Here is a 144,179-nt window from a genome sequence, read left to right on the forward strand (position 1 = left end):
TTATATCAACACTAATGTTGGCAGTTGAACATTGACTGCTATTTTGCAAAATAACAACATAGGTAATCATAATATACATCCTTTTCTATTGTTTACTAAATGGTAGTGGTATGCAAAGTGCTCAATATAAAAATCATTCTACAAATATTTTTAAACTTTTTTTGTTTAATAATAAAGTGAGGCAGGTACATTCAACAAACACTTATTAAAATTCAGCTGTGCACTCCCATACACATGGGACACATCAATAAAAAAAAGACATAAATCTCTGCTCTTTTAATCTGACATTCTATCAAGGTCACAATCAATAGCTAATGAAAATAACAGGTAAATACGTATTATGCTATATTGAGTTCAATGATATGGAAAAAAAGCATAGAGAAGAGTGTCAGGAGTATATATATATATATATATATATATATATATATATGTCTGTGGGAATGGGTGGATGCAATTTTAAATAGGGTAGTTTAAAATTTTAAATAAGCTTCATGGGAAAGACCACATTTGAACATTGACTTGAAGAAAAGGGGTTAGTCTTGCAGATATCTCAGGGCGGTATTGCTTCTAGGGGAGGGAGCAGCTTGTGTGAGCATCCTAAGGCAAAAGTAGGCCTGGAATCCCAGGCCTAATGAGAATAGATCAGAATGAGTGAGGAGAAAAGCAGGAGGAGATAATAGAGGAGAATACATGCTCTGAAGTGAGGGTGGGGCGGGTAGTGCAGGCAGAATGTACAGGGCCTTGGGGAGAGATGTAAAGACTTGCCTTTAACCTTATAAAGCCCTTATAAAGAAGGTATTCTAGCGGCCATTGTTATACAAATCAGGATTTCTCAACATTGGTCCTGTTGACATTGCGGGCTGCATAATTCTGTTTTGCAGGACCATCCTTTTCATTGTATGATCTTCAAAAAGCAGAGTTGACCTGTCCCTATTAAGATACCAGTAGTCATAAATAAAAATGACTCCAGACATGACTAAATGTACCCTGGATGGCAAAATTACCCCTGGCTGAGAACCACTGATATAAATAAAGCTACTCAGTCACAAACATTTTAACTAATCCAGGACCACACAGCTAGTACATAAACCTAAGTCGTGATGCCAGATGTTTAATGATAAAATACATTTTCTCCATTGCTTGCTTGTACCATTTATTTGTTTTTCTAGCTCATTTGAATCAAAGACAGTTTGACTAGAGTTATAATGTTGTAAACTCTTGGAGCAGTTTTTAACAGCATCAAATAAAGTAAAAATTAGTTTTAAGTGGCAAGGCAGGTTTACTTTTAATGAAGGTCTGGAATTTAGCCAGAATATCAACTGTAAGGCAGTGTTCACAGCTCTGAGAGAAGCATAGATCACAATGGGATATGCTGACAGCTGTTACATGGTAAACTGGAATGGAGTATGAATGATAGAGAAGTAGAACGATTAATTTTCCTTTGGGTATATACCCAGTAATGGGATTGCTGGGTCCATTGGTAGTTCTGAGTTTTTTGAGAAATCTCCAAACTGCCTTTCACAGTGGTTGAATTAATTTACATTCCCACCAACAGTGTATAATAAGCACTCCCTTTTCTCTGCAGCCTCACCAGAATCTGTTATGTTTTGACTTTTTAATATTAGCCATTCTGACTGGTGTTAAGATGGTATCTCACTGTCGTTTTGATTTGCATTTCACTGATGACTAGTGATGATGACCAGTTTTTCATACATTTGTTGGCTGCAATTCATCAATGGTGAATTGGATAAAGAAAATGTGGTACACATACACCATGGAATACTATGCATCTGTAAAAAAGAATGAAATCATATACTGTGGAGCAACATGAATGCAGCTGAAGGCCATTATCATATGTGAATTAACTTGAGAACAGAAAAGTAAATGCCACATGTTCTCACTTAAAATTGGAGCTAAATATCGAGTACATATGGAAATACCGAGTACACATAGACATAAAGAAGGAAACAATAGACACTGCGGGTACTAGAGGCAGAGTACTGAAAAACTACCTGTGAGGTACTATGCTCACTACTAGGTGACTGAATCATCCATATCCCAAGCCCCAGCATCACGCAATATACCCATGTGACACACTTGCACGTGTACACTCTGAATCTAAAATGAAAGTTGAAATTACTTAAAAAATTAGGATCTATAAAAAAAAAGAGAGGAAAGTACGGTTAGATATTTGAAAGCACAATTTCCAGTGAAGCAGCCGAGTTGTGACTAGCTGGGAATCCATAATATATGACGAACTAAGCTGGCATCCTGCAATAGTAAAGGTATTTGTCCTTGGCTTGAGAAAAAATATAAGAAAAAAATGTTATAAGATGCTTCAAAATAGCAGAATAGGAATGGTCATAAGGAGAACAAAATAATTTTGTTCATATACTATGGAAATTGTGGCAGTAAGCAGATATCTCTAAGAAAAAAGTGTACATGTAATAAATATACTATATGCTAATACCTAAAATGCTTTTATGTATATTAGGGATACGTGGGTAGGGAGAGATTATTTGACTAACATGTGCCTATTTTTCCCATTCAGCACATTGACTAATGCTCATTGTCTAAGCATGTTTATGCCTTCTTGTCCTCACATACAGTTTGTACCACATACAATCATAATTTAGAAGTATCTTAGTTTCATATTTCTTCTATTAATTTACCTACTTGAGGAGAGGGGCAACAGAGGGCCTAGTGTACACAACACTGCAGTTTCTACAAGAGCAACTTATGTATTAAATTACTTAAGTAAACACTGGTTTTGAACACATAAATTATTACCAAATATGTATTTTATTAGTTTAGATAACAGATGAGATCCTTTCAAAACAATAGATATGTTGATTACCTCTCAATGACTATTAAGAGTCTAGCGAATTTAAGTTTGATTACTTAGTAAGTTTATGTTAAAAAAATGTAAATCATTAAATCACTCACAAACACACACATAGCTTTGAGAAACTTGTGTCTTGACAAAAGAACAAAAGAAAGGATTCAGTCTAGTTTTCTCTGGAAAGCTTATTTATTATAATTCAACTTATAAAAGCAATGGACTCTTTTGAGTGGTTCCAAGTGATTTTCTCTTTTTCCCCAAAGTCTGTCTTCATCATTGAAGATGGAATGAGTTGTCCATAAGTGGAACTTTTTTCCCTGTAGGATTGTAATATATGAAATAATGTATTTTATTGTTAGTAATAGATATGTAACTCAAGAGAACATCTTAAAGTTTCATCATTCTCATTTACAACCCAAAAATTTACAAATTATCTACTAGATACAATATTAATTTGACAAAAAAGAATGTGTCCTTTGTCTATTCTCCATCACCTCATATTCCAAAAGAGTACTGCAATTAATTTGATGTTTTTTAAATTTCAAATCTAACCAATTATTATTATTATTATTATTTGAGATGGAGTTTCACTCTTGTCACCCAGGCTGTAGTGCAATGGCATGATCTCAGCTTGCTGCAAGTTCCACCTTCCAGGTTCAAGTGATTCTCCTGCCTCAGCCTCCAGAGTAGCTGGGATTAAGGCACCCACCACTATGCCTGACTAATTTTTTACATTTTTAGCAGAGATGGGTTTTTTCCGTGTTGACCAGGCTGGTCTCAAACTTCTGACCTCAGGTGATCCACCTGCCTCAGCCTCTCAAAGTGCTGGGATTACAGGTGTGAGCCACTGTGCCTGGCCCTAACCAATTATTTTTAAAGATCTGTGAGAGATTTCATAGTATGAATGCACCATAAATCAATTACTTCCATAGATTAACTTTAGGGTTGTATCCTTGTGTATATGTTTGAGGTGACTTCATTGGGTGTGGCTTTAGAAGATAAGACTTCTTTTTTCCTACATATGTGTAATTTTGATTTTTGGAATGAATATCTTGTGTTAGAAAAAAACCCAATAACCTTTTTAAAGCTCTCATTAATTGTTTAAGCTGTATTATCAGTGTGAATACAAATGTCTCTTAATTTGCCTTCATTTAAAAAATTATAACTCCTATACTTTAGGCTAAATACCTCATTTGAGACAGGCATGTTTAAGATACTAGTGTATCATATTAGAGTTCTCATAAACACAATAATAGCACATTTATAAGTTAGGCTTACATATTTAAGTAAGGTGAAGACTCAAATCAGATCTAGATTGTCAAACTTTAGTTAAGTATTTATTGCCTCCAAATGAAATTGAAAGTGCCGTGTCTAAATTCCAGAGAGTAATGTGATTAAATAACTAATTTCAATTAATGAGTTCAGAAGAGGTATAATTCCTCTTGCTTCCATCCTTTTTAAGGTGGCCTGATCATTTTCTACTTTACATTACAATAAGTTGAAGCAGCTCATCTTATGGATTGCCATTTGTCTGCATTTCTTGTGAAAGGAAGAAGGACACTATCCTATGGTCATTATCAATGCCTCCTGGTCTTTTGAAATATCAAAGGTGTTGATCTGGGATGCTTCAATTCTGATTCTGGTACGCCTACCCGAGTGACAAGAAAGGACAAGAGGTCAGAGAAAATATATTGAGGGAGAAAAGGGAATATAAGGTATTCAGACAGGAAAATAGAAAAAGGAATTAAGAGAGGCAAAAAAAAGTAACTGAATACCTTGTGGACACTATATATCACCCTCATTTTCATTTTGTGAAATTGGCAGGTACAATATATGCCTGCAGCAGCTGTATCTTTTCTTTTTTTTTTTTTTCCCAGACTCTTTCTGACAGCAGGATCAGCTCGACTCCCTGCTCAGAGTAAGTAGCTGATAGGGCTGGGAAGTTGTGAAGCTAAGATTGGGAAAGACACCTAACATTGAATCTAAGGGACTGTTTCGATCCCCAAAGATTGCTCTGTTTATCACGAACTTTGAAGATTCTTTTCTGTTGTTTTTGGCTAAAGTGTGAAAATATCCATTACTGACCTTCCTTACTTATATAGAAATCCTCAATCAGGCAGAGTTTTCAGAAGACTGAACATGATTCACGGTCACAAAACAAAGAATTAGGGTGAGAACAGCAGGAAAAACATCAAGAGGAGCTAGCTTTTAAATGAGCAAAAAATGTTTATCAGATTATTTTCTCAGTCTCTGCTATAGACTTAATGTTCATGTCTCCCCTCCCCACAAATTCATGTGTTGAAATCTAATCCCCAGCATGAAAGTTTTGGGAAATGGGGCCTTTGAGATGTGATTAGATGATGAAAGTGAAGCTTTTCTGAATGAAATTAGTGCCCTTATGAAAGAGGCCCCAGAGGGACTCCCTGCCCCTTACTTCATGTGAGGTTGTAGGGAGAAGACAACTGTCTATGAACCAGGAAGGGGGACTTCACAGACACCAGTTCTGCCAGAGCTTTGATTTAGGACTTTCCAGCTTCCAGAAATGTGAGAAATAAATTACTAATTTTTATACACCACCCATTCTATGGTAGTTTGTCATAGCAGCCCAAACAGTCTGAGACAGTCCCCTTTAGTTTATCATTTTCTTGTCACATCTACCATGGAATTACTATACACAGGTCTAGAAATGCATTTATATACAACACAATATATTATTTTGACTGAAAATTATAGTCACAACCAGAAATTATATGACTTTACTTTTGATAGCTACCACAAATGTGATTTCTATTAAAAGAAAAAAAATAGAGAATTGAAGTCTCTTTGGGGATGACTTGAATTTCAAATCAGGTCTAGGTTGTGATAAAGGAGACAAAATTAATATCCAATTAGTTGCTTCAGTTATCTCATTTTTATACTTAAAGATGTACTAATAACTAGCTCTTCTTTAAGAGTTGTCATAGATGAAATGCTGTCACCCCCACATGTATATGTTAAAGCCCTAACCCTCAATGTGATAACCTTCCGAGACACGACCTATAAGGGGTAACTTCATTTGAAATGAGGTCATAAAGTTGGAGCCCTCATCCAACCCAACTTGTATTCTTACAAAAGAATAGAGACTAGAGCTCTGTCTCTTTCTGCCCAAGCAAAGAGAAAGGTATGTAAGAGCACTGTGAGAAGGTGGCTTTTACAAGCCAGGAAGAAAGCCCTCAGCAGAAATCAAATTTGCTGACACCTCAATCTTGCACCTTCAGCCTCCAAAACTGTGAGAAAACGTCTATTGTTTAAGTCATCTAGTCTGTGCTATTTTTAACGGCATCCCTAGCAGATTAATACTGAGGGAAAAACAGTAACCTGGAGCATAAGCTGTGATTAACATGGACATCTGCTTACATTTCAAATGGTTGTATAAAGGAAGGCTGGTGTTTAGTGCAGGTTTTGTGAGCTACAGTAAGACCTTGTGTTTCTCTCAACTTGATTTCCTCTGCAATATAAAGAGTTTGAGTTCTATAATTTTTAAGTTCTTTTTACATGTAAAAGCTTATGAATTGATCACTTAGTTTAACTTTTTTCCTGTCTTTTGAACACGATTTTGCACAAAACAATAAACTTGAATTATAGAGTCAGTGGGATTTGCAATGTATAGAACAAACTATTAAATTTGGTAACTTACCAAGTATATTCATTTCCTAGGGCAGCTGTAACAAATTACTGCGAACTTGATGTCTTAAAACCACAACAATATATTCTCTCATAGACCTGGAAACCAGAAGTCCACAATCCAAATTTAGGCACGATGGTCTAAAGGATCTAAAAGTATCTAAGGGAGAACCTTTTGCCTCTTCCAGCTTCTGGTGGCTCTTGGCTTTCCTTGGTTGTGCCTGCGTCATTCTAATCTCTGCTTTCATTTTTAAATGGCCTTCTCTTGTGTATACGTCTCTATCGTGTGCATCCCATAAAAATATTTATCATTAGATTTAGCACATACCTGTATAATCCATATTGATATTATTTTAAGATTCTTAATGACATCTGCAAAGAACTCTTCCAATTAAGGTCATATTTGCAAGTTATGGGATATGGACATATATTTTGGGGGACTGCCATTCAATCTACTACACCAAGGGAAAAAATTGTTAGAAAAAACTTCCTTATGTAAAAAGTTAGGTTAAAAAAACATTTATTTTCAATTCTCTAAGCCAACATTTTAAGTTACATTTCATTTTATTTAAACTTTTTTATTACTAGCTGGTAAACTGTTAAAGATTTTCCAAAAACATAACAACAAATTTAAAAAAATAAAATTTTAGGTAAATGAATTTCCAGTAGGATGGGTTTCCTAAAAGTATTGAAGGATGTATATGACATTAAAGGCAATTGAGATTTCTAAAAGTCAACATAGAAATTTTTGATATGGTATTTTTGTTCTAGTCTTACAGTTTGTCTATTTTCTAATTTGCATATAAAATGTTTGAAGCTACAAATGTACATCATCTTGCGATGGTAGTTTTCAGATTCAATTTTTCCCTTAATTCCTAGATAGCGAAAGACTGAGAGTTTGAAAAATTTCTCAAATAAGACCAGAGGGGCTCATTAGCTAGCTAGATTGAGCTGTTCTTTGTGCAACATTTGTTTGGGGAAAGATTGCTATATGCAAAAACAAACAAACTGAGGGCTCAGGAAAATGTTATCAAAACACTAAATATTATGTTATCAAAACTCAGTTCCCTTTGTGTATATACAAATATTCATTTTATTCTTAAATTCACATTAGTTGGAAAATAAAATATAGTCATGAACCATATAATGATGTTTTGGTCAATGATGAACCACATATACTCTGATAGTCCTATAAGATTATAATGGAGACGAAAAATTCCTATCATCTTGTGATGTCATAACCATTGTAACATCATAATGCAATGCATTATTCACGTTTGTGGCTATTTTGATGTAAACAAACTTACTTTATTGCCAGTCTTATAAAAGTATAGCACATATAATTATGTACAGTGCATAATACTTGATAATTATAATAAGCAAATATGTTACTGTTTTATATAATAACTATACTATGTTTTATATAATAACTATACTATGCCCTTTTTTCATTATTTTAGAGTGTTTTCTCTTCACTTACAAAAAAAAATATATTAACCACAGAACAGCCTCAAGTAGGTCCTCCAGGAAATATTCCAGAATAAGGCATTGTTATCACAGGAGATGATAATTCCTTGTGTGTTACTGCCCTGAAGACCTCCCAGTGGGACAAGATGTGGAGGTATATATCACTGTCTTCTTGACATTTTATATATATATATATAATACACAGATATATATAATATATAACATTTGATAACATTTTATATATAATATATAAATATTATATAAATATTATATATTACTTATATATAATATATAATATACAATTATATATTACTTATATATAATATATAATATACAAATATTATATATATTACTTATATATAATATATAATATACAAATATTATATATATTACTTATATATAATATATAATATACAAATATTATATATATTACTTATATATAATATATAATATACAAATATTATATATATTACTTATATATAATATATAATATACAAATATTATATATATTACTTATATATAATATATAATATACAAATATTATATATATTACTTATATATAATATATAATATACAAATATTATATATATTACTTATATATAATATATAATATACAAATATTATATATTCCTTATATATAATATATAATATATAAATATTATATATATTCCTTATATATAATATATAATATATAAATATTATATATATTCCTTATATATAATATATAATATATAAATATTATATATATTCCTTATATATAATATATAATATATAAATATTATATATATTCCTTATATATAATATATAATATATAAATATTATATATTCCTTATATATAATATATAATATATAAATATTATATATATTACTTATATATAATATATAATATATAAATATTATATATATTACTTATATATATATAATATATAAATATTATATATTACTTATATATAGTATATAATATATAAATATTATATATATTACTTATATATAGTATATAATATATAAATATTATATATATTACTTATATATAGTATATAATATATAAATATTATATATATTACTTATATATAGTATATAATATATAAATATTATATATATTACTTATATATAGTATATAATATATAAATATTATATATATTACTTATATATAGTATATAATATATAAATATTATATATATTACTTATATATAGTATATAATATATAAATATTATATATATTACTTATATATAGTATATAATATATAAATATTATATATATTACTTATATATAATATATAATATATAAATATTATATATATTACTTATATATTATATATATAATATATAATATATAAATATTATATATATTACTTATATATAATATATATATAATATATATATATAATCCTGACCCTGTGTAGGCCTAGGCTAATGTATGTGTTTGCGTATTACTTTTTTAAAAAAGTAAAAAAGGAAAAAAAAAATAATTACAGAGTAATTTATAGAATAAGGCTGTAAAGAGAGAAAATATTTTTCTACTGCTGTTAATGTGTTTATGCTTTAAGCTAAGTAAATTATTACATGACAGCAAAAAAGTTTAAAAAATTAGAAAGCATATAAAGGAAGTTACAATAAGCTAATTTATTATTGAAGAATATATTTGTTTTATACATTTGGTAGCCTAAGTGTACAATATTTATAAAGTCTATTGTAGTGTACAGTAATATCCTTTACATTCACTCACTATGCACTCACTGACTCACCCAGAGCAACTTCCAGTCCTGCAAGATCCATTCGTGGTAATCATTTTTAAATCAACAATATCATATTATTAATGTAGCTTTTCTATAATTAGACATGGCTAGATACACAAATACCATTGTGTTTCAATTGCCTCAAGTCCTCAGTACAGTAACATGCTGTATAGGTCTCTATACTGGAAGGACTAGGCTATATAAGATAGCCTAGGTATGTAGTAAGCTATTCCACACAGTTTGTGTGAGTACACTCCATGGTGTTCACACTATGACAAAATTGCCTAATGAGACATTTCTGGTAACTTTTCCCTATTGTTAAGCAGCACATGACTATATTAATCCTCTTAAATACATAATTAATCATAATAAACATATTTTTATAGATCATTTAGGAAAGTTGATGTGAGGATGAATATACTAAAGGTTTAGAGGAGAGATACAGTAGATTCTGTAATTTACCTAATGATTAAGGTAATAATGTTACACTCTGTTCTAACAAGGATTAGATTGAAGAAAAAAAGACATTTTCTCTATGTTCCTTCCACTTCACTCTTTTTGCTATGTTTTTTGTTATCTGTTATCCATCTTGGAACCCTACCACATACAAATTAATTATTTATGATTCTTTTTTTATTAATTTTACTTTTTCAGTATATATGGCTAATGATGTGTTACCTGCAGTTTTATTCTTAGAATCCTTATTAGAACTTAATATGTTACAAATAAATACTATAAAAATAAAAAACTATTTTCTTTCTTACCAATTTTATAAGTGCAAACTATATATGATGCATTTTTAATTAAAATTTCCCAATATGCTCTACTTAAAATTTATGCTTGTCTAAATAATCTTCATATTTATGATAAATTCCATTGATCCAAAGGGCAAAGTAAATCTTTTTTGAAAATATTACTTCAAAATGGCTGAAATCAAACTGATAACTTTAATTTATTAGGGTAAAATTAAGTTGTCAAATTTAACTTTGGAATACACTTTATAAACATACTACAGAATCCTTTGTTGACTTTATAATGTTTCCCTTCTGTCTCCCATATTGACAACATGAATTCCCTAAATTAGAACAGGAGACATTTTATTGAGCATCTCAGTCAGCTCAAGCTGCCATAACAAAGTATCTAGAGTCAGGGACTAAAACAACAGAAATTAATTTTCTCAAAGTTCTGGAGGCTGAAAGTCCAAAATAAAATCTGGTAAATTTGGTTCCTCATGGGGGCTCCCTTCCTGGATTGCAAACAGCCACCTTCTTGTTGTGTCCTCAAAGGGCAGACAGAGTTCTGGTGTCTCATCTTCTTGAAACGGCACCAGACTATCAGATTAGGGCCCCACCCTATAACCTCATTTAACCTTTAGCCCCTCCTCCCGGGCCCTATCATCAAATATAGTCTTTTTGAGGAGTAGGTTTCAATACAGGAATTTGGGCGTGGTGGAGGGGGTAGCAGGACAGAAACATTTGCTCCATAACATTGAGTTAAGTAAAAAGTAGTTTAGACTGAATCAGAATAATATTTTCAAAAAATGAGTCCCTGCCTTTAAGAAATATATAAATTTATGGCAAAGAGGTGAAGGAAACAAAAATGATTATAGCTATTAAACTTATGTATTGTTATAAGGAATCAAACATTAAAGAGAAAATCAATTGTTAAAAGCAAAATATGACCAGGTGCTGTGGCTCACGCCTTAATCCTAACACTTTTGGAGGCTGAGGTGGATGGATCACTTGAGGTTCAGGAGTTCAAGACCAGCCTGGTCAACAGAGTAAAACCCGTATCTACTAAAAATACAAAAATTACCTAGGAGTGGTGGCCGGACCTGTAATCCCAGCTATTCAGGAGGCTGAGATAGGAGAATTGCTTGAACCTGGGAGGCAGAGGTTGCAGTGAGCAGAGATCCTGCCATTGCACTCTAGCCTGGAGGGCAGAGCGAGACTCCATCTCAAAAAAAAAACAAACAAAAAAACCAAAATATGATCCTTATACCAGTCATGATCATAAAACGACTCAGCATTTTTAACTTGGTAACTCGAAAATACAGCAGTGTTAACATGATTAAAAAAACAAAAACAATACAATGGTTATTGGTTAATTTAAAGAGTCTATTTCAGGATAAGAAAGGCAAGATGAAATAGAGGAAAACTATCATTCAATTCAAAACACTGGGCAAGTTTCCTAAATATTTTAATAGCCTCTTCATTTATAAAACGGAAATCAAAATATTTTCTCTACCCGCTGAGTGTTGTGACAATAAGCAAAAATGCAGCACGTAGAAATTATTTTTTAAAAAGTCTGTCTGTCTGTATAAATGCGAAGTACTGTATTAAAGTGACTGTTGAGCCTGTGCGCTATTAATTCTTATGGAAACCATTGTAAAGCACCTTTAAATTTTACTTCTGCGTGTAGAATTTCTGAATATTTGTTGAAAGAAAAAACTGAAGGTAAATTCTGTGAGTACTCAATATTACTGTCCAGCAGAGAAACTGGAGTAGAACTGATGATACAGGCTTGCCACACCTGAGGACTGAGGATTCATATACTTGGAAGCAGTAGCTGAAATAAGGAGGCAGTAGAGATTTCTTAGAAGATAGTCTGGAGAAACAGAGAGAGGTATCCAGATTAGAAAGCCCATGACGGGGCCGGGGGTGGTGGCTCACGCCTATAATCCCAGCACTTTGGAAGGCCGAGGCGGGTGGATCACGAGGTGAGGAGATCGAGACCATCTTGGCCAACATGGTGAAACCCCGTCTCTACTAAAAATACAAAAATTAGCCAGGAGTGGTGGCGAGCGCCTGTAGTCCCAGCTACTCGGGAGGCCGAGGTCACAGAATCTCTTGAACCTGGAAGGCGGAGGTTGCAGTGAGCCGAGATCGCACCACTGCACTCCAGCCTGGAGACAGAGCAAGACCTTGTCTCAAAATAATAATAATAATAAAAAGCCCAGGATGGAAACTTGGTATATGTCCACATTTGAGGATCATAGAGAAGACAGAGTAAGTTGATGAAAATCACTGTTCTAGAACAAAGGAAGAGTGTGCCATGAGGCAATGCAGACAAAACCTTTAGGAAGGATGGGTAACTAGTATTGAGTGCATAGACTGCTAAAAGAAAATAAGTTAATAAAGAACTGAGTAAAGGGTAAAAAGTAGATTATTCCTTCCTTCATCTGATGAGGCCAAATCAGTTTAATATGATTTGAATTAATATAACAGGCAACTAATCAGATTCTAAACTCTTTTGCTATTTTAAACTATTACTTCTAATTAGATGTTCAACTTTTAAAACGTGTTACATATACATATATATATATTCTCCATTTAAAAAATGTTATGTATAGTTGTTTTATTAATTGAGGCTTATCATAGATATGAAGAGACCGGGTGAGGGTGTGGACTGAAATGGCAGTGGAAATGACATGCAGGAAAATTTTTAAAGAAAAAGAAATGTGACAACACTGGGGATAACATACAAAGAAGGAAAAATGAAAATGTCTTGTGATTTTTTTACCTGAGAAAGTAAAAGAAGAAGAAAGGCATTGACACACAGGGAAGATTTGGAAGGAGGGAAAAATGTACAGGTCATTTGATATGCCAATTTCAGACATGTAACATTTGAAAATAAGAAACGGATGATGATCTGCACGTGACTTCTCTGCAAGTGGAAATTGGAGGCTGACCAGAAGGAAAACGGTACAGAATGTGGATAGGCTTACTGGTTACAGTAAAAAAAGTTACATATAAATATGTTATAATATTAGGTTGGTGCAAAAGTAATTGTGGTTTCACTGTCACTTTTAATGACAAAACCACAGTTACTTTTGGATCAACCTAATAGAATGACAATTTAAAGTATATGAGAGCCTAGAGACTTTTCAGTGGCTAATTTATTCTGAGACAATTTGCTTAACATAAGTTTCAATCTAGGCAAATAAAAATAGTTGTTTTTTATTGAGAACCTATTGTTATTATTACTATTTTATGAATTAAGAAATTAAGGCTCTAGCTGTTTATGTGACTCTCCCTAGGTAGAAAGGTCTGTCATTGGCAAAGGTAAAACTGAAGCTTAGATTAGCTTGAGACTAAAGCCTGTGGTCTTTCCACTGGCTGAACAAGAAAAAGTCAAACAGCAACTTAGCATGAAGATTAAGTTGAAATTCTGAGATTCTGATTCATGGTGGAAGGGGGACAAAATCAGAAATAAAGAATTGATACATATAAATAAAGGAAACCATATTTCTTTTTAAAAAAAATATAGCTATTTATTCAACTAAATTGATCTTGTTGAGATCAATTCTTTGAGTAATATATCATAATAGATAACTTGCTGATACTATGAAAGGTGTATTATATTTTGGTCCAAAACCAATAAACCTAGGAATATATTTAAGCTAATCCTTTTGTTCAAGGATTTGAGATCACATCATAAAGATTGAGTGTACTATTATGAGTCATTTGGTTTATAACAGAAATTCTCAATTTATTCTAAATTTTCAGATCTCTCCAAGTTACATTGATTTAATAAGGTCCAATGCCATGTGTAATTGCAGTTTGGCAGTAAAATGGGAAAAATATTAAAAACCACTGAGCCACTTTTATTTAGAAATATAGATTGTCATACCTCTACCTATGCAATTGTAGAGAAGATCTTATTCTTCATGTGAGACATTCTTGACAACTATGTGCATTAAGCCTTACGCTATTTTTGGTATGTATAAAATGCCCCTTGAGATAGATAAAAGCACTCTGTGAAAGCATTTTGTTATTGGCTTAAAAAAGATAAAACTAACAGCCTAGAGTTGCACAATCTCTCTTTTCCTTAGATATTAATTATATAACATAGTATTTTTGCTCTTCTACCAGAAGTGTTTTTGGTTATCTTATTTGCCATATCTAAGTATCCTGTATGGAACACTAAATTGTTAGTAATTACCACTGTTTTCATCCTCATTTCCCTCTAAAAGCAGAAAAAAAAAGACCAATACAATAACTAGTATTTCCCATCTTCTATTTATTCATTTCCTGTGGGATAAGATAGTGGCATAGAAAAGCAAATTGGATCATAATTACCTCAGGTTCTTCCCTCATTCCACTATGCCCTCACTCAAGTTATCTTCACTGAATTTGTTTTAACTTTGTAACCTAATCAATTACAGAGAGAAACAATGCAAGTATCATGCTTTTAAACATTTTAAATAAGATATCTCATGTCTGTATTATTTGGAGCTCTTAACTTTAAAAGTCCAAAATTCATCTCAACTAAGCATTAGGCAAAGAAAACGGGACTCTCTTTTTAGATATTACTGATAAGTTCTTTAGGAAAGAACTTTTACAGCTGGATCCAGGTTCTCAATGAAAGCGAGAATCTCTCTCCTCCAGTTCTCTACTTCTGCTTTCCTTACTTTCATACAGGCTTTTCTTGTAAGAAAGTAGAGATAGTTACCCAAACCTACTACATAGCAACTGGTCAAGACCATTGAAACCCTTTTATAGAAAAATGCCCCTTTTCCAATTAGCTGAGGCCGTAAGCAGGGTTCTCCTTGACCAGGATTGGATGAAAGATCTACTATCAAACCATTACTATGGTCTTCTGACAGAACAACAGGGGTAACAGTCAATTTTACTTAATCAGAAATTGGAAGTAAAATATTGTACTATTTGATTTAGTGTAAAGAAAAAAAAACTTCATCTTTTTCTGGCAAATACATATGCTTGTTCCTGTAAAACAGCAACAAAAATTTGCATTTCACGTCAGTTTTGTCTCAGCCGCAAAGTGAATAGCCATATTCTGTGGCCAGTTATACTATTGAGTTTATTTCAGACACTAGGTACCATGGAGCTCCTTTGTTCTCTCTAGACCAGTGGCTCTCAAGGTTGGCTGTCCATGAAAATCATCTGAGGAGCTTTAAATTTTGTCCTTCCTAGACATCGGTCTCAGATATTCTAATTTTATGGGTTGGGAGCTGTGGCCAGAATAACAGGAGTTTGGAAGCTCCTCCAGCTATTCTAAAGTACAAACAAATTTGAGAACTTCTGTTAATGTTCTGTATTGTTTTCATGCTAAATCAAATTTCAAATTTCAAATTTCAAATGTATTATGAATTGGTGAACATTGATATATTTCATGCCTGAGAAGAAATTGTTTTTCTTAGTTGATTAAGATAGCATATTTGAAGATGATATAGTTTTTCTATTTTTTCATAGATTCTTTTGCTTACCTAGGTTGTAGTCTTTATCATACTATATCATACTTCAATTAGCTGTTTGATTCTTTCTCCTTTACATTAAACTGATAACGCCTGAAGGTATTTCCTATTATTTTTATGTCTCCGACTCTTGTATCTTCCACAGTGTTTGTTATTTAGAAGGTACTTAACAAATGTTTTATCCAGTGTTAAGAGCAGCTGAATTTTGTATTCTTGTAGTTGAGTGTACAACAAAAAATAAATGGTTATCTCTGCAGGATTATGGGAAAGGAAGCAAAACTCATTCTTTTTTTCCCTCTAACTAGAAAACTAGTCAAGGTAATTTAAATTGCTCCCAATCAAATGTCAAAGATGTAAGCCACGTTAAAATGCATCCTGCAATGTAAAATAATAAGTGGGAAAATTAAAGTTCTTCTACATGAACACTATTGATAGTTAGAGGGTATTATATTCATATAATTCAAGACATCCTGTGAAGTGTCTAGAGGCAATTGACTAAAACAAACTGAATGTTATATTTTTATCCTTGCTAACTTGGAATTGGTTTAATATTTAGGTAGGTGGTTTTCTCCTGAATGATGTTTGAAGCACCGTAGTACACAAAATAAAACACTGGCTGCACTGCGATGCTGTTCTTACCACCTTAAAACCCAAGAAATGAACACTTTTTTAACCTATTTTTGTCTTTGTGCTTTTCTTTCTGAGTCAAATTTTATAATTTTATAAAATAGAAGATGAGGAAAGAACTAATATACATTGATTGTTTACAAATTTCTATGTAGAAGGTCACTTTCATTTTGTGTTTACTCAATTACTGACAAATATTTATTGGACATATCTATTTTGTTGAAGGGATTGTGCTAGATCATTTGACATTTTAAACTTAGTCATCATAATCATCCTATAAAGTATTCTTATGCTTACTGATAAAAATAAAAATTGGAAGCATAAAACTAAACAGATGAATAAGAAAAAACTTTCCTGATATTACACAGCTACAAATTGTATAAAAATTAGGATTTAACTCACATATATTTGACTCTAAAATCCATATATTTTTCCATTTCGCCACAAATGTAATTCGTAGCATCCCTCCAATTGTTGTAAATGTTGTATTTTCCCATCTCTGTTAGTCTGTTTGGCATTGCTATAAAGGAGTAACTGTGGCTTGGTAGTTTATAAAGAAAAGAGGTTAATTTGGCTCATGGTTCTGGAGGCTGTATAAGCATGGCACCCGCATCTGGTTGGCATCTGGCAAGGGCCTCAGGAAGCTTTTAGTCACAGCAGAAGGGAAGAGGAGCAGAGCATCACATGGCAAAAGGGGGAACAAGAGAGAGAGGGGTAGGTCTCAGACATTTTTGAACAGCCAGCTCTCCTGCGAAGAGAGCAAGAACCCACTCATTACCATGGGGAAGGCACCAAGCCTTTCATTAGGAATCTGCCCCCATGATCCAAACTCCTCCCACTATGTCCCACCTTCAACATTGGGGATCACATTTCAACATGAGATTTGGAGAGGAGAAACATTCTCATTCTATTACTTCTCCTTAATTCCCCATTCTTAATTTTGCAAGATTTCATTCTTATGTGAAATTTGACATTTTCACTGAATTAAGGGCAAGTTAAAATACACTTTGGAGGACACTGCACATAAGAGGCCTCTGACTTGGCTCAATCCCATTTCTTGGGCAGCATTAGTCCTGGCACATGTGCCTGTGATTGATTTTCTACCTCAGCACTATATGACATGTCAGGACAAACAATGAGATTGTGATGAAGTCACTTGCTTAAAACTGACAACTACAATATTTGTTTCTGTCTTTCTTTACATGTATTTAGGATAAATATAAAACAACCTTTTACAACTGATACTTACATGAAGGTTTAAGAGGTCAATTTCTGACTATGATTGGATATCTTAAAACAAAACACAATTTGTATTTAATTAGGACGCAATCAAACTTACTTGTGTGACTTTTGATAAAACATTTTTAAAAATAAATACACAGTATACCCAATATTGTGGATAAAATTCTCTTTGTTTGACTTTACTAAATCAATAGTTTAGAACCAGGGTCTCCTTTGCCCCTTGGGAGATATTGGGCAATGTTTAGAATTTTTTTTAGTTGTCACAACTGGAAAGGAGGTGTGTACAACATTCTACAATATGCAAGACTACCTTCCACCACAAAAAAATTCGACAATCCAAAATGTCAATGGTGCCAAGATTGAGCAACCGTGCTTTTGATGGATCATCAAAACCAATGCTATATCGCTATATCTCAAATTGATTGCTAACTTGTGTAAGCTACCGTACATGGTGAGTTAAAGAGAAGAAGAATAAACTTTTTGAAGTTTACAAGCCTTGACAGACAACCATGACTAAAATACTGAAGAGAAACGGAACCTGAATAAGCATTTCTTAAATATTGAAAGCAGAGCATGGTACATTTAAAAAAGTAATCAAATTCTATCTGGAGTGGCTAATGGGGAGCCATAGAAGTTTGCTATTAAGCAAAGGAAGGGTCAAGGCTGGCCTTTATTATTCCTCCATGAAAGCTTCCTGGAAGCTGACTTAACAAAGGAAGAATTTTGATGTACAAATTTATTTGATGATGAGTCAGGAGAAGTGATAGCCCAGGAACTGACTTTACCTTGACAAGAACAAAGATGACTGATAAAGACACAAATCACCACTGCCTCACAAAAAACAACAGCAAAACTTAAAATTTTTGAACTTGTCACTTTTGTAACCTGGATATTTAAGTACTTCACGTTTGCTCTTTTAATTGTCACGTCACTGTGAAGTTACAGAGGCTTTAATGCTCCTTTTTAAGTCCAAAGGGATGTTTTCCACAGCAGGCGCTTTCCATTTATGAGAACTTAACATGTTTCCTGCCCTAACAGTTTTTAAAAAAGGAAAAAGAGTGACCTGTAGAAAGCAAAATCATCTGCTGCCACTTACCCACCAGGGGAAAAAAAAATTCGTTCTTTATATTATCTAACTCTAAATAATTTAAGTAATTTACTTTAACTTAGGCCATGAAATCGACTATTAACTATGTCACTTTCTTAAGAATACACAGATAATATTTCTGATATGTAAGAAGGTTACGGTGGAAAATAACAATTTCAATACAGAAGCAGGTATTAAGGACCTATTCATAAAATTCTCACTCTCAAATCGTTGTTTCTATATTCAACCCTAAATCTCTTTTGAAACATTTATCTGTAAGCCAACTTCAGTAGGCTAGAGAAACTACTTCATACTTTACCATTCTTTTAATCTTCTTTCTTTTCTCCTTCCTTCCTTCCTCTTTCTTTTCTCTTTCTTTCTTTTTCTTTCTTTCCTCTGTCTTTCTCTCTTTCTTTCCTTTCCTTCTTTTCTTTCTTTCTTTCTCTTTCTTTCTTTCTTTCTTTCTTTTTCTCTTTCTTTCTTTCTTTCTTTTTCTTTCTCTCTTTCTTTCTTTCTCTCTTTCTTTCTTCTGAAAAATTCTCACTCTGTCACCTAGGCTGGAGTGCAGTGGTGCGATCTTGGCTCACTGCAACCTCCGCCTCCTGGGTTCAAGCGATTCTTGTGCCTCAGCCTCCTGAGTAGCTAGGATTACAGGCACCTGCCACCACATTTTAAACTTAGTTAGTCATCATAATAATGCTATAAAGTGATACTATGCCTACTAATTTTTGTAATTTTAATGGACACAGGGTTCCACCATGTTGGCCAGGCTGGTCTCAAACTCCTGACCTCAGGTGATCCACCAATGGCCTCCCAAAGTGCTGGGGTTACAGACGTGAGTCACCATGCCTGCCCTAATCTTCTCTTTCTAATTTATTCAAGTAAGACATTATCAAGATAGAAAATAATCTAAAATGACGAAACACAAAAAGAGAAAAACAAAAGAAATTACCTAAAGACTCAAAAGCTCAGATAAGAACTGTAAATACTTTTCTGTATGGTCTTCTGCAATACGACATATAAAACATTTAAGGTTCTACATCACCCAATTTCATTTAAATAGATTGTAAATGAATAGCTAAGTCAATCTATTAATAGGTGCTACATCATTTTTAATGGTACCTAGTTTTCTTTTGTAACCATGAATCATTATACTAATTCTGTATTTTTGAATGTTTAAATTATTTCCAGTATTATGAATGTCTTAGTGAACAACACCCTGTTATATACATCTTTGCAAATATTTAGGGAAGACATTCCCCCAAAATGGAGATATTGGGTAAAACTATGAATTTTTATTGATATTGAGCAATTATGGAGCAAAAAGTTTACACAGATTTTTTTCTTTCTTTTAGGAATTGAGTAGCTGCTTATCAAAACCTCATTACCATTTGATATTATTATCTACATTTTTTTAATTATTATCTACATTTACTGAATTTCATGTTTTGAGTAATAGTGATATTAAACTTTTTTGTACATATTTCTTTTTTGTATTTATGTCTTTGTTGATTAATAGTTTATTAAATTATATTTTCTTATTTTTTTAATCTTATTCATAATATTACTTTGGAAATATATGTAGATATCAACTTTTGTTGCAACGTTTTCCAGTCACCATTCATTTATTTATTCCACAAATATGTATTAGCATAAACAATAAGCTACACAGTGTCCTACTCCTAATGACAAAAAACAATCGGTAGTAAAAAGCTAACAAGCTCCCACTTTCATTGAGCCTACAGTCTGGGAGGTGGCTATAAATTAAATAATTATAGAGTATGTATGCAAAATTATGAATATAAGTGTTTGATGGTATTTCTGTCCTTTGAAAATATAATTTAAAGCATGACTTAGGCTGAATAAACAAAAAAGGCCTTTTAGAGAAAATGATGCTTAGAATGAGCTCTGACAGATGAATTGGTAAGCAGAAAACAATGCCCAGCAAAGGGACTGGCAAATGCAAAGCTAAGGCAGCCACTTTTCCTATACGTTTCTAAGACTAACTCAAGTTGTTCTCTGACAGTCTAATGAAAACAGATTAACACGGCAGATAACAGGACAAAATTACCATGTAGTAAACTCCAGGCTAGCAAAGGTTTTGGTGTTTCTTTCGTCTATAAGCCACTACGACAATCTAGTAATTGATACCAATATGTAAGCCACTTTGGCACCAATCTATAAATTGGATTTTTAAAAAATCCTGCTAATGGCATTGACAGCATTAATATCTTTGGAAGCACAGTACTTCAGTACAATGGGCAACAAGCCATGCATTAACCATAGGGAAAGCTGCATTTTTCCATCTTGATGGCTAACTCAACATGTTTAAAACAAAAGTATCTCTGTTGCAGAAAGCTTTCCCAGCAGGAAAAATGGAGACAAAAATAACTCAGGATGAGCTGAATAGCAATAAAGTCTCATCTTTGCTTGGAATTCTGATAAGTGGATATTTGGAACACTTTCATGTTATTTATTCACTCAAATAGCAGATATATTGTTTTCACAATTTTATGATCAAAATTAATTGTCAAAAATGAAAGCAAAGTTCTTATTTATTTGTTTATAATTAAAGTTTACCTCTTAGGAATTATTTCTGCAGAGCTGTCAACCCATTCTCAATTAATGGTAAAATCTGATTATTTCTACTCCCTCTTTTTCCTTCTTCTCAGGGTGACCTAAGTAGTTAGCAGGCTTATATATCATGGATAGTGTACTGGTAAATGTTTAACAACAACAAGCACTTTGGAGGGAAAAAACAAAAAAGGCCCTGATTTGTAGGGTTTCCAAGTTTCTGGTATGAATGTTCACATGGTGGCCAATTTTGAGCTTCCAACTTGACATCACTGAATGCGGTGTTGGATAGAGATGCTCAGACTTGGCTCTAATGAGATGGTGGGAAGCTACTGCAGTGTACTATTCTTTATAGCCCTGGAGTTGGGAAATGTTTGTGGCTTGAGCATGTTCTGCTGTTCTCACTGGCCTCTGCTAAGTTCTTTTTCTCCCTGATAATGAGAATTGGCTTCTGTCTTCATCATCAGCATCTTAGGTTGGTGTATTTTCTCTGATCCTATGGAACAGGCAGAGGTTCTGACTGTTCTGGAGATAGCATGACTGACTCTCTGGATGACTTTGCACCAACCCTAGCTCAGCTCCTGATGGCTCTGCAATTCCTGCCATGGAATCCATAATTCCCATAATAATTTCTGGGCAGCTGAGTTAGTATTTATTTCTCTTCGGCACTCTGATTCTGGAAAGATATGGATATTATCTATGTCTTATGCATTGTGAGGGAGATTTGAGATGCAGGATGTCTATCTCAGACTTCCATTGTTTCACACTGGCATTTTTACTCTTCCGCAGCTATGTAGGTCTAGGAGCATTCTGTACCCATTTAGAGAGTTCCTGATAGTCAGTAGCTCAAAATTTCCGTCTTTTTCAGATCACACATATAAGAGTTGACTTCAACAGATGCCATCCCTCCTCTCTACTCCCTCCACCACAACCCAGATTTTGGCCACAATCATGGTTGGGCATCTGAACTCTATGCTCTCTCTTACTCATCTTGTCTAAGCTTCCAATCCCAACAGTTTTATCTCTTCTCTGCTTTTGGAAAAACAGCTCTAGTTTAATTATTGCATTATTCGTGATCCAGCAGTTCATGGATGTAACCTAGCTCTTGGGTTTTCTAGGTTTAGCTCATGGTAAGGAAATCCTGATATTTAGAATTCTATTAAAAACAAACAAAGTATTTTTCTCTCTTAATTGCCTGCTTCATGAGAATTCAAAGCACATTGGGCTTTACATTACTATTTGACAATAATTTAAATATATATATATTTGTAAATTAGAGCTGAGTGATGCTTATTTTCATCTTTGAGATATGAGGCTTTCAGAAAGAAAAAAAAAGGCTAGAATTCCCTATACCACTCTAAAATGCATGTTCCTGATGTAATGGTAAGTAATGAGGATACAAGGATGAAAAAGTCAGACATGCCCCCTTCCTTTATAAAAGTTAGTCAAATTGGGATGCGGACCAATTTTTTAAAATAAAATTAATGCTATGATAATTGCCAAGATGAAAATAGTACTGGGTGCCATGTGAACTCATAAGAAGCATTGCTAACCTAGGCTGGTATAGACAGGAACAAAGTCTATTGAAAATTGTGATTGAGGGCTTTGTGATTAATAAACTGGCTCCAGTTAGTGTATCTTTAGTACATGTTGTCGAAATTTATGAAAGATGTATCATGGCCAAAATGGTTATATGGCCAAAAGGGAAGGACAACTGACCTCTTCACGGTAAGGATGTGTCTTGACTAATGTAGAACAATGGAAGATAAATAAATGGAAGAAAAAAAAACCCGGAAACTCTAATTATCTGAAATAAAGTAAGAGCTATAACTACTGGCAAGCATTTTGTAAGATGAAGGCTAGAATATTGTTCACTTCTTATTATCTCCTAAATCCTGTCCAAACCTATATTAAGGATTTCCTTGGCAAGATAAAAGACTCATATGTTTCTTGCTAGTGATGAGATTGCCAATGTCAAGATGCTTGCAGTAGATACAAGTTTCAATTTTATTAATAATTAGCTTCAGTATTTCAAATATATTTCTCAAGATAGTTTTGAAGATAATTTATCCATATGTGTTGTTTTTTTTATCTTTTGACATCTGGCCAAAAAGTTACATTAACCATTAAACAGTCTATTATCAATTCCTAAACTAGCCAATAGGAAAGCATTTTCTTTATATGAAGTGATTACTAATCAGCACTGAGTGAGCAGCACTTGCAATTGACTCTTATTCAGTGGAGGAATAAACAAAGAATGGGCAAGAGTAAAAAAGATTTCAGAGGCCACACAATGATAGAGTAAAACATTTAGTCTCAGGACTCCTTTATTAATAACTCTTGAGGACTCCAAAGAGCTTTTGTGTGTTTGGGATATCTCTCAGTTTCACTATCTTATATAAAAACTGATAGAGCTTAAAAATAGTTATATATGTATGTATTTAAAATAGCAATAATAAATATTTAGTAGCATTAATAACATATTATGATAAACAACTATTTACCCCCAAAATATTGAGAAGAGTGGCAATGTTTTATATTTTTGCAAATCTTTTAAATGTCTGGATTAATAAATGACAGCAACATTTTTATATCTGCTTTTGTATTTACTCTGTTGCACCATTTTGTTTGGCTGGAATATATGAAGAAAATATGATCTCACACAAGTATTACCCCATGGAAAGGGGAGACAGATTTTAATATTTCTTTTGAGAACTCCTTTTGAGTTCTTCTTTGATACTACAACAAAACTTGTCAAGTGGTAATTATTTAAAGGTGAGTTACCATGTGAGTTCTAACACTATGTTAATTAACATTTGTGTTATATGACATTGAAATTAATTGATCTTTTCTTTCATTTTGAATGCAAGTTTTTGTAACATCATACTATGTCCAATATTGGTTCAGTTATACATTTGTTTTAGAATTTTGACACATTACCTTATACATGACCAAATGATCACATTCATTAATATCACCATTAATGTCATCAGAAATGTATTTAATTACTGCAATGTGCTTCATAAAGATATTTTGGTCGATGACAGACTGCATATACAACAGTGGTCCAATAAAATTATATTGCCATATTTTTACTGTACCTTTTCTTTGTTTAGGTACACAAATATTCTCTATTGTTACAGTTGCCTACCATATTCAGTATAGTAACGTGTTGTACAGGTTTGTCGCTTAGGAGCAATAGGCTACACTGTGCGGTCTAGGTGTCTAGAAAGCTATATCACCCAGGTTTGTGTAAATATACCCTGTGAAGTTGGTACAGAGATAAAACTGCCTAACAAGGCACTTTTCAAAGCATATGCCTATCATCAAGTGACACATAGCTGTATTAGAAAGCAAACATGGTGGCTGGCCTGTTTTTCAAAATTCAGTTTTTTCATGGAAAACACAAATTTTTATATTTAATAATGAAAACTGTTAGTTTCTTTTATTAAAGCTATAGGCTCATTTTTGAAAATTTATCTTCCCCGAAGAATATATATATATATTTATATATTTATAAATAAATAAAATATTTATTGATATAAAACTGTGAATATAGTTTGTTCATTAGTTACTTTTTCACATAAAATGTTATTTCATGATTAAAAACAGCACTTTCATAACTCAAAAACTCTTGCAAGTGCTTTCTCTCTTGTACTTCCATATATGGCAGAATTGTTTTATGCATATTTTCTATTTTGTCACGTAATATGAAAAAGACTTCTGAAAAAGTTTAAATAAAAAATTGAGAGTTAATCAATTAATACTTGTTACTACTTTATAAAGGACAGTGTTAAAATTGTCTGGCATTTTTTTTTTCCTAATATGGTTGTATGGTTGAAAAGATATATAGTAACCACTAATCGAGTTTGGTGCACTGCCTTAGTTTGTGCTAAGCCACCAGCAGTGGTACCCATCATTACTTTGCACCTTGAGTGTAAATGTCAAAAGCATAGTTTAGGAGTTTATTTTTGACTGTACAGACTCCCAGAAAGGGACTCAGAAACTTCCAAGTGTCTGCTGGTCACACCATGAGAATCACCTGTCTATAAAAGCCTATCCCACTTTTCCTTCTGTTTCCTTGCTGACCTCACCCTCTTTTGCGCTCCTCTTCTTCACTCCATTTCAGCCACATTGACCTGATTGCTATTTTACAAATACTGCTGACATACACTAGTTTTTAGAAGTTGGACTGGCTGTTCTCTCTGCTTTGGATGTGATCTTCCATCACATTCAAATGGCTATCTCCCCAAAGGCTAACAGCTAATTAAGCCATTGCTCAAACATTACCTTATAAATAAGACCTACCCCGTCCACACTATTGAGGATCGCAACTCAGAACCTTTAATTTTACCTACCTTGTTTTATATTTTTTATAGCATTTAGTACATTCCCTTTTTATGTTTGTTATGCTTATTTTTTTTCCTCTCATCTCCCACTAAAACAGAAGTTTTATGCAGGCAGGGATTTTTTTATATTTTGTTTATTGCTGTATCTCAAATGTTTATATTGAGTCATGTACGGTAGGTATCAATAAATATTTTTGAAGTAAAAGGTGAATGACTCTAATTGCATATCATTTTATGAATCAACTGCTCTTTTTCATTTCAGAGGGTATTAATAATATATAATAATAATATATTTTAAAATTTCTGCTCACTTTATTGTTATTATTACTATTATTATTATTTTTGAGACTGAGTCTGCTCTGTTGCCTAGGCTATAGGGCAGTGGCACAATCTCGGCTCACTGCAACCTCCGCCCCTGGGGTTCAAGCGATTCTTCTGCCTCAGCCTCCCTAGTAGCTGGGATTACAGGTGCCTGCCACCACACCTGGCTAATTTTTGTATTTTTAGTAGAGACAGGGTTTCGCCATGTTGGCCAGGCTAGTCTCAAAGTCCTGACCTGAAGTGATCCACCCACCTGGGCCTCTCAAAGTGCTGGGATTACAAGGGTGAGCCACCACACCCGGCCTATCTTTTCCCAAGTATTTCTTATTCTTATTGTTTTCTTTTGACTTGTCTTTTGTGCTGGATATTTCCTCAAATACCTGATGAGCTTTTCTCTCCATTCATACTTAATAGTGAGGTTCTTAAAGGCTTCCTAGATGCTCTAATTGCATGTTTTCATGGGAGGGCTTTTCTTTAGACTGAAGAAGAATGGTTTGCCTGGAGTCTGTAAGTAGGACTTCTTCCTTGGGTAGTCAGTATCTCCAGAGAGGAATTTTCTAATGCTACCCTGTATGATGGTTAACATTGACTGCTAACTTGATTAGATTGAAGGATGCAAAGTATTGTTCCTGGATATGTCTATGAGAGCGTTGCCAAGGAGATTAACATTTGAGTCAGTGAACTGGGAGAGGCAGAAGCCACTCTTAATTGGGATGGGCACCATCTAATCATCTGTCAGCATAGCTAGAATAAAGCAGTCAGAAGAAGGTGGGAGAGGCTGACTTGCTGAGTCATCTGGCCCTCATCGTTCTCCCATGATGGATGCTTCCTGCCCTCAAACATCAGACTCCAAATTCCTCAGCTTTTGGACTCTTGGACTTACACCAGTGATTTTCCAGGGGATGTCAGGCCTTCGGCCACAGGCTGAAGGCCACACTGTAGGCTTCCCTACTTTTGAGGATTTAGGACTTGGACTGGCTTCCTGGCTCCTCAGCTTGCAAACAGCCTACTGTGGGACTTCACCTTGTGACTGTGTGAGACAATTCTCCTCAAAATTCCCCTTCATATATTCATCTACCCAATTTGTTCTGTCTTTCGTTGCTGTTGTTTTTTTGTTTTGAGACTGAGTCTCGCTCTGTCGCCCAGGCTGGAGTGCAGTGGTGCAATCTCTGCTCACTGCAACCTCCGCCTCCCAGTTTCAAGTGATTCTCCTGCCTCAGTCTCCCAAGTAGCTGGGACTACAGGTGTGCACCACCATGCCTGCTATTTTTTTGTATTTTTAGTACAGATGGGGTTTCACCGTGTTAGCCAGGATGGTGTCGATCTCCTGACCTCATGATCAGCCCACCTCGACCTCCCAAAGTGCTGGGATTACAGGTGTGAACCTGTGCTTGGCCCAGTTCTGTCTCTTTAGAGAACCGTGACTAATACACCCTGACAGTATACATTTATGTAAGACTGGTTTGTATACATTGAATACCAAGTTGAGAAAGATTATTAGTGGTCTTACTCTTAAATGTATAGACTTATTTAATCCAGATGTCAGCAAACTATTGCCTACAGTCCAAAATCTAGGCTATTTTTGCAAATGAAAGTTTTATTAAAACACAGCAACACCCATTCATTTGCATATTAACTAAGACTACTTCCGTGCTACAATACCAGGGTTAAGTAGCTGCAACATAAAGGCTATGAAATGGAAAGCCGAAAATGTTAACTAACTGGCCACTTACAGAAAATGTTTGCTGAACCTTAATTCCTGTTTTTAATATGGTTCTTCTCCACTGTTATCGTTGCTGCCCTGTGCCTTGGTGCACAGTAAATTTTGGTTTACTTCATAGAGGTAACATGTATTCCCCTGCTGGTAGTGTAGGAGGTAGATCTTGTCTTTATTGGAAGGACTTGGGAATTTACCTGCTCATCAAATAATCCTCTTTTTCAGCCTTGCCTCTCACCTTTTTCTTGTTAGGCACATGATTCATCTATTCCTATTTTTTTCTAGAATAAAGTAACATAATCACTCTTACTTTTGTATGCCATTGGTCTTATAAGGCACTGTGGTATAATCTTTGTTTTTCTAATAAGACAACTTTTTATTTCAGTTTTTCTGAGAATGTGCTAACCTTTCTCACTGCTTGATTGATCTTTTCAATGTTTTGCTGTCCTTATAAATTTAAAATTTTATAAAATTTCAACACTCTTTTTTTCTGAGAAGAATATAGATAAAAATTATATTAATTCCATTGTGCTGAATTTAAACTCATCAGTACTATTTTTAATTTTCTACATTTTAAATATTATTTTTTATTTGTAGTTTAATTAATGTTTAAGCAATTTTCTATGAGCTTTTTAAATTCACTTAAAAATATATATATTCAATACCTGCAAGTATGGTGTGTGTGTGTGTGTGATTAATTTGTTAAAGACTAAGAAGCATATGTGTTTGCCTTACATTTTTATGAGGTTTTATTTTATAAGTCTCAATGGTATGCAATTTGGTGAATAAAAATTCATGACATTTTAAACTGGACTACTCACTTCAACAATAAAAACTGGTTCCTGGGACTCATTTAATGCTTAAAATTTTTATTGTGCATAAAAGGAAAATAGTTCCACAGGGCTTTTAATATAATAAGCTCAGGATCATAGTTGTCTCTCCCATCCTGTTCTGCAGGAGAATGTCTTCTAACTTAGTAATTTTTTAATAATTTGATAATTATATTATTACATATTAGTATATCTTATATATATTATTTGTTTGGAGATTCATAATTTATACTTACGTATATTTATCCATTTTGGTAGTCTTAATAATCACCATTCAAATAGGTCTCTGCCTAAATCCCCTGAATCTGTTATGTTTACATACATGTCAAAGGGGACACTGCAAATGTGATTAAGGGTAAGGAGCTTGATATAGGGTGATTATCCTGAGACCTTAAAACAATAAAATGTTGAGAAGAAAGAAGAATAATATAGTGAGACCTTTTATGTAGGAAAACATTGCTTAACCTGAATATATTTTAAAGATCACTAAATAGAAATTTGCATTTCTCAAAAACTTAATAGAGTGAAGAGTAAAGTCAGTGCATGAAAGAAGATATTTACAATACATATAATCAGTAAAGGGCCCAAAGTTGGAGTATATAAAGTAGTCTTACAAATCAATGAGAAAAAGGAAGAAAATATAAAAATGGAAAAACTTGTTCAACACTATATACACTTAAATATAAAAATATCAATGTGCTTTATTATTCAAAGTAATAAATGCTACAATGTAATACTGCTGTACACCTGCCAGACTGGCTAAAAAGAGAAAAATAGACACTAAAAGGCAGGAGCCTGCATGGGGAGCTGAAACTCTGATCTCCCCTGGAGATTGTGAAAATTTGTAACATCAGTTTAGAAAACTATGTAGAGGTACCAAAGCTAAATAAATGCTTTTTCTGAGTTAGCAATTTCAATAGGAGAAATGTACTTAAAAATAAGTACAGATATCCAGTAAAAAATTCTGCTTTAGAATATTCATAACAACACAATTTATAATGGCTGAAATCTGAAGCCTACCTGATAAATAAATAAATAAAGCCTACCTAAATAAATAAATAAACAAATAAATAAATAAATAAATTTTAGATACAATCAGGCAGCGGGAAGGCTATAGAGCAACACAGATGAGTGGATTACAACTACTAGCACCGACTTAGATTGATCTCACAAAATGATATTAAGGAAAAGAAGCCAGACAAAAATAGTTTTTTGTATGTTTTCATTGCTGTATGTTTATAAACATGCATCAGCAGTCAAAATTTGATTTCAGAAGCCAGCAAATCAATTACATTTGATTGGAGTAATGAACAGAAAGAAAAAGCTTAGGGCTCCTGGACTGCTAGTAAGTGAGGTTCTGTATCTAGATCTATGCATTGGTTATGTAGGTGTTTTCAGTTTCTGACAATTTACCAAACTGTGTAAGAGCTGTGCACTTAGCTATTTGCATAGTATACTTCCATAAGAAGCTTGCTAAAAGAAAAAATTTTAAAAAAGCTTCCTTTTTCCCCCTAAAAAATTTACTGGCCCAGGAGTTTCAGTAGTGAGTTGTACCTAGCATTTAATGATTTAAAAAAATAAATGAATGAAGAAATTCCACCATATTTATTCCCCCCAAAATTAAATCTCAATCCTACAATCACGTGTTTATTAAGCCCTTAATTTGTGATTTGCACGATTATGTACTGTGAAGGTGAATGCAAAATAGAACTTAAGTATTAATATATCTCACCCCTTCTCTAATGTCATCTTTCCTACCCTTAGAAGATAGGCAGGAAACCACACCTGGAAACCAAAAAGAGAAATCCATAAAAATACTTCCTACAACTTCAGAGCAAAAATCCCCAAATATAGAAATAGAAATTTGTAAATATGTTTATTGTTAACCAAAAAGATCAAGAAATAAAAAGCTTGGGCATGAAACGCGGTTCCACTTGTGATACATACCAAACAAAAAAAATTTGTCATTTACTTTGTTAAATAATTATGTATTGTATAAAACTTACTGATAAGCCATTTTCTTTCCAATAGAGCTCTAGGGCATAAAACTTCTGATTGGGTAAAATTTTAGTAGTGTTGCCATTTGTCATCATTTAAGGTCTTGCTAGACATTCTTCATATAAATATAAATGATGAAAACTCCCACTCTTCCATGAAGCTTATGATTTTCCAGTTCAATTTCTCTCAAGTTGTAGAAAATTTTGTGATCATATCACAGAATAATGTCTGTGTTAGTTTTCTATTGTTGGTGTAGCAAATTGCCATCTATTTAGTGAAGTAAAATGACACAAATTTATTATTTTACATTTCTGGAGGTCAGATGTCTGAAATGAGTATCACTGAGCTAAAATCAAGGTGTGGGCAGGGCTGTGTTCCTTTCTGGAGGATATAGTGGAAAATCAGGTTTATTGCCTTTTTAGGCTTCTACAGGCTGCTCTATTGGCCTTCTGTCTCAATCTTTTACTTATAAGGACCCTTGTAATTACATTGGGCCAACGTGAGTAATCCAGGTTAATTTCCCCATCTCAAAATTATCTTATTAGACACCTTACTTTCCTCTACAACCTTAATTCCTCCTTGCCATGTATTAATAACAGAATGCATTCACAGGTTTCTGGGATTAAGATTTAGACATTTTAGAGAAGCCATTATTCTGCTTACCATAACTTCCAATAAAATTTACTTTATGATAACATAGCAATTGTTATGTGTACTTTTTAGTACTGAAAAATACACAGAATAACCTATGTCAATGCTGTCTAAATTCAGGCATAATCATGGCAATAATTATGCTCCTTTGCAAAACAAAGTTGATGTTCTATTTCTGATATAGACATTGAATAATTTATATTTTTTATTGGAAGAAGGATTTAAAGAAAGTTAGCCCATCTTAAATAAATGAGGACAAATTCAAATATTAATGGAAATAAAAACATACAGTTCGTATACTTATATTCTAATGGTTTATGAAAGAAATTGGATAGTCTGGATATGTAGGGGCTTTTAAAAGTTGTTAGGCTCTGAGGAAGGTTCACTTTGGAGACTAAATCACAGAGCACAACCTCTAAATTACTGACCTTTTGTTATAAATTCACTTCCTTCTTTATTTTCTTGTACCAGAGTCAGATCAGATGACACTGTATTAGGACTCTTGAGAAGGACAGAACTAAGAGGATATATGTGTATATGAAAGGGAGTTTATTAAGGAGAATTGACTCACATGATCACGAGGTAAAGTCCCATGATAGACCATCTGCACGTTGAGAAGCAAGGAAGCCGGTAGTGGATCAGTCTGAGTCCATACCTCAAAAGTAGGGAAGCTGACAGTGCAGGCTTCAGCCGTGGCTGAAGGCTCGAGAGCCCCTGGCAAACCAGTGGTGTTAGTCCAAGAGTCCAAAAGCTGAAGAACTTGCAGTCTGATATTCGAGGGCAGGAAGCACCCAGCATGGGAGAAAGGTGAGGGCTGGAAGACTCAGCAAGTCAGCCTCTCCCACTTTCTTCTGCCTGTTTTGTTCTAGCCATGCTGGCAAATGATTGGATGGCGCCTACCCAGATAGAGGGTGGGTCTGTCTCTCCCAGTCTACTCACTCAAATATTAATCTCCTTTGGCAATGCCCTCGCAGACTTACCCAGGAACAATACTTTGCATCCTTCAATCCAATGAAGGTGACACTCAATATTAAGCATCATTGGACCTAAGATAAAAGATCTCTTGACTGAGATTAAAAAAAAAGAAAAAAGCCTTGATTATTATATCTTTAATGTGAAATGTTAAATGTGCCCTTCCCAAGAGAGACATCTATAACAAATCAAAATGCTGTAACTATGCACTAATCTTCTTTGGAAAATGTTGAAATCCTGTTAAGCTTTCCCAGACCTTGCCAAAATAAATGACCCTGAAACCATTACGAAGCACTGGGCCCATGTTTTTGGAGTCTGTGTCCTTCCAGGTGGCCATTCTCAAACTTTGCACTTGAATCAACATAATATTTAATCATATTGCCTGAATCTCATTATTAAGGTTAACATTTTGGTGACCCAGATAAGACCTCAAGTAAACCTCCAGTGATCCTTGTCACTGACAAGAGATAGTGCCTTGCTATCAGTAATAACAACTTTTGTTCTTCCACCCCCAGCATAGTTAGCAGGGATCCCTGGTGAGGCCTCTCTTGGGTTTGAATCCTCCCAGCTTGCTTAAGGATTCAGACTTTATTCAAGCTATACATTCCTAACTTAACAGGACTGAAATTAAAGCTCTGATGCAAGGTAGGAGTTTCATTTGTTATTCTTTAGATTTAGAATATTCTCTAAGTTCTTCTAGTGGGAGTGTTGAAGTTAATTGCTCATGACAAGTAATGGTCTCACTGGGGATCCCATAAGAAGAACATAAAGGGAATTTCACTTAATCTAGTAGGCACTCATAAATGATTGATCACCTAGAACCTTAAGCACCCAAGTTTCTTGGAGTCACTGAGAATGTAAAAGGGAAGAAGTAACTCAAGGGTAACACCTGGATAAATCATTCCCACAAGAAGCACACTTGATTCAAAAGACTCTCCCTACGTCTTTTGGTCCTTCAGGAAGGGAAGCTCTAAGTTATGGGCAACTGTGCATGTAAAACCACACCTTCCACCTTAAAGACAGACCCACTTTAGGAACCCCAACTGGGTTTCTGTTTAACACCTATGGTGCCTTTTCATGAAAATATTTTAAAAATTGGTCATATGTAACTTGTGAGGACCCCAGATTACAGTGGCCAAAATGAGTTTCATTTGAAATGGCTAGTTTAGGCATGCTCAATTAGAAAAAAAAAAAAATGGCTCTAAAATAAAATAGAGCAATTGGGAAAGTTATCTTCAACGGCATTTGAAAGCTTCCAAAAGAGGTTCTGTTAAAGCTTTTTCTTCACAGGAAGAAAACAAAAAAAAATTGTCTTGAACAATTTCTGATTTGAAAAAGACTGCTGAATTCCTCCTCCACCATTCTTAGCTCCTTCTTTATCCCTTATTATCTGAACTACCTTGTGCAGATCTACCTTCTCCTCATCCTACTCCTGCTGCTCTGGCTCCATTTCACAAACATCTGGTGCCCAGTAGAGGAGGACTTGCCTTGCTTTCTCAATGATGGTCAAAGATAGAGCTTAAAAGGTACAATTAAGACTTCCCTGACCCTCATCAGGACAGTACTCATTATTGCACAAAATATGAACTGAATATTTGAGTTTGTGATACTGTTTATTTCTGATTTATATCAACTAGTTCACATGTTAGTTTCAGAAAGTAAAGCTACAGATTGACTAGCTATGGTGGATTGGACCAACCTCTTGGAAAACTTTCAGATACTGATGACAGACATGCCTATGATGTTACTAAAGCTTTACTTGATACCACCGTTTTAGTCTTTCAAAAAATAGTTGATGAAATAAAATAAAATAATGTTGACGAAATACAGGGGAGTCAGTGATTCCATATTTTGAGATTTGAAGAAAATCTTTAAACAGCAGTCAGGTAAGAGAGTTATACTAATCATCAAAATGATACTCTCCCCAATTCCAATTTCATAAATGGTTAGATGAAGAATTAACATTAGGAATAAAAAGACAAAACACTGTAGTTGGAATGTGTCTCAAACTCATGATTTGGTGAATTTTGCCCATCCATTGTCTCATACCTTAACTAAAGAAGAAAGAAAGGAGAAGTGAAACAAAGAATAGGGCTAACAAAGTTATAAGTTAACAGTTAAAACAACTATATACCCAATCCAGGCTTCCAAAATGCACCTACAAACCTCACAATGGACCTATCCCTTTGCTTTGCAGTTATTGCAGGAAACCTGATCACTTTAAAAAGGATTGCAGAAAACTAAAGTGTGAGGAATAGCACCAGATGAAGAAAAAAATAAAAGGAAGAATAGGGATGCTCCAAGGAACTTGAAGTGATCTTTTCTTTGCCTCCTACTGACACTCTGGGAAAATAGAAATTATTTTAAATGAAGAACTCATACAAACACTTGTTCATATTGGAGCTACATTACCTGTAATAAATCTCACCTTATTACAGGGCCCTATTTCTTGGTGTAAACAAACAGTTCAAGTGGCGAGTGTCACTAATACTCCTGTACTGGTGCATAAATAGCCTGTGGCTTTTCAAATAGGTAACTTACAAGAGACTCATGTTTTCCTCTTGGTTCCAACAGTCCCCATTCATGTGATAGGGACTTTTAGAATTATCCGATACCCACATTTTCTTTTCCCAAAAGGGGAAATGTATTTAGAATTAGAACACAGAAAAAAATTAAAAATATTAGACACCGAACATTTAAAACTGGACCTTTCTAATTTACAAATTGCCCTTCATGTTTCCAAAAAGGTTGCTGAATTATTAAGTAATGAAGAATTACAGAAGCTGCTAAAAGCAGTACTTAATCAATTATGGTCAAAGTCCTCCACTTACATTGAAAAAATTATCTTGGCTGCTCCAATTAAAATCCAAATACACTGAGCAAAGCTTCTTCTGAACCTTAAGCAATACCACCTAAGATCTAAGGCCTTGGAATAAATAACACATATCATTTTAGATTATATAAAGAGAGACTGACTTATTCCCTGCACAAGTCCTTGTAACACTCCAATTCTACCCGTGAGAAAGCAAAACAATAGAGGGTAGAGGTTTGTACAGGATCTAAGAACAATTAACAATATAGTCATTCCTTGCAATTCAGTAGTGCCAAACCCCCACACATTGTTGGCTGCCATCCCAACTGAAGGTGAATTCTTTACTATTACAGATTTATATGATGTGTTCTTTAGCATTTCTGTTGATAAAAACAGTCAGTTCCTCTTTTCCTTCACTTGGAAAGACAGACAATAAATACGAATGGTCATGCCTCGGGGATACACAAAGAGCCCAACTTACTTTTTACAAGTATTGAAAAAAGACTTCTTGAATGTTGACTTCTAAAAAAATCCACTTTAATACAATATATGGATGATTTACTTCTCTGTTCAGAAGATAAGCAAGCCTCTATAAGAGATGGGATTCACTTGTTACAACAATTGACTTTAAAGGGATACAAGGTCTCAAAGGAAAAACTTTAGTTTTAAATTTAGGTCACCCAATATCAAATAAAGACCTTTTCATTAATGTAGATAGAAGAAAATGGGATATTGGCCTTTCCTGCTCCAAAACTAAGAAACAACTAAGAGGACTTCTGGGGCTGGCAAAATAATAAAGAAATTGGATTCCATTAAAAAAAACTCAGACTATATATATTCTTTTAAAATAAGACAAGCCAGGGCCTCTGGAATGGACAGAGGAAAATCAGTTAACATTAGAAGCAATTAAAAAGGATTTTATAGATACCCTGGCCTTAGGACATTCAAATTATAATATTGTTTACATGTTTTTAATACCCGAGGTATTCTGATTCTAAAACTTGGGGATCATAATAGATCTACAGGATACTATAGTCTGCAGTTGGATCCAGTGGCTGGAGGACTACCATCTTTCATGAGAGTGATAAAAGCAACTGCCCTGCTAGTAAAGCAACCAAATAAATAGTGATGGAAACTGCCCTCACTGTCTTTGTTCCACATTCTATAGAAGTACTTCTAAGTTCATACCACACTCAGCATTATTCAGTTAGCAGGCTGCCCTCTTATGAAGTCTGACTGCTTTCTGCACCTCATATTATAAACTCTGAGTGTGATCATCTAAATCATGCTACTATTCTGCCCCTACCTTAAGATGAAAAACCACATGATTGTGTAACCTAAGCTTATCAATTCCTGTGTCTTAAGATAGACCTGAGCAAAACTCCCCTTACTAGAACTAATGTTTGATTTACAGATGGATTGTCCTTAAAAGATGAATTTGGAATCTGTCATGTAGTTTATGCTATAGTGTTCTTAGCTGAAGAAATAGAAAGTGCTTATCTTCCAGAAGCAACATTGGCTCAACAAGCAAAATTGACAGTATTAATTAGAGCTTGTCAGCTGGAAAAAGGAATAACTGCTAATATTCATACAGACAACAGATATGCCTTTGGAGTCTTGTGACTTTGGAATGCTATGGAAACAAATAGGGTTCTTAACCTCTTCCTGTCAGTTCATAAAAAATAGACACCTTATTTCACAATTATTAGAAGCCATATTATAACCAAAATCCCAGATCATTACAAATCAGATACTCCGGAAAGAAAAGAAAACAAAAAACAGAACAACCAGCTGATAAGGTAGCAAAGAAGTTTGCTCTAAATATATATAGGCAAGAAAAACAATCTATATTAACTTTTAAAGAAACTCCTAACTTGACATAAAATTAGCTGAGTTTGGAGCTCTAAAAGCAGAACAAGAAAATTAGAAAACAAAAGGTGGAACATATTCCCTTAAGGATAACATAAGGAATGGGCTATGTGACTTGCCTATACTTTGTACTGAATTACAGTCATTATTTTTTACTTATGTATACGATTTAACTCATGAGAGTCCTGATAAAACGGTTGCTTGTGGAAATCAGTATCATTGGAAACTTTCTCTTAATACCACCATAAGATACACAGTCACTGCCATATCTTCTCAAAATATCATCAAGGGAGAACTTTACATAGTTCTCAAGAACACTTTCCTTCACCTGAAGCCCCCTCAAGGTATGGCAATTAGATTTTATCAAGGTACCCCCATCATGAGGATTCGGGTATGTTCTAGTGATGATTTGTATGTTTCCTCATTGGGTAGAAACATTTTTTATACAGAATATTATATAGCCTTAGTGGTAAGTGAAATTCTCCTGGAAAAAAATTATTCTGACTTAGGGAGTCCCTCTAGAACTTCCTAGTGACAGAGATATTTACTTCACCAGATATGTTATCCAGTCAATATGTAAGATGTGGCCAATTCTTCAACATTTTCATTGTTCATATCACCCTCAGTCATCTGGGTTAGTAGAATGCACAAATGAAATAACTAAAACTGAATTCACAAAATAAACTAAGGCTTTTAAAATTTTGTGGTCAAAAGCTCTTTCGTCGGTTTTGCTGAACCTCAGAAATGAGATATCTCCAACTGAGGTAATAACAGGTAGACATTTGAAACTATCACCAGGAAACTATGAATCCATAATGCAAAAAAGACATATATTACATTACTGTAATGGATTTATAAAACAACTAACTAAAAATTGCAATTTGGTTGAAAAATATATATTTCATGGTGAATCCTGGGAACCAAAAAAAGGTAAAACCCACGGACTTCAGCCAGAAGATTTTGCCTCCTGGAAAGGATATCTTCTAAAGGAGTCTCCTCAACCAAAATAGAAAGGTCCCTAAGAGGTACTTTAAGAATAATTGTGCTGCAAGGCTAGAAGGCATAAACTCATGGATTCACACTTCTCATCTAAAGAAGGCTGAGCCTCCTGAATGAACTGACTTACTGGAAGATGATCTTTGACTTAAGTCAACACAAGGCCAAGAAAAAGACAACTAAGGTAGATAGTTCTTCCATGATACCAGTCCAGGCCTGTGTCTGGTAAATAATGCTTATACTTATCTACTAGTGACTATTATAATCATTGTTTTAGAAATCTTGTTAATTGTTATTATTTTGTATGATATAGAAAATTTCTTCCCCAGCTCTTTGGGAGGCTGAGGCAGGTGGATCACTTGAGCTCAAGAGTTGGAGACCAGCCTGGGCAACATGGCAAAACCCCATCTCTATAAGAATACAAAAATTAGCCGGGCATGGTGGCACATGCCTGTAGTCCCAGCTACTCCAGAGGCTGAAGTGGAATGGTTATTTGACCCCAGGAGACAGAGGTTGCAGTGAGCCAAGATGGTGCCACTTTACTCCAACCTGGGCAATAGAAAAGGACTCTGTCTCAAAAAAAAAAAAGAAAAAAAAATTATTCCCTTGCCCATTCTAGTCTGTTGATAAAATTTTTGTTTTACAACTTTAGTAGGCAGTTCTTATGGTTGTTCCTTTGTCTCAATGTGTAGAATGATATGATGACACTTTGATTAAACTATTCCAAAGGATTGCTACTGCAGGAAACTTATCTGATGGTTGGATCTGTCACTTGATTCCTAGATTTGTTCATGACCAATATATGTCATTTGTAATACCTGTCACTAATTTTTCAGATGTTCCTAATGTCATTACATATTCAGACTAATCTCCCTTCAAGCTGACTTTTCAAGTCCAAATTATTCATGAAACTAAGGAATGCTTCTTATATGTTGACTAAAATTATCTGCTATCAAATCTACTCAGAAGGAATTTGGCCCTGGCCTTCTTCATTCTATTCCTTATTGAATTAAGAAATGGATTGCTGAAAACAATGAATCTATGCTTTGTCAACTTATTCCTCTCATTTCATGTAATGTGAGCAGCTTCTTGCAAATATGCAAAAAAGGAAATCTCTGGATGGACATAATGCTCTCTAGCCATCTTGTTAGTGAGGCCATTAATGAACATACCCTCAGAGGAATTGTTTGTGCTCTCCCAAGTTATGTATTTGCATGTGATATCAAGATTGATTGGCTACTCAAGGTTGGGCAGGCAACGTTGCTGCCTCTATAGCTGGTAAATAGAGAGCTTATGCTTTTTAGGGCATTTTGTAACTCCCTCATACTTACATAAAAATATAAAATAACTGCTTTTCTCTCTCCATTACAGAGCTAAATAAAAGGACTATGTTAGAAGGATATGATGATAACTTAGGTAAAAATATTTTTGAAATACTGATCCTAAGTGCTGGAATTTATATCACTAGAGATATGATTCAAAACCTATCAGGCACTATTGGTCGGACGGTTGAAGACACTGCAAAAGGCATTGAAGCTCAACAAAAATCTTTGAACTCCTTAGCTTAGGTGTTACTAGATAACAGATTTGCCTTAGACTATTGGCAGAAAAGGAAGAGTCTGTGTAATAGCACACACCACTTGTTGTGCCTATACTAACACCTCTGGAGAAGTAGAGACTTGATTAGAAAGAATAACCCAAAAGGCTAAACTGTTACAAGACATAAGAGAAACTGATCCTTTGAATGATTTGCCTAGTTGGCTACCCTTGGGGATGCTTTCTTAATTTTGTTCTTCTCCTCAAGTAGTTATTATCATAATCATAAACATAGTTGTCATTTTTACAGTTATCAAATTACTTACGATTTGTGTTTCACCTTGCCTACAATTAGCAACTAAAATTGGGATAATGATTGATTAGAAAGTTGCCTTAATTGAAAATATGGTCATGTGACCTGAACTGCACCCCATAAGTTACTTTGCTCCTGATGCCTTATAATCCAGCCTTACCCCTTTTCCATTTTATAAATTAAACAATTCCTCCCTCCCTAGGACATGACTCTAAGAATAAGTCTTCTTAGCAATGTGAGATTTAATTACTCTCTAATAAAATATTGCTTCTGTGATGCTCTATTCAAAAGATCTTGAAGAAAAGGGGAAATTGTGAAAAATAAAAAAGGATAGTCTGTTTACTCTGGTTGACTTTGAGACCAAGTCATGGAGCATTGCTTCTTAATTACTGACCTAACGGTATACATTCATTTGCTTCTTTATTTTCTTGTACCTGGATCACAGATGATAACCTTGACTAACATAAAATACCCTTTTTACTATTATATTCTTATTAGGGAATGTTAAATGCACTTCTCAAAAGAAACATTACGAATAACCAATCAAAATGCTGTACCAATGCATGGATCATCTTTGAAATATGTTGAAATCCTGTTAAGCTTCCCCAAACCTTACTTATATAAATGACCCTCAAATTTCACTATGGAGCATTGAGCCCATGTTTTAGAGTCTGTGTCTTTCCAGGTGGCCATTCACAAATTTTGCACTTGAATAAACACAATGTTTAATCGCATTGTCTGAAACTCGTTAGTGAGGTTGACAGGTTCAGCAATTAATTATTTTATTATATCTGTTTCTATTGTAGATAAGTACCATGTACATAATCTTCTTTCAGAATGAAATATTTAACACTCAGCTTGAGTAGATCTGTACATATGATACTTTTAATATGAAAATATAAAGGTTATTTCCAATTTGATACAAAATTAGCAAAAAAAGATGGTTGAAAAAACTAAACATTTAATATGTAATTATAATATGATACATATAATTATATACTTGTCAATCTAAGAAAAGACACTGGTGAAAAGTATCTACTAATATAATGAGTTTATTCAGGAGTAGGAAAAAAATGATTATAATGAAGTACAGCTTTGGCAATACATAGATATACATGAAGAGGCTATGTAGCCAAACCAAAGCAGATTTTAGCCTTTTTCTGCAGTACCTGTAAACAATTTAAATATGTCATTCCAAAGCCTTGGTAATATAACCAAAATTTCCAATTTTATCTTGTTATAAAGAATGTACATTCTTACTGCTATAAAAATAAGAATGCTCAAAATAGTTTTTAAATTTTGGAGAGATCAAGTAGGGAGAAAAAGTAAATGTTTTCACATTTGTTCACAAAAGTATAATTTACCTAATTGTTGTCAATTATAGATAGCCCAAGAGAGAAATTTTTCTTAAACCTGGAAAATAAAACATTTAATTACAGAACCAACAATGTTTTAAATTAAACTCATAAAAACATTACCTTAATCAGTTACTTAATTTCATGTAATTAATTTTTGTTCTTCTTCGTCTTGATTAACAATTTTATGAATTAATCAATTTCTTCATTAGAGTTTTGGAAAATCTTTATTTAGTTCATTAATCTTAAATTTATCAGAATCCCGTATTCAGGAGTACTTGTTAGAGTCTTCCAAGAATCAGATTACACATGCCTTTAAGAAATATTGAAACAATGACTGCGAGTGATGAAACTTAGACTAGCTGTGGTTAAAAATCGAAGGAGAATTCATCGTAACTAACAAGTACAAAGAAATTTAGTTATTTTTGTGGTAAACAACATAAAAACTAAAATTATTATTGATGACATAGATTTTAAAGAACTTTATATAATTTTGGAAACTTCATATGAATAATATACCCATACATTAACTGAAAGAAGATCTAGCGTCACTTCTCACTTGACAAAGTTTTCTGTATCTACCCAACATCTCAAAAAGCCTGATTTAGTTCAATATCTCTCTTTTATAAACCTTTGAGACTTTCCAGGACTCTCTGAAACATCCCAACATTGGTTTGAGGTAAAAAAATATATATATACATAATTTAATCACAGGAAAGCCTGACAAAGATGTCAAAAGGTCTAAAACACTTGATCAAAGTGGGATCTTAACGGGATTCTTTAAGTGCTCCTTGACACCTGGAAATCGTGGCCATTGGTGCCTCTGCACAGCCTTCACTCGGCTCTAGGCTCGCCACTGGGCTTGCTCCACCCACTCTGCCCAGCAGGCTGTGGTTTCTGCAAGATCCACACTCAGCCTGCAGCTGGGCTGGGCATGCTGTGATCTGCTTCCACCTCGGGTGCCAGAGTCTGGATGAGGTGGATGCAGCGTCACTCAAAAACTCAGAGATGCCAGCAACCACAGAGTCCCAAGGGGTGTTATGGCTCTCTCCCAGGAGTCCCGAGGTCTAAGTCCCCAGAAATTGTTACAGCTCTCTCGTCTTCCTGCCACCCACAGTGCAGGAAACAGGTGAAAGAGGGGTCATGTTACAGCTCATTTCTGTTACAGCTCATTTGTTTCTGCCACCCACAGTGCAGTAAACAGGGGTATGTGGTGCCTAGCAGCTTTCCCCCCGCTTGCTCAGTGAGCTGGAGGGAGGGTTACCATATTACAGCTCTTTTCACCCCTGCCATTGGGAGGGTTCCGGGTTCTTGACCTGCAACCACGAAGAATGACGTTATGCTGACACCAGAGAGTGAACAAGGCAGGGAAGAATTTTATTGAGTAACAGAAAAGCTCTTGAAAACAAGAGCAGACCTGAAGCGTGTAGCCCTCCATGTGAGAGGGGCTGAAAGCATATAGCCCAATGTGTGGCTGAGTCCAGGGTTTTTATGGGCTCAGAATGGGGGATTGCATGCTGATTGGTCCATGGGCAGGCCTGGAAAAATCACCATTTGATTGGCTAAAAGGCATTGAGGAAGTTCTCACTCCAGTCAAAAACTGAGCTGGCAGCTCAGTTTTCAGGCTTTAAATTGTCTTTGGTTTGAAGGTCAGGTTTTACCAGGGACCCATCCCTGTCTGCCTAGGAATTTGTCTGCCTCCTGCTGCTATCAATCACATGACACTGTGAAATAACAGTAATTCACTTAACCAGAGTGACAATCAAAAGACTTCAAAAACAATTTAAAAAGTTACACGGATGGTAAAACAACAACAACAACAACAACACTCTTTCAAAGCTCAGTTTTCTTAAGTTAAAAAAAAACTAACAAATACAACATTAAATACAGTAAATAATCTTATTAAAGTGTAAAATCTTTGTTTCTTAGGCTAGTTACCAATGAGGTAAAGAAAAAACTCCTGTAGCATGGTTGTTTCTACTTATGAAAAGCCCATTTAGATAACCTGAAAGTCGGACCTAATGAAAAGGTACTTGAATTCAGTTCGATACAGGAAGAATGTTTGTTCAAGGTTATGAGTATACATCACATTATAGAAGAATAATGTAAACACCTTGAGCGGGGAAATACATGGACCTTAGTAAAAGCATGGGAAACTTCCTATTTACATGAACAAATTCAGACATATCCCAGAAAGCCAAGAGTATATAATTAAGCGATACTGGAGGAAAACATTGCTCTAAACTGTAGGGCTGCAGTTCAGAAGATTGAAAATTTAGAGGAACAGATTTCAGAATTAAACTAAACCTCTTGCAGTTTTCTTTGTTTTTTTTTCCCCCCAAGGATAGACCAACATTCTCAAAAAATCTTATTGCTCCAAACATAAATAAACAGACTCTAGTCCTGCACCAGTTCATCCCTGACACCAATGCTCAATTATTAGAAAAACACATAAACAATTCCCTACATCCAGCAGCCAAACCACAAATAAGACTCAACTTTCATAAACTCTCCACAACTGGCTTAGATCTATCATTTTCTTAAACCCCTAGTCTTTGTCCTATATTTCCCCCTTTTTTAAATACTGGAAAAATCAATCATTTTACCTTAGGACAAAAATTCACTTTTTAATTATTTTCTCTTATCATTGAGACAATAGAAAATTCTTTCTCATATAAAATTACTATTTTTGTACATTTTACATACAAAATTACATATGTTAATCAGAAAATTTAGCAACTGTAATTTTTAGTGAAAACCTAGGAAGTAAGTAATTTTGAACTGTTATCTCACATCTCATAAATATATCATTTATAGCCTCTAAAAAGCATATTTTATAGAATATTTTAATGTAGAATAAGACATATTTACTAATATTAATATATTCAAATTTATAACAAACTTATGTTCGCCAATTTTTTTTGTATTTTATTTTACTTAGAAATGATTATTTGACATTGCATGACTGTATCACTATTTCATGTACCCCATAAATATGTACACCTACTATGTACCCACAAAAAAAATTTAAAAACCCAAAAGATTCAGACATTAAATATCTATTACATAATTTAAATATTTTATATTTCATAAAATGTTAATTTATAAATGAATACCTTATTTAAGTTAACCTAATTTATTTATTTTTAACAATTATACCTAGATTAGTTATGAAAACTCAGATATTAAACTGAGTTTGTCATAATTTCAATTTTTTTGTCAAAGAAAAACTCTAAAAGTTAAATAATTTTGCTTTATATGCATTGTACTCTCATCTATACATTTGCTTTTAGGTCAAACTCATACTTTTAAGATGCTAAAATATTTATCAAAGACAAAAATAAACAGTCTAGCCAGCAAATCTAGGCAAAAAAAAAGTACTCTAACAATTCTGATAACATCTTAATTTTTATCTTGTCAACAAATTTAAAACCAGCTTATTCATCAAGGATTTACATAAGTCATTATGAACAAAAAGGCATTTGTGTTAATCACTCAGTATATTTTTTTATAAATATATTTTTATTTTTTTTATAAATAGCTTAATTCAGGTGCATTTTTCCTTTCAGTCAGTGGAGCTCTTTTATATATTTGGGTAGAAAAATATCACATACCTATAAGCATATAGTTTAAAAATACAGATGAACAAAAACAAACACTTTACAGAAAGGCCTTACAATTTTTATTTTAAAAGATTAGTTGTGAATAAAACATAGTATTAATAATATAACTTCATCAGGTTATATGAAGACAGTTGGATCCAAATTATATTTTTAACAAAACAGTCAAGGCTAAACTTTAATATTTTTAAGTTATCCCAGTACTTAATCTTATAAGACTTATATCTTATAAGACTGTGCACCAAATTTTGGGTAAAGTAGTAAGAGTTAGTTACCAAAATAATGGACAAAGAATAGTTAACTGTGAAAATATGACAAAATAATGTAAGGAAGCTTAAAAGATAACAATTATGCTAACCAGGTCCATACAGTATTATCTTTATCTTAATTTTTTTATCCTTGAAGATTAATTGTGTTACCTTTTTTTCAAGCATAAGGAGACAGGGTGCCTATTACATGACAATTTCATCTTCTGCTTTTAAGAAACAGTGCAAACATCAGAATGAATATTTTTGTACCTGCTGTTTTTCAAGTATCTTTACTTAAATAGTCAATATGCCAGAATAGCTGAGGAATTTTGGACAAGGAGAGTTTAGCTCACAAAAGAATAAAGAGAAAGAGGCATAGGAAAGGGAAGCAAGACTGTGAAAAAGAGAGTCTCAGCCAGCTTTGAGACAATATCTTTCATGGAGGCAATTTTTGAATCTTGAATGCATTTAGAAGTTCCAAAGTTCCAATTGAAGTATGCCTTTCACTCTGATTTGTTAATTTTAGAACCATGATATTTTAATTCAGCCCTAAGAGAGACACGTTTGGGAAACTAACAGACTGTCAAGAGGACCCATTGAATATCTAAACTAGTTCAGGTGTACTTTGCCCATTGATTTAAAAATGTGCACAGGAAAGGACCATAATTTTTACATGTATAGCTGACCGAGGTCTCAGAAGGGGAACTTTTGTTGCATGCATTGAAATTTGGGGATTCCATTCTTATTGATAAATGTTAAAACACAGAGAAGAAAAGCCTACCAACAATCAAAAGTATAAACATGAACAAACAACTCAGAATAAAACTGAAACCAGAAGAGAATTCACCAAGTCCAGAAAGAGAAACTGTCTTAGTACCAGAAAGCGCTTGCCAGAAAAGACAAAAAGTGTAAAAATCTTTATTGTCCCAGAAAGAATGCAAGGTTTTTTATTAAGTTAGTGTTAATCAAACTAGATCCAAAATGAAGTCCTCAGGGAGCTGCTATCAAACGGAGTCCACTGGACCTGAGAGAAGGCTTACCTGGAGAGAAAAAGGTGACCTAAGGAAGTGAAAAGTACAAAGTACTCAGTTGTGGGTACTTCAGTCGATTCCAAAAGTCACTGATTCCCTCAAAATTTCATCTTGCTTCAGGGCCACTTCTGACACCAGATTATATCAACCTAAAAAAAACAAAAAATGAGAAACAAAAAAAAAGTACATCAGAGAAAAATATGTCAGAATATGATGAGTTTATTTGGGAGTGTACAAAAAAGATTTTAATCTGGAAGCATGGCCATCACAAGCCATCGGTGCATTCAAATAAGGGAGGATAAAGGGCAGCTTTTAGTGGCAAAAAAATTAGTACCTCTAAGCTGCTTGGAATAGAGCTCTTTGGTTCTGGAGGCTCAAAGATAAAATTGGCATCAGTCCATTGGTGGAGATGCCTTTACTGGGCAAGTGTTCTTTCCAGAGCATCTTACTTGAATTGCTGCAGTCCTGAAGAAGAAACTCCTTCTAGGGTCATTTTAGAGAGTCCTTGAGACAATCCTTATCTTACACATGCAAGCATGAGCTGCCCTCCTCCGTGCTTTCCTGGTTCTAATTTGATTAGGGCCAATAAGAATGACTTTATCGTGGTATCTACAACTTTCACATACTATGTGTATTGTATGTATTAAATATGTGGTATTATATATCTTGATATATTCCCTATATACATATATGCACACATACGCTATATATAATATACTGTATATTATATATTTAACTGTTTCTAATGCATATTTCTCTGCTTACATATGTGCATATGTGTTCAATTATGTACTCTACATATTAATATAACTGTAATATTCCATATAGTCCATTTAATACATTTTCTAATACATTTGTCTGCTTGTATGTTTGCATGATTAATAATATTGGCAAATATTCCAAATACATAACCTGAAATTGAAAATAAATGATTTGTTTCAAATTATTAAAACCCTTGAACAAAAATGCAAAATCTACCCAGGCATTCATGGAATGCTTTAAAATCCAGAGAAAATGAAATAAGGATTAAACTTGAACTATTCTGCAGAGGATATGGATTTACTATGTGAATAGTTAGGAGTGTTTCAATTCAAGCAAAACATTAAATGATAGTGTCAAACTCTTAGCCTGGAGCGTATTTATCATCAATTTCTTTTCTTGGTAGTAGCATTAAGGAAGCATTAAGAAAAGGATAAAGTACATTTAATGCTGTAGGAAGAAAAAGTTAATGATCCTAAAAGATGATCATGGCTGCTTGTCCTTGAATATTTAAAATAATTTTTCTTACCTGGAAATTTACAAAAATGCTTTTAAAATGTTATTGGATTTCATATGAGATGTAAATCCTTTAACTTCCCAAGAGCATTAAGTGGGCAAACTCACAAACCAGATTTGACTTTCATTGTCCTGTCTGCTTTTATGACAGACATCTATTACTTGTTTTTAGAGTTTATAAGATCAGTGCTGCAGGAGGCATTTATTTCTTCTGAAGACTACTGCCTGCATTGGTAATAACAAGTATCAGAGCCCTGCTTATGACCTCAAGATCCAAACCACTTTCTTTTCCCTTTGAACCAATTTAGACTGAGAAGCAGAATTTTCATGCTTTCCCACTCAATGATTTTTTTTCAGAACATAAGTTGCTTTATTAAAAGTAATAAGCATAATTTGAAAAAATATCTATTATTTTATGCTTAATAACATTTACTACTTATTAATGATATATGATTGAGGACAAAATTTAATTAATATAAACACAAAGATATCTTTTTTATTATATACTCTTTTCCAAATACTATTAATATTATTTCCAACACTACCTTCCCAATTTTAAGAAAGAAGCAACTAGTCTTGACTGCTTAGCCTGGCCTTTCATGTCTCTCTTTTGATAGGAAAACTAATCCTCAAGTTAAAACTGAAAAGGGGGAAACTGGTGTTTTATTATACCTTGAATTAATCCTAGTCCTATTGCACACAGGACATGTCAAGTTCTATGGATTCCCAACAATCTGCATTTCTAAATCCTACATTTCATAGGATAAAAGAGATGGTATTTCTAAAAGCTTTAAATGCTGAAATAAACTACGTTCTTGTTTATTTTTTTATTTGCCTTTCTTTTCCATTTGGTTATTTTTTTACATTTTTCCCTCCCTTCCTCCTCTCTTTCTCTTTTCCTTCCCTTCCTTCTTTCCTTTTTTCCTTCTGTATCAAAGCCAATTAATCCTTTGTTTGTTTTTTATAAAACTGGCCCCAAGGTTATCTAATCAGAATTTTGACCGTTACATAAAATTTCATTTTATTATACATACACATATTATCTCTTTATTTGGGGAGTTCAGTCTTACTTTAAGCAGAATTTCTTTGCACACTGCTTTATTTTATTTAATTTTACCTTATTTTAAGACATGGTCTCACTTTGTTATCCCGGCTGGAATGTGGTGGTATGATCATGGCTCACTGCAGCCTCGACCTCCTTGGCTGAAACAATTCTCCTACCTCAGCCTCCCAAGTAGCTGGGACTATAGGTGTGTGCTACCACACCTGGCTAATTTTTGTATTTTTTGTAGAGATGAGGGTTTTGCCATTTTGCCCAGGCTGGTCTCAACTCCTGAGCTCAAGCAATCCGTCTGGCTCGACCTCCCAAAGTACTGAGATTACAGGCATGAGTCACTGTGCCAGGCCTTGCACAATGTTTTATTATTGTAAGAAAACCATCCTTTAGCCATTAAAAATTATCTGTGAGTTTTTCTTTAACAGTTTGCTGAATATCCCATCAAAACTCTAACTGGAGGGATCTCAACTTTATTACCACAGAAGTATACTTCATGAGTATCTAATTATCATGTAGACCTTACATTGTACTTAAAACTTACTTATTGAGAAACTTTATTATGGTATCTTTTTATCTACTAAATTTCCTACCTTATTTTTGGGTAAAATAGGCCATTATTATTTCCAGAAACTAAAGCTAATTAGAATGTAAATATGTGTTCATTTAAACTGAATTAATATAGCATATATATTTTTAAATGATTGATTCTTCTTAAATGAATAAAATCATCGTTAAATTATTTCTAAATTATTGATTCTGACATCAGAGAATTCTGCTAGTCATTTGGACATAATTACAAAGCTAAAAATTATCTTTCTTTCTCTCTCCCTCCCTCTTTCTCTCTCGCTGTCTCTCTCTCTCTCTCTCTCACACACACACACACACACACACACACACTCTTGCCTCCCTCTCTCCAAGGGGTTTAAATGTCTGAAAGTTGCACTCTCTTGAAAAAATTTTATAATTACAAATAAAACTCTAGCCAGTAATTATGGCTTTTTCTTTCACAAAACTCTCTCCTCTTTTAAAAATACTATTTTTTAGTATTATGTCTGGTAGGAGGAAATACGTATTTAATTTATTCTTCTGATCCAGAGAACCTCAACAGATGAACAGTGTAAAGAACCATAGTTTGTTAATGCCTTTCTAAAATATTTTGTCTGCTGTTAATAGTGCCATTTTTCTGAGATCTGCTCTTAACTTTTCTGCTCCACAGAATTTTGGCTTCAGTGTCTATGTTCTTCTGCGAGCTATGCTCCCTGCCACTGTTGATAGGGGTCAGGTCTCAGAGAACTTGCTTTCCCAGGAACTGCTCTGTCTAAAACACAGTAAGTCATCAAAAACATTTTCTGAACAAATACATTAGTGGACAATATGGGCTGGTTCATTTTAAGATTCAAATAACACCTCTTCCACATTAAGGAGATGTTCCCCTTAAGGGAACTAGAGGGGGTTGGGTGAGATGAACAGGATTTTGCACAATGGAACAGGATTTTTTAATTTGTGTAATGTGATGATCCTATTTACCTTATTGGTCCTTCAAGGTTCCACCATTTGGAATCAGCTGTTCTTTGGAATTTTCCTTCCTGACATAATTGGAGTCATTCCTGTATTAAAACACTCATAGACACAATAAATTGCGTACCTAGCACACCTTGTGGAAAGTTGCCCACCAGCATTCTGCTCCCCCATGCTTCATGAGAAAGTAACCATCACTACCCCAGCTGACCCCCTTTGTGGAACTTGGCCTTCAACTAATATTTCTGCATTCTGATGGATAGGACTAACCATCCTTCTTTTTACTATTTATAAGAAATTTGAATGAGAGGGGAAAAACTGTTGGGACATAGTAATTATGTTGAATTACATAGTTGTACTCAACAGAACTAATTATAGTTCAATTAAATATAATGTTCAAATAGAATTATCATTTTATTATTTCAATAATAACAAATATTAGTTGAAATGTAAATGAGGTTATTTTAGATTAAAAATAGATTAGTTGTTACTTTTCAGAAATCAAATGTGACTAAAAGTCATGTAGATTCCAGTATAATTCTGCCTTCTGAGAGTTAGTAATTGCTATATTTGGATTTCAAAAAAATTGATAAAAAGTTACTATGGGGAAAGGGACTGACTTGAATTGTGAGCTACACAATGGATATGTATGGATAAATCTGTGTTACACACACTTGAGATTTCCAAGTTCACACAGCCTGAAATAAAAAGTGGTACCAAAATAATAGTATTAAAAAGCTGCGGCTGGGCGCAGTGGTTCACGCCTGTAGTCCCAGCTACTCGGGAGGCTGAGGCAGGAGAATGGCGTGAACCCGGGAGGCGGAGCTTGCAGTGAGCCAAGATCGCGCCACTGCACTCCAGCCTGGGCAACACAGTGAGACTCCTTCAAAAATAAATAAATAAATAAAAATTTAAAAAAAATAAAATAAAAAGCTGCCTGCAGTAAAATGTGGTCTGGTTCTCGACTAGTCCCCCCCAAATTTAAAGCTGTTCAACTGAACAAACTATATGAGGCAAAAGTTTTCAGGCACATGAGAAGGGGAACTTTCACACCGTGAGCCCTAAATTTGCCTCTGATTTCTACCCATGAATAATTTCCTGGCTGTGGCACAGAGAGGTATCCCATGGAAGTTTTGCTAAGCAAACGGGGCAGAGCGCAGACTGGGGCTGTTGATGCAATCTCCAGAACATGACACTGAAGAGTTCTTGTCAAACATATGCCTAACTTATGTGAACATCTTCAGTCATAGAAAGCTCATATCATCTTTGGACAACTCTGATTATTACTAGGGAACTGAAATCTATATCTTTATTATGATAGTTGCTCTTCATCATCTTAACTCCTGCCAGTTGTCTAAACATCATGGTGGCTGGTGCAGATATCCCTTAGACATTGACACTTCTAATTAGCTCATCATCCATCTGCTTTTGTCATCTCTAATGCTATTTCCTCACTATGTGAAAATATTTTGGCAGAGCGCCGTGGCTCACGCCTGTAATCCCAGCACTTTGGGAGGCCGAGGAGGGCGGATAACGAGGTCAGGAGATCGCGACCATCCTGGCTAACACCGTGAAACCCCGTCTCTACTAAAAATATACAAAAAAATTAGCTGGGCGTGGTGGCGGGCGCCTGTAGTCCCAGCTACTCGGGAGGCTGAGGCAGGAGAATGGCGTGAACCCAGGAGGCGGAGCTTGCAGTGAGCGCAGATGAAGCCACTGCACTCCAGCCTGGGTGACAGAGCGAGACTCCGTCTCAAAAAAAAAAAAAAAAAATTTTTGGCTGACCAGTTGGTTATTTTTTCTTTTCTTCACCCAATCCTCTATCAAAATTTAAACGTCATTCCTTTCTATTATTCTTACCACAATATTTTAATTTTTTTCCTTCCTAATTATAAATCCTTCTGTCTTGAATGTAAGATTAAGCATAATTTTCTGTTTCATAGTGAAAAGTGTTATAACAAATGAAATGAAACAATGTTTCTGAAAGTCTTTTTTGATACGCTAGATGTTATTCGTAAGTATTTAAAATTTTATTTTCCCTTTTTTCCTCATCCTCAAAATGTTTTTTAATAACTATGTCACTAGAACTCTGAGGGATACCAAGGGAACACTAATGAACAATAATAAGGTCTTTGACATTATAAATCTTACAGTTTTGTGGTAACAGTAGACATTAAACAGATTAATTACAATTGTGATAACTAATGAGATGGGCACAATATAGAGAGACAGTCTATTCTGAAGGGTCACAGTGGACATTATATCACATATATATTTACAAAATACTTGAAAGGCTTCACAACTTATATAAATTATTGCAAAAGTTATCATAGAAAGAAATTTTGGTATCCAGTTGCATTAAATGAAGTTAATGACAAGTGTAGTTTTATTTTATTTTTACCTTTTGCTTTTTTTCTAACTGATAGACTTAACCAAGTAATCATAATTAATATATCCATTAAAGTTTCTGTTTTTTATTGAAGTAATAGTGAGTAGTAAACAGCTAGTAAGTCATGAAACATTGTCTTTTTAGATAGATAATAACAGTAATAGAAAGAAATAAGATTAATGTATGTGCTGGTATTATGCCAAGCTTTCTCTTGCTCTTATTGTTTCTCTCTTTGCTTTCCACCCTCCCTCTCTCTCTCTCCCTTTTTCTCCTTATATCTTTGTAATTTTATTTAATTCATATGATGACATAATATGTAAGTAGCATAATTTTCCCCATTCTTCAAACAGGCAAACTTAGACTTTTGAGACTTTAAGAACTTTGCTCAGGACAACCAAATCCTAAGTGGCTTAGGACAAAATTCAAATGCAATTATCTCTGTTCAAAGATATATACACTTACCTGGTGAGTCGTGGTTTCATAGACCTTTATTAAATGCTTACCTTGAACTAGGGACTACTTTAAGCAAGAGGGAAATAAAGATGAATTTGATATGAGCCTTGATGGCAATGTAATGTCGTAGAAGTAAAGGAGTGTAACCACTTCCTAAAAGAGAAGAGTAGCATTGCCTAATTACCTGGAGTTAGAAGGTTCAAAAGACTTCACAGAAGAGACACTCTTAAGCTCAGTCATGAAGAAAAGTCAGAGTTTGTCCTCTAGAAAATAGCTGCATGTGCAAGATACTGTACAAAGGAGGAGTAACGAATATTATACAGTATAATTGAGGAATCATAAGATGCCATATATAACTCAATTATAGAATACATTATTAGAACATTTTCTGGAAAAAATAATACAGGAAGCCAGAGAGCAGTGCTTGCAAGTAATGATGGAGTTGTAAGTAATTCAATTTAATTTAATTACTTGTTGATTTTCAATATGGGGATTAATTGTATATAGTCTTAATTTTGTTTTAAATATTAAAGAAGTCTGCAGCTTTAATTTCTTTCTTAATATGCAATTTATCTAAACCTCAATTTGGAAAATTTCCTCAGTTAAGTAGAAATGTACATCTGTCTTGAGGAAAGAGAAATAGATGGCACAAAGTAATCGATTACACAAATTGAGGTTTCAGGTTTGCTTTTTCTGTCTATTTGTTTATTAAATGGCTTTGAAAGAATTTGTTTGACACGAAATCAAAAGAGGTTTGTAGGAATTGTATTATCTCTTTTCATGACAATGCATAATGAGCTACTGAATGAAGGATTAGCTACCTCTGCCATTTGAATAGTCAAAGGGAATTTGTGTTTATTTCACTGTCAGCAGAACACAGCAACTTAGATATTCTCTGCATATTTTGACATTCCAAAATTTTTTTTCTGTATATAACCTCTAAAAGTTAAATCACAAACCAATATTACTTGTTCTTCTAGTTTAGAACTACTAGATTCTATTAAAGAACATTTGTATGTATACCAAAAACCTGTTTGAGCAACTGCAATCATTATTTGCTTTTACCTGTGCCCACATCCATACTGACCTAAACCATCAACCTTTGTTAATGAGCCAATTATTTCCAATGGGGACATTATTTCCCTGTTTATAAAGACTGAAACAACAGGAATGAATAAATGCTACATGGTAAAGGGGAGATTAAAACTACATGTTATTATGGACTGAATTGTGTATCTTCCAGAAATTCCTATGTTGAAACCCTAACTCCAAATATGACTGCATATTGGATGTGGGGCCCTTAAGTAGGTAACTGAGGTTTAATGGGGTGGTAGGAGTGGAGCCCTAATTCGATAGGACTAGAGTCCAGTGTTTACATAAGAAGAAGCGATGCCAGGGATCTCTGTTTCTCTCCCTGTGCTCACAGAGGAAAGGCTATGTGAGCACAAAGTGAGAAAATTCTATGCAAACTAGAAAAAGAGAACTCACCAGAAACCAAACCTATTGGCACCTCTTGGACTTCCAGCCTCCACAACTGCAAGAAAATAAATTTCTAATGTTTAAGCCACAGTGGCATTCTTGTGGTAGCCCTAGAAGAAAATACGAATTGTAATTAGCCATTTTTGAAGATACAGGAATGAGTAAAACAGCCCCATACATTCGAAGGTCTTCAATGAAGTGGACTTCCAGGTTGGCAGCCCTGTGTGGATGGGCTATACCATACACAGAATCTGTAAAGTGGGTTTAACTCTATGGAACTAGCCGTTGTGTAGCTAGGATAAAACTTAGTGTTGTTCTACTCCAGACTGAGCATCAGTGCTTACTCTCTAAATCCACCTCACTACTAACCTCTTGCCAATGAATCACCAGAAAACAAGTCCTAGGTGCAACTTATACAATTATTTCCCTATTCAAGTTGCCAAGAATTTGGAATAATGAAGTGATTTACTTTTATAACATTAAAACAAAATTACACATAAGTCATCAACGTCTATACTTATCAGCTAGCAGATTATTTAGAGTAAATGATTTGGAAAAAGTCAAGTCCTTGTATTGCTCTTTTTAGCATTTTGTCTTTGAAAAAGTGACTTTCTAATGGCCAATTTATTTATCAATATGTTCAGAAATAATAACAATTACTGCCTGGATTTTGTGGTGATTAAATGAGAAAATTGCATAAAGCAACTAGAATAGTGTCTGATACATAAAGAAAGCTTCATCTATGCTTGATACAAATCATTATAGGATATAAATTTACAGCAATATACATCTTGGTGTATGTAGAGACATATTACATTTTCTTCCATTATGGTGATACTTCCTGTAGTTTTATGTCTGTGTTATTTTCGTAAGAAGAATTTAAGTCAAATATTTGAATGTGGCATTGAGTAAAGCATTACTCTGAAGAATAAATAACAGGGATATTTTAAAAAAAGAAAAACGCTGAAATCCTAAGGAGTATTTACATGTTTTAAATGTGCTATTCAAGAAAATCATAGCATCAAATCTTATCTTGCCAAATCCCATAAATAATAAGAGCCAGTTCATGGCTTAATAGTATTCAATATAATTATTTTCATATTACATTAAAATCTACACTCAATTGAATATTGTGGCAAATTAAAATTATAAACAAATAATTCTATCAATGTGACATTGATGAATTTCCCCCCTGCAGCTATTAATAATTACAGCCATAAGAAACTTAAAATATTAAATATTTTATCTCATTTTGCTCTTAGATTAAATTTGTGAAGGGAGCTAATATTTCCATTTTAAAAAGGAGAGATTTACATCTAAGAAAATTCAAGTCTTTTGCCCAAGTTTGCTATTCAGTGGCAAGGTTGTAAGGAAAATCAAGGACTATCTAAATTTCAAAGTATGTATTCTCTTTATTGCTGCTATAAATTGATATTTGACAAAGTGCATATCATACATAATTCTTTTTTAAACATGTGTTTGAAAAATTGTTTTAATTCCATTGACATTGATTATCTGTAAATAGTTTTAGTTGATAACATGTCTGGTAAGCAGGCCAAGTATTGTGACATTAGCTTTTTAGGATAGTGAGTAAAAAATTCTAGTATATAAAATATAACATTATTTGTAATACATGTGTATTTCAAAATATAAAATAAATTATAACTGATAAATCTTATTTTTTTAAAACAATAGGATTAAACAGTAGGATTCGTTTCTGAAGCTCAGACAAAGTTAATTTTTCTAACTTGTGGAATTACATGTTACACCCAAGTATAATATAAGTGAACTTTAGAACACCATAATTACAAAGAAAACTGAGTCATTAAATTGCCAAAAATAGAAAAAGCATTTTATAGCAGAAATTGTCTTCTGTTCAGATAATTATTTAAATATAAGGTCAAATATTCCAGGTTTTTTAGAAACGCAGATAATTAAGGTAGGTGATGCTAACACCATTAGACTTGGTTCTTTGGTGATTAGAAATTAAAAGTATTCCAAGAGACTCTCTTGTTGCAGTTGATGGAAGAACATGCAAAAGGTGAATAAAATGTATTATTTTACCTAGTTTACATATGATTAACCTTTAATGGAGAAGACACTGGCTCAAATATTGCTTTCAAATTAATAGGCATTCGCTTTTAAATCAAAGGAATTTCTTTGCTAGCAATATGAATGGAATATACATTTCAAATAAAATAATTTCCTTGGTGGCATTTAAACCACAGACTTTAACAAAGATAGATCCTAAAAGTGTATAAAAATGAATGAAAACATATGAAACCATAAATTAGATGAACAATTTCAGGATTTGAACAGGGTTGCTAGATAAATACAGGACACTCAGTTAAATTTGAAGAATTTTTTAGTAAAATTATGGGCTGAATTGTGCTCCCTCCTCCACCCTTCACCACCATCACACATTGATGTCCTAAGCCCTAGGACCTCAAAGAATGGGATTGTATTTGGAGACAGGGCCCTTCAAGTGGTAATTACATTGAAATGAGATCACTGGAGTAAGCCTTTATCCAGTATGACTGGTGTTCTTATAAAAGAGGACAATTGAACAGAGGCATGTACAAAGGAGAAGACTAGGTAAAAACACGAGAAGACAGCTGTCTCCAAGCCAAGAAGAAAAGCTGTCCAAAGGAACCAACCCGGCTGTCACTTTTACTTTGAACATCTAGCCTCCAGACTGTGAGTAAGGTTTTGATTGTTTAAGTCACCCGGTCTGTGGTACTTTTTGTCTGGCAGCTCCAACAAACAAAAACAGTATCTTTTATTTGCTAAATTTGGCAATCCTAATGATAAAAAGTTGTCATCAATTATAGTGAAGACCATATGTAATTGCAAAGGACTAGGTAAGCACATTAGTTTTTAATTTATTATCACTAACATTAACATTAGTCCTTTTAGTCCTTTCTCTAGATCCTAATCATCCTTTCATGAAAAGGATAAATTAGTGTATTATATTTAGTTATCTTTTGTACTTAAAATTACTTTAAAAATTTCTGGCCGGGTGTGGTGGCTCATACCTGCAATCCCAGCACTTTGGGAGGCCAAGGCAGAAGGATCATGAGGTCAGGAGTTCGAGAGGAGTCTGGCCAACATGGTGAAACCAGGTTTCTACAAAAAATACAAAAATTAGCCAGGTGTGGTAGCACATGCTTGTAATCCCAGCTACTTGGGAGGCTGAGGCAGGAGAATTGCTTGAACCTAGGAGGTGGAGGTTGCAGTGAGCTGAGATTGCACCACTGCACTCCAGCCTGGGCAACAGAGCGAGACTCAGTCTCAGAAAAAAAAAAAAAAAGAAGAATTCCATGGAAAAAAACTCAACGGACCTTTCTGTGTTCAATATTTAAATAAATATAGCCCATATGCTCTGGATATAAAATACAATCTTTTAGAACATTTTCACCCTCAGAGTTCTATGATTTTATGACACTGACATGAAGAAGGAAAAAAATTAACACTCAATTTATTCATTTATTTATCACATTGTTTCTTATTGCTTTTTAAATCATTTTTTGATGCTTATAATAGTAGACCATATTTGTTGAAGAAAACTTGAAAGTAGAGGATAGAAGACAATAGAATATAAAAATTATTTTTAATTTCACTACCCCAAGATAACCATTTTTCTTTTTCTGTTATTTACTTATTCTTAGAAAAAAAAGGTGGGGGAATACATGTGCAGAACATGCAGGTTTGTTACATAGGTATACGTGTGCCATGGTGGTTTGCTGCACCTATTGATCCATCCTCTAAGTGCCCTTTTCTCACCCTCCAACCCTCAAGAGGCCCTGGTGTGTTTTGTTCTCCTCTCTGTGTACATGTGTTCTCGTTGTTCAACTCCCACTTATGAGGGAGAACATGCAGTGTTTGGTCTTCTGTTCCTGTGTTAGTTTGCTGAGAATTATGGCTTCCAGCTTTTTCCATGTCCCTGCAAAGGACATAATCTCATTCCTTTTTATGGCTGCATAGTGTTCCATGGTGTATATGTACCACATTTTCCTTATCTAGTCTGTCACTGATGGGTTTTTGAATTGGTTCTATGTTTTTGATGTTGTAAATAGTGCTGCAATAAACATATGTGTGCATGTGTCTTTAGAGTAGAATGATTTATATTCCTTTTGGTATATACCCAGTAATGGGATTGCTGGGTCAAATGGTATTTCCAGTTCTAGATCCTTGAGGGATCACCATACTGTCTTCCACAGTGGCTTAACTAATTTACATTTCCACCAATGTTGCAAAAGCATTCCTATTTCTCCACAGCCCTGCCAGCATCTATTATTTCCTGATTTTTTAATAATCCTCATTCTGACTGGTGTGAGATGGTATCTCATTGGGGTTTTGATTTGCATTTCTCTGATGATCAGTGATGTCGAACTTTTTTTCCTATGCTTCTTGGCCACGTAAATGTCTTATTTTGAGAAAGGTCTGTTCATACCCTTTCCTCACCTTTCAATGGGATTATCTGATTTTTTTCTTGAGAATTTAAGTTCCTGTAAATTCTGGATTTTAGACCTTTGTCAGATGACGTGAAAGGTGGGGAAAGGATGCATCAAGGAGATACTTGTGCCCAGGCCATGTTTTGTGGCAGGGCTGAACTGTTGCCCAGGAAGAAGGTAGACATCAATGAAAGGGCCCATGACAGCAGAGGTGATGCTTGTTTGTGCCATGGCTGTGGTCTGGTGTCCTCTGGCACTAGGAACAGCCTCAGAGCTCAAAAGTACACAACTAAATTGGAAGAAAGGCCTGGCACTGAATCATATTTTGAAATGGGGATTACTGGAGACCTTCCTGTTTGTACAGCTTGCCTCATTCCACAACTATAAGCGAAGAATAAATGTTTCAACCACTGGAAAGTCAGGCTCCACATGGAGTAACAGCTGAGTGGTGGGAAGGAAGGAGACCCCTTTATTCATTGCAGCATCTCCAGACATAACATAATGCATGTAGCCAATGGTACTCAATAAATGTAGCATTAAATGGACTACTATATACACCTGACCCCAGAGCACCTTCTCTCCCTAGTAAATTGTGTTTCTAAAGTCAGAATTTGTATTATGCCCAAGTTAAAATAAATATTTCAGTTGTCACCCAGAAGTAACTTATGGTATATTTTTAGCAGTTATTACCTAGGCATGGGCAAATTTAACCATATGAAGTTAATGTCAACCTACACAGCCATCAACTGCATTGAATTTTTTGCATCGACATCACCACATATGCATTTCCACTTAAATTAACATAACCCAAAATTGCTTTAAGTGTTTTAAAAGATAGCACCCCATGGTGCAGTATTGAAAGAATTATAGGCCTGAAGAAGGTTGCCATCAACCAGGCAAAGCAACTAAAGGCAGCAGACATTTCAAAATCGTTCAAAATAGAGCGCAGAAATGTCATGGCTAGAAGCCCACGTTAGTATGTCTGGCAGGAGCATAATTCAAATACTGAATATTTGTCAAAAGCTTCTGGGTGACTCTTATGCAGCTGCTTAACTTTTAACAATGTATAGTTCAATTAATGGAATAAAAAGAGAAAATGTAGACAAACCCTAGAATTACTCATGTTATTTTAAAATATGCTGGAAGTTTTAAAGAAACCAAAGAATTCAAGGTCCTCAGGATGGTATAGGAAAAAAAACTGGTCACTCTGAAGCCTAAAGTAATTTAGAAGACTCTTCAAACTTGAGAGTTTGAATACAGCATAGATTTGGTTTTATTGCGATAGTAAAGAAAGAAGTTTTATGTAATAGTGGGAAAAGATATTGTTATCTGGGAAATTTTAGATTATGTTAGGTATGTTAAGTATAATGTTGCCATTGTTATTAACAATTATTTGCACAAAATAAAAATATAATTAAAAAATACTGTGTTCTGGCCAGCAGATTGTTCACACCTATAATCCCAGCACCTTGGGATGCCAAGGTGGGAGGACTGCTTGAGCTCAGGAGTTCAAGACCAGCCTGGGCAACATAGCAGGACCTTGTCTCAACCAAAAATACAAAAATTAGCCAGGCATGGTGGATTGCGCCTGTAGTCCCAACTACTAGGTAGGCTGAGGTGGGGAGATGGCTTGAGTCTCAGAGGTGGAGGTTGCAGTAAGCCGCGATAACACTACTGCACTCCAGCCTGGGGACAGAGCAAATCTCTGTCTCAAAAAAAGGAAAAAAAGAAAGAAAGAAAGAGAGAAAGAGAGAAAGAGAGGAAGGAAGGAAGGAAGGAAGGAAGGAAGGAAGGAAGGAAGGAAAGAAGGAAAGAAAGGTGTTTCTAGAAAACCTAGGATTCAAAGAATAGTAATTCTGCAGTTCTCTAATGCTAAATACCTGTGTGATTTGGGGCAAGAGATTTTGTTTCTCTGACTCTGTTTCTTTCTAGATGGCTTACTTCACAGATATATGTGGAGCAAATGAATGAAATTAGTGAACTCTAAAGTATTGAACATAGAACACAATTAGAAAAGAGCCTGAGTATGTACTTAATAAATGTTTCCAGTTACTAACATTATGATAGTAGCTAGAAAGCAGTGTCATATACTTATGGATACTTACCTATTAAAGTAATCTAAACTCTATTAATAAAAATATTTTCTATGGGACTTAAAGTGATTTTCTTTTCATATTAAAAAATGTAGTTTGTAAACCTTTCTTTACTTTTCCTTAAATGACACTTTGGCTAGATGGCTTATTTTCTATTTTATACTGCTTTTCTCGTTTTATATATTTCAGATATTTCCATATTCTCATATTCATTAAAAACCTGATTATAAAGGCTGTTTAGTACTAAAGTGCATGGATGTCCTATAACATGAATAAGTATAGTCTTATCATTGGACATTTATACCACTTTTAATTTTAGCTCTTGTTTATAGAGCTACAATGAATATGGGTACACATGAATTTGTGTGTGTCTGTTACTTATTTATTTATTTATTTTTTTGAGACAGAATTTTGCTCTTGTTGCTCAGGCTGGAGTGCAATGGTGTGATCTCGGCTCACTGTCACCTCCACCTCCCAAGTTCAAGCAATTCTCTGGCCTCAGCCTCCCGTATAGCTGGGATTACAGGCATGTGCCACCATGCCGGGCTAATTTTATATTTTTACTAGAGACGGTGTTTCTCCATGTTGGTCAAGCTGGTCTCGAACTCCCGACCTCAGATAATCTGCCCGCCTCGGCCTCCCAACCTGCTGGGATTACAGGTGTGAGCCACCGCTCCCTGCCATGTGTGTCTGTTTTATTCCTCAAGAAAATTAACAGGCATATTATTAGTGTATTAAAAATATGAACCTTTATAATACTGTACGTATTACCAATTTTCAACTGAAACTTGATTGGAGTTTCAAATTCTACCAGTAGTATATGAAGAGACTCTTTCAATGCACCTTCACTGTCCCCCCATATATTAACTGTGCTACCTTCCCTTAGACATAATATTGACATTCTCTGAAATTTTTCTTGTCTGTAAAATGCAGTATGTTCTATTTCCCCTACACAGTTATGAGTATTATATTAAGTAATATAGTATCAATCAGAATAATCTGTCCTTTCTGATATATGCCCCTTCTTTTGCGGAGATCTGAACTATTTTAACAGTTTTACACATTATTTTTCTCACTCTGCTGATGATTGCTAAGTTTCTCATTGGAATTCTCTGATATCTTGAAATTGCCACTTGGATATGTCCTCTTGTATGTTTCACAGTCACGTGAAGCCATAAAGTCCAACCACCTCATTAGTTTTCTTTCTCCTCTTTGTTTTCTATTTTCAAAAAAACCAGTTAAATTCTTAGTATGTTATGCAAACCATAAAGCCCTCTTTAACTACATCCTCTGATTACACCTGATGCATATTCTTCTACTTACTAAATATTTCTGAATTATCTTTTGAAATGTCTCTCACATGTGCAGCTTCTTATAGGGTGTCTCTTTGACTAGGGTTGTCCAGGGTTTCATGGACTCATGTGCAGGTGTAATAGTACCTTCCCAGCTAGCCACCATAACTCAATTCATTTCCATTTATTTATAGCTTGCATTTAGATATACCTTGTCCATTCTGAAAAATGATGCGTATTTATATATTCCACAGATAAAATTAAAAACTACAATATAAAAGTAAAAACAAATATAGAATCATAAACAATTTGGGGTATTTTATATATATTTATATATATGTATTTTATTTCCAGAAAATCTAGGATAAGAAAAACTTTCAAATTTGAGAATAACAATTAGCTTTGAGTCATCTTCTAGACTCAAAATTCTTCCAGTTCATTTTTCACATAGCTTCAGGACAGAAAACTACCAAAAATATTATAAGAAATATTTCTTCAAACTACTGCTTTCATTGTGCTGCTCCCCAGGGTGGAGAAAAATAAAAAACATTGAAAACAACTTAAATGGCTTTTCTTTATTCTATTACAGAAGTCCAAATTACTTTACCTGATTTTAGGTCCCTTCATAATTTAAACTCATACAATATATCTAATTTAACTTCCAACACACATGCATTACCCTACTCTTGCCAATTCTCCCATTACCTCATGAGATTTCCATAGAATTTCATGGTTTTTTTTGTGTGTGTGGTGGGGTTATTTTTGTCATTTACTCTGGAATTCCTTTCACTCCACTTTCTTTTCCAACTCTGTAAATTTCAACATCTTCCTAGGTTACTTCTAAGCCTCACCAGAGTTCTGATTATTTAAGCCTCCATTGATTTCTTTCTTCCATTTATTGACATATACATTATACATTTTCGAGAATCTATGATCTTAGCCTTGGGCATGTAATATTAACAAGACAACCATGGCCTCTGCTGTCTTAGATAACATATTCTATTGAATATATAAATCATATATATAATATATTAAGTTGGTGCAAAAGGGATTGTGGGTTTTGCCATTAAAAGTAATGGCAGTTACTTTTTGCCATTACGTAATGGCAAAAATTGCAATTCCTTTTGTACCAACCTAATATTAATTAAAAATAGAAAAACATTAAATGCCATATTTAGAAATACAAATTAAAAGGACAGAGGAGTGTGATGCCTTACAACATGAACACCTAAACTAGTTTTAGATATCAGATAAATCTTTTTTAAGGTTCTGACCTTATTCTTTTAATATCCATGGCTTTAAGCTGAGGTCTATTAAAACTTTTGTGTGTCTTACGGCATTCGGATCCAGTCATCACAAATGACAAATTATTAATATTCATGTATAGATTTTTAGATTATAGAAATAAAAAAACATTTATTTCTATTTTCATTTACTTGAAAACTAAAAGTACTCGTAGAACTACATTTTATGTAATAATGCTATTGGCACTTCGAAAATGGTTAGCTTCTGTGGAGCTAAATTTGTGAAACCTACATGCTTAAAATGATAGTTCCCAGAAAAGTCTATTGTGAAGAGGAAGAATTACACGTTAAAAGGGGAAGGACAGCCTGATTCTTTGGAAGGATTTGGGTTCTGTCATGGGAAATGCCCAGCACACATCTCAGTTTAATTTGGATCAATTAAGATACTGGGAGAATAATAAAAGTGATATTTGTGAAGCCAGAGGCCTGAGCTGGTTAATGGGTGACCAGAATGCTTAATAAGTTAGAAAAATAATATCTCTCTTAGTTGAAAACAACCAAGTTTGAAAGGACAAAAGTAACAGAAAGATGAGAGACAGGCAAATTGACAGAATTGGGCAAGTGGGCAAGGAGTGTAGAGAGTTTCAGGGGTGACATCACCAATAAACTGAAGAGGTAACTAAAATGGTTAAAGACTGCTACTGTAAAATAAAACAAGATAGACTTGTTTCTAAATGTATAATATAACATAATACAGTGCACTCATAATTTAAGAGATGTAGAACTATAATTAAAATATATTAAAAATATTCATCTGCAGCTTTCAAAGAGGTAACCACATTTTGTGAATTCATCTTAAAATATTGACACAATTGGAAACTCTTACTAAAAAGCATTCATGATTAACATTAAGACAGCCAGTTATGGGTAATGGAAAGAAAACCCTTTGTTAATAATAAAACAAATAATGAAGGTAACTGAAACAATTACACTATATATTATTGGAAAGATGAATCAACCCACATGTACTGGTTGAACAGTGTGTGTGTCATTATGTGGATTATAGAAGTCTGTGCCATGTTGACAAGAAAGTAAAGTTCTTACCTACATAAGATTCAATTGTAAGTGAATTCTTATGATTTGGGAATGGGGATTAGCATTAAACTCTGTATGTCTATATCTAGAATATGTAAAGACATATTAAAACTTAATAATTAAAACATAAATAACTCTATAAAAATCGGCAAAAATCAGAATAGATATTTTCCTAAAGAAGACACACAAGTGGCTAAAAAGACACATGAAAAGGTGCTTGATATCATTAGCGGTCAGGGAAACCTTATTGGAAACCCCAATGAGGTTATTTACGCCCACAAGGATGGCTTTAATAATAAAAAACTGATAATTACATTTGTTGGCAAGTATGTGGAGAAATTGGAACCTGCATACCTCATCCCAATTGGGACCGCCATGTTGGAAGACATTCTGGCAGTCCTCAAATGGTTAAACTGTATGACCTAGAAATTCCACTCCCGGGCATACAAACAAAATAAATAGAAAACATATATTCAAGCAAAAATTTGCACAAGGGTATGCATAGCAGCATTATTTATAAGTCAGAAAGTCGAAACAAACCAAGTATCTATCAACCAATGAAAGTTTAAATAAACGTGGAGTATCTCTGCAATGGAATATTATTTGCCAATAAAAGAAAATTAAATATTGATACACAGTACAATAAAGATTAAACTGAAAACATTATTCTTAGTGAAAAAAATAGTCACTAAGGACCACATATTGTATTATTCTATTTATATGACATATGCAATTAGGAAAATCTATAGATAGAAAAAGTAAATTAATGGTTGTCAAGGGTTGGGGAATGATGGCTAAGTGGAGTAAAATTTCTTTTTGGGGTAATGAAAATGTTCTAAATTGATTTTGATAATGGATTCACAACTTCATGAATGGACTAAAACCACTTTATGGTACAATATAAATGGGTGGATTGCATAATATGTGAATTATCTCTCAGGAAAGTTAAGTAGTGTGTTTGGACGAATGAATGAAGCACTGACTTTGCCCTGTGCACATCACCAAATTATATCTCAGATTTGATATGAAGCTTTTTGATTGGGAATACACTTTTTATATAACATGGCATAAAATGGTAATTACCAAATAATCAGTGGTCTTGTCACTCTAAGTAGGAAAAAATAGATTAAATGGCACTACAGTAGGTGGTTATGTTAATTATAAGCAGAATGATAAATACCAAGTTCGATGCAGGATTTTAGACTGAATGAAGTAGTGTAGGTTTTAAAATAGATCACCTTATTCTTCTGAAGTTCTTCATGACCTAATTGTAGTTCAATTTGTTGTGTTTGCCCAGATTGAGTTGTCCCAAGATTTCACATTGGAAATCCATACCATGGGATTTTTAGGTATGCACAAACCATGGGCCATATCGTTGCAATAAAGTGTACGGGAAGTTTGCATGCAGTATCTTTTAAACAATAATAATTCTAATTTTCATAATAAATACTTTTTAAAGTTCTACATTTTACTATTAGTTTCTAAATATTTTATTTTAAAATTTTATCATACATCTGCTGTAGAGTAACGACCATATCCAAGGTTTTTAGCTTTTTAATTTTCCATGTGTGAAATGAACAACTTGGGATTGTGTTACGCATCAAATAAAGTGTACAATTGCCCTTCAATTGTGAATTAGTAAAATAATACGGTAAAGCAGATTATTCATCACCTTGAGTCACTAACATTGTATGATTTTTATAAAAATAGAATTATTTTTTGCATATGATTTGGACTGTTTGAAGTACTGGAGGACACCAACTCCCCTCACTTTATGGCTGGTTAATTTTATTTTGGGCAGCTTTCCATGAAAACAATTATTTCTTTTTTTTCCTTTTCCCTATTGTTTTTGTTTTATTTGAAAGTTCTAGATTCCACATCTATCCTTCCAAATGTTTGTCGATAATTTAAATATATACACTTAACTTTTATTCTTAAACTATTTAAGAATTAATCAAATTTGATATTTTTTGTCCTAGAAAATCAATAGATTTTCAATAACTTTTAATCTCACTGTTACCTATCAATATTTGTTGATATTAATGGTAATTTATACATGTATAATTCTAGATATAATTTATTATTAACATTTAGAGTTAAAATGTATTTTATTTATTTTCACCTTTATTATATTTTATGTTTTACTTTCTTTTTACCATAGTAGTTCTTTTCAAATAGATTTTATTAAAGGAAGATTTTGCTTATACATAAGCTAAATTTATTATTTTCAAATGTTTGTATTTCACTTTCAAGCTTGAGTAATAATTTTTTTATATATGAATTTTATATAAAGTTTTTATATGTAGCCCTTTGAAGACATTTTCTTATTTCTCTTTGTATTGAATAGTACGGAAAGAGACAAGATGCAAATAGTCTCATTTTCATTCCATTACTGGTGTTTTGTCTTTCACTTGTTGAAGCTTTTAGAATTTTGTTAGTCTTAATGTTGTGCGGAATCATCGCAGTGTGTTAATGTATTTGCTTTTTTTCCTCTCCTCAATTTCCTGCTCAACACTTGCTGATTGTTCTCATATGAGAAATCTTACTTTCAGTTCTGAAAAATTCTAACTATTGCTTTCTCCTCACATAATTTTTAGTGTTTCATTCTGAAGTTCTTATTAGATGAATATTGTAATAGTACCTCATCAGGCATCTCTGACTTTATCTGTACATATATCTGTGTTGCATCCTGAGAGAGTTCCTCAGCTTGATCATTTAGTCACAAATTCTCTCATTTGTGGTATCCATTTAGCTGATTTGTCTTAGATATTAAAATTATTTCAAAGGTTGTACTTAATTTTCAAAAACTCTTTACAGATTACCTTATTATTTCTTTTTCTTTTGTCATAGTTTTTTGTGTGTCATACTCTGCATTTATTGTTTTGGAGAGGTAATTTCTTCCTTTGTCTTTCTAAGCCTGTGTTTGAAAATCCTTTTTTAGAGGATTACATTAATGTTCTTTAATCATTTTAAGTTATTCTATTGGGTGAATGTGTTTTCTTCCCTCTTTCATTGGGGAAGTGTGAAGTGTTTGTCATGTTGGACTATACTTGTCATGTTGGACTATTCTCTTCTGCAAACTAATGCTTACGTGCACTTTTGAGACCTCAGTGGCTTTTTGTCATACCAAGAGCCTCAGTGCCCCAGAATTAGAGTGAGTTCAGCTTAATACTGAGTTCTCAATCACTCCTGTTTTATTTTAAAAGAGAAGTACCCCCTTTAATTTTTTGATGAAGACTAATTGACTGTAGCAAACTAATACTTCCCACAGTATCTTCACCAAATGGATTTTAAAACTACTTATGCATCTCAAGTGATGAAGAGAAGAGGACCTTTGTAAAATAGAAAACCAAGATATATCACTTTCTTGGAGGTTTTGCAAAAATAGCCAGGGCATGAAGAACTACTCTGCCAACAAAGCATTGACATCCAGAGTGTAAAGATTACATTCTGCTTGAATGCTTTATTTTTGCTTAGTCTAAAGGTCAACAAAATAAAAGAGTATCTGGCTTGAAAAACATCTACATTCAGATATTAATCATTTTATACTTGCTCCACATTGACCTAAGGGTGCAGTTTTGAATTTGCTGTAGTTTTCTTTCAACTACTTTACTTGCCAAAAGAGATAATATAAACCCTAAAGGTTTCTCGTGGAATGTTTACACAGTTTTTTGCCCATCAGAAAGGATAAGAAAAAATGTAAACAGCTAAATGTTAGATGATGCAGTATAAAATGCTAATGAAGACAAAAGTTGAAATACATGCACTGTTTGAAAAACCACAGAATACATTAAGAAAAAAAAGTCTCAAAACAGACGACCCTTTAAACTTTACAGCACATTTAACGCATGTGGAGTCCTAATCCTCTGACTCTCAAAATTAATAGTGTGGGGAGAAAAATTGTTGTGCAAAAAGCTGAAAGCCAGTAGACTATGCTTGGGTTTTAATTCTATAACCAGCACTGAATCAAAACTTTATGGACAACACAATCCATGTAAAATCAATAATCAATGTGAACATGGAATTACACAAATATTGTGATGCTACTGCCCCTTTGGCATCTTATGGGAAAAATTGCAATTTCTTGTTAAAATTTCAGAAAAACTAAAATGCATTTTAGGATACGCCTTAAAATTCTTGGAATATCTATTAATATCAATAAATATATAGATAGTTAAATGCATAAAAGACATAATGACAAAGAGGAAAATGAAAGGAAGCTTAGCATGACCATAGGATGGAGTACTGGATTAATATAAAAACACTTACAGCACCTTCTGGGGAGGCTGAATAAATAGGGGCCTGGATGCTACCAGTAAGGCCAGTAAGAACAACTTTTCCATGACATCTGAAATAATTAAACCTTACTCGTCATTTTCCTTCAATATTAGAGAGATATGAAACCATATTACTAAAATAGGAGTGAGTTTTAAATATAAAGTAAGTTGGACATCCATGTACTGCTATCCAGTTTAAAAGAGAGAATAGTATCTTAAAATCACTTTGTATACACATCCCAATCTCTTTCCTCTTCAGGAGTAACTATTAACTAAATTTTAGGTTTATCATTTTTACTTTCTATTTTAAGAGTTTTACTACATTATTGGTTTGTATTGTTAAAAAGTTTAACATTTAAAACATTTCAAACAATTTTCTGATGTTCATCCATGTGGTTGAATGCAACATTAATTAATCAGTTTTTCAGACATACAGAGTTCTTTTGATTAACTGTATTACTCTTAATTTATCAATTTCATTCTTTAAGGTTATTTAAGATTGTTTCCATCTAAACCGTGAGCTTGGATGTTCTTATAGGTCTTTGGATCTGTACACAGAGGAGCTACTATCGGTGCAAACCTAGGTATGATTTACTTATTTAAAAAATATTTGCATACTCAATTTTATCAGTTAATGCCAAATTATTTCATAAAGTGATTGTACTAGTTGATACTCCTGTATATAATTGCTAAATGATCTTATTGCTTTATATCCTCTGTAGTATATTATTATTGCAGTACTTTAGTTTTAATTTTTGGCAATCTAGTGTTTGTGAAACAGTGCTCATTCTGTCTTGTTGTTTAACTTCACTGAGCATGGGGTTCATCTCTTCTGTACTTTTTGTCTTCCTTGACTTGCTTCCTCAGTCGTTGTTGTTTTGCTTTGTTTTATAAATTTTCCTTTTTTTTCTTTCGTTCTATTTTCTTCCCTCTACTTGTTTAGAAGTCGTACACTTTACTTCTTTTCTTTTAGTGGTTACTCTAGAAATTTTCATCTGCCAATTTAAAATACCAAACTTTAATGTTTATCAAAAATTCTATCCACCTTCTAGTGTTGCAGGAATGTTAGAACAATTGAAACTCTCCCTCTAATTTATAAAATTGTATTGTTATTAGTTATGTTTTTTAAACTTCCAAACTTTATAACCATCACGTGATGCAGTTTATTAAAATGCTCATATGCTTACCATTATTCTTACTCATCATTTTACTGTTTAGACCTTTCATTAAAATTAATGTAATCATGAATGAATTATACACCATAGAATTTCCTATTGATAAAAATCTGTTTGTCGTGACTCTTGCGTTTTTCCTGTCTGAAAGCATCTTGACTTTCACCCTCATTTCTTCCCCATTTTGAAAGTTTGCTTTCTCTTTTGTGTGTTTGTGTGTGTGTTTATTTTCTGCTAGTTATAAAATTCTGGGTTGACAGTCTTTGCGTTTGTTGTGAGCTGATATTCACTGGAATTTTACCAGGGAGAATTATTTCAGATTTGGTTGTGAAGTAGCTTTATGTACTTCTCAGGATTATGTATATTTCCTATTTCCAGGATTGGGGACACTGACAACCCAGGATACTTTCAAATAGAATTTTGTTCGATTTCTATTTTTCTTTCGTATAATTTCCCTAGTGTGAATTTTATTGCAAATGTGGCTTACGGATATGAAATCAAATGTGAAGGTTTTTTTTTTTTTCATTTATTCTTTTCTACCACTAACATAAATGCCCAAGACGGGAAAATTTTTCTCTTCTTACCCTTTACTCCCAGGGTAAGGGAATTGGTAAATGGTAAGATTTTTTTCTTTTCTACTCTAAGGCAAGTAGTATAGCACCTTAGGGATTATAGCTTATTAGAAGCCTAGGTTTTATCACCTGTGTCCTTTCTCCCAAAAGGATGTAAAACCTGAAGCTAAAGATCATAGTTGGGCAAAAAGCCTTGTGCTGAAAACTGGTTTTATGGTTTACTTAGCTCTGTGAGTAAATGTAGATTTTGGTCTTAAGATTTCATTTTCCTGATCATAAAAAAAAATAAGATTTTAAAACTATATAAAAATCTAGTATTTTTAGCTATTTCATCAGAAAGTTAACCAATTATTTATTGAGTCAACTATAATTGTGGAAATTTTCATATTTCCATCTTTTTATTTTTTTATTTTCATAAGTTTATATGATTCAATAGGATTTTTAAAAAAAATTTCTAAACCTGAGTGGTAGAAAAATAGGGAAAATTATAAGGCAATTATAAAAATGTGAACTTATTGGAATCATGTTTATTTCCTATGTTAAGTAGAATATATGTTCACTAAGAAGTACAAAAAGTCCTTTCTTACTGAATTTTCAAAAGACTTTTACACCAGGAATGATAAATCTTTACAGTTTAGATTCAGGGCAAAAGCAACGAAGCTTTTGGTCCTATGATACAATATGGGGTAGGTACAGAACAGGTGAGAAATATTTTTATTTTTTCAACCTCTGTCAGAATCCTTCAACAATTTGGCAATCATTTAAAGACATTTCATTTGCCATGATATTGAATTTCTGATTCAAAAACATAGTACTGGTGAGGATTATCCATGTGTTTTTTTAAATAGTACATGCAGACTATTGGGATCTGGAGCAGGAGAACAGTACAGATAACATCAAGGTGATTGGATCTGATGGACTCATTTAGTGAGCATATAAAATACGCTTTGAAATGTTCCAGAAATAGCAAGCAATAAATGGCAGAGGTCTAATCTGGGGGAATTTATTCCAGTGTAGTCTTGTATAATCATAATGTATGCAGAAGATAAACTATAATTTTATTATGCAATCATAGACTACTGAAGATTGAGTTATTTGAGCTAAGTTAGAATTAAATCAGACTGTAATTTTAGGGAATAAAGAAGTGGGTTAAAGGTATGTCAAAACAGAAATCATGTTTTCGCATTGCTATATTTGGAAAGAGGAATCGTGCATTTCTGAGATGCAGGCAAGGAAAGGCTGAGGAGCCCATTTAAGAGCCTGATATATGTGATGTTTCATATATATATTTTTCAATATGGAAATGGAAAAAAGGAGCTGACCAACTCAGATTTTGTATGATGAGCCAAGATCATATTAACAGGTCAGCTTTTGAAAGTAAGTGTGTATGTGTGTGTGTGTGTGTGTGTGTGTGTGTGTGTGCAGATGCAGGGTGAAGGAAGGGTATATAGATTTAAATTTGGAATATAAAGTAAAACTACTAAAAAAAATAAGGATTTTCTTGGTGGGAAAACCTGAGATGCTCAAGGAGGGTGTGACACATGTGGTGGAACAGAATTGTGGATATATTGACAAGGGCCAGAAAGACCGTCACATTTCTTTTTCTTTGTATTTTTGTTGATTACTGTGTTGCTGACATTAGTTGTGGAAGCGCTTTAAGCAACAGATCAACAGAAAAAGGAGTCACTAATAAACTCATCTCACTAAAATACTTCTGTTTCTCCATCATAGGTAGGATTCACATTTAGGCTGAGTAAATTCTTAGCATTCTTGGACTTTATGTCAATTCTAGAGGCACCCTGTCCATCTCAGGAGAGGCAAGCGGGTCATTTCTGACACAGATGCATTATTTTATTTAAATACCAAATGATCAAAACCTTATTTTTGTATTCATAGTAGGTCTGAAGGAGAAAGAGAGGAATAAAGTATAAAGAAAAAAAGTAATTATTTAGGATAATTTAACGATGATTTTACATTATTAGTATGGGTATACACACCAAAATGTATCTAGTCAATGTACTCAATGGCCTGCTGTCTTCACTCCTTGAAGCTCCATGTCTGTGCATAACACATTTGCATTTTTTTTCAGAAGCTCTCGGTACTTCTTTTCCACCAATTTTCCTTATAATACTTTATAAATTAATTTTGAAGCCACACATTCACTTGAATAGGTGTAAAATATTTTCAAAATCCTGCCTTCATAATCTGTTTCTTTTTTTTTTTTTTTTTTGTCTTTGGGAACACAGTGGAAAGAGCTACATCAACAACTGGGAGCAAAAATTGCTATTGTGAAATGCCTCTGTGTTTGAAGGCTGTGAGTTCAATTATTACTAGGGATGATTCAGTGCTAAATAATTTATCTTGATACGAAAATTTTCTTTTGACAACCGGCCCTATTAAAGGTACAGCTTTTAGCTGTATTGAGACACTGGAGAAATTTTGGGCAGTTTATATAATATTTTCCTTACTTTTGAAGAGAAATTGGTTAAGTAACAGTCTTTCAGAGCTAGTATTCTTTGTCAGCCCGGCAACGGAAAAACAATATCATGCTTTAGATATGTATTTTAAAAAATGCACTGTTTCAAATTTCAGACTAACAGGTTATTTCCTAAACTTTAAGCACAGTGGAAGTCATTCTAAGTCTCCTTCTTACAGTACACTGACTTCCTTTCTAAGTTAAATGTGACAACTTATTTTGTGAATATCATTATTTGTGGTCTATACTCAAGTGTTCTGGAATATGCGGTATTAATAATAGATACACTCATATGTAAATTGGATTGAAATGTAGTATTGTCATTTTATGTAACAATTTTGTATTGGCTTGGTAAAAACATGCTTTCCTTTTCCTAATGTCAGGTCTTTAAAATATTTTGTTGTTATGCATAGAATATATTTTTAGTTCTTTCTAGAAAAAGTATGCTTATTTATTAAAGAAACAGCTCATCCTGCTGATTTTTAGAAAGCATGCTGAATCCGTCAGCATGGGCCAAATTACAAACACCCCTCCCTGGCTAAAAAACCTCAAGGCCTTGAAAACCACAAAGTTTCATTTCTTGCTGTCCTTCATGTCCATTGATGTTTGGCAAGCCACCTTGCTTTTCCTAGTCATCTATGACTTACAGCCATTAGCTCAAATTTTGCTGTCTACGACTCCAAAGACAAAGGAGGTTATACATCAGCACTTATGCTCATAACTCAAAGGCCATATCTAGTCATTTGTCTACATCCACTTAGAAGGGAGCCAAAAAATACATCCTACCAAATACCTAAGAGGGGAAGAACCAGAAATATTTGCTGAATGCACTGAGGATTAGCACATTCCACTATTCTTATCATCAAATATGTGTGTTGTGGTCTGAACGTTTACGTTCCTCCCAAATCCATATGTTAAAATCCTAACAACCAGGGTGAAGGTATTAGAAGAGGGGCTTTTTGAAAGGCCTTTCAGAAGGCAGAGACTTCATGAATAGAATTAGTGCCCTTATGAAAGAGGTTCCAGAGAACTGCTTTGCCATTTCCATCAAGTGAAGCGGCAGCAGAAGGCACAGTCTACGAGAGAGCAGGCCCTCACCAGGCACTGAGTCTGCCATTGTCTTGATCTTGGATTTCTCAGCCTCCAGAACTGTGACTTTTTTTTTTTTTTTTTTTTGAGATGGAGTCTTGCTCTGTGGCCCAGGCTCAAGTGCAGTGGTGCGATCTCGACCCACTGAAACCTCCGCCTCACAAGTTCAAGTGATGCTCCTGCCTCAGTCTACTGAGTAGCTGGGATTACAGACCCACCACCACACCCAGCTAATTTTTGTATTTTTAGTAGAGGCAGAGTTTCACCATGTTGGCCAGGATGGTCTCAAACTCCTGACCTCAAGTGATCCGCCTGCCTCGGCCTCCCAAAGTGCTGGGGTTATAGATGTGAGCCACCGCACCTGGCCAAATTTCTGTTGTTTCTAAGCCACACAGTAGATTATGGTATTTTGTTATAGCAGCCCAAATGGACCAGGACCATCTGATTCTCTGTCTTTTCTTTGTATAATATATACTTACTTGGACCTCAAAGTAAACAACACATTAAGCCTTCACTATTCACAATATTAATCTAAAGATTGAGATTATTTGGATGATGAATGGTAGTCTTTGCATAAGAAGGTGATACATTAAATTCCCCACACCAGGACCAGTAATGGCTTTTCTTGATCTGCATCAGGGGTCCCCAACACGGGGATGTTGGACCCATACCAGTCTATGGCCTGTTCCTAACAGGACGCACAGCAGGAACTATCAGTGGGCAAGGGAGATTTACTGCCTGAGCTCTGCTTCCTGTCGCATCAGCCAAGGCATTTGATCTCAGAGGAGTGCGAACCATATTGTGAACTGCGCCTGCAAGTGATCTAGGTTGTGTGCTCCTTATGAGAATCTAATGCCAGATGATGATCTGAGGTGAAAAAGTTTCATCCTGACACCATCCATCCTCACGCTTGTTCATACAAAATGTGTCTTTCACGAAACCTGCCTCTGGTGCCAAAAAGGTTGGGGATCACTGATCTAGTTGTTATGTGTCCCCACAACCTGACATATAATGGTACAATAGATGCCTTAAAACTGCAATCAGTACTCACATTTAAAAAGCAGAAGATACAAGACACATACATAGCAATTTGTAGCAATTCTGGGAAAACTTTTTGATGTACTCCTATTCTGGTGGTAAGAAATGTTCCTTGAATATTCTCTGATTCTGTCCTGGAAGATAATTCCCATAGTCTAACATTTTTTGTGGTTCTTTGCACCTCTCTGAGAGAATTTATCCTCTTTGTTTTCCTTATTGTCCATACCTTAAGTTCAAATTGGAAGAATATATTACCCTTGACCATTGAATAGTATGCTCAGCCTGATTGCTTTCCAGATAAATTCATTTCAAACCTTGGCTGTCACTTTATCTTTTAGTCAAGGTTGCAGGTTTTTTTGGCCATAGAAGTCTCTCAATAACTTTTTCAGCTTCTTAAAATTTGGATGCAGTTAGTTTTATGCAACAATAATAGTAACCACAGTTCTGTTTGATATAATACATTCTTCTTTCTTAATCACAGATAACTTGAGCTTATCAGATTTTAATGGGCATGTTACACCATGAGGCCTTTCCTGAACAATTCTGTCAACAAAAGAGATTTTTTGGGAACCACAATAATTCTTTCAGACGTTTTAACGATCAGTGTATAATGGTCCTCTATTTGATTTAATCCTCCTGCAAAATAAATTTCGATTGGTATTTTTGCTTATAACATTTCTCATTTTTATCTTAATCTCTTTAGGGTGAAGAAGCAGCAGCCTTTTCCAACTTAAAAATTTCTCTATTTGTGGATTGTCTATCCTTTTATCTCTGCTTTTGCAAGGCCTAATTATTTACTGAGGCTATTTCTTAATTGTAATAGCTTGTCAAATGCAGCTAATAGAATCCAACATTGGCTACTATAATTCTAATGTCCAACCTATTATCTGAGCATTACAACAGTCTCAGCTTTATATTCTGAGTTCCAAAGTATCTCGGGTGATTCTTTAACCAAATGTTTCTGCCACTGAATAACATAGATCTTTATTGTTCAGTTTCCTCACCCTGAAATGAGTCATCCATAAGATGCTGCCACATGTTTAGGTTTGTTTGTTTTGTTACAGGAGCATTCCTCTTCTGATTCTGATTTCTGCATCATTCAGGATAGATCAGGTGATGCTATGATAACAGTCAATCCTAAATCTTGGAGGTTCAAACAATAAATGTTTATATTTTGCTCATTCTGTATGTTCATCATAGGTCAGCAACTCTATTTACTTTTAAACCAAGAGTGACAGATGGCAAACATGTTGAATGTTGCTAGTCACCACAGCAGAGTAAAAATAGAGCTCTGGAAGGTCTCACTGGCAATTAAATGCTTTTCAGAAGAATGATATATCTAATTCATGTTCACAAGATTTTGAATAAATCTAGTCAAAAGGTCTCATCCATTTTCAAATGAGGCAGGCCATGAATCCTTATTCTGAACCAAGAAAGTAGAAGAACTGAAAACAATGAGCAGCACTAACGTCTACTATATATGCTATCTGTGATGGTCATGAATGCAAAGATCACACATAGGATTTTAAAAATATCAGTGCAATATGGGCAACATAGATAGTACATGGAAAACATTTGTTTGACGCTGAAAGTTCTCCAATCCAGAAAGCATAAGCTAGGAAAACAGAGAATATGTTTCCAAATTTGTAAAATATTTGCAGTCAGATGACAAGTTAAAAGGTTCCTGTGGAGATAGAAGTCCATGCTTCAGTAGATTGAAGTAGTTACACATTAGGTAACTTAGAAAACCCTTCTATCAACTGAATAGCAATATTTTCCACAAAATTAACACTTTGCCATCTCTACTCAGTAGGCAAAAATGCATAAGAGTTTTGGTCAAGACAGATACTATAAACATGATGTTATTTTAGGCTGATGGCAACGCAGTTAACTTAAAAAGATTGGATACAGCTCTAAGCCATAGATTATTCAGTTGTTGTTAGCACTATGTTTAAAACACTTGTTGGTTTCCATAGCATAGGAGCTTACTTATTTGTTTTAGTTTAATCCAGAGGCATTTAATTCAGTTCAATAGATATTACTCCATGTCTCTACATTTTCATTCTGATGGCGAGCCACTATTAAACTACTCAAATAAATAAGACTCTCAAGTAATTAAACGACTACAGTGGGAGTGGGGAGAAACATAGACAAAGAGATATTAATATCTAGAATGTGAGTGCTGCAAAATAGCCAGGTTATTGAGCAAGGAGGAATATGTTGAAGGAATCAGAAAATGCTTTCTACATATACAACATATACAACAATATGTTGATACTGGAATTGAGAAATGGAAACTATGTCATTACATAGAGATGGACCCAATTATGAGGAATAGAATCAAAGGCAAGGGGACAAAGAAACATTCCAGAAGTTGGGAGAATAGTAATTCAATTAGTTGAACTACAGAGAGTAGCAAATATAAGAAAGCACTGAGATCAAAGAAGAAATAAAATTGTGCAGAAGCCAGTCCTGTCCTTCTCTTTACTCAACATCTGAATAAATTTTATATCCTGGCTAATTACCTCTACTACTCAAATCTTCATTGATCACTCTCTCTTCTTGAATACAAAAGTATCTACATCACATCACTTAGATCACAATTATGGGCAGTGTTGATTTTCACCTGAGTATATAAGTACTTAATTTTTGCCCTTCTGATGGCTGGAATTCTCTGTAGCTGAATTTACATATTCATGTTCCACATAACAGTGTTGACTATTAATTATATTAACATAATGTAAAATTATTGTATAAAATGATAATATAATTTGGGGCTCTCTGCTCACTTTTTAAAGGTTTGTGTTGGAATACAGCCATACTCATTTGTTCATGTATTTTCTATTGCTGCTTTCATAATACAACGGCAGAGTTGAATTGTTGTGACAGAGTCGGTCTGGCCTGCAAAGCCCCAAATATTTACTAACTTGCCCATTACAGGTAGAGTTCACCATTCTCTATATAATGCATTTATAAATGTGATAAATATTTTAATAATTATTTCACATACTTCTTTATTCTTACAACTAAAAGTTATTTGTGGCAGATATTTCCATTTTGTAACCTATTATTATGAATTATTAATTCATAATCGTATCTTATTCATAATTGTATCTTATTATTAATTATTAATTAATTGTTATGAATTATTGATTATTAATAATTATGAATTAATTTGTATTCATGCTTGCACAGGCTGCAACTAAGTATTTGTATTTCTCTAAATTTTGCTCCAAATTTAATGTATATCATAATGCATTAATTATAATAAATGCACTTATTATAACAAAACGTTATGGAAATTTTCTTCAAACTTATAAGTTAAATCAAGAAATTTGGTATTAGTTCCAAAAGAAAAATGTTGTGAATAATATGCTGATTTCTAATCACAGATAATATAATTATCACTCAAAAAAACCGACCTTTTAGACAGTAACAAAAGTAATATAACCAATATGTAAGTTCATGAGGTGTAGAATCAGGGAACCCTGGTCTAAAATCCTGGTTCCTTCTTTTTTTAGTTCTGTGGCCTTGATCTACTTAGGAATCTTCTGCCTCGGTTTCTTAATTTATAAAATGAATTTCATAAATAGACCTATCTTATAATCTGACTTAATTAAGATAATACTCGAAAAAGAGCAGGCACTAAATAAATATTTTATCATTTCTGTTATTATCATTTATATTTTTATGGTCTCTATGTACCAGATTATCTTAACTGGAAGCATTATTACTGAAAAAAAAATGAAGTGGTTAGTTAAAGATAAAAAAACAAAATAACAAAATGGCCCCACACATCATAATCATGAATCTATTAACAGTGAGAGAAAACCCTTATAGGTAATTTTCTTTGAGTTCATGTTTGCTTTTTTGCTTATCCACCCTTACAATTTACTACTGCATGCTTTTACTTGTTGTCACTAGTTGTATTATTACTTTTATCTATGAATTAAACTTTAAAAAACTTAAAAATAAACATCATATTGTTTCTAAGAAAGCCTGTTAAATCTTTATAGACAAAAGATAGCAAAAATCTACCCATTTTAACTTAAAATGAGATCAATTTTTTTCACAAAGAAATTCAATACATATTATTTTTTAATGACTATATATAACAGGAATAGCATATCTACCCTTTTCACCAAAGAGTGAATGTTTTGATAAAGCTTTCAAAACAAACAAACAAAAAACAAACATACAGAAGCAAAATAAAAAAGGGTATGTACTGAAGTTGACTGATTACAGGGTTTTGTCTTTCACGTTGTGTCTTTTCAAAATTTCAAACGAGTCATGTCTATGCATTACTTGAAATTGAAAAACATGAATCACCAAGCCTCTCTCACATTACAATATGTCAAGTTTTAACCTCCTAATCTCTAATCAAAAGGATAGGATTACAATTAAAACCTTATGAACAACAGGGATAAATATTTCAATACCAAATAATTTATTCTCATAGTACTGTTCATAGTTAAAACACATGCCCATCAACTGGGAAATGAGCTCTCTATGTCGTTCCCTTCTTTTCAAGCGTTGGAAAATTAATTGATTGGAAACATTGAGGAGATTAATTGGTGAATGTTCATAGCTCATCATAAAGGCATTTAAATATGATGATTATGGTACTTTTGAACTGTGTGTCAATTCGATTTTTAGTAGAAATCACTAAATGAGGAATTAGATTAAAATAATCTCAAACCCCAAGCTAATCTTTTTTAGTTGTCATGCTTTGGAAAGCATTAATCACAAGTTAACACAGTAGACAAGTAAGGAAACAAAGGAATTCTTGTACTACACAGGAACAAAGATACATAAGTTCTAACTACTATGATAAATATAGTGTGTTTGTGTGTGTGTGTGTGTGTGATTTTGTGTGTTTATGACACAGTGAGAGAGAGAAAGGGAGAGAAAGTGCCTATATAAGTGATTCATGATTGAATTTATACTCTTCATATTATAAAGTAAATCCAAGCCATTTTATTTTCCCTTTACCCTTGGAGTTTGTCTTAATCCATTTGTATTGCTATAACGAAGTTCCTGAGACTGGGTAACTTATAAATAAGAGAAATTTATTTCTCACAGTTCTGTAAGCTGGGATATCCAAGACCAAGGTGCCAGCAGGTTTAGTGTCTGATAGGGGCCCTCTTGCTGTGAGGCCCTCCTCTCATGGCAGAAGGCAGAAGTGAGAAAAGAGGTTTAAACTAATTCTCTGCAGCCCTTTAATGACACACAATCCAGTACTCTTTAATCACTTTCTGAAAGGCCTCAACTCTTAACACCACCACATTGAGGATTAAGTTCCAACAGGAATTTTGGAGGGAACACATCCAAGCCATAGCAGAGTTGAAACTGCCTTTGCAAAAATTATGACAATGAGAAAAATTTGTATGTCAAATTTTTCTATGTGAAAAATTACGACAGTGAAAAAATCTGACTTAATTGACTCCATCTTGCTTTTAACTTCCAAGTTGCTCTTGTTCATGCCTGGGTGTAGGCCGAACTAGCTATAGGAGGAATTTAGTGTATAGTCTAATTTTGAAGCAAGGATGGTAACAGCTCTTCCCCACAAAACTGCCACCTTGCCTGGGGACCAGACTGCTTTTCTAAAACTAACAAATTAACCACAAGATTACAAATTATGGCTCAGGAGTCATGCAGCAAGAGCCCACAAGATTCCTAGCCTGCCTCCCCAATTGCTCCTATGGATAACATCACTGTTGTAAAACCAAAGACTGGTGTTCAAGATATTTTTTCAGAGTCTGTGTTCTGATGAACTAGCTGGTGCCACCCAGACTGGTAAGCTGGCTCAACTAGTTTTGTGATCCAATCCGGGAATGAAGACAAAAAGAATAACCTGCTTCAACCCCCTGATTTTGTTGCTGACCCAACGAATAAGCATTCCCCAATCACTGGTCCTCCGTCTGTTCTATTATCCTTAAAAAACCCTAGTATCCAAACTTTTCGGGAGACTGATTTGACTAATAAAATTCCGTTCTTCCATTTAGCCAGCTCTGCATTTGTTAAAATCTTTCTCTATTGCAATAATGCTGTCTCAGTAAATTGTCTCTATCTGTGCAATGAGCAAGAAGAACCTGTTGGGCAGTTACAGAATTCTTCCAAAGAAAGAACAAAGGCCCTATCTTTCTTCTAAAAGCTGTAAGTAAATTCCTGTTGGGCCATAATTTTGGCACCTTTTATTCCAAGAATTTGAAGTCAAGAGGAAAGAAAAATTGTGGACTTTACTGAGGAAGACAGAATTACATGTGCTCACTTCTGTGGCCACTGACATAAATGAATATTATAGCCTTATTTCTGTCAGGCTTCTGTAAGGCACAATGGAAAATAAATTACAGGTTTCTGTACCAATCCAAGCAAGTCTTAAAAAGAACGAGAGTAGGCAGCTTTCTATGTTGTATGTTGGGACTGCTATTGCTCAGTCTATAAAACAAAACTATGTGCCGTTCACTTGAATCAATAGTTTGTTTTTTCATGCAAATATTTCCTATAAGTGTAATATTTAAGTTTCTATAAGTTAAGCCCATGTAAGAAGTTCATTGATAGCAAGGCAGAAAAAAGGATGTTTTGAAGGGAATATGTCATTATAGAATATGAATTAAAGTTTCTATAAAATGAAAGAAAAAAGTTTCTCTGCAACTAAAGAATATTATGTGATTAAATATATGGTCATGACCTTTGATTTTCCACATATTTCATTGTGGGTATTTCAAGTTCAGCATATCAAGAGAAATAGCCACTTACATAGTGTCTATTTATTAAAGTATATACCACAGAGCAACTCCTAAGATTTTATAATAAAAATACCTCACTTTTTATTGAACACTTGGCATGCACTGAGCCATATGCTAAACCACGTATGCAATGTTACTAACCCCTCTTGATAAAACCATGAAATATACATCTCTATAGTCATCACTGTCATCATCACCATTTTACAGATGAAGAATATGACATTAAAAAATTAACAATTCATTTAAGGTCATATAACAAATTTGTCAAACATGTTAGGCAAACTTATAAGTACATGTTCTCAAGTCCAATATCTTTAGCAATATTAATACTTTAAAGTTTGGACTTAAAATGCAAACCCTTGAAACTGTAGAGCAATTGTCTATTTTGTTTTCCCCCTCTTAATACTTTATATTGCATATATATACAATATGCATTCAACAATAGCCTGTTAATTAATTGTTAGAAATTCATAATCTTATAAAATTTTTAAATCTATGTCAGCCAGTGTGATAGTAGTTGTGTACTCTTTCTGTATTTTTCTACTAGAAGGAAAGGTTTGAGATGTAGTTTACTGTTTAAAAATTAAAAATACAACGTGCTTCTTTTCTACTGTAACTGGAATGGTGTACTGGCAACAGTATTTAAGAGAAATATTGACCAATATATGTTTAAATAAATCGATATGTCTTCTGTTTTTATATATCTTATGGAAATGGTTAGTTCACATGTTAGTGCACAGCCTGACCCATGCAACTGTATATTGGAAACCAGAAGTTATAGAGGGTCACTATATGTTCACAAGCATTGAGATGTAGTCATTTTCTCTTTCTCTTGGTTTGATACCAGTATTCAGTAATACTCTGCATCAAAGATGTGGACTAAAATAGGAGATACAGAAAGACAAAAAAATCAAAAAGCAGCTATAATATTTTATCAAAATACTTTAAAAATTACCAAAGCTAAAAATGACATTTAACATAGCTGTTTAATACAAATTGATTTCAATAAAAGTAATATATTTTATCAAAAGTATCAAATAATATCCTTTGCACCAACATGAATGGAGCTAGAGGCTATAATCCTAAGCAAATCAATGCAGGAACAGAAAACCAAATGCCACATGTTCTCACTTATAAGCTGGAGCTAAGCATTGAGCACAGATGGACATAAATACAGGAACAATAGACACTGAATTACTAGAGTGTCAAAGGAGAGAAGGTGGGTTAAAAAACTACCCTGATGCTGACTACCGGGGAGACAGGATCCATACTCCTTCCAGACCTCAACATCACACAACATCCCCATGTAACAAATCTGCACGTGTACCACCTGTATCTAAAATAAATTTGAAATTAAAAAAATATACAGATGAATAAAGCTAAAATAATAATAATATATTTTATCATTTAAATATTAATCATGTATTCTTCTTTAACAAGATTTCTTTTTCCTTTCAAAAGGACAATGAAAACAAAATGAATATTTTATATTTTTTCCACTAATTACTGCAATGAATTTTTTGTCATATAAATATTTTATTGTGAAAAGTAATAATGTTACTTCTTAATAAATGGAATAATCATAATGTTAAGCAACTTATTTGTGACAGTTCATACTTCAATGTAGTAGATTTTAAAATATATTCAGTCTCATTATATATATTTCAGTCAAAGTTTCTAGGCAGATTCTTCTTACTGACTCCAACCAACACACTATGCATGATTTTGAGTTAGTCCCTTTACAACAATACATTAAGCCTAAGGACATATTGGATATTATATATAGTTGGCACACCCTGAATACTTGTCTTTCCTCTGGTATGCTAAATGCTGTCACTCCCTTCCCCCTAAATTGGATGTTGTGGTGGGAGAATTTTCCACATGATCAGTGATGATACATAAGATTGAAATTGTGCAATGCCCAGTATGCACTTATCTTACTTCATTTTTGCATCAACACTGTGACATTGAATATTATTTTCCCTTTTACTAAAAAAAATTAAATTTGAAGACACTAGTAAGCAGCAGAGCCTGGATTTGAGCTCAATCAAAAAGGTTTCAAAGCCTGGGTCAAAACTCTCTATAGCTATGCATTGTAACACAATTAATTTTAGCATATCCACTAATTTTGCTGACTCCCATCAAAATACAATAGATTGGAAAAATAATGACATCACAGAAGGATTTTCAAAACATTCATGGTCATAACCTCATGTGTATTCATCTATCTGTTATTTATATATTTATGTGCATGTATGTTAGTATGTGCATGTAATGTAATTTTTTACTTGTAGTTTCTTTTTTACATATGTAATATCAGTTGTATCTTTTCCAATTAATCATTTTAGCAGTTAGTGATTTTATACTTTGATTTTTTAAAAAAATTTTTATAACTGCACTTGAAAATAGTAATGATAATACATAATAATTATAATATCTACATGTTAAAAATATTTATCAACATTATCATCTGTCGCTATGTTAAATACAAAGGTTAGATTCATAGATGTCCTTCCTTGTAGTCTTTCAAAACATTCATAAAAATGCTATGAACTTAAGGACTTAGAGTTCATCTAGAAGTCCCTTTTCACCTCTTCTTCTATAAGCTCTCATTGTTCTTTTTCACACAGTAATCCGTGTGTGTTCTACAGAAGCAATAGTAATGGCAATATTTAATGACACACTCGCATATTTAATCAAGACCACTTACATCATGATTTTATTCTTCGTGTATTACTCTATGCTTTTTAAAGGCATTTTGAGAAAAATATATTTATTTTACCCAAATTATTTATTTATTTTTAGAAAACAAATTTGTAAATTATTAACAGTTATACATTTTTAATGTTAAAAGTTATTCATGGAAATTGGGTGGTACTTAAATTTTGTATTTATAAGATATTTATCTAGTTTTTCATTTATTTACTGTTGCTGACAAATCAATAAATAGGTGGATGTGTTCAAACCAATATGGGATTTTAAAACAGGGACTTTTCAGTATATAGTTGCATAGATGACGAAATAGATGACAGGCAACATGTTTAGATTTAATGGAAGAAGATAAAACTGTGAGAACACGAAGAAGCACACAGCTGAGAAGGTTTTCTGATGATAGCAGAGCTATCATTTAGTAATATGACTATTTTGGTCAGGGGATTTAAAAAAATTTACGTAGGGTGTGAATAAATAGAATAGATTTTATAAAAAGGGAGACACAAACTATTTGAGTTATAGTTTTCTTTTGGTTATATGTCTCTTTGGTGAGTGGGCATTATGTTAGATCGTAGAATCAAGTTAAGAGATGAACAACAAAGCGTAAGACTACAACCCCGGGAGTCCTCAGGTTCTTGGCTCTATAAGCATGTCTACCTTCTTTCTGTCTAGAGTGCTATCATTTATGAGTCATTTCAGCATAATTTTAAAGCATATGTATTTTTGTTCACATTTCAAATTACCAGGAGATATAGAATGTGATAGGCTTTTTTTTTTCTTTCTTTCTTTCTTGAGACGGAGTCTCGCTCTGTCGCCCAGGCTGGAGTGCAGTGGCATGATCTCGGCTCTCTGCAAGCTCCGCCTCCCGGGTTTGCACCATTCTCCTGCCTCAGCCTCCTGAGTAGCTGGGACTACAGGCGCCCAACATCATGCCTGGCTAATATATATATATATTTTTTGTATTTTTAGTAGAGACAGGGTTTCACCGTGTTAGCCAGGATGGTCTCGATTTCTTGACCTCGTGATCCACCCACCTCGGCCTCCCAAAGTGCTGGGATTACAGGCGTGACCCACCACACCTGACCTGATAGGCTTATTTTAATATTTAATCCAGGAGTGTTTTTTAATTGTTATCCATCTTTGAGGACTTGACAGGAAACAGTCACTGGAGGAAATATTGTGAGCCAAACAGTCATCTTAAACTGTAACGCACAAAACATTTGAGAAGTAAATACTTGTCTGGCAGTACATAAACTGTATGCTTTCAACGTGATGGTGTATAGTGTATCAGGAAGGCAAACTCAAAAAGATCTGGATTCTGGGGGAATGGTAAAGAATGGAGTCTATCAGGTCAGATTAACAGTCATCTGCTGGGTACCCCTACAGAAGTAACTAAACTCTATCTCTCACTTTTCCACCTGGAAATTTAAAGTAATAACAGTATCTTGTATTTTAGTCACAGGTTGTGTGCTTTAATGAAATGTCTGTGAGGCCCATCCGCTCACTGAAATCAAGATATTATTTTCTCAAAAATGGTTACTCTATTACTGAAAAAAGAGAGCGTTCAGGATTAGCATTCTTACTCATTGCTCCATTTTGAAATAGGTGAGCAATGTATTAAAATTAGTCAGAGGAAATGTCAGGAGACTGCAAGCAATTTCTTGAAATCATGATGATTCACATAAGCCGATATCTACTATTTCTGCATCTATAAAACTAAAGGGTAGGGAAGACAGTTTTTCCTCTCTGTCCTTGTATCTCCCTCATAAGTTTTGGTAAAGATAGTAATTACTTTGGATGCAAGAATATATTTATAAAAATAGTAAGTTACACATGACAGTATAGCAGCATTTAGGTCAATAGTAAGTCTAACAAAATATAATTAGATAGTATAACGAAAGAACAGATGGCTTTTACATAATTCTGACCATGTATATTTGAGCCTTTGCAATTTGAGTCTTGCAAATTATCTCCCAAAACAGTTTGTATGAGCTTGTACCAACATTTCCTATGCAGTAGCATCCCTTAATTTGCCATCTCCTCCCTTCCTTCATGTATAACTAGCCTGAGAGAATGCAGGCAACTTCCTGCAAGTATTATAGTTACCCCCAAAGCAAACACAATCATGGAGACCTAAGAGGATATCAGGTAAGTTTCCTAAAATAGGTCTTTTCATTAATCAAGAAATTAAATTTCCTTTGGAAAAAGTCTAAACTCTTGGGTATTATTAAACTTGTGAACCAAAACTGTTTTTAGGACTGTCATTAATATTTTCTCTCTCTCTTTCTCTCTCTCTCATTTCCTCTCTTCTGTCAAGTTTTGAGCGTTGGCATTGTTCTGTGAAATGATGAACTACAAACTAGAGAGCCTGAGCATATTTTGTTGAGGAGCAGAATTCAATTTAGTTCACACTTTAGGACCCAGAGGCCAATACGTAATAGTTAATTCCTGGCTCACCCTCTCCAAACCACAGGAAAAAAGTGTAGAAAAATTTAGAGCGATAATATGTCAGTGAATCAGAGAGCCCCTGGGATAGGGAGAGCACTGGTTATGGGCAGGAGTGGAGAATGCAGCCCTGTATCTGAGGGCACTCCAGGAATCTCCAGGCCACAAGACACAAAATTGACCTGGAGAGCAAGGTCTGTCTTAGTCAACCTGTTTAGTTAGCCAGGAGGACAGAAGGGTTGGGTCTTTTCAATTCATTGCCTCTGGCTCTCAGATGCCCCCATGAGGTGGTGTTGGGAGGCCAGAAGAGGAAGTTTCTAGAACTTTCTATTCTTTTCCTCTGAGTTTTTTGCCTCTGTATTTAAGTCATAATTACCTGTGTTTGCCTGTTAGTGACTGGCATTCAGAGTTTCAACACAAAGTATTCTATAAATACGTCAAAATAAAAATATGTAATGAGGCTTGAGATTCCTTATAAGGAAACCATATTTTGGGATATGAATAAATAAGGGGAAGTAATTTTTTCTCTCCCCCAGAAGAAGATGACGTGTGCCCCACCCCACCCTTCCCAAGGCAACCATTTCTTGTTCCGAGATGTGGTTTTACTGTTGTTTGAAAGGTATCCTTCTCCAAAACTCAGTCAGCTTCTTCAGTCTGCTGATATTCTGAGCAATCCCTCTACTTATAGATGCATTTGTCCTTTTATAAAATTCAAACAAACATTATATGTAAAATTAAGATACTAATTCCTCAAAGGCAGGGACCTTGTTCTACACAGCTTGGGACATAGAGAACTAACAAATGTATTTTGTGATAAATGGAATTATTCAAGCTGGTTTTTCTGTGTAACAACTTTAAGTTCAGTTCATCGGTTCATATTTCTTTTTCCAGAGGACTGCATGAGATTTGCCTGTGCTGGAAAATAGGAATTAATGAAGGAATAGAAATGGAATGGATTGAATTTGGAAGCCAGGTATTTCAGATTGATGACAGGGTTCTTTGAATGGTCAGAACACAACATGAAGGGAGGAGTAGGGAGGTGGGAGATATGTGCTTAATCTTTACAACGGGAGATGAGAAAAGCTGGAGAGTGACTGGGGCAAGGAGTCAGGAAGATGGATACTTTCCTTTGTGATTTTACAATACTACCACGCCAGCTGTGCTTTTCTTTATGGCTCTATAGAGCTTTCCTACTGGGCCTATGTGGAGTTAGTTTTTGTTGCTTATGTCACCTTATACCTGATACTCTTCAAACCTGATCCCAAGGTTAAAGCATTCTGACGGAAATATTCCCAACAGTGCCTTTAATATAAATTCACAATATGCACTTTAATCGCACCAAGGAGATGTAACACTGTAAATTGATCATTCCTTATTAATCATGCTTTGTGGCTATTGCTGTTGTTACTGTCAACCTTATCACTAGCCCTGCTTTTCTCTCAAATCTAAGGCTTATTACAAAAGATATTATTAGTGGGAAGACCACTCCTTAGTTTGCTATAAGCAAGCAAGTCAAATTTGTAGTTCCTATTTGAATTTCCAGAGCCCCTCTCCCATTTCACGCTGCCACGTGTACTGCATTAAACCTTGAGGAACACCACTGGAGCCCTCATATACTTGGGATTTTATCTGCATTAGGTTAATTTTGACATGATGCTATGCATATAGTCAAAGACAAATTCATGATTCTGAATTTTACAAGCTGGTAAGGGAGCAGAAAGATAACTGCTGACAATGTCATTGCATAGTTGAGCATGAGATAGTCATATGGAAGAAACACATGTAGAGATTCAGAAATAGATTCTAACTATGTCTCCTTTTTCCTTTGATCCTTTATATTTATCTTGTAAGATGAAAAAAAATTACCTAAAAATAGAAGGAAATAATTCTACTTTATTTTTTCTATTGGTCTGCAGAAATTTTAAAGATGCTATTGAAACACTGAAGATGTGTTTTAAAGACTTTAAATAATCTAAAGAATTATTTATATTTTGCATTAACAGTCAAGTATGGAAATAAATGAAATTGTAAATCTACATGCCTTCTGAATTCAAGAGACATGGTATTTCTGAGCTTACAAGCAAATGAAAAATTACTTACTTTACACACAAAAAGGTGTCATAGTCTGACTAAAAAGCTATATCAAGAATCTAAGTTCTACAAATCCAAGTTGCACCTGACAAAAAAGCAGAGTCAGCTGAAGTCTCGTCTTTTTTTATCAGGCTGCAACAAATAATTAAGAGTGCAGTTCATAGTTTTAAAATTAGAATGCCTTGTAGTTTGCTACTTGGCTCTCAGCCTTGCGTTGAGGCTTCCTTCACTAACCAGAGTATGTCTTAATGCTATTGACCTCCATTCTCTGCTGCCAGACAGGGGCACTCTCAGACACAAGGGTGCACACCATTCTGCTATGTAAGTTTGAATGGAAAATAATTCATTGCCATTACTTTTGAGGATACAAATGTTAACTCTTTGGTAGAGGGTGTCTGCGTGTAAAGGTAGGATAAGCTCTTTTTATACTTATTTCTTAAAGGGCATGGTCAAAGCAGGGTTCACATGTAAACTGTCTGCTCAATCTCGGTCCATTGTAGGCACAATATAATAGATGTAAGTGCTTCAGGCACAGAAAACTTCAGCATTTTTTTTTTTCTCTGCCTCGTGTCTACAACACTGTCTGACAAAAGTAGATACTTCAAAAGATTTGTTTGATGGATGAATTAAATCTTAAAGGAATAAAGAAATGTACATATAAACTCAATTGTATTATTAATTCATTTTTAAGTTGTAGCCTATACCTGAGGGGTTTTTTAAATGTAAAATACTCAAATTGTCACTCAAAATGACACTTGTCACTCACAATGACAAGATTTAACTTTGATACCCCAAGAAATAACTAGTGGTCCCTTGGGGACCTGCACTGTGTAAAGGCTTCACTGAAGATGGGGGAGATCAGTGCCCCTGGATGGGAGGGCTCCATGAAGTTACTCAGAAAGGCTGAGTGGCAGAAGAGAGTAGAGAGTTTGTGTTTCCACTTTTCCATCAGCCGGGGAACTACTACTTCTAAACATTTCTCACATTGGACTTTCACATAAGATTTCATTTAAAGAAGTGTTGCTCCTTCTAATGTTGTTTTGGATGTCATAGGTATGCTAGTTACACTGATTCTAAAATTTTCTAAAATAGGACTGAAGAATGGGAAATTCAAGGGAAATACAATGTGGTCTCAAAAGGAAAACAAAGCTGTGAATGCAGAGTATAGAAATAACACAACAGCAGGGAACTCGCACGGTAAAGAGGAGCAGCTCTGCACTGTTGGATTGTATTGGTGTTTCAAAGTGTGGCACTCCCACTGCTAATGAAAGTTCTAGAAATGGCTGAATTTATTCTGTGTCACTGTGTTTCAATTCAGGCCCTCATGACACATGAGCAGTTCAATCACCAACATTAAGCAGAGCCTCTGCCATGGAAGTTGGCAGTCTGAAATGAACACGTTGTGATCCAAGACATAAATATATGATGTACCAGGTCTAGCCAGCAAAAGTAGAGAAGAAATAGAAAATCAGGACTTAAGGACCTAGAGCTGAAAGCAGATTGTTTGTAAGCTGAACCTCTAATCTCTCTGGTCTTCTTCTCCCTTTAGCACTTAGATGGCCTCCTAGGCTGAAGTTCTTAATCTCTCTTCACAGACTTACTTTCTTGAAGTAAAAAGTAATTTAAAATTTATAACCAGAAAAGATAAGGACCCATCTTTACATAGACTAGGGCCCTGCAGAGTGTTCAAATATTGGTGGTTTAGCACAATCCAGTTTGGGAAAGTACACATTATCGGAAAGGAGCAGGACTTTGGTGAACAAAGCCATAGGACTGAGAAGGGAAGAAAGAGAGCTGAGATTAGAATATACCAGCCAGAATCACAGGAATTGAAACATTTTTAATTAGTTACAAAGGATTATGTTCCCATTATAAATTTTCCAAACATTGAAAAAGTATCCATAGGAAAACATTTTCATTATAAGGGTAGTCTCTGCTGTTATGGGGTAAGAATGAAATATTCTACACTCAGGGACACATAGCTCACTTTTTGCTGTGATGTTTCTATCTTCCCTAGGAATGCTCACCATCCGTGACCTCTTTGTGCCTCTTGGACCCCAACATCCATAACTACTTGATTGTCAGGGAGGCAGATGTTGCTGCAGTGAGATCTTTAGTGAATCCAAGGGAAGGTGGAGAGCACTGTGGTTAGAAACCCAGCAGAGCCTAGGACAGTTCATCTATTCATCACTTTGTCAATTGCCCCAGGACTCCCTCTGACCACTTCCTTCTTCCCAGCAGGCCTACCCAGTTTGTCGGCTGCAAATATTTCATGGATTTTCTACTCCATTTGTCTGCTCCCATCTGCTTTCTATCCTTTAGGAATTTCTCAAAAAAAAAAAAAAAAAAAAGCGGCCCATTGATGGTAACAGTTCTTACTTTCTGGCCCCATTCTCGATATATTTCTTAGAAACATTCTCTGACATTTCTTTTTTTCTTTTTTCTTTTTTAATTTTATTTTAAGTTCTGGGATGCATGTGCAAAACGTGCAGGTTTGTTATATAGGTATGCATGTGCCATGGTGGTTTGCTGCACCCATCACCCCGTCATCTAGGTTTTAAGCCCCACATGTATTAGGTATTTGTCCTAATGATCTCCCTCTGCTTGACCCCATCCCCCGACAGGCCCTGGTGTGTGATGTTCCCCTCCCTGTTCTCTGCCATTTCTAAGGAATTAATATAAAGGAAGAGATGACATACATATTAGGCCTGCAGTCTTCATTCAATCTCCCTCCATTCTTTCTTTCAAATACAGCCGTCTCATCTTTACTAATAAACTAAAAGACGATCAAAGGTCATGGAGTTCGGGTATCCAGATAAATAATATCACCACATTTAACCACAGGTGTGCCATCTTCACTGAAATGGAAGCCACAAATTTAAATAGGTGAGATTTGCGACTCTTTGGGTTTCTAGAAGACAGAGACTATGTATGCCCAATTTAATATTAGCTTAAAAAGGTATCTTAATTCCTATGTTATACATAAATATGTTTTTGAAGAAAAAAGAAAATCTCACCTAACTTCAACTAGCACTCTGTTCGGACTGAGATATCTCTAGGTCACGTGTAAAATTGATATTAATGCTAACATGAGCTGCCTTCAGGATCCTAGCCTAATCTTCCTTATGAGATTTCCCACACTGTTCAAATTATTCCATGTACTAGAAAAGAAGGCACAAAAGCAATTAAAATAGGACAAACTGGTCAAAATTATGAGTGTGATAGTATCTGATGCATTGGTGTATATGAGATTTTTTAAAAAACTAAATCTGAACAACTCTACAAGAAGGTTTCACTTAAATCACTGGAGGGAAGAGAAATCTTGTTGTCAAGCAGACATCAAGTAGACACTGGCAAACTGTTAAAAATAATAGCAATGAAGAACATAAACAAATTGAAATTATGCATTTGTCTTAGTGTTGCTAATTTGGAAGGATGTGTGTATGTTCTAATATACAGAGACAGAAAACATGTTGAAACCAGTACTGTTTAAAACTTTTCCCTAGTAATTTTTATTTTAAGACATCTATAGGGTTGATTTCCAACTCTGATTTCCCAGTATATTATGGCAGTAGCTGCTTCTTTTATTTTTTTCTTGAAATTAAAAAAAGCTTGTAGCACACAAAGTATTTCAGAAACGTCTTAAAAAGAAAAGAATTATCCTTGCTGAATGTAACAATGTTACAATATTGGATCTCTGCACAGATTGAAATACTTTTTATAAATAGAGGAGGAATTTTACATTGAAATACTATTCATATCCATTTTGTTCTCAATTGTTTTATGTCAGCTGTTTAGATTATAAAATGTGTTTCCCTCATTGAGGGAATATTATCAGTAATTGCCTAATTAACCCACAATACGATTGATGTAATACATGTTGCTGGTGTGGGTCTTTAGAAATTAGAATGACAGTGTTCTGAGCCTGTATCACTTTGGAATATAAGTCTCTTTCCAGTGTTAGATTTACCTAAGAGTCAGGACAAATGTGTGCTTAGAGCACTTACAAAATGGAGCCATGAAAACAACAGGAAAGTATTTGCTATTTGCTATTTCAAAAAGAAACACTGATGGAAGTCAAAATGGAAAAGAAAAAAAAGTGCTACGTATTTCCTTGCATTACTATAGCTTAACATTAAAAATTGTTTTTAATTTGAATAACCAACATTCCTGCCTATCTCATCATGTTCTTTAGGCAATAATCTCTTCAGTGTTTTGGATCTCTAAATGTGATCATCCAATCCTGCCTCACAGAGGCGTGAGCTCAGTTCTTTCTACCCCAAGCAGGCAAGAGACGGGAACATGATCAGAAGAGAAAATATTTTATTGGCTGAGCAAGGTAATTCCTCCAGTAAGCAATGAGATCGAAGTTCTAAAAAGAAACTGGGAATTCTTTTTACCTTTCAAGGGAAGGGTGCTGCTTCAGCAGACAGGAGAAAGGACTACAAGAGAAGAAGCCTGAGAAGCAGGAATCTCTGGTGATATGAATCTGGAAAAAGAAGTTCTCAGAACTCAAAAGTAATCTGTTATAAAATGAGATGTGTAGATTGTTGACAGAAAGACAGCTTTACATAAAAATTAAAAGCATAGACTCACCAACTAAATTGCCTAAATACAAATTGTAGCTCTGCAATGCATTAGTTGTGAGAACAAATTATTTAGGCTTTTTCAGCTTCACCTTCTTCATCTGTGAAATGAGATATTAATTATGCCCACCTTATGAAGTTTTAGGAAAGATTAAGTGAGTAAATAACTATAGTAAAAACTTTATTGTGTCCCAGCAATTTTGGAGTCCGAGGCTGGTGGATCACTCAAACCCAGTAGTTTGAGACTAGCCTGGGCAACATAGCGAAACCTTGTCTCTATGAAAAATACAAAAATTAGCAGGGTGTGGTGGGTCATGCCTAAAGTCCCAGCTATTCGGGAGGCTCAAGGATTTCTTGAGCCAGGAAGGTCAAGCCTATGGTGAACCATGATTGTGCCACTGCACTCACGCACAGTGACAGAGGGAGACCCTGTCTCCCCCTGAGAAAATAATAACAATAGAAACCAGCAACAACAAAAGTTTATTGTGGTTTAAAATATATCCACAAAATCTTCAGACATGAAAAAAGTGGAATGAACGTAAATTCACTTCCCATGAGTGTGGGTTAGATTTTAACTCACTTCTAACAAATAGAGCAAAGCAAAAGTGGTGAGTGTGACTTTGGAGATTAGGTCACCAAAGGCATGTAGCTTCCTTTTGTTTCTCTACCTAGGATCACTCACTCTGGAGAAAGCCACCTATGCTGCACAGAGGATTCAACCAGCCTTACGGAGAAACCCACCCAACAAGGAAACGATGCATTCTGCCAACAACCAGTAAGAAACCAACGTCTTTGGTCAACGTGACTGAGCCCTCTTGGTAGGGGATCCTTCATCTCTAGTCAAGCCTTCACATGACAGCCATGCTGGACTTTATTTTATCTGCCACCTCATGAGATACTATAAGTAAAAGCCCACTCATGAATGTCTCACTTGAACTTTTCATATGCAGATGAAAAACTAAGGACTCCAGAAGGAAGACTGTCCACACTTTACATCATATATAATGTACTTCTTTCCTTTCTGTGTCTACTCCCATTGAATTATACACTTTCTTTCATATCTTCAATGCGGAAACACACACACACACACACACACACACACACACAATAAGACCAATCAAATGGGGAAAGCAAAGGGTATTAATTCATATTTTGTTGTGGCAAGGGAGTCATTCACCTTCACTTTCATTTTGCCCAAAACTCAAATGAAGGCATAGAAGTGATAAACATTCACACTGGAAAAAGGAAAGGATTTATTTATGCCCTGATTGGTGGTTGTTGACATGGGAAGGCTGTAGGTGAACTAACTAGAGGTGAGACACCTTATGTAATCAGTGAGGAGTGTGTATCTAACTTTTTCTGGTTCTTCTCAAGTTGGAAGCAGAAACAAAAATTAAGGAAACTTTCAATTATTAATCATGCTCTAGCTACGTTGAGATGATTGTTATAGACATTATTGTTTAATCTGTTGTCACTACAAGTAGCAATCTGGCTTCCTGCAAGTCTGATTTGTAGTAAGCTGGCTTTCTGGGTGGTTTTCATAGTAAGGGGTTGGTTTCCTGGGCGGATTTCTGGAGGTTGTGAGTCAAAGCTCTGTTTTTATATATTAGCTGGCCATTGTCATTTGTATATTCAATTTCTCATCAACTATACGCTATTTTTTACACTAATGTACTGGTTGTAATGCCTGCTTATTTGTTCCAAGTTTCTAGCACTATTCAATTCCATTTCCATATAAAAGTATTGCTAGCATTCCTATAAACATCTGGTTTATGAAGTACTGAAATCAACTTTTCTGGACGTGAATAATAAAATAATCAAGAGGATTATATCTTGGCAGAAAGATACTTTCTTCTGTAACAACACACCTAAGCACAGAAAAAACAAAACAATAAACAAAAACACAGTTTAAAAGCCAACACATTTCCAGTAAAAACAGGGAATGGGAGTGGGAAAAAATTTATCAAACTGATGAATGAACCAACATAATCATATTTTTCTGGCTTCTACTAGATTGTTTCGTATGTGGTATTTGATGCTATTTCTAACAGTATCTTTTGTACAAGTATATAAATGATCATAGAGAATGTATTTTCAATATAGCCTTTTATTTTTCACATTGCAATTATTGTTTGCTATTGTTTGGCAACACTGAGTCAATAATCATTCGATTAGTATAAATTGTTTTGTGCTGGAGCAAAAAGAAAGAATGATTAGCATTATTGAATGTGAAAGGCAGAAAATAGTTCCAGTTATATTTCACCAGTTCTTAAATTCCATTGTTCTTGCAATGACCCTATGAAGTCATCAGGTTGTTTACTCCCTTTGGGAATACGTAAGCTGAGTTGTAATGAACCTAAACAGTACAGCCTTGACGGAGATCCAAAAATCCAACTGCTTACTGTGATGTAGGCAGTTAATAAAGGCACATAGGCAGTATAAATTTATTCATTAATTCAATACATATTTATTTAAATACATTTATTCATTTATTAAATACATATTTATTGAAACATAATGCCAGGAGTTGTTCTAGGTACTGAAATAAATTTTGTACCAATTATCTTGCCATTTATATACCCCTTGATCTATATTTAGTGTTTATACATTTGATAGAGGCATGATTATTGATAAATATTTTCTTTATATTTTACAACAAGACTGATGATAAATGATTATTGGCTCCATGCTGCTTTCAGGAATTTAATAGAAGGTGGTAAGGATTTCAGTCCACTGTATTTTCTAATGGCAACAGCCACTTGTTTACATGCAGAAAGACCAAAGGGCTGTCACACCATCTTGTATTATTTTCATGTTTTTTATAAGACAGAACTACAGATTTCTTTTTCATAGGAACCCACGAAATTTTCTTTATATTGTCTATTAAAAAAAATAGTGCAGATGAAATGACACATGCCAATCTATTTTATTTCCGAACAGTTCGGAACATTTGATTTCAACAGAATTAACTCAATTATCCTTAAGAATTTAAATATTAATGCAGATCACAAGCTATTTAATTAGTCTAAGGCTATTAGTAAGCATTACCAGTGATGATAACTATAATAGATGAATGAAAACATAATCTTGGATATAGAGACATGGCCATAAATGCTTTGGTCTGTTTATTTCCTAACTCTCTGGGATCTAATTCCTTCAATTAAATGTTTTCCAACATTTTGTTTGTAATCATTTGCACATTTTTAAATCATATGATCTACTTTCCATACTTCTATAAGCTACTCTATACATCGCCTCTCAAGGCATCCTAAAGCAGAAGATATTCTACTTATTAAAGCTTTCATTGCCCTCCATTTACACAGCAAACAAAATGCAAAGTTGTCCAAAGTGTTTAATCATCCAAGCCAAATCAGATTTTCCTAACTTTTCTTGTGTTAAACTCTCTTCCACTTGTGCAACCTCTTCAATTGTCTGTAACTGATCAAGTAAGCATGTCCTGTGCTTTTTCACTCTATCTTTGCTTGAACAAATCTTTCCCCTCCAAGGCACTCTTCTAAGGTGTCTGCCAACACTGAATCCGTTCTCACAGGTCACTTTCAGTTTTATAATTATACAATTTTTTTCTATGTTCTCTAGTTTAAGTAAAACCTGTCTACTCCTATTTTCTGTGTGCAAGCTGTTAAGAAAATTAGTCTCATATTTAAGTCCTTTGAGAACAATATTTCTCTCTAGATATGGTTCAAGTTACTGGTCACCTCTATGTGTGGGTTGTTGTATAAATAATAACTAGCACCGCTCTGTCTCCATAATAGGCATTCAGTTTCTGCTTGTTAAATTGAATTTTAATTAATTAAGTCCCAGATGTTGAAATGAATGCTCTTTTATTAAGGCACATCATTTTGAAAAAGGATTTGTGACATGAACATTGAGAGAAAAATCTAGGCTGGGAGAAATAGTAGAGAAAATGGTTGTAATTGTCCATGAAATAGCACATTTGTTGCTTCCTCTTCTATGTTGTCACAATTAATTTTATAGTACCCTTTTAAAACTTATCTCAATATAATTATGTAGTTATATATCTGTATCATCACTAGACCACAAATTCAATAATAATGAATTATGTTTTATTTGATTTTTCATTTAAATGTCTTGCACAGTGCTTGACCCATTGTTTATACTGTAAATGCTTATTACATGCTGAATGAATAAATGTACAAACAAAAGACTCAAATCTGGAGATGCTTGCATCTCTCAAAGGAAATCTAGGAATATTGTATTGCTGTTTAAATCTGTGGCTTGAAAATGTATAATTTTTTTATTCTCATTATTCTTTTGATATTGAAAAAATGGAATAATAACCAGAGTAATTACCTACATTTTCCTGAATATTGTCTTCACTTACTAAGAGACCTCTAAATCTTTGTTCCATAAATTACTTTTCTTCCAATTATTCTAGGACTCAGAGAATTCCCTTTTTCAAATGAGCAAATCTTTCAGCGAACACGTGAATGTTATATTGGTTTTTTTTGTTTGTTTTTTGTTTTTTTTTTTTACCAACAGTCACATTACTCTTTAGCTAAGTGTGCTGCTGACATCTCTGATGTCTGCAAAGCTGAGTGAAGGTGTCTTATCCATTTGTCTGCCCGTAGTTTAGTCCATAACAGACCTGCCAGGAAAACCGATCCTAGGGAAAAAAACATTGATGGACAGAGAATTTTCGTTTTAAATTTTTTTTCAATGATTGTGGGTGCATAATAGTTGTATATGTTAATGTGGTACATGGGATGTTTGGAAACAGGCATACAATGTGTAATAATCAAATCAGGGTAATTGGAGTATCCATCATCTCAAGTATAACTATTTGAAAATATTTAGAAAATTATTGTTAACTATAGTCACTCTATATTGTGCTGCCAAATACCAGATCTTATTCATTCTATCTGTAATTTTGTATCCATTAGCCATTTCTACATTAGTCCCCACTCCCCGCTACCCTTCCCAGCCTCTAGTAACCATCAATCTACTCTCTATCTCCATGAATTCAATTATTTTAGTTCCCATATATGAGTGAGAACATGTGATATTTGTTTTCCTATGCCTGGCTTATTTTACTTAACATAATGGAAATTTTCTTAGGTCAAGTCAAGGGAATAGACCTCCTCTTTTGGAACAATGAAACATCTCAGAAGCTCGTTTAACCCAGTGTGGGTAGACTTTTAATGGACAAGTTTCTTACATTCTCTGGACTTCAATAATTACAGTGATAGACACATTTATTGTTCAATCCGGAACACACACACACACACACACACACACACCACACTCATATAGACCAAACTTGTGATTTTAACTACTAAGAAATTAGACTGATGAGTTCATGTCCTTTGTAGGGACATGGATGAAGCTGGAAACCATCATCCTCAGCAAACTATCGCAAGGACAAAAAACCAAACACCGCATGTTCTCACTCACAGGTGGGAACTGAACAATGAGAACACATGGACACAGGAAGGGGAACATCACACACCGGGGCCTGTTGTGGGGTGGGGGGAGGGGGAAGGGATAGCATTTGGAGATATACCTAATGTTAAATGACAAGTTACTGGGTTTAGCACACCAACATGGCACATGTATACATATGTAACTAACCTGCACGTTGTGCACATGTACCCTAAAACTTAAAGTATAATTAAAAAAAGAAAAGAAAGTAGATTAGACAACCTCTAATGTTGTCTCAACTGAGAGACTATATTACACACTCATTCAAGCATTCACTCATTCATTCAATAAATACTATAAATTCATTCAAATAATACTATACTATAGAAATTTATTCAATAAATACATTCATTCATTCATTCAATAAAGAAGATGTTAGGTAAGTGTGAAGGCTAAGTCCAAAAATACAACAAACACAAAAAAAGTTGGAGAAGTGAGTCACCACTTTAGTTTATATCCTCACTTTGCAGCATAGCATTTAATATTTCCACAATTTATTTAACCGTTTTGACTTATAGTAACCTTACAAGAAGTATAGTAATGGTAATAGTAACCTTGTAAGAAGAAAAGCCAGTAAATAAAAATAAAAAAAATTGGCCTATGAGGTAGGATAAAAATCAAGAGTCATGGGTTATGGGAGCAAAGGGAGAAGAGAATTTATGTACTTCTCAGATGTTAGAGAATAAAAAAAGCATGTTGAGTAGGATAAAAGCCACATCAAAGAGAAACTGGGAGCAAAGAAATCAATCAACCCCATTATTTATTTAACCAAAGTCATGGATTTAGTTTATGTGATATTTATTTACCTTTTTTGCTCTAGGTGCTGCAGTAGGTATTGGCAATATAAGGACTAAGGTAAAATAGTTTCTATTTGACTAATGTAAAATAGTTTCCAGCTTAAAGAAACTACTTGAACTTTCTTTTTTAACTTTTATTTTAGGTTCAGGGAAACGTGCAGTTTTTCAATACAGGTAAATGTGTCACAGGGGTTTTGTGTACAGATTATTTCATCACCCAGGTACTAAACTTAGTACCCAATAGTTATTTTTTCTGATTGTCTCCCTCCTCCCACCCTCCACCCTCAAGGAGGCCCCAGTGTTTGTTATTCCCTTTATTTCTCATTACTGAGCTCCCACTTATAAGTGAGAACATGCAGTATTTGGTTTTCTGTTCTTGCCTTAGTTTGCTAAGGATAGTGGCTTCCAGTTCCATCTATGAAGAAACTACAGGAACTTTAGAAGGCATTAGAGTTACCAGTGCTGCTTCTTAACATTCTCCAGATCCCATCCCACAAAGTTTTTGATTTAATGTAAATTAAATTATTGTCCAGAAAAACCAATTTTATAAAAATAAGCAAACTGCACGATTATGAGTAGGTGATTGAAGGAGCATCCTGCAATAAAACAGCTTTAGTGATTATACAAATAATTTACTTTAAAATTAATAGCTGCAAAAGGAGCTTTAAATATAAAATTGTTTCTTATTTGATCTTAAAATTTTCTTTCAGAATTTGAATCAAAAAAAGGTTCTAATTTATTTCACTTATCATCTTGTATTCCATTTTATTATCTAAGCTTCTGAAAATCAAAATTGTTACATGGTGTTTGGAAAATATTTAAGGAACTAACTCTTTTTTTAGCCTAAAACATGAGAGATAAAGTTGAATAGCTACATTATTCCACATAAGCACTATTTTATGAAGATGTACACTGAAATTATATAGGAATTTCAATATAATTTGTGAAAAAAAGGTTGTGGGATTTAAGATTTAAAAATGAATTTTTGGTTATAAATATAACCAAAAATAAGGACAAATTATGAATATCAGCTGGATAAATGCTGCTCATGTGTGTGACGCAGGTAGAAGAAACAACTATCTACCATTATTAATTTAGGCATTGCCCATGTTGAGTCTAATGTAATTAATACATACAGAATTCTAAGAGTGTTCCAAAATATGACTTTATACTCCCAACAAGAGGAAGAAAACACCTAAATACCCGGTTCCATGATTCTGACCCCCTTTACCTCAATTTGTATAGGTCAAGTGGTCTCAGCTGGATCCCTTGGTTTCAGCTAGGTCTAAGCGTGTCTTGTCAGCTCAGTTACAGTCAAAATTTGCATGAAGGTTTGTTAAAACAGGTGTAACAAAACATATACACTTAAAACAAAAACAAGGTAAGAAAAACCAGTGGTATGCATCTGATATATTGGGCCCTTGACCTGAATTCCTCGATTTTTGATGAAATGTCAAGCAAATGAGATGGGATGTCTGGAAGAGCTATATTTACTAGAACTCTAGTGATAGATTGAGAACCTGAGCAACATTGCTTTTTTAGTTACATAAGAAAGTCGTCACAAAGTGAGGGAGAGGATCAGTCTCCTCCATAAGGCATGGCTTTGATTGACAGAAGACTACTGTGCGTATATGAGTTCTATTGAGAGCTTTAGCCCGTTGGCAGTAGCTGTCAGAATGTCATTCACATGCAGACAGGAGAGACCTCCCATGCACATTACACTGTGTAGGTCCTCAAGACTTCAGCACTGACCATGACTAGGGTAGATGAAGGAATATCGCTGGACATGGAGAAAACATATATGACATTATCTGTGAACTCCCTGAAATTATAGAGTAAGATACAACAGGATGGCCACAATCTCCTATTAGTATCTAAGGAAAAGATAAGCAGAGGAGCATGAGTTACATATTGCACTTTGAAAACAAGAGTCTCACCTTAAAATAAATGGTGATCTATGTACATACGATCTGAGTATGTGTGTATAAAAATAATTGTCTGCAAGGACAGTGCCTGTCCTTAGACTATATTAAGCAATATATTACTTAGAAAAATGGTGTGGAATCCAGTGTGGAATTCTTGTTCTTGTATGATTGTTTTCTTTAGTTTACAGTGTAATTATTTCAAAGAGCAGGTCAGAAATTATTGTCATCAACTGGATACACTGAACATATCAGTCAGTATCACCAAAGCAAACAAAATTCACAGGTGGTTCAAATGTTAGGAATTTCAAACAGAGGCATGGACAAAGTTAAGGGAGCATGTAAGGGATGCTGAGGATCTCAGACATCATCAGGACTGGGGAAGCATTACTTCTACTGGGACTGAAATTATGTTACCAGAGATTAACGATACTGGGAGGAAAAGGAAAGGCCACCTTGTGGTGCTGTGAAGGAATGCAATTATTGTCAAAAACGAGGCTGGGCACAGTAGCTCCTGCCTGTAATCCTAGCATTTTGGGAGGCCAAGGCAGGCAGATTGACTGAGTTCAGGACTTTGAGGCCAGCCTGGGCAACATGATGAAACCCCTTCTCTACTAAAATACAAAAAATTAGCATGGTGGCACACACCTGTAATCCCAGCTACTGGGGAGGCTGAGGCACAAGAATTACTTGAACCCAAGAGGTGGAGGTTGCAGTGAGCAGAGATAGCACCACTGTACTCCAGCCTGGGCAACAGAGCAAGACCCCCTCTCAAAAGAAAAAAAAAGTTATTGCTGAAAGCCAGTTGGTTAGGGAATCTGGTGATGTAACATATCGGATCAGCCACCCTTCATCCCCACCTCAGAGAAGGGCAGAGGATTGAGAATAGATTCTTGAAGTGGAAACTGGGGATAACCCACAGAGTTTACTCTTACAGGTAATTATTGTTTAGACAGATAATTCAGAACCTTTGTTCTCAATTGCTGGGTAATTTCTAGAGTATCCCTTTTGTTCAGGCTACAGCAAGGGTCAAATTTTAATGCAGCCAAACTAGATATGTTTGCCTGTGCAATACCATATAACTGAAAATTTAGCTATCGTACATTGAGCTGACTCAAATGTACATTACATGTTCTTTGTAGAATTGATTAATGAAACAAGTGTTTATATGTTAGAATATCATTTAAGAGTTAATATAATTTAAGTAGCTGAAAGAAAAAAGAAATCAAAAATGTTTAGGCAAGTGTTGTATTGTATAATATCCTTTTATTCAAAACCTATTTTAAATACATCTCTGTTCATATCCTAAGTGTAGACACTGTATTTTGCATGTACAGTGTCTTGATCTCTGCTATACACAAAAGCCATGGTTGAATTTACATCCACCTACCTTGCTCAATTAGTGTATTTTTAAATAGCTAAGTAAAGCTTTTTTTTTTTAATCCAAAATAGCACCCTGAGAAATGCTTGGGTCCAAAATAGAATCTATGTGAAATCCAAAAAACCAAAATAGAATTCCTACAACTCTTGAAATCTAAAACACCTGAAAATAGCTTCAGTGGGTGTGACATATCCATCACTTTCTTATTGACTTAGGGTTACCTCTTAGGGCTTCTTTGTAGGTTACTTAAAAGTAAAAACACAAACAAATACACACCAAAAACCTCCTGCTGTAATTCCAAATATGTAGAATTTATTTCTGGATTTCAGTTATCACTAGCTTGCACCCCAGGCATGAAGTTTTGTAGATGAAGCATGGTGTGTGTGTGAGAGAGAGAGAGAGAGCTTGATTATGTAAATAGCTAGTAGATATCAGTTTAGTTAACCAATATTTTTACAAATGTAAATCTTCCTTCAGATTGTATTTCTAATACTGGCAACAAGATGCAGTCTACTGAGCTCTTTGTGATCAAAAGTCACCTAGGGTACTGACTTCTAAGCAGACACACCTTTCCTTTTTCCCTTTATAAGGCTATATAGTACACATGTCACTTATCATTTCTAAGGGTCATCAAAAACATATTAAAGTCACAAAGCCCATGTTAAAATCTTGTTCAGCAGAGTTAGAAAGTGAATACAGGAAGAGGAAATATATTCAAGGAAAGGAAATGAAGGAAGATTAATCTAATGCTAGTAGTGGTCACTTACTAAATTATTATATATGAATCCCTTCCCCATCTCCCAAAAGCTTCATTGTTGGTGGTCTCAATCCATGCTAGGGAAAAAAAAAATAACAAACAAACAACTGTGTGTGTGTTGGGAGGGGGTGTGGGGGTATGTGTGTGTTTATGTGTGATATTCCCATCTCTATCATCTATTAACTGTGTAGCTTTGATCAAGTTATTAAAACTTCTAAGACTTAGCTTCTTTTAGAAGTGCTGCATGGAGATTGGCTATTTTTTATTATAAACCAAGCATTTTGCACTTACAGTATCTAATCATCAGAGTCATACTTCAAGTCAGATATCTTTTTCAATTTTAGAGATAATTGTATGGAGGTTCAGAGAAGAGTTGAGAACATTGCTCGGGATATGTAGGTACAAAGTGACAGAGCTGGAACTTGAACCACAGTTCTTACTGTTTTATTCTCCATTGTATGCACTTATATCCAAGAAGTGGCCAGGGACAAGCACAGGGAAGCCCCATGTAGATTGTACTAATAATTCTGGCCTTTATTCTAAGAAAACAAAAACGGCATTGTCAAGATTTAAAATAGGAGACTAACTGATCTGATCAATTCCGATTTTGTTTTAAAGTTTGCATTCTATGTGTAGAATAAAGAATAGATGATAGAGGGATATGAGTGTATCTGAGGAGTTCAGTGTCTCCTTGGTGGAACTGAAAAAGAAAACATAGACAAATCTGAGAAATATTTAGCAGGACAAAGTCACCAGTTAGAACATATATTTGGAAGAGAGGACAGAGTTAGGAAAACACAGCTCCAAATAAGATACAAAATACTTCACGAAATTGGCATCTTCCTTTTGATTCTCTCTTTAAAAAGAATCTACCCATTACTGGTGTAGTGTGCCGGAAGTAATTATCTAGTATTTATGACTCTAAATATATTGTACTTTTGTTTCCACTACTTTCACATTAATTTATTTCCTAGATTACAGTTGGTTTTTTTTTTACTACCCTTTATGGTTGTTTTCAAGAAGATCCCTTTTTTGAACACTTATGATGTACATCTTGATACTCTAATCTAGCTCTATTTTCTGATAGATGATATGTCATTTTTGTCTCGTCTCAAGATATGTATAGTATTTGACAAGATTGCCTTAAGTAGCTGGAATTTTGATAGTGGCACTTCCTTGCCATTATTTTTCTTTCATTATATACCAGGATAAATCCCTTCCTCGCTTCTGTCCTTGATCTATGTATTGGTCCTAGGTTCTGCTTTGCATATGAGCTACAAATTAGCTATGGATTGCCAAATCTAACATTGAATGACGGGTGCTTTCCATTTTCAAACTGAAGAATACTATTTTCAATGGAATTGAAATGAAAGAAAGTATGAAGACTGCTTTTATTTCACTTTTAGAATTTGCTTATTATTATATTTCATGAATAGTTTTATGAGTATGGGAGTTTTACAGACATTATAGATGATCCTCCCTGAGCACCAGCCAATCTTGCTGGTAAATAATTATGGATTTTGGTTCAGTTTTGGTTTTGACCAACCAAGTAGCAGATAGCATACTTACACATTCACATTTTTTAGATGATTCTATAATGTCACTCAAATAAACAGTGAATCTATATTCAGCCTTCTTCAGATGGACTTCAATATATCAATTAATTTTTCATCAGTATACTTGTCAAATGTATATGAAATATTTAAAAAATTACATGAATTTCCCATGAATGTTTTTAGGCATGAAATAGTATTATATATTTTAAGTATACTGTTTTCTAACAAACTTCTTTCAAACTATGCACATAATTGGAGATGAAGATCTAATAGTCTATATTATAGCATGATGTGCTGAGTATAACACTGTAAACAAATGGGCTCCTCCAATTGCATCATACACATATACATGGAGGAAAAATTCTGAACTTTAGCCAGGTGTTCTACAATACGACAGACAGTCTTTATTTAAAAACCTAAATTAATTTAATTTTTTATACTTTTATTTTAGGTTCAGGGGTTACATGTGCAGGTTTGTTACATGAGTAAATTGAATGTAAAACTGCCAAAATTTTAAATAGTTAGATTTCTTAATTACATCTTGATGGAAGACAAAAGAATTTTGTAAACAATTAGTCCCCTGTTATGTTGTGTATCAGATAACATGTTACATTTCTCTTGTTCTGCTGACTTGAACTTATCAAGACTTGAGTGTACCTTTTTTATTTTTTTTCCTGAAGCTCTGCTACACAACAGATGGGATGTCTAACATCCTTTTCTATTTAAAACATGCAAGTTCTAATCAACAGGAGGGTTTTAGAATGTTAAACCAGCCAGCCATAAGAAATGTGTCATGCAGTTTCCTGTCATTCTAATTAATTAGATAGCATTATTTGTTGTCCCCAGTGAACCTAAATGAGCTCAATGCCAGGATAATAGCTTCATTCTTATCAAAGGTTTGTTTTCATATTATCTGCTTGGATTCAAGCAAAAAATCCAATACTCCAAGATTATCCCCAATTTATGAGGACTATGATTTATATATGAAACCTACATATTTAAACTTATTATTTATTTAATAAGCAGCCTATTATTGCATGCTATTCTTGTTCTAAAACTACTGATGAAAAGAAATGCTATGTAAATTATTAGTGTGCAAACTATAAATAAAATATACGAAAATTTAGCATTAGTTATTGGGAAGCAAATGAACATAAAATTAAATGTCAAATGAAAATCAGGAGACAAATTAGAAGACAAACTGACTTAAAATATTTAATCTTAATTTGAAGGCCATCCTGTGAGATTTTAAAGTAAAGGAGACATGCTAAGTAAAATAATAATGACAATAGGTAATTAAGCAAAAGTGAAAAATACTAATTTCACTACATGATTCCAGCAAATACATTTAGATCATTGCACCATTATAAATATTTACCTATTATTACCATCCTTAAAAATGTCTACTTACTCAAAACATTTCACTAATTATATATTTCTTTTCTTTCTCCCCAATAGCTGTGCTTTGATATTTTCTGCAAATTTATTTAAATAACTAGTTTATTTAAATATATTTCACTTAGATTTCAAAAGTATAAACATATGTTTACCAACACAAACTCTTATTTTTGTATATAAAAATTTAAATCATGATGCTGGTAATTGATGTAATCTCTAATAATAAATAAGATCTAGTGTGTATTTGATGTGGCTTCTTTTTTCTTTTTTCTTTTTTTTTGAGAAGGAGTCTTGCTCTGTTGCCCAGGCTGGAGTGCAGTGGTGCAATTTCGGTTCACTGCAACCTCCACCTCCCAGGTTCAAGTGATTCTCCTGCCTCAGCCTCCTGAGTAGCTGGGATTACAGGCACCTGCCACCATGCCCAGCTAATTTTTGTATTTTTAGTAGAGACGGGGTTTATGCCATGGTGGTCAGGCTGATCTCGAACTCCTGACTTCGTGATCCGCCTGCCCTGGACTCCCAAAGTGCTGGGATTAGGCATGAGCCACCGCGCCCGGCTTGATGTGGCTTCTAAGAAGATATTTCTATAATCACATTGACATCATCTAGAAATAACTGGCAACCGTAATAGAGCTTAAAAGTTGCCATGACATTCCTATCATTGCTTTGGAAAAGTCTTCCACCACTGCTATGTCATAATTAAGGATTAATTGATAGAAATATGTGCTTTATCTTTGGTAGTACTTCAAAACTGTCAGCAACCAGTACATTCTCTTCAGTTCATTTATTTCAGTTGAAAGACTACTGGTTTTCTAGCATCCACATAAATTGTGCTCATGAAATCGTCCTCCATTTACATAATTGTAACTAAGCATTCTCTCCCTTAACATTTTCAAGCCCAGTTTCACATTTTCGTTGCTTTTATATTTCAGTGTCTATAATATCTACTAAGCCACGAGTTGACAAACTTTTTCTGTAAAGGGTCAAATAGTAAACATATTAGGCTTTGCAGGCCATTCAGTCTCTGACACAACTGTTCAACTGTGCCATTGTGGTGTTGGCAAACAGCCATAGGAAATGTGTAACTAAATGGTCATGGGTGCACTGCAATAAAAATTAATTTACCAAAGTAGGTAGTGTGTTTGATTTGGCCCACAGACTGTAGTTGGCCCACCCTCATGTTCTATAGTTGGCCCACCCTCATGTTAGACTGTAGTCTTCTTCTTCAGGGAAGAGACCATATCTTATTCATCTTCACCACACGGTGTCTGTCACAGGAATTTGCACATTTTAGGGCCTTCAAAATTCATTGAATTACTGGGAGACATGTTACCATAGTATAATATACTGTATAGTCAATTGTATAAGTTATGAGGAGTACATAAAGTAAAAAAAAAGAAAACAGGAGTAAAATGAAAATCATCTATGTTGTCATTTTAAACTATTTTCCTTATTTAGAAATTATATTACAAGAAAAAATTAAATCAATAATAATTTATGGTGTATTTCACTGTGTTTGTGAGAAATCAGTCCTTTTCCGTGATGAGCACATAATAGAGCTAGGTAGACAGACAGTATCCCAAACGCCTTAATAAAGTGGTGAGCACAGATCCATTGTTACACAACAACATACGAAGTACTTCCAAAAAGAATTCACATGTGCCTCAGACATGAGAAGAGTTTTTGAAGGTTCAAAACAGTTAGTGTTTGAGACTATAGAAAGTTGGTCGCCTACTCAAAAAGAAAATGAAACACTGAAGTAGCTGCTGCTTTGAACCTTACTCTCTAAATTCATTTAACAAATGAAGTAGAGGTACAGACTACAAATAAAGGAAGTCCTTTCATTTTCCCAAAATATTGCTGGTAGGTATGCCATAAAGACAACTGTATTTCTTCAGACCTGGATTCCAGAATTGAATTTGTGACCAAGATTTCTGCTTTAAATAAGTCAAAATTGTGACTAGCTTTGTGTAATGCAAACAAACTTGCAACTGCGAAGTGCTTATTTATTCACAGTGGTGCACCAAGTTTCATAAAATGTGAATACATAGTTTTAAAAATTTCAGTTATACACATCATGAGCTTGAGGAAATGGAAAAACAAATATATGGAGATATTGTAGGGACAGAAGAAAATATTGGTCTGGAAGTTATATGTGAGTTCAGGGCTAAAAATACTAATTTGGGAGTCATGAATAAAGAGATCTCTTGGAGAAGGAGTTTTGACTTTCCTGCAGTTGGAATGATGGAGGAGAAAATCCACCGTACAAACATTAAAAACTATGAGGCCCACATTCGTGGTTGGTTGGTTGATTCTATGGACTTATTTCCCTGTCTTTAGACTAAGAGAGATGTCTTAGAAGAGCTTCAGATTCTTTTCAACAGTAAAATTATTCATTTATGTATGAGGCCTCCTTCAATTTAAATGAATGCATATGTCACATTAAATGTCATAATTGAGCTTATATTCATATTTCTACCACAATAAACCATAGTAGAATATTTAATTAGGGCTTATTGTGTTTTCCCATTTAGAATTCATATGGGCTTCATGAGGTTTCAAATCCCTTAAGAAAGATGTTCAGCCAGTTAAGGTTATATTGTTTTCTTCATTTATGTTTCCTATAAGTAAAGACGTCTTTCTATTTGAGATGCTTCCGATTGAAATTTTTGCAATAATTACAATATGAATATTGGTATTAATGGTGATACTGCTAGTTTTCCTACTGGAAAGCAGATTTGCTCATGACTCATTATCAATTACATAATTTCTCATAAGAAATTGAAATGTAATATGATTTTCATACAAATCTACCTATATTTGCATATTAATAACAATTTTAATCTAGCTGTTATCCTTAAGTGTAAGATATTTCAACCTAATCTTCCTTAGTTCTTACAGAGTGGTTAAGCTCTTGTACTACAGTAGATATTAGCTGTTTAGTCAGAATGCGTATGCAAGTAAAAATAAAAAGGAAACATCTAGAACATACGCCATAGCAAAACTATTAATTAGACAAGCCATTCCGACTAACTTGTTTGAAAATAAAATTTAACCAGATTTTGCCAAAATAAAGATGTCTCATACTCTGATGATAATTATATATGTTTCCTAATTTTCTTAAAATTAAAGAATAAATATAGACAGATGATGTGGAAAGAAATTCGGAAAGCCCTAAATTAGAAGACAAAGGTAAATTTAGATCATTCCCTAAGGGTAGCACAGATATTTCTGGAATGACTGACAGACAAAATGAGATCTTCTATAGTGTTGGTGCCAATAATGAGATAGTTAAACTCTTACCATAAGATTAAACAGAAGAAATAGCGATAAAGGTAGAATCAGAAATGTTGAAAAAAATTGTATATCTTGCTTCAAAACATGTAAAAAATATATTTACTAAAATAATTATGTTTTACTACTCTTGACTATCTTTGAAACCAACTGTGAATTAATTCACACTGACAATAAAACAATCCAAACTGATTTCTGTAGCTTTGGAGCCTTTCATCAGGACCAGCATGTAGAAATACAAGGTGCATACAGTTCCCTCATATAAAGGCAGTAAACATAGGGGATGTATTAATTTTCTATTGCTGCATAACAAGTTTCCACAAACTAAACAACAGCCATGTATTAGCTCACAATTCTAGAGGTCACAAGTCTGGCATGACATGGCTTAGTTCTCTGCTCAGGGTTATCATAAGCCTGAAATCAAGACGCTGTTCAGGCTGAGTTTTTGTCTTGAAGTTCTGGGGAAAACCTGTTTCTAGGTTCATTCCTGTGGTTAGGAGAAGTCAGTTCCCTGCGGTTGCCATTCTCCGGTCCCCCCTTTCCCTCACTGCTGTTGGATGAAGACTGCTCTTAGCTGCTGGAGCCTATCTCTCTCCATTGGCAATTCAGAAGAGTTGGATGTCTGATTTCTTCCAGACTGAGCACAGTTCATCTCTGTGACTTCTGTTCTGTGACCAACTAGAAAAGAATCTCTGCTTTTAAAAGGTTCATGTGATTAGAAAAGGCACAGCCAAATTGTCTTCCTATTTGAGGTCAACTGTGCTATATCACATAACCTAATCAAAGTAGTAATATTTATTAAATGCACAGTTCCAAGGATTATACAGGGTGCCATTGTAGAATTCTGCTTATCACTGGACTCTGGAACCTGAGGACCTGTCTTTACATCTTGGCTCTGCTGATTTCTAGTGTGATCATGAGAAGTCTTATGATTTATTCCTTCCTCAGACTTATTTGTAAAATTGGCATAATACTATCGTGAGAAGTTTACACTGATATTAACTCCTGAATTCATGTTGGTTAGCTATAATCATTAATTTACAAGTATAGACAATGGGGAGAAGAAATGGTATGAACAAATAGTTCAAAGTGAGCCTGTCCTTGAAATAAAGATGAAATGAGATACATCTGTTTGTCCTTCTCTCTTAGCGCATTTCAGTTTCTATGACCCTCCAGTGATGAAAGTATCTTGCAACACTAAAGTTCTAGAATTAAAAATATGAATTTTGGGTACAATTTCACAACTAAATATGACCAAAGCAACCCCTTCATCTGCCATACCTGGGGAAAACAATGATCTTTTATAGTATTGGAGGTAAACTGGTTAATAGACTTAGAAAGAGTGCACCCATCAACAAAGGTCAAAAAATAAATAAAAAGGAATTTTCAAGGTTAACAGTGCACTTATCTGAAATTTAATTTATGCACTGAATTTATATAATCACTCCTGAAAGAGATATGACTTGACTTGTAAGTTCAAATTGATCTAACTACAGAAGCCAAAATTAAACAATTTTACAGCCCTGTTCTTTTGACTATATAAAATGCATTTTCATAAAATGACTTCTGTTATATATCTTTCCTCCCTTTCAGAATTATCTATTAATGATTTTATAAAAGTGGTTGCTGGCCTAACTAAAACACGTACATCTTTTGGTATCTTAATACCTTCATGAAAAACAGTCTCCACTTTGCACTGAAGTTCTGCCTTATTCTCTGTGATACATGCCCCCTACCGTGGTTATGACTTTGAGGGTATTTAAATAGCCCGAGATTTACAATAAAAAAACATGTGATGGTTCCTATCCATGAGCATGGAATGTTCTTCCATTTGTTTGTGTCCTATTTTATTTCGTTGAGCAGTGGTTTGTAGTTCTCCTTGAAGAGGTCCTTCACATCCCTTGTAAGTTGGATTCCCAGGTATTTTATTCTCTTTGAAGCAATTGTGAATGGGAGTTCACTCATGATTTGGCTCTCTGTTTGTCTGTTATTGGTGTATTGTGGTATCATGAAAATGGCCATACGGCCCAAGATAATTTGTAGATTCAATGCCATCCCCATCAAGCTACCAATGACTTTTTCACAGAATTGGAAAAAACTACTTTAAAGTTCATATGGAATCAAAAAAGAGCCCACATTGCCAAGTCAATCCTAAGCCAAAAGAACAAAGCTGGAGGCATCAAGCTACCTGACTTCAAATTATACTACAAGGCTACAGTAACCAAAACAGCATGGTACTGGTACCAAAACAGAGATATAGACAAATGGAACAGAACAGAGCCCTCAGAAATAATACCACACATCTACAACTATCTGATCTTTGACAGACCTGACAAAAACAAGAAATGGGGAAAGGATTCCCTATTTAATAAATGGTGCTGGGAAAACTGGCTAGCCATATGTAGAAAGCTGAAACTGGATCCTTTCCTTACACCTTATACAAAAATTAATTCAAGATGGATTAAAGACTTAAATGTTAGACCTAAAACCATAAAAACTCTAGAAGAATACCTAGCCAATACCATTCAGGACATAGGCATGGGCAAGGACTTCATGTCTAAAACACCAAAAGCAAGGGCAACAAAAGCCAAAATTGACAAATGGGATCTAATTAAACTAAAGAGCTTCTGCACAGCAAAAGAAACTACCATCAGAGTGAACAGGCAACCTATAGAATGGGAGAAAATTTTTGCAATCTACTCATCTGATGAAGGGCTAATATCCAGAATCTACAAAGAACAAAAACAAATTTACAAGAAAAGAAACAAACAGCCCCATCAACAAGTGGGCAAAGGATATGAACAGACACTTCTCAAAAAAAGACTTTTATGCAGCCAACAGACACATGAAAAAATGCTCATCATCACTGGCCATCAGAGAAAGGCAAACCAAAACCACAATGAGATACCATCTCACACCAGTTAGAATGGCGATCATTAAAAAGTCAGGAAACAACAGGTGCTGGAGAGGATGTGGAGAAATAGGAACACTTTTACACTGTTGGTGGGACTGTAAACTAGTTCAACCATTGTGGAAGTCAGTGTGGCGATTCCTCAAGGATCTAGAACTAGAAATACCATTTGACCCAGCAATCCCATTACTGGGTATATACCCAAAGGATTATAAATCATGCTGCTATAAAGACACATGCATACGTATGTTTATTGCGGCACTATTCACAATAGCAAAGACTTGGAACCAACCCAAATGTCCATCAATGATAGACTGGATTAAGAAAATGTGGCACATATACCCCATGGAATACTATACAGCCATAAAAGAGGATGAGTTCATGTCCTTTGTAGGGACATGGATGAAGCTGGAAACCATCATTCTCAGCAAACTATTGCAAAGACAAAAAAACCAAACACCGTATGTTCTCACTCAGGTAGGAACTGAAAATGAGAACACTTGGACATAGGAAGAGGAACATCACACACTGGAGCCTGTCATGGGGTGGGGAGAGGGGGGAGGGATAGCATTAGGAGATATACCTAATGTAAATGATGAGTTAATGGGTGCAGCACACAGACATGGCACATGTATACATATGTAACAAGCCTGCACGTTGTGCACACGTACCCTAGAACTTAAAGTATAATTTTAAAAAAATGTGATGGGTTTGAAGGCTGTTGCATTCAAGTTCTATTTCCATGTTTTACTCCTGGCATTAGAGCCTGACTTGATTAGCTGGTCAACCATCCTAGGAGCTGGGAACTTGTTGCCTTTTGAGCATCAACTTTGATGTTGATTCCTGAAATCTGTGGGTTTATTGATAAAAAACTTGAATAAGAAATAATAACTATGTTTGGAGCTCTTGCTGCTAAACTCTGTTCATCTATTAGAGTGCCTCTTTTCTATCTAGGGTCAGTTCAAATTTTTCAGGTTGCTGGTTTCTCGGGGCTAGATTAAATTTTGTCTAAGCTGCTTTAGCCAATTGCCTTGCCCTATCCTGGCTGATGATTCTCTTTCTTCTGTCAGCCCTGGTAGATTCCGTAGTCCCATTGTTCTTAATCAGGTCTTGCCTATCTTTGGATAAGTGTTAATAAATGTGGCCTAACTGCACAGTACTAAATTGTAGAGAAGCAATACCAGCATAAGGACAGATAAAACTGCTCTGCATTACTCTAATCCAACAGTGAATACTAAGACATATTTTTGTTTGTTGAGGCGCTGTTAACGCTTTTAATATAATCAATGAGAGCCTGTCATTGAATGCTGTTAAAATGGACTAGAACACTTCACAGATTACATTTTCAATACTGTTGTGTTTTTCTCCATACAGTTATGCCTAAAGCAAGCATCAGCCATTGGTTGATGGTTTATATTAAAATCAAGAGAATCTCTATCTAGGCACAGGGATTTTTGCCTCTATTTATTGAGATATTATTCATAGACCACCTGTGGTAATAAATACCTAAATTTTTGTATTTATTAAGTTGGTAGGATTTATTATTAGGATTTATTTTATTTGTTTAATGCAAATTGTCTGATCCCATTACATTTAGACTGAATCAATATTTGGATTCAGCCAGCTCACCAGATGATTTCTTTATCTATTGCCTAGGACAATGCTGGCAAAAATTCAACAGCCCTATAATAAAATATAAAAATTCTAACAAATACTTCCTTCAGACTCCAAGTCTATTCGTTTGCTACTATATGTTATAGAAAAAATATAAAGTGCAAATTACAGTAATTAAATCTATTCTGAATTTTCAAGACATTCTGCTTCATTTGGAACAATTATTTTTGTGGGTGTTTTATGTCAGTTATACAAAATAGGAGATTATTATATAGATGCTGAGAAAAGGATATGAAAACATTTATACCTGGCTTGGGTCATGTCATAGAACTTTCCGGGATCAACAAAGTTCAAATAATCATATCCCCGAAAAATGACTGACATTAGCCTTCAGTCTCACACTATGATTTTATTTTTGTAAATTCTGAAATCATACATTAATGTATGCCCCAATGCCTAGACAAGGGATGACTCTGTTTATGAGAACTAAGCCTCTCTAGCTGTAAGTAGAACTGTGATGTGAGGGTAGTATTTTATTGAAGGATTCAGAAAGACATGTTAGGAATGTACAGAATCATTATGAGTTAGTTTGCACAAAGGCATACAAATATATACACAGAAAAACTGTGTAACTTGAGCAGTTACATAAATCATGCTGATCTAACAAGCTTCAAACAAGTGGAAGTCAGGCCCTTGTCTTGTCTCTAAAGACATTCTTTGCCTTTTGGTTGAACCCCTCTCTTCCCAAGCAGAGTTGACCTCAGACTTCTCTCTAACATTAATCTCCAATAGCTAGGTAACAAAGGTAAATTCAGTAAAGGCATTACTGTCATCCTGGGAAATTGGAGGGTGAGCTACAACGCCTATGCAGTAAAGCTGAGTAAACCAGAAATAAGAAAGATAAACAATCACTGGACACATTCCTCTCACACAAACGCATTCTCATCAAGTTGCTACAGCCACAGGGTCCCAAAGGAGGAACTGGCAAGAAAAACACAAATGAAAAAATAAAACCTATTCACAATTTCAGTGTTTGTTGAGACAAAGTAATTACAGAACTATCAGGCACAATTACAAAGCACACAGAGTCAATGGGCATAAAGTATTTAGAAAGCCAAGTAGAGAAGCTATTTGACCAGCATCCTTCCATTCAGTGCAACCCAGCTCAGGGGCCTCTTGCTTCCGGTTTGTAAGTCAGAAAACTACAATGTATAATTGCATTGCTTGTTCACTCTGCCCTTAAACATTTACCACAGAGAATTAATTTCTCCATGAGATCTTCTATTGCAACTTAGAAAATGCTGATTATTTGCTCCATTCCCATTGCAGGGATTTCCTTCTTTTTCATAAATTCTCTCCTTTCCTTCTCTTAATATTTTGATTTATGCAATGCACATGTCAATCTAATGTTTCATAAAGATTTTGTATCAAAATCTTTTGCAAAATGTATATTCTATACATATTTTGAAATCTTGCATACATTCAGAAGTAATATTAGAAGATTAATTATAAAACTCCAACTCCATCTCCATTTCTAAAATATGTACAAACATAGGCCATGATCCCAGAGATATACTGCACGGAATGTCAGATTTTTCAGTTTCCACCTATGCTAGAATATAATCTCTAAGTAACTTGGCAATGATTAAAAAATACAATAAAATATTGCTTGTAGTAATTTTATTTACAACAGAATAATAATGGCAATTGACATCTGGGACTGTGATAAATACATGTTACAAAAACCTCTACATATGTTATTTCATGTGATTCTTTGATTCCTGTAACTTTTTTTTTTTAAGTCTTGGACAGTATGATCCTCCTCTCAGTTGGAGAAATAGGAGATAAATTAAGAGACTTTCCATAAATTTTCAGAAAGGAAATGCAACAGGCATTAAAACCTGTTTCTTTGTACATATCACTTATCAAAAGTTTAATTCTTTACTTAAAATCAGTTTTGTTTTTAATTATGAACTATTTCAATCCTATAGAAAACTGGAGTAGAACAATAAATACACATCTAGGCACCCAACATCTATATTTTAAAAATTAACTTACGGCTCTACTGGTTTCATTTTTTAAAAAAATAGCATTTTAATTATGCATTTGATGTCCCCACTCCCACCCCACCTTCATGGTCTCATTTATTTCTCTTCTTGCCTAAATGTCAGTATTGTTCTGGTAACTATATATCTTTCTCATGCATGTTTTAAAAAGTAAACGTGTGTATCCATAAATACTAGTACTTCTCTGTGTTTCAAACATTTACATAAGTTGTAATATATTTATCACTTTCAGTTTACCTTTATAAACGTATCCACATTTTGAATGTAGATTTCATTCAGCCATGTTGGCTGCCTTATCCTTACTGGTACAAATATCACAATTTATTTATCTATTCCTTATTTTTTTGTGGTCATTTCATTTATATTATTGCTTTTATAGAAAATATTTCATTAACTACATTATTTAGATTTGGATAAACTTATCTTGATATTAAGTAGGTTGATTTCTTCATCTTTGTTTCTTCTTCTTAAAGCATTTTCTTCACTGTTTTGAGCTATTTTTACAATTCTAGATAATATTTTTGTTTTAATATTTAGGACACATCACTGACTAGATTTCAATTAAAATTACTTTGAATTTATACAATTATTATATAACTAATTAGGGAGAAATTTATTTATGATCATTAATAAACACAATAAATTATCAACATTAACTCAGCTCTTCTTTTATAACCATAAACATAAAATATATTTTACTCATATTTTTTGGTTTTGACATATTCTTATTTTTAATAGACATTGCTAAGTAAAGTTTGTTAATAATTTAATAATTTTTCATGAAATGTTCATAGGAGAAATTGGCTAATAATTTTTTTTCTTAAACAGTCCTTGTCCCATTTTGGTAAAAAAGTGTTAATAGTATCGTAAAACGGTTTCGTGTGTTTGTAACAGAGGACTCATCATTTGCTTAAAGGTTTGATACATTTTGCCATTAACATAACCTGAAACACTAAGTTTGTGTGGGCAAATTTCTACTGTTTCTGCTATTCAAATGAATATTGATTATTCAGATTTAATATTCCTTCTTGAGACAAAATTACTACTTTTTGTTTAAAAAAACTGTATGTTTCATTTAAGCTTTATTTTGCCATGCATTGTCATCATAGTGTTGTTTTATGATATTTAAAAGCTTATGTTTTATCTTGCACTGTTTGCATTTTGTCTTTTCTAATAATGCACATATGTGTGCATTTGTATTCTCAGTTTTGTTTGTGATGAGTTTGTCAGACATTTGTTCATTTTATTCATCTTTTTTTCAGAATGAGATATTCATTAAATGTATGACTTTTATTAAATTCATTCTTATTTTTATATTTTACTTTCTTTTACTGTATTTAGTTTCTAATCTCTAGTTCTAGTTTATATTTCTGGTAGCTTTTTAAAAAATAATGTAAATAATATATGTGTATATAATTATCTTTAAGAAGTCTTTTGGGTATATCTTATAATTTTTAATACCTAGCATTTGTTATTCATATCAAAATTTAGCAATTTATTTTATAATTGTGTTATAACATTATTTCTTTTTTATCTATAAATTAGGTAGATGTTAGTTTACTTCTGAGTGGAATGTCTTATTTCTTGAAGGAATAAGACATTTTAAAATCAAATTTACTGCACTATTGTCATAGAATGTGGCGTATTTGATATTGATTATTTGGAATATATTTACTACTTCCTTCAAGGATTATTATGCTACTATTTCTTGCAAAAGTTTTATATATTTTTGAAAAGAATATGCACTAATTTGGGGAATAATGTTACTCTGTATGTCTGTTACATCAGTTTTAATGCTAGCATTATGAATGTTGTTTACTATATCTTGTATCTTTTAAGTTGCCTGGTCTTTCTATTTCTAAGAAAAGCATATCAGAAGATTTATTTACTCAGTCATTCTTCAGTACATTTAGTTACTATTCACTGAGAAACTTCAATGTGTCATAAGGCGGATACTGGTAGAAAATCTATTCTTTCAATTGCTCATGCCCAAAAAGCTTGAAATCTTTTGTAGTACACATGTACAATCTATCAGAAAATGCCAAAATTCTTATGTTGAACTACCAAGGCTATACCTGTCTGGAATGCAGAACTATTGCAGAATTTGGAGGAGACAAACATAATGAACTGATTTTAATTTGAAAAGATAAGTCTCAGCTTTCATGGAAATCATTTAGAAGGCTGTTGCAGTCATTCAGTTGAGAGATGATGGTGGCTTGATTCCAGGTAATAGTAGGAGAATGTTGAGAAATGATTGTACTCTGTGTATATTTTGAAGTAGTGCTAATAGTGTTTTCAGTTATATTAGATATGTGTGTCAATGGTATCTCCATTTTTTTTATGTCTAGGCAAATGGAAGGGTGGATTTGCCACAAATTATATTCTATAATTGTGTATTTTAAAACATTTTCTCTTAATATACTTAACTGTTTTATATATTTAGACTATTTTGTTAGATTTACTTTGGTTCAAGCCTAAAATATCTTTCCCTTGAATTCTTTCCTTTACCCTAAAAAAATCCCTCTCTTTGTTTCTTCTTAGTCATTCTGCTTTACCAATTTGTCCCATATTCCTTTGGCCATTCTTGCACTTTTTTGTTGGCTCATAAAATACTGTAAATTTTAAAATGTATTGACTGCATGTACAAGACATAAAAATTAAAAATTGCAAATTGTTAGTACTTCTCTTTTTCACTCCTAACTTCAACCACACAGTTTCTTCTCCAGGGGTAGCCAGTGTTGTCAGTTTCCTATCCATCATTCTAGGATAGTCTATGTGTATATAAGTACACATATGCAAACAAATACACATTAATTTTTTAACACAAATGATACCATACGATACACACTGTGCTATACCTCAAGATTTTTACTTAACAGTATATAACAGAAACCCTTTTGTATCCCAGTATTACAAAGTTGCCCCATTACTTTTTGCAGATTGTATAATATAATCTGTTATGACTAAATTATATTATATATATTTGTATAATTATATGTATTCTATATAATAGAATATTATATGTATTCTATATAATTATAGTTTGTGTAATCTATCCTCTTTATTTTCAAACTTTATGTGCCATTATATTTTGGGTTTTTTTGTAACAGCATATAATTATTTTGCTTTTTTCTATAGTCTAATCTAGAACCACTTTTTAAAAAGAAAAAAGTATAATCTAAGTACAGGCATATCTTTTTATATTATACTTTGCTTTATAGCATTTCAGAAATATTGTGTGTTTTACAAAGTGAAGATTTGTGACAACTCTGTATCAGGAAAGTCTATTGGCATCATTTTTCCAACAGAACATACTTACTTCGTGTCTCTGTGTCATATTTTCTAATTGTCAAAATACTTTGAACATTTTCCTCATTATTATGTCTGTTATGGTTTTCTGTGATTATTGAACTTTGATTTCATTATCATAACTGTTTTGGGGTGCCAAAAACTATACCCACATAAAACTGAACTGAAACAATAAACACTGAGTGTGTTCTGAGTGCTCCACCTACCGGGCATTGCCCCATCTCTCTCCCTCTTCTCTGGTCTCCCTATTCCTGAGACACAAAATTGAAATCAGGCCAATTAATAACCTTACAATGGCCTCTAAACGTTCAAGTGAAAGGAAGCATTGCATCTGTCTCACACTAAATCAAACGCTGGACATGATTATGCTTAGTGGGGAAAGCATGCCAAAAGCCAAGATAGGCCGAAAGTTAGGTCTCTTGTGCCAAATAGCCAAGCTGTGAATGCAAAGGAAATGTTCTTGAAGAAAATTCAAACAGAGGTTGGGTCATGGGGATTAAGAAAAGAAGCTCTCTGTAACGTGAAAGTACAAGGTGAATCAGCAAGTGCTGATGTAGAAACTGCAGCAAGTTATCCAGAAGATCTAGCTAAGATCATTGATGAAGGTAGCTACATTAAACAACAGATTTTCAACGTAGACAAAACCACCTTTTTATTGAAAGAAGATGCCATCTGTGGTGGCTCATGCCTGTAATCCCAGCACTTCCAGAGGCCAAGGCGGGCAAGGTCGGGAATTTGAGACCAGCCTGACCAATATGGAGAAACCTCGTCTCTACTAAAAATACAAAATTAGCCCGTTGTGGTGGTGTATGCTTGTAATTCCAGCTACTCGGGAGGCTGTGGCAGGAGAATCACTTGAACCCAGGAGTTGGAGGCTGTGGTGAGCCAAGATAGCACCATTGCACTCCAGCCTGGGCAACAAGAGTGAAACTCCATCTTAAAAAAAAAAAAAAAAAGAAAAGAAAGAAGATGTCATCTATAACTTTGAGGGCTGGCGGGGAAAAGTCAATACATGGCTTCAAAACTTCAAAGGACAGGCTCATTCTTTTGTTAGGGGTTAATTCAACTGGTGACTTTAAGTGGAAGCTTATGTTCATTTACCATTCCAAAAATCCTTGGATCCTTAAGAATGACGCTAAATCTATTCTGCCAGTGCTCTGGCATAGAATATCAAAACCTGGATGACAGTACATCTGTTTACAGCATGGTTTACTGAATATTTTAAGCCCACTTTTGAGACCTACTGCTCAGAAAAAAAAGATTCCTTTCAAAATAGTACTGCTCATTAACAATGTACCTGGTCACCCAAGAGCTCTCATGGAGATGTATGAGGAGATTCATGTTGTTTTCATACTTCTGAACACAATATCCATTTTTTACCCCATAGATCAGGGGATAATTTCAACTTTCAAGTCTTATTATTTAAGAAATACATTTTGTAAGTTTATGGCTGTCATAGTGGTTCCTCTGGTGGATCTGGGCAAAGTAAACTGAAAACCTTCTGAAAATAAGTCATCATTCTAGATGTCATTATGTAAATTTATGATTCATGGAAGGAGGTCAAAATATCATTACCAGAAGTTTGGAAGAAGTTGATTCCAACCTTCATGGATGACTTTGAGGGGTTCAAGACTTCATGGAGGAAATAAATACAGAGGGAAATGGCAGGTGAAAATAGCAAGAGGCTAGAATTAGAAGTGGAGTTGGAAGATGTGTCTGAATTGCTGCAATCTCATGATAAAACTTGAACAGATGAAGAGTTGATTCTTATGGATGAGCAAAGAAAGTGGTTTCTTGAGACATAATCTATACCTGGTGAAAACACTATGAACACTGTCGAAATGACAACAAATGACAAAGGATTTAGAATATCACATGAAAACTTAATTTATAAAGCATTTGCAGTGTTTGAGAGGATTAATTCCAATTTTGGAAGACGTTCTAGTGGGTAAAATGCTATCAAGCAACATCACATGCTGCAGAGAAATCTTTCCTGAAAGGAGGAGTTAAATAATGGGGCAAAGTATATTGTTGTCTTATTTTAAGAAATTGCCACAGCCACCTCAACTTCCAGCAACCACCACCCTGATCAGTTAGCAGCCACCAACATCAAGGCAAGGCCCTCCACCAGCAAAAAGATTATGACTCACTGAAATCTCAGAAAACTATTAGCTGTTTTTAGCAACAAAGTCTTTTTGAAGTAAAATAGGTACTTTTTTGGACATAATGCCATTGCAAACTTAATGGACTACAGTATAGTATAAACAGTATAGAATAAGCCTTTTATATGCAATGGAAACCCCCAAATTCATGTGCTTCATTCTTGCTTTATTGTGATATTTGCTTTATTATGCTCTGAAACTGAGCCTACAATTTTCTGAGGTATGCTTGTACATATATTTTAGTTTCTATTATATTTGGGATTATTTCTGTTTTGCATACTATTTTTGGCTTGTTTTCATCTTCTCCATGACATATTCTATCAACCATTGTGACTTATTTTTTCCCTCTGCTAGATGAGTATTACATTGTCTAATTTTACCTAATGTATTCATTTCCTGTATTCACTTACTGCATTTTTCTAATTAACACACTAAATCAAAGCCTAAATTTATTAATTCCATGATCAAAACATTGTCTACTATTGAGAGACACATTTTCCCTGAAGGCCAACAGAGGTGCCATTACTAGAAATAAAGTAGGAGAAAGTCTTGTGGGAGAAAACCATATTTGTGATATTTCCTTCTGTCTTATCAAAACAATATATTAAGTAAGCCATAAATCAGATCTGTGTATAAAATTCCACTTTCATTCTGTATATTTTGCTTTTATACTGGTTGTATTTCAAAAAATGCTCATAGAAAATATTCACAGTATTTTCATGTACAAAAATGTCACGTCATTTAAACTCTGTAAAATACTTTGAAATAGACTAAAAAGTATCTTTTCATTGAAAAACTATAACCTATTCTGGGTTACATTATTGTATGGAGTCTCTGCCTTTCATTGTCTTTGACTTATTTTATTACTCTCTGAGATGTTGAAAATGAATAGTAATGTAATTTATTCTCTTCCACAGAAATACAAAAGAATTTGTCTGTTAGAGGTGCAATTGATAACCTCCCTTTTTTAAAACATCTAGTTTTGCATTTATAAACACATTTATTTGACTTTCCTAATTGCCCAAAAATGTATCTGCTTTTTGCATTCTCTTTGAGCCAGTTTTTACATTTTACTGGTTTTTTCATTAATTATGAGCTAGACAAACATTTTTTCTAGCTTTATTGAGGTAAAATTGACAAAGAAAAATTGTATATATGCAAAATATGCAACATGATTATTTGATAGATGTGTACATTGTAAAAATGATCACAGTGGAATTAACACCTCTATCACCCACATATAGTTATTGTGTGTGTGTGTGTGTGTGTGTGTGTGTGCATGTTAAGGACACTAACAATCTATTCTTCTAGCAAATTTCAAGTAAAGAATACAATATTAAGAACTATAGTCACCATGCTGAACATTAGATCCCCCAACAATTCCTGTTATAACTGGAGGTTTGCACTCTTTGTTCAACATCTCCCCATTTCTCTTAACCCTCATTATCTAGTAACTGCTATTCTACTCTCTTCTTCTATGACTTTAAGTTTAGATGATAATATGTTCCTAAAATATCTCTCTATCCATGTTTGGCTTTTTTCACTTACCAGGGTTTGTCTCTGTTGTCACAGAGGGCAAGATGTACTTCTTTTTATGGCTGAATAATATTTCATTGTGTGAATGTGTGTGTACATCTCATATCTGTTTATCCATTTATCTGTCCAGAGATACTTATGTTGGACCGTGTTGGCTATTGTGAATAATGCTGCAATAAACATATGGTGTAGATATCTCCTGGAGATACTGATTTTGTTTCCTTTGCATATATACCCAGAAATGGGATTGCTAGAATGTTTGGCAGTTCTATGAGATAAACAGATCTTTGAAATGTGTGAAATTTATAGAGCTACACTTTTAACTTTAAAATTCATCATTTAATAACATACTTAAAATAGAAAGCTGGGTATAAAATTCTTAAATTTTGTCTATATTTGGTCTAAATTTGAAGGCATTCCTCTGTTATTTTTAATCAGACAGTGCAATTAAAAATTCTGTTGGAAGGTTTATTTTTTACATATAGGTTTTACCCTTTCTTTGGAAGTTTTCATCATTTCATCATTTTATAACTTATAAGACTATTTTATCATTAATATTCTATTCTCAGACAATGAATTCATTAAGTCTGAAACCTCAGTTTTCCCATCACATCAGATAAATATTATTCTAGCACTTTTTATTTCTTAGTTTGTTTTATTTTCTACATATTCTCAATTACTTAACTTTCTTTTCATATTTCCTAATTTTTTTCTTTCTGTTTTAGTAGATTTCTAGCAGACTTAGAGATATTAGATTATTTGTTCAAGCTCACACATGGTGAAAAGTGACAGGATTGGAATTTAGAACCCAGAAGTTCATCACTTAATATATTTAAAAAAAAAAAAAGGATTCCTTTTTGTCTGTTGTCTTTGGTATCTAGTGCTATAGACAGTCAAGAATCTAGAGATCAAAAACCTGAAAGAAATATAATTGCCAGGCATGTGCAACTGAGTCTCCACTTTAAGATTTTCTCATTTTATTTTATTCCAAAGAATGTGTTTTCCCTTTTCAAGAGGAACAATACTAACATGTTCTCCTATAAGTCTCCCTGTAATAGCTACAGCAGAACTTAAACATTAACCCTAAAATGTTAAATTGTGAATTATCACCAAAGAGGTTTTAAAATTATGTCTCCTGCACAGAGGATTGCTGGTGCTTACAGAATAGAACCACTAAAACAAACACAAATTTACTGAGTTCTCCAATTAGAAAGAAAGTATTGGAGATTCAGGCATGACTATACCATTTTGGAGGAAATTAAGCATTTCTTAGGAATCAATAAATGCTCTGCTATTAACTATTATTTGAATAAGTGTATAAACAAAACTAAAATAGGGTCATTGAAGTGCTGAAGCAATAAGCTCATAAAAAACCAGGCCATAAGATCTGGAAAACAAGGAAAATAATATCAACTTGATCTGAACTATTTCCTTAGTTGTGACAGTTATCCCTAAATACTTTGTGAGAGAAAAATCAGTGTCTGAAATTAGCACCTTGATATTTTGTGTATACAAAAAGTATTTGAACTTAGCTTGACATAGTTCCTCTTAGAAATGTCAGTCCAGTCATTCCTTTAGCAGTCTTTGAAAGTTCTGAATAGGAAAAGGGGAAAAAAAAAAAGCCTTACAACTTAGCATTGTATCTACCTAGCTAACTATCTATTTCAAAATGGATGGGGTGGACGCCACATGATATTAAAGTCAAGGTTCTGCTGCCTCTGGAGCAGACAAAAGCAGGAGAGCAGTGAAATAACCTTGGAGAATTCTCTTAAGCAACTTTGTCTTACCTTTCTTTTTGTGTAATAATTACATTGACACAGAACAAATTCTAAATGTAACTAAGATTCTTTTGATTATCAATTGGAAGAGGGTACTTGGTTTACTTTTATTCATGACCAGCAGTCACTCTTTGCACTGCAGCATCCATATCTCTAACATTGAGATTTTGTTGACATCCTCTCAGAGAGGTTTTGCTAAAAAGAAATGAATATAAAAGGAAATTGATCACATACCCTGTGAAGCATTTTCCAAATTAATGATAACATTAAAAATGTACATGATAAATCTAACATGCTTTTCTAATGGCTGACTTATTTGCACACTTAGCTTTCAAATCATGCATGATGAAGTTTATATTGATAATAGCCTATGATTTTCTTTTTTAAATTTGGATTTTTCTTTTTTTTTTAATTTTCCTCTTTTTTGTCTCTCTTTCTTAACTCTGTCACATTCTTCTCAAGGACTGAAGCGGTAGCAAGTGAATGTTCTATCTTGGTTTAACTAGTCCCTAAGGGGTACTTCAGAGGTAGAAAAAAGAAGCTTAAGATTCAGTGAAGGACAAAGGGAAAAAGGAATACAGGTGGTGAAAATCAACTTATGATCCCTGGTCCCTTGTGATACATTATACCATACCTTACTGAAGACTAATAAGAAATGTTCCCAAAGTTTCAATCTCTAAGTTCAATATTCTACTAAGCCAGTATTCCATTCTTAAAGATATTGGTAATATGTCCTGTAGAAAACGCACACTCTCTTCATAATTCTGATACTTCTTAATATGTGTTTTATTGCTTCCTGGTAGTCACAATCTCGTTTGTGTCTTTGCAGTGGGCCATGTTTTAAAATTTTATAAACGAGTGATAGAAACAAACTTCCAACAGCTGTTTTGTTAAAAAATAGTTTAGGCAACTATGTGAGGGGATTTTTTTAGGTCAATATGGAATTTAATTAGAAATTCCCACTATTATCTGTGGACAAATAATAATATTTGGCAAATATATCTAAAATCATCAAAATGCATTCATTTACTAAATATTTGCAAGCCTACTATGTATTACATTATGAGGGTAAAATTAATTTATTTTATTTAGTTCCATAATTTACTAATTTTTGTTCTCTCTCTCTCCCAGGCTGTTTCACTTTCACACTCCCACTCTAGCAAAATATTTTTTCAAGGTCAAAGGTAAAATGTCCCTCAAGAAACTTTTACTATAATTTGAAGCAGATAATTTCAAGTTGAAGGGCCAAATTCTTTAATGAGGAAGGGACCCTTGATTTCTACTACAGTTTGAGGAAAGATTAAAAAAAAGTTTTGCGACTTTTTGTTTTATCAGAAGGGGTCACTTAGAAATATTTTATTTATATTCTTTTTTTAAATTATACTTTAAGTTTTAGGGTACATGTGCGCAACGTGCAGGTTTGTTACATATGAATACATGTGCAAGCACAGCAGGATCGATTCCTCTGTTTCAGGGATTCAAAAATAAACCATGATGTGCTTTTTTAAAAAAATAAGACACTATTTGTAAAATATTTCTTGGATAAAATATTTAAGCAGGTTAAAATGATAATGAGAGTCATCTTGTATAGCAACTGCAAAACGATGACTGGTTTCAATGGATACATCATCTCAAGTCTCAATTCACTATGATTTATTTTTATGTCTGTTAATCAGTCTAAGTGAGTTTTCTATCAGAGAAAGGAAATGTCAATCAGACGTGCTTTCAACTACTTGCTTCAAGTTCAAAACCAACTGATAAAAATGTGCATGGCATTTTAATTAGGTGAGTACATTAATGTCATGGAATCTTGGAATATTAAATTGGATTAGACCTTGAACCAAACTTCTCTGAATGCATGGATAATAAAATACAAGCAGATAAAGCTTATTTGTCTCGATAGGCCCTCAAAAGCATGTTTCCCAAATCCCAGCTTATTATGATTTTCCGCAAGTAATTCAACCACCACAAGGAAAAAAAAATTCATTTTCCAAATATATCTCTACTGATTATCTTAAAAGAGATACAAATTATGGTGGAAACTAATAGTTTTTTACATCACATTTTTGTTGTGGTGGAAAACTGATTTAATTGGTTCTTGCTTATCTTTCTGGTTTCATCTCTTTTTATTCTTTTTCAAACTCTTGCCAACCAGAGTTAATTCTTATTTTCGTGGGTGCATTACAAACTGTATATCTGTGTTTTCCCTGAAAGGATTCTTATGCATATGGAGTTTTGTCTTTCTTGAATAATAGTCCTCATCATTATAGCTAAAGTTTATCAAGGACAACACTATAAGATAGGGTCAATTGCTAGCACAGTTTTATAGCTGAGGAAACAGGCAAAGAACAAAACAAAGAACAAAGGAAGTACGAAGGCAACAGAGCTACTATGTAACAGAATCCATACTCTCAATCGTACATCTTATTTGGATATTGCTTCAGTATCATTTCCTTCTCTTCTAAGCTTTAAGCTTATTCACCCATGGTTTTCCCATAGTGTTTAGGATTTATCTCTAGTAACCTCCCTATATTGCATTCGTGTAATGTGTCTAATTTACCCTTTGAACTCTCAACCACTTGAAGTTATGGAATACATCTTTTTATGTACCAAATAAATCAACTGAATTAATTAACCGAATAAATATTCTCTTCTTCAAAGTGGGGTTTCTCTGGGGAGTGAACAAAAAAGATGCAAGGTTTTGTACTAGAGAAGATATAAAGAAAGATAACATTCAGCTTATTCATAAAAATTTGAGAAAAGAAGTTACACAGTAAATGGTAGACATTTTTTCCTGACCATAAATGCTTGATAGTAGAATACTAAATAAACACTTTCAAAAACTTTGCACAAATAAAGGAAAGTTCAGAGATGGAAGCTTGTCCTGCTTTGTGTTTATATATAACAGGAACATAATGTAGAATAGACACGTTGACTGGGAGGAGCGGGTTAATGATTTGGAACTATTTGTAATCAAAGCAGAAATCATCTCATCTCAGAAGTCAAGTAGGTAAGGCGAACGAAGGGCTGATTTTTGGAGCCGGAGAGGGTTCTGAGGAAAAGCAAAAGTCAGAATACAGCAATGAGGGGTAGTGCCCTGATGACGGGGCCACTCTGAATTAAAACCAAAGACAAGCATGGTGAGGATCCCCAAAACCTAAAGAGTCATTTGATTGACATGAGAGAACGTGTTCCACTAAAGCGTAATATCCAGTTCAATTACATGGGTAATATACCAGAGACGTAGTTGGATATCGAAATCAGAAATTCCACAAATGGGAAAAGTATAAGGCAGCTAGAAATTGGAAGGAAGGGTACAGTTGCCGGAAGTATATATAAGTGAGCGTGCTCAGTTTTTAACATACAGGTTTAGCTATTGATATGGGAGGGGGGCAGGGAAGTGCTGGGAAGGGAAGGGTGTGGTCTGTGGCTAGAACTCCACCCCCCGGGCCTGTGCGCATGGACCTAGGTGAAGAAAGGCCTTTCTGGTTTCCTGCCCAACGACTGCATTTTCCAAGACCACCCTGGCCCGCCACACCCCCATCTTGTACCTATAAAAACCCCGAGACCGCAGCAGGCGTGCACACGAGGGCTGGACGTCGAGAGGAACGCACGGGCATAGGAGCACACCGACAGGCACAGCCAGACACTGGCAGGCCATCAACCAGCAGAATGACGTGGTTTCCCTGGGGCGGCTGGAGGAGAGTCCTGCCGCTAAGCGGCAGGACTCCAGGGGAAAACCACCTTCCCACGCCCTTCCTGGCTCCCCATCCATCTGCTGAGAGCTACCTCCACCTTACTTGCACTCATTCTCCAAGCCCATGTGTGATCTCATTTTTCCCATACACCAAGGCAAGAACCCAGGACAGAAAGCCCTCTGTCCTTGCAATAAGGCAGAAGGTCTAATTGAGTGGATAAACACAAGCCACCTACAGATGGCAAAACTAAAAGAGCACACTGTAACACATACCCACTGGGGCTTCAGGAGCTGCAAAAACATTCACCCCTAGACGCTGCCGTGGGGTCGGAGCCCACGCTCCCCAGGACGTGCCCATCTGCCTACTCTCCCTAGGGGTTTTGAGCATCAGGAACTGAAGAAGCGAGCCACACCCCTGACACACGCCCTACGAGGGGGACAAGGAAATTTTTCCTGTTTCAGTATTAGGTGTGGACTTACCTCTTAGCTGTGTGGAACTTGACAAGCTATCTAACTTTTCTTGAGCCATGATTGTCTCATCTGTAAAATAGAGAAAACCATGGCTGCTTCATGGTTAAGAATTAATTAAAACATGTCCTTAAAATTCTTAACATAGTGCCTGATAAGAGTCAGTCATCGATAAATGGCCATTCTTATTGTTGTTGCTGCTGCTCCTGTTTGCTCTTCCCCAGTGATCTGCTTATTTGTTGTGAATATCAGATAACATTTTCTTTGCGTAGAAAATATTTTAAGTGGAGGATCTTGAATGTACTGAAGGTATTTGAATTGCTTCTTCAACATTTGCCATAAAAAAGGGAACATTTTTCTGTCTGACTTTTTAAAATAAAATTATTTCATAATCTCCTCCCACTATTTCCAAAGTCAAAGGAATTAGAAACAGCACAGCAAAACCAACTTAGTGCTTTGAATTCTTTCTATGATGACCACAGAGAACTCAAATCTTTTGCCAGATCTTGCAGACATGAAGATTTGTGTGCTCTGGCAAGTTTAATATTAAGTAACTATGAAATCAGGAGATAACGATAACTACATATCCATCTATGTATGGAGGGAGAAAAAGCATAATGGTATGTTTTATGATATTCTTATGTATGTGCATTCAGAAATCATTTAGAAGAGTCAGATTGAAAATTTAAAATGTCACAAAGACTAAATAGTAAAAACAAAGGAATGATAACCCATGCAACAATTTAAGAGAACACAATAAATCATGATTTTTTTTCCAATGTTGGAAGAAATTTCCTTCATGCATCTGCAGGACTGTTATTAAAATAACATTAAGCTGCGCTTGGTGGCTCATGCCTGTAATCCCAGCACTTTGGGAGGCTGGGGCCAGTGGATCATTTGAGGCCAGGAGTTTGAGACCTGCCTAGCCAACATGGAGAAACCCCAGCTTTACCAAAATTACAAAAATTAGACGGCTGTGGTGGCACACACCTGTAATCCCAGATACTGGGGAGGTTGAGGCATGAGAATTGCTTTAACTTGGGAGGTGGAGGTGGCAGTGAGCCGAGATTGTGCCACTACACTCCAGCCTGGATGACAGAGTGAAACTCTGTCTCAATAAATAAATAAATAAAAATTAAGAAACATTAAAACTCTGAACTCACTGCCCAACAGCTATATTCCTTTAAAACATTACAATAGAAGAGCCTTGCATTTTAAACGACAACACTGGTATTTAAATTTAAGAATACAACTGCAGCCATCTCTAATTTCAATATATTGTTGCTATGTACTTACAATTTACAAAGAAAGTGTGAGTATAGACATTCGCACATCAAGATAATTCATGCTTAGGAAACTGCTAGTTAACTAGAAGAGATAGGAGAAAAAGAATAGTGAGAGAGAGAAGACAAAACCTGAATTGCTTTGAAAATTATTGAAGACTTTTACTTACTTTAATGAATAAAATTTGTTTATAATCTATTTCCATGCAAATCTTAATAATGAAGCAGCAAGTGGCTAAGCAAATATAATTTTTATAAGCTAAATCATAATCATGTATTACTGAAGGTGGAGAGTAAATATGAATGTGTACACTAAAATCTAAATTTAGCTTCATGTGAGTACATTGTAGTGGTAACAAAATGTGCTTTAGTTTATGTGCATTGAATTTCAATAATTTTCCTCATTACTTGATGGTGAATTGTTTAAAATCTCCATTTATCTTTTAAAATTTTGACACACATATATTGGCTATGGAAGTGGAAGTGGAAGACTTACCACTATTTTAGTTTTTGCTGCAAATATATAGTTTGTATTAGTTCATTTTCACACTACTGATAAAGACATACCCGAGACTGGGAAGAAAAAGAGGTTTAATTGGACTTACAGTTCCACATGGCTGGGGAAGCCTCAGAATCATGGCTGAAGGCAAAAGGCACTTCTTACATGGCAGCAGAAAGAGAAAACAAGGATGCAAAAGCAAAAACCCCTGATAAACCCATCAGATCTCGTGACGCTTATTCACTACCAGGAAAATAGTACAGGGGAAGCCCCCACAATTCAAATTATCTCCCACCTGGTCCCTCCCACAACATATGGGAATTATGAGAGTGATATTTAAGCTGAGATTTGGGTGGGGACACACCCTGGCCCCTCTATCTTCACAGTTCCAAACCAATCATGCCTTCCCAACAGTACCACAAAGTCTTAACTCATTTCAGCATTAACCCAGAAGTCCACAGTCCAAAGTCTCATCTGAGACAAGGCAAATCCCTTCCACCTATCAGCCTAAAAAATCAAAAGTAAGCTAGTTACTTCCTAGATACAGTGCAGGTACAGGCACTAGGTAAATACAGTCATTCCAAAGGGGAGAAATTGGCCCAAACAAAGGGGTTGCAGGGCCCATGCATGTCTGAAATCCAGCAGGGCAGTCAAATTTTACAGCTCTAAATTGATCTCCTTTGACTCCATGTCTCACATCCAGGTCATGCTGATGCAAGAGGTGGGTTCCCATGGTCTTGGGCAGCTTGGCCCCTGTGGCTTTGCAGGGTTGTTTTCATGGACTCCTGGTTGCTTTCACGGACTCCTGGTTGCTTTCATGTACTGGCGTTGAGTGTCTGCGGCTATACCAGGTGCAAGGTGCAAGCTGTCAGTGTATCTACTATCCTGGGGTCTTGAGGACTGTGACCCTCTTCTCACAGCTCCACTAGGCAGTGCCCCAGTAGGACTCTGTGTGGGGGCTCTGACCCCACATTTCCCTTCTGAACTGCCCTAGCAGAGGTTCTCCATGAGGGTGCTGCTCCTGCAGCAAACTTCTGCCTGGACATCCAGGAGTTTCAATACATTTTCTGAAATCTAGGCAGAAGTTCCCAAACCTCAATTTTTGACTTCTGTGCACCCACAGACTCAATATCACATGGAAGCTGCCGAGGCCTGGGGCTTTCATCCTCTGAAGCAACAGCCTGAGCTGTACTTTGGCCCCTTTTAGTCACGGCTGGAGTGGCTGGGACACAGGGTCCCAAGTCCCTAGACTTCACACAGCACAGGGACCCTGGGCCCTGCCCATGAAACCATTTTCTCCTAGGCCTCTGGGCCTGTGATGGGAGGGGCTGTCATGAAGACCTCTGACATGCCCTGGAGACATTTTCCCCATTGTCTTAGGGATTAACATTCGGCTACTTGTTACTTATGCAAATTTCTACAGCTGGCTTGAATTTCTCCAGAGAAAATGAGGTTTTCTTTTCCATCACATTGTCAGGCTGCAAATTTTCTGAAATTTTAGGCTCTGCTTTCCTTATAAAATTGAATGCCTATAACAACACGCAAGTCGCCTCTTGAATGCTTTGCTGCTTAGAAATTTCTTCTGCCAGATATCCTAAATCATCTCTCTAAAGTTCAAAATTCCACAAGTCTCTAGGGCAGGGGAAAAATGCCACCAGTCTCTTTGCTAAAACATAAGAAGAGTCACCTTTGCTCCAGTTCCCAACAAGTTCCTCAACTCCATCTGAGACCACCTCAGCCTGGATCTTATTGTCCATATTGCTATCCTCATTTTGGGAAAAGCCGTTCAACAAATCTCTAGGAACTTCCAAACTTTCTCACATTTTCCTGTCTTCTTCTGAGTCCTCCAAACTGTTTCAACCTCTGCCTGTTTCCATTTCCAAAGTCACTTCCACATTTTCAGGTATCTTTTCAGCAGCACCTCCCTCTACTGGTACCAATTTACTGTATTAGTCCATTTTCATGCGTCTGATAAAGACATACTTGAGACTGGGAAGAAAAAGAGATTTAATTGAACTTCTAGTTCCCCATGTCTTGGGGGACCTCAGAATCATGGCGGGAGGTTAAAGTCACTTATTACATGGCAGCGGCAAGAGAAAATGAGAAGTATGCATAAGCGGAAGCCTCTGATAAAACCATCAGATCTTGTGAGACTTATTCACTATAAGTGAATATACTACTACAAGTATATTCACTATAAGTGAATATACTACTACAAGTATATTCACTATAAGTGAATATACTACTACAAGTATATTCACTATAAGTGAATATACTACTACAAGTATATTCACTATAAGTGAATATACTACTACAAGTATATTCACTATAAGTGAATATACTACTATAAGTATATTCACTATAAGTGAATATACTACTTATATACTACTACAGTATGGGGGAAACCGTCCCCATGATTCATATTGCCTCCCACTGGGTTTCTCCCATAATGTGGGTATTATGGGAGTAGAATTTAAGATGAGATTTGGGTAGGGACACATAGCCAAACCATATCACAAGGCCTAGGACAAATAAAAATGGAAGAAATGTGTTTTGTTTTTCTGTGTCATGGGATGTTTTCAATCATGATCATGATCTTATGGCCATGGAAAAATGTTCACAATGTATTTCTTAGCAAGTAAACCTGCTATAAAGCAAAATGGAATCATTGATAAATTTCAAATATAAAAAATGTTGGTGACTGAATATTCTCAATTGTGGTTTCCACGTGTCTTTCAGTTTTGTTCCTTGGTATTACAATGATAAATAGAAAAAATATAATAAAATTATCAATTAAGTTTAGTTCATTACATTTATTTTTTAATTCAGTGATTTTGAAAATATGTCTTCATTTATTAGAAACAACCCTAAACTGTGGCATTTAATATGAAAACTTGGATACATTCCTTTAGTTAAGGTTTGTTTAGTACAGGATACTAGTGTAGGTAATGCAACAAAAACACAGATGACTAATATTCCGCATGTGAATCCTCATCATAAGGACTTTAAATCTAGAAAAAAACAGTCAATGAGTATGATTAAAAATGCAAATAAATATTTTTAGGTTAAAAGAAAGTACACACACACACACACACACACATTCCTTTGGAGTTTAGAACACAAACATAACAGTCACATTAAAAATTCCTAAAGAAGTTTGGTCTTTCTATTTTCCTCAGAGTTTTATCACTACCTGCAATTATCTACCTATTCATTTGCTTGCATCCTCAATTGGGAAGGTAAGCTCCATAGCATAATTGTCCTTTTGACTGGTTCATTACAATGTCTATGTTGCATCCCAGCTTCAGGTCAGTTTATAGAACATTATAAGTGTCCAATACATATTTGTTGAATTAATAAATCAGTTGTTTCAAGTATTAAAAAGATAACCCATGTAAAGCTTTTAGCACAGTGCTGTATACATGCTAAACATGTCTAATTATGAACTATGTATTATTATTGGCATTATTTTATTTTGAAATAATTCAAAATAATATGATCAGGGTAAGTTTAAATGCAAAAGTGGTGCCTGAGCTATTTTTTTAAAGGTAAATATTTTAGTACATAGAGTGGGGGAATTCAAGGAAAAAGAAATGCCAGAAAGAATTAGGAGGCAGAGTGTAGGGCAGACTTTCTGGAATGCAGATGATCAGTTTAAGTAAGCATGTTGGTGCTAAAATTTAAGTAATGGGGGCTTGCATAAACATAAGTGAAGCAATTTGGATGTGTTCTCAGAAAAGCATCAAGCTACTAACTTGTACATTCCTTGAAGGAAATCACTTCTCATTCTTAGTATCAAACACTAAGACTTAGTTCTGTATCACAAATGGCAGACTGAACAAATGATTAAACTAATGAATGCATTATTGAAAAACACTATCCAAAATAGTGATATAATATCAAAATTGTATCAAGAATATAAATCTGGTTGTAATGTTCAAGACTCGGTTTATGGGAAGAGATCAAAGTCTTGGAGATTACATTAGAGGGTTGTTTGAACAATTTAGGCATGACACAAAAAGACCTAACCTCAAGAATTATCATTGTGATTGAAATGAAAGTATATGAGAAATATTGTGAAGAAAGTATGAACATATAAGTACAAATTCATGTGGTTTTGATATATAGTGTCAGAGCCTTCATCACATTATCTCCAGTGATTTATCAGTTTTTGATTACTTTCTAGTCATTTATTCTTAGGGCTAAGCACACTGTGGTGGTTTTCTTTATTGTTCTGTTATTTTTAGATATGTAAAAAGTGCATCCCTTTATAAAAGCATGGGTGTGTACATATACACTCACACCCATATATGTGTGTGAATGGGTTCCCTCTTCTTGATGCTACATTTCAATACAGTGAATATGACTCAAAGACTGAATACATGTGACCCATATACATGTTTATAGAATTATCTGAAATTATTGAGTCATATTCACTATATTGAAATGTAGCATCATAACGAAGGAATCCTGATCAGAGAATGAATAATGGTTATTTTTAAAGACAATAAAAAACAATGGCATTCTTCAGAATCACATTTATTTATGTGAACAAGAAAGTTAAAAAGCCATTAGAGATCTTTCCAAAAATTGACTGCATACTTCTAAAGAATAATACACTGTCTATAATTAAGGAGTAACCTCCCAGCTGCAAGAGTTTCCCAGTCATCATTGAGTATAATATGAAATGAGCTGACTTGGTCTGAACAGGAGGTCACCCACAGAAAGACATGGGAAATTATACAGTCAAGGCCCCTTGCTGTTAGAAAAAGCTATCATTATAATAAAGTAGAATAGCACATTCTTAAAATACCCAAAGGCCTTTCTCATACCAAGGGTTAGCGAATGTCCTCATTATTCTCCAGATCAAAAAAGCCTTCAAAATGTAATATGAGGAACTGAGACTAAGGACAGGGGCTGGAATAAATTATGAAGTCTTTGGTAGAGTTTTTTACTTGTTTAAATTTCATTTTCTTTCTCTATCTCTCTCTCTATCTATCCTTTTTCCCCTCACTAACTTGATTTGAACGTCTCTGTAAAAACAGAGGAGAAATTTTAAACTATTAGACTAAGGTAATCAAATCACACTGCGTGTGCCCAGTATACATTCATTCTCTTCCTTCTGCAGCTTTCTCCTAATCTTTACACACTTTATTTCACCTTCTACCCATAGTACCTGTTTCCCAAATATTTTTTTGAAATCCCTAGGCCTTCAACTTCATCCTACTCCATTACTTTCTAGAGGCATCAAGTGCCTCATATTCACATTGCCTTTCCTATTGCCTGGAGCAGAGTACATATTTATTTGTTGAATGAACCAGTCTTGCTGGCCTTTAAAAATATTTCATTGTAAACCCCATTAATTATTTTTCCTTCTGCTTTAAAGTTTCTATCTCTTCTCAGTTTCTCTTTATTGCAGACAAAAAGACTACTTAATCATATTCTACAAAATCCACCATCTAATCATGCCCTTGAAGTTATCATCTCGTTTCTGGAGCAGACAAAAGCAGGAGAGCAGTGAAATAACCTTGGAGAATTCTCTTAAGCAACTTTGTCTTACCTTTCTTTTTGTGTAATAATTACATTGACACAGAACAAATTCTAAATGTAACTAAGATTCTTTTGATTATCAATTGGAAGAGGGTACTTGGTTTACTTTTATTCATGACCAGCAGTCACTCTTTGCACTGCAGCATCCATATCTCTAACATTGAGATTTTGTTGACATCCTCTCAGAGAGGTTTTGCTAAAAAGAAATGAATATAAAAGGAAATTGATCACATACCCTGTGAAGCATTTTCCAAATTAATGATAACATTAAAAATGTACATGATAAATCTAACATGCTTTTCTAATGGCTGACTTATTTGCACACTTAGCTTTCAAATCATGCATGATGAAGTTTATATTGATAATAGCCTATGATTTTCTTTTTTAAATTTGGATTTTTCTTTTTTTTTTAATTTTCCTCTTTTTTGTCTCTCTTTCTTAACTCTGTCACATTCTTCTCAAGGACTGAAGCGGTAGCAAGTGAATGTTCTATCTTGGTTTAACTAGTCCCTAAGGGGTACTTCAGAGGTAGAAAAAAGAAGCTTAAGATTCAGTGAAGGACAAAGGGAAAAAGGAATACAGGTGGTGAAAATCAACTTATGATCCCTGGTCCCTTGTGATACATTATACCATACCTTACTGAAGACTAATAAGAAATGTTCCCAAAGTTTCAATCTCTAAGTTCAATATTCTACTAAGCCAGTATTCCATTCTTAAAGATATTGGTAATATGTCCTGTAGAAAACGCACACTCTCTTCATAATTCTGATACTTCTTAATATGTGTTTTATTGCTTCCTGGTAGTCACAATCTCGTTTGTGTCTTTGCAGTGGGCCATGTTTTAAAATTTTATAAACGAGTGATAGAAACAAACTTCCAACAGCTGTTTTGTTAAAAAATAGTTTAGGCAACTATGTGAGGGGATTTTTTTAGGTCAATATGGAATTTAATTAGAAATTCCCACTATTATCTGTGGACAAATAATAATATTTGGCAAATATATCTAAAATCATCAAAATGCATTCATTTACTAAATATTTGCAAGCCTACTATGTATTACATTATGAGGGTAAAATTAATTTATTTTATTTAGTTCCATAATTTACTAATTTTTGTTCTCTCTCTCTCCCAGGCTGTTTCACTTTCACACTCCCACTCTAGCAAAATATTTTTTCAAGGTCAAAGGTAAAATGTCCCTCAAGAAACTTTTACTATAATTTGAAGCAGATAATTTCAAGTTGAAGGGCCAAATTCTTTAATGAGGAAGGGACCCTTGATTTCTACTACAGTTTGAGGAAAGATTAAAAAAAAGTTTTGCGACTTTTTGTTTTATCAGAAGGGGTCACTTAGAAATATTTTATTTATATTCTTTTTTTAAATTATACTTTAAGTTTTAGGGTACATGTGCGCAACGTGCAGGTTTGTTACATATGAATACATGTGCAAGCACAGCAGGATCGATTCCTCTGTTTCAGGGATTCAAAAATAAACCATGATGTGCTTTTTTAAAAAAATAAGACACTATTTGTAAAATATTTCTTGGATAAAATATTTAAGCAGGTTAAAATGATAATGAGAGTCATCTTGTATAGCAACTGCAAAACGATGACTGGTTTCAATGGATACATCATCTCAAGTCTCAATTCACTATGATTTATTTTTATGTCTGTTAATCAGTCTAAGTGAGTTTTCTATCAGAGAAAGGAAATGTCAATCAGACGTGCTTTCAACTACTTGCTTCAAGTTCAAAACCAACTGATAAAAATGTGCATGGCATTTTAATTAGGTGAGTACATTAATGTCATGGAATCTTGGAATATTAAATTGGATTAGACCTTGAACCAAACTTCTCTGAATGCATGGATAATAAAATACAAGCAGATAAAGCTTATTTGTCTCGATAGGCCCTCAAAAGCATGTTTCCCAAATCCCAGCTTATTATGATTTTCCGCAAGTAATTCAACCACCACAAGGAAAAAAAAATTCATTTTCCAAATATATCTCTACTGATTATCTTAAAAGAGATACAAATTATGGTGGAAACTAATAGTTTTTTACATCACATTTTTGTTGTGGTGGAAAACTGATTTAATTGGTTCTTGCTTATCTTTCTGGTTTCATCTCTTTTTATTCTTTTTCAAACTCTTGCCAACCAGAGTTAATTCTTATTTTCGTGGGTGCATTACAAACTGTATATCTGTGTTTTCCCTGAAAGGATTCTTATGCATATGGAGTTTTGTCTTTCTTGAATAATAGTCCTCATCATTATAGCTAAAGTTTATCAAGGACAACACTATAAGATAGGGTCAATTGCTAGCACAGTTTTATAGCTGAGGAAACAGGCAAAGAACAAAACAAAGAACAAAGGAAGTACGAAGGCAACAGAGCTACTATGTAACAGAATCCATACTCTCAATCGTACATCTTATTTGGATATTGCTTCAGTATCATTTCCTTCTCTTCTAAGCTTTAAGCTTATTCACCCATGGTTTTCCCATAGTGTTTAGGATTTATCTCTAGTAACCTCCCTATATTGCATTCGTGTAATGTGTCTAATTTACCCTTTGAACTCTCAACCACTTGAAGTTATGGAATACATCTTTTTATGTACCAAATAAATCAACTGAATTAATTAACCGAATAAATATTCTCTTCTTCAAAGTGGGGTTTCTCTGGGGAGTGAACAAAAAAGATGCAAGGTTTTGTACTAGAGAAGATATAAAGAAAGATAACATTCAGCTTATTCATAAAAATTTGAGAAAAGAAGTTACACAGTAAATGGTAGACATTTTTTCCTGACCATAAATGCTTGATAGTAGAATACTAAATAAACACTTTCAAAAACTTTGCACAAATAAAGGAAAGTTCAGAGATGGAAGCTTGTCCTGCTTTGTGTTTATATATAACAGGAACATAATGTAGAATAGACACGTTGACTGGGAGGAGCGGGTTAATGATTTGGAACTATTTGTAATCAAAGCAGAAATCATCTCATCTCAGAAGTCAAGTAGGTAAGGCGAACGAAGGGCTGATTTTTGGAGCCGGAGAGGGTTCTGAGGAAAAGCAAAAGTCAGAATACAGCAATGAGGGGTAGTGCCCTGATGACGGGGCCACTCTGAATTAAAACCAAAGACAAGCATGGTGAGGATCCCCAAAACCTAAAGAGTCATTTGATTGACATGAGAGAACGTGTTCCACTAAAGCGTAATATCCAGTTCAATTACATGGGTAATATACCAGAGACGTAGTTGGATATCGAAATCAGAAATTCCACAAATGGGAAAAGTATAAGGCAGCTAGAAATTGGAAGGAAGGGTACAGTTGCCGGAAGTATATATAAGTGAGCGTGCTCAGTTTTTAACATACAGGTTTAGCTATTGATATGGGAGGGGGGCAGGGAAGTGCTGGGAAGGGAAGGGTGTGGTCTGTGGCTAGAACTCCACCCCCCGGGCCTGTGCGCATGGACCTAGGTGAAGAAAGGCCTTTCTGGTTTCCTGCCCAACGACTGCATTTTCCAAGACCACCCTGGCCCGCCACACCCCCATCTTGTACCTATAAAAACCCCGAGACCGCAGCAGGCGTGCACACGAGGGCTGGACGTCGAGAGGAACGCACGGGCATAGGAGCACACCGACAGGCACAGCCAGACACTGGCAGGCCATCAACCAGCAGAATGACGTGGTTTCCCTGGGGCGGCTGGAGGAGAGTCCTGCCGCTAAGCGGCAGGACTCCAGGGGAAAACCACCTTCCCACGCCCTTCCTGGCTCCCCATCCATCTGCTGAGAGCTACCTCCACCTTACTTGCACTCATTCTCCAAGCCCATGTGTGATCTCATTTTTCCCATACACCAAGGCAAGAACCCAGGACAGAAAGCCCTCTGTCCTTGCAATAAGGCAGAAGGTCTAATTGAGTGGATAAACACAAGCCACCTACAGATGGCAAAACTAAAAGAGCACACTGTAACACATACCCACTGGGGCTTCAGGAGCTGCAAAAACATTCACCCCTAGACGCTGCCGTGGGGTCGGAGCCCACGCTCCCCAGGACGTGCCCATCTGCCTACTCTCCCTAGGGGTTTTGAGCATCAGGAACTGAAGAAGCGAGCCACACCCCTGACACACGCCCTACGAGGGGGACAAGGAAATTTTTCCTGTTTCAGTATTAGGTGTGGACTTACCTCTTAGCTGTGTGGAACTTGACAAGCTATCTAACTTTTCTTGAGCCATGATTGTCTCATCTGTAAAATAGAGAAAACCATGGCTGCTTCATGGTTAAGAATTAATTAAAACATGTCCTTAAAATTCTTAACATAGTGCCTGATAAGAGTCAGTCATCGATAAATGGCCATTCTTATTGTTGTTGCTGCTGCTCCTGTTTGCTCTTCCCCAGTGATCTGCTTATTTGTTGTGAATATCAGATAACATTTTCTTTGCGTAGAAAATATTTTAAGTGGAGGATCTTGAATGTACTGAAGGTATTTGAATTGCTTCTTCAACATTTGCCATAAAAAAGGGAACATTTTTCTGTCTGACTTTTTAAAATAAAATTATTTCATAATCTCCTCCCACTATTTCCAAAGTCAAAGGAATTAGAAACAGCACAGCAAAACCAACTTAGTGCTTTGAATTCTTTCTATGATGACCACAGAGAACTCAAATCTTTTGCCAGATCTTGCAGACATGAAGATTTGTGTGCTCTGGCAAGTTTAATATTAAGTAACTATGAAATCAGGAGATAACGATAACTACATATCCATCTATGTATGGAGGGAGAAAAAGCATAATGGTATGTTTTATGATATTCTTATGTATGTGCATTCAGAAATCATTTAGAAGAGTCAGATTGAAAATTTAAAATGTCACAAAGACTAAATAGTAAAAACAAAGGAATGATAACCCATGCAACAATTTAAGAGAACACAATAAATCATGATTTTTTTTCCAATGTTGGAAGAAATTTCCTTCATGCATCTGCAGGACTGTTATTAAAATAACATTAAGCTGCGCTTGGTGGCTCATGCCTGTAATCCCAGCACTTTGGGAGGCTGGGGCCAGTGGATCATTTGAGGCCAGGAGTTTGAGACCTGCCTAGCCAACATGGAGAAACCCCAGCTTTACCAAAATTACAAAAATTAGACGGCTGTGGTGGCACACACCTGTAATCCCAGATACTGGGGAGGTTGAGGCATGAGAATTGCTTTAACTTGGGAGGTGGAGGTGGCAGTGAGCCGAGATTGTGCCACTACACTCCAGCCTGGATGACAGAGTGAAACTCTGTCTCAATAAATAAATAAATAAAAATTAAGAAACATTAAAACTCTGAACTCACTGCCCAACAGCTATATTCCTTTAAAACATTACAATAGAAGAGCCTTGCATTTTAAACGACAACACTGGTATTTAAATTTAAGAATACAACTGCAGCCATCTCTAATTTCAATATATTGTTGCTATGTACTTACAATTTACAAAGAAAGTGTGAGTATAGACATTCGCACATCAAGATAATTCATGCTTAGGAAACTGCTAGTTAACTAGAAGAGATAGGAGAAAAAGAATAGTGAGAGAGAGAAGACAAAACCTGAATTGCTTTGAAAATTATTGAAGACTTTTACTTACTTTAATGAATAAAATTTGTTTATAATCTATTTCCATGCAAATCTTAATAATGAAGCAGCAAGTGGCTAAGCAAATATAATTTTTATAAGCTAAATCATAATCATGTATTACTGAAGGTGGAGAGTAAATATGAATGTGTACACTAAAATCTAAATTTAGCTTCATGTGAGTACATTGTAGTGGTAACAAAATGTGCTTTAGTTTATGTGCATTGAATTTCAATAATTTTCCTCATTACTTGATGGTGAATTGTTTAAAATCTCCATTTATCTTTTAAAATTTTGACACACATATATTGGCTATGGAAGTGGAAGTGGAAGACTTACCACTATTTTAGTTTTTGCTGCAAATATATAGTTTGTATTAGTTCATTTTCACACTACTGATAAAGACATACCCGAGACTGGGAAGAAAAAGAGGTTTAATTGGACTTACAGTTCCACATGGCTGGGGAAGCCTCAGAATCATGGCTGAAGGCAAAAGGCACTTCTTACATGGCAGCAGAAAGAGAAAACAAGGATGCAAAAGCAAAAACCCCTGATAAACCCATCAGATCTCGTGACGCTTATTCACTACCAGGAAAATAGTACAGGGGAAGCCCCCACAATTCAAATTATCTCCCACCTGGTCCCTCCCACAACATATGGGAATTATGAGAGTGATATTTAAGCTGAGATTTGGGTGGGGACACACCCTGGCCCCTCTATCTTCACAGTTCCAAACCAATCATGCCTTCCCAACAGTACCACAAAGTCTTAACTCATTTCAGCATTAACCCAGAAGTCCACAGTCCAAAGTCTCATCTGAGACAAGGCAAATCCCTTCCACCTATCAGCCTAAAAAATCAAAAGTAAGCTAGTTACTTCCTAGATACAGTGCAGGTACAGGCACTAGGTAAATACAGTCATTCCAAAGGGGAGAAATTGGCCCAAACAAAGGGGTTGCAGGGCCCATGCATGTCTGAAATCCAGCAGGGCAGTCAAATTTTACAGCTCTAAATTGATCTCCTTTGACTCCATGTCTCACATCCAGGTCATGCTGATGCAAGAGGTGGGTTCCCATGGTCTTGGGCAGCTTGGCCCCTGTGGCTTTGCAGGGTTGTTTTCATGGACTCCTGGTTGCTTTCACGGACTCCTGGTTGCTTTCATGTACTGGCGTTGAGTGTCTGCGGCTATACCAGGTGCAAGGTGCAAGCTGTCAGTGTATCTACTATCCTGGGGTCTTGAGGACTGTGACCCTCTTCTCACAGCTCCACTAGGCAGTGCCCCAGTAGGACTCTGTGTGGGGGCTCTGACCCCACATTTCCCTTCTGAACTGCCCTAGCAGAGGTTCTCCATGAGGGTGCTGCTCCTGCAGCAAACTTCTGCCTGGACATCCAGGAGTTTCAATACATTTTCTGAAATCTAGGCAGAAGTTCCCAAACCTCAATTTTTGACTTCTGTGCACCCACAGACTCAATATCACATGGAAGCTGCCGAGGCCTGGGGCTTTCA

This window comes from Pan paniscus, chromosome 3 (assembly GCF_029289425.2).
Source record: "Pan paniscus chromosome 3, NHGRI_mPanPan1-v2.0_pri, whole genome shotgun sequence".
Taxonomy (NCBI): Eukaryota; Metazoa; Chordata; class Mammalia; order Primates; family Hominidae; genus Pan; species Pan paniscus.